Source organism: Carettochelys insculpta, chromosome 1 (genome assembly GCF_033958435.1).
Source record: "Carettochelys insculpta isolate YL-2023 chromosome 1, ASM3395843v1, whole genome shotgun sequence".
Taxonomy (NCBI): Eukaryota; Metazoa; Chordata; order Testudines; family Carettochelyidae; genus Carettochelys; species Carettochelys insculpta.
In genome coordinates this window covers 314,179,732-314,323,910 of record NC_134137.1, presented here as the reverse complement: position 1 = coordinate 314,323,910, position 144,179 = coordinate 314,179,732, and the positions used below count along the sequence as shown (strand labels likewise).

Below are 144,179 nucleotides of genomic sequence, written 5' to 3'. Positions count from 1 at the left end.
TACTGGGTCAGACCAAAGGTCCATCCAGCCCAGCATCCCATCTGCCGACGGTGGCCAATGCCAGGTGCCCCAGAGAAGGAGAATAAGTCAATTGTCAAGTGATTTATCTCCTGCCATCCATCTCCTGCCCTTGTTCTGAAGGCCAGGGCACCATACTTTATCCCTGGCTAATAGCCATTTATGGACCTAACCTGCAAAAATTTATCAAGCTCTTTTTTAAACCCTAATAGAGTCCTGGCCTTCACAGCCTCCTCGGGCAAGGAGTTCCACAGGTTGACTGTGCGCTGTGTGAAGAAAAATTTCCTTTTATTAGTTTTGAACCTACTACCCATCAATTTCATTTGGTGTCCCCTAGTTCTTGTATTATGGGAAAAGGTAAATAATTTTTCTATATTCACTTTCTCCACACCATTCATGATTTTATATACCTCTATCATATCGCCCCTCAATCGCCTCTTTTCCAAACTGAAAAGTCCCAGTCTCTCTAGCCTCTCCCCATATGGGACCCTTTCCAAGCCCCTAATCATCTTAGTTGCCCTTTTCTGAACCTTTTCTAATGCCAATATATTTTTTTTGAGGTGAGGAGACCACATCTGCACGCAGTACTCAAGATGTGGGCGTACCATAGTTTTATATAGGGGAAGTATGATATCTTTTGTCTTATTATCCATCCCTTTTTTAATAATTCCTAACATCCTATTTGCTTTACTAACTGCCGCTGCACACTGCGTGGATGTCTTCAGAGAACTATCCACTATAACTCCAAGATCCCTTTCCTGATCTGTCGTAGCTAAATTTGACCCCATCATGTAGTACGTGTAATTTGGGTTATTTTTTCCAACATGCATTACCTTACACTTACCCACATTAAATTTCATTTGCCATTTTGCTGCCCAATCACTCAGTTTGCTGAGATCTTTTTGTAGTTCTTCACAATCCCTTTTGCTTTTGACTGTCCTGAACAACTTGGTGTCATCTGCAAACTTTGCCACCTCACTGCTTACCTCATTTTCTAGATCATTGATGAACAAGTTGAACAGGATCGGTCCCAGGACTGAGCCCTGGGGAACACCACTAGTTACCCCCCTCCATTGTGAAAATTTACCATTTATTCCAACCCTTTGTTTTCTGTCTTTTAACCAATTCCCGATCCATGAAAGGATCTTTCCTCCTATCCCATGACCGCCTAATTTACATAAAAGCCTTTGGTGTGGGACCGTGTCAAAGGCTTTCTGGAAATCTAGGTATATTATGTCCACTGGGTGCCCCTTGTCCACGTGTTTATTAACCCCTTCAAAGAATTCTAATAGACTAGTTAGACACGACTTCCCTCTGCAGAAACCATGCTGACTTTTGCCCAACAATTCGTGCTCTTCTACGTGCCTTGCAATTTTATTCTTTACTAGTGTTTCTACTAATTTGCCTGGTACTGATGTTAAACTTATCGGTCTATAATTGCCAGGGTCTCCTCTGGAGCCTTTTTTAAATATTGGCGTTATATTGGCCGTCTTCCAGTCATTGGGTACCGAAGCGGATTTAAAGGATAGGTTACAAACCACTGTTAATAACTCCACAATTTCACATTTGAGTTCTTTCAGAACCCCTGGGTGAATACCATCTGGTCCTGGAGACTTGTTACTGTTCAGCTTATCAATTAACTCCAAAACCTCCTCTAATGTCACTTCAATCTGAGAGAGTTCCTCATAATAAAATAGAAAATAAAATAGAAAATAAACATTTTCTGGCTTATCTCCCTATTTAGAGTCTTGTTAAAAGATGGATTTTAATGGTATCGCTTTATTATTACCTCTAGAAAGAAATACTTGTGAAGTCAGACAGTTCTCCCAGTGCTCAGATTTGTAATAAAGCAATTGTTAGAACAGAGATTTGGAACCTGGTATTTTTCACTCTCACCGATGCCTTGACCTGGGAGTACCACATCTCCCTGTGCTGAAATGGTGAACAGCAAAAACGTTCCTGGGTGTATACGGGGAAACCCGAAACAATTACGGAAAAACAAGTATTAGACAAACAACTAAGCTGTCCAGGTACAAAACCTACATGCACAGCAATGCTAGGAAAAGAAATAGTTTCATTCTCCCTAACACCAAGTTAGCTGATTTTCCACTTAGCCTTTTAGACAACACATACTGGCTTGCCTTACCCACCTCGCCAACCCTCAAGCCCAAATAAAATGGGCACAGCTTGGGGAAAGGGTGGAGGGACTACCTATCTTTCTCTATACAAACAGAACCCGCCAAAGGAAATGTCAGTCACATCCTGCCACTGTCTAGTTAGGTTAGTTAGTCTGAGGTAGTTTTTCTATTGTATTTAAGCTTCTAAAAAGAGAGCAGACAGCAATTTACAGAAGGCTATTGGGGATAGTGCAAATGAACTTATATATTGGGGCTTAGTTTGCAGAGTGATTCCTGTAGTTCAAAGCACGGCTGTAACCACCTTATCGAACCTATGTCACACTTCACTCTTCCTTTCTTAAAACTCCTTTTTCCTTTTCTCATTTATTATGTTTTCAAACTGAGGGCCCCACCATCCAAGCAGCTCAAAGCACTTTATAAACAGGAATGAATTCTGTCTCCTGCCATCCTTATAAGTGAGAACAACAAATAGTATGATTCCCTTTCTGTAGGAGGGGAAACTGAGGCAGAGACCAGCTATGCGACTTGCCTAAGGTCACTTAGGAAGCCTGTGGAAGAATTAGAAAAAGAATCTAGATCTACCTGACTGTAGAAAATCTCAAATGGTGTAGAGAAAGTAAATATTATTTATCCCTCCTAATGCAAAAACTAGGTGCCACCAAATTAAATTCCAGTAAAATTACAGTTTAACCAGCATTTGAGTAATCAGCACTCTCAGATAACTGGCATAACTCCTGTGCTCTCTCTGTCTCCGTCCCCTGGTGGTAGCCACAAGATACCTTGTAATAAGCTGGCATCAATAAAATCTCATTGGTTTAGCTGGAAGTGACTCTCCTAGAGGGATATTTAGATGGTAACTGACAAACCTCACATGACTTGGCATCCTGTTCCTTAAAGAAACTCAAAAGATATGTATAATCTGGCTCCATTAATCATGTAATTAGCTAACAATTTAAATAGATAACAGGCACTACCTCTCTCCTCTGCACCCAGTGCCTGCCTGCTGCTGGTGTTGGCTCCACAAGGAGTTGCCTGATCTTGAAGGGGAAAGCTGGCAGCTGGGGGAGGAGGGGGCACTCTGGAGCCAGTTCAGCTCCCCCCGCAGTGCCATCCTCTTTCTCCCCTGCTGTGGGGTTCCATCTTGGAGGGCTTTGCAGAGCCCTGGGTTGGGTGATGGCAGCTGCAAACCTGCCTGCTCCTGCCCAAGACCACAGCTGTCCTCCAACAGAGCACAGAGCCAGGAAGAAAAGTACTGGAACACACAGCTGGGGCTTGTGTACAGACCTGCTGCTTGGTGGGGGCGTCTCACTCAGCGCTGCCCTGTATCCCTCCGTGCTGGGTGTGAGTGCAGATGGCAGGCTCCTCTTTACTCCTACCCAGAAAGAGTACTGAACTCTGTATTATCCAGAATATTTGATTATCTGGCCAACCTCCCAGTCCCGTGGATGCTGGATATCAAAGAGTTTACTCTAATAGGCAGCAGGTGTAAAGCAAACAAAACAAAGAATTTCTTCATACTATGCAGAGTTAGCCTGGGAAACTCTTTGCTACAGAAGCCTGTGAAGGCCAAGATTCTAACGGGAGATGAATCACTGGGACTGCGTCTACACTAGCAAGGTCTTTTGAAAGATTTTGCAAAAGAAAGGGACTCTTTCTAAAGATCCCACAGAGTGTCTACCCACAAAAAGCATGCTTTCCAAAGTATACCTAAAGAGTGTGGTGCTCCTTTTGAAAGCGCTCTTCCACTCACGTTTCAGGAAGAGCAGCCCCTTTCAAAAGCTTCTTTTGAAAGAAAATGTGTGAAGATGCTCTGCAGGGCCCTTCTTTTGACAGAGCAGTTCTCACAGCACCCAATTTTTCAGTCTCTGGCCTGTTCTTTTGAAAGAGCGAAGGCTGTGCAGACACTCTCATTCGAAAGAGCAGATCACTCTTCTGAGCTGCTTTTTGTGTGTGGACACACTCTTTCAAAAGAAGTTCTTTCAAAAGAGATCTTCTGGAGGGACTTCTCTCGAAAGATCTCTGCAGTGTAGACCTTGACTCCTCCTCTGTTGACTCTCTTCGGGGCATCTGACATTGGCCACTGCCAGAAGAGAGAATACAGGGGCAGATGGACATTTGATATGTCCCAGTATGACCGTTCTTATATTCTTAGGACTCCAAGCCCAGCATTTTAGCTGTACTGTGAGTTCATCCTTCCCCTCTAATGATCTCTTTCCCCTCCTAATAGTTCAGATTAGCCTTGTAAATGTGGCAAAAGGGTTCATAATAAGATTTTTTCATGGATTTTTTTCTAGGGTTCATCTCAACATTTGGGGGGGGGGCAGAAGGCCCCTCCCTTCACTGTGTCCCACAAAAGGGTTTCTGATGGAGATGAGACAACTTGGGAAGTCTGCACAAAGAGCTGTATTTTGCTGGATACACTCCTACTGTTAACAAATCACTCCAATGGGAGGACTAAGCAACTAATCCAGTCAATGTGCTAAAACGTCTTCCTTACTTCGTAGAGATGGATCCTCTCAGTTAACTCATCTGTTAGACTGTGAAAAATGAGAAAACATAGAGCATAGGCTACGGGAGGCAGGGGGCTGGGGGAGGGAGAGAAAACAACAGCTAATGGGGAAGATTTCTTTCTTCCTCTGTTGCCATCAAGGGAGGTCAATACATCTTTCCCACAAGTGCTCATTTTTCTATATCACTCTTCAAGCTGTCCCTCTTCACTTACTCCATGCTTGGCTCTGTAACTTCAATGGTAACTATAATCCAAATTACCCAAAAAATTCAGCAAGCAGGGGACCAAAACAAGACACCCAGACAATTTATTGCAGGGATTGTCAAAGGAAAGATATTATGCAAAATCCACAAAGGAGTAGTCAAGGGAGCCCGATACATTCTTTGGATCCAAACTGTGAAACATGTGCCCACTGCAGTGCTGCTGCATGTGCAAGTCAAGAACGGCCTAAGCAAGCCTGCAAAATTGGCCGTAAAACCACAGGCATTGATTTTGAATGCTCCCTTCAGTCAACTTTGGCAGCCTATGAAAGTTACCTAAGCAACAAAGACTCACATTGACTTCTAGAGTGGATAGTTCATCAAATAACAACCTTCTTCTCCCCTCATGGTCCACCAAAATTGCCTTCATTAGCTGGCTGTTATCACTTGTCCTCTCTCCCACCTCTGATAGTTCAGGAATGCTCTTGACTGAGTAATTTTTGCTTTTAGGCTTCCTACTGCAATGTTGCAATGTTAATGAGTTTCACATGGCCTTGGAGAGCTTTTGAAAGCTAGTCACATTTTTAAAAGGAGTCATGGATAGTTATAGTGGGAGGACTTTTTTTTTTTCCTACTGTGGTTATATTTGACGGCTAAGTGAGGATAGCAAATAAGTCAGTCCCAGCTAGTTTCTGAACGTTGGAGGTGAGAGCAGGTACAGAGACAGGGCTCTGGTGGTTAATTTGTCCAGGAGTCCAGGTGGAATGGCCAGTCATGGGTGGTGCATATAACAGGCTGAGGAAGGCTGGGCCTCCCCAGACAACCCAACATGCCCTCATTCATGCTCTGTTCTAAAGCCCCCTCTTAGCTGCTATTTGGCCCCAGGATAGATAAGCTGCTCCTTTCTGGGGAAAGGGAGCCTGCTGGGGTTAGGTCTGGGGCTACAGCTGCCTAGCACTAACAGGAGGACCCTGGCCCTGGGACTGCACTGGCCAGCGCTCTAGGGCTGGTGTGGGAAGGAGGGTGTACCCTGCCCTGTGCTCCAGAGTGCACACCATCTGCTGGTGGTTTGGAGCTTGAGGTGCTCAGGCAACCTGGGCCTGGGAGGATGGAGTCTAGCGGCTGTATATGGTGAAGGGGGCTTTGGGCTTCAGGAAGGGAAGGAGCACAGAATGGGTGGGGCTTTAGGCAGAAAGAATGGGCCAGGCGAGGGACTGTTTAATTTAAAAAGAAAACACTATAAAGTTATGCAAAGTAATACCACTTGAAAGATTCAGTTTTTATTGGTAAATGTTGGCAAACGCTGATATACACCCAAACTGATGAAAAAATATTTTCACCCAAAACCAAAATGCACAGATAGTCAGAGTGATAAAAGCTCTCCTAGAGAACTTTTTCAAGTTGGATTTGAAGAGGTTTACTGTATATATTTTGACCTGTGATGTTGCCAGTTTGTGACTGAAAGCTATAACTTTTTGATTCTGCTGTCACTAAATATCATACCCCCTTTTGTCTGACTCCCTGCAAATTTCTGCTGCAGAAAATTTTAATATGCAGTATAAAAATTAAAAAAACATAATTTTGCACAACTGTGACAATCCATTTCAATTACAATCTAAATTTTCTTAAAATAACTATAGATGTTATCCATCGAAATTATAAAAAAAATCCCTCATTCTGCCACACCGAAAAATAATGAGCAGCAGAGAGAAGATGGACAGGACACATTTGTTCACCTTTTTTCACAATGCAATAAGTAAGGGGCGTTCCAAGAAATTGAAAAGCAGCAAAATTAAAATGAATAAAATAGTCCACATTTATTCTGGGGGGATTTATCGTAACAAGAAGTCATTGCGGACAAAAGCTTGGCAGGATTAAAGAAAACAACTGGAGCCGTATATATGGATAACGCAAAAATTGAAATAATTCACCAAAAGAACAAGATTTGTGGAACAGAAGGAAACCTTCATGCTTCAGGGCATAAGTCTAATGGGAGCAATGAAAACGATTTCCCTGAGGACAGTGTATTCTATAATTGCCTAAAGCTGGATTTCTTGCTGCTTCATGTGTGCTGGTCACTGCTGGAGAGAGGCTGTTGGATTAAATGGACCATTGATCTGATCCATGATGGCAATTCCCATGTTTGTTTGATCTGCCCCACACTAATTAATTTTCTGCTTTTCTGTAGCAGTTTTCAAAGCCATACTGGGACACGCTTATGTCAGTCTCTCTGGAAGGACCGACCAGGGGCCGCATAGGTTAAAACACTGTGATTAGCTCTATGAAGAACATAATTACCTGGTGCATGAGAAAAACCAAGCCAAACCAAACTCTATGGTAAGTCTCTTGGCTCCATTCCCCTCTCCAAAACAAAACAAAAAACAGCCTCGGACCGACTCTTTCTGAGTTTGTGGGAGGGAAACCCATATAGCTCCATTCATAAACCAGGTTTGGCTTTTTCATGGGAATGTATTTGCTGTAGAAATAGTAGTTTACAAAAATAGTTGTGAAATTGAACCCAATAAACAAAATTCGCTCTGACATCACAGTAGTGTTTTAATTTTTCTTTATGGTTATTCTCCAGACAATAGTAAGTCTTGCTCTTGAAATCTGTGGGATACACTTTGCCCTGGTGTGATTTTTGTATCTATGATTGATTCTTGCCCTGAATCCATCTGGTCAACACTTCTGTCTGCTGCACAGGATAGTAACTCTGAATTTCTTGTGGTTTTGTCTGCTGATGCCCATTTAGGCTGTTCTAACTATTTCATTGTTTAGCTGGGGAGTTGCACTGAATCCCCCTGAGAAATATCTCAGTACAAAATTAGTATCATATAATATGGTATTATCAGAATCATATGCCTTTTTATATGAGTCAATACAGTGTGAAGCTCTGATTGGGCAACTCTTATTCACAGAGGTTGTTCCAGTGAAGTCAAGGAATACTTACTTGTATGAGGTAGGGCTCTCCATGGCTATGTCTACATGGACAGCATCTGTCAACAGAGGTCACTGTTGACAGAGAAACCTTGGCAGCACCTCTGTTGACAGAGAGCATGTACACGCAAAAGCAGAGCAAAAGAGCAAGCCGCTCTGTCAACAGAGAGCAGCCAGACTTCCCGGCCCTCTCTTGACAGAACAGCTGACTGGAAACTCTGCAAACATGGCTGCCCAGGGAACCAGAAGCCCTCTCTGTCAGCAGAGGCGTTATCCCTGACTGGGAGCAGGGATAATGCTGCCGACTGTACAGCTGAGTTTTGTCGACATGCTCTCAACAAAGCACTTAAACCTTGTAGCCCCTCAGCAAGTTTTGTCAACAAAAGCTGCCTGTGTAGACGTGGCCCATGTGAACAAGGGAGATACAACTGGGCCCTAAAATTTAAACCTAAGCAAAAGATTTTGGTATTTAATAAAAACAAAACAATATTAGAATGAGTGGTGGGGTCTGAATAGCCCTGTGGCAGTGGACTTGCCCAGCAGGGCAGACTTTTGGAAGAAAAGTTACTGTCCCAGCTTTCTTCTTCATTATTGTTCAAGCCACTTCATCCTCTTCTTGGCCAGAATGTTGAGGATTCCCCAAAACACCTTGGGGTTAGATTGTGACTTGTGATCACACACCCACCTAGGGGAGCAAAGACTCCTCTTCCACTTCTGCAGAGGATTAGCAGACCTTGTGTCTGGGTGCGCAGGAGCAAGTGAGGCTAGATGACCACTTGCTCTCCCCTTGACTCGACTCTTGTCCTCAACTCTCTGGCTTAGTGCAACTTACCCATTATGGTGGGAGGATAGTAACTTACTGCTGGTATATGAAGGCAGTAAATTACTAAGCCCAGGGATGAAACAAGAAGCAGGGAGGAACACCTGGCTACTCTGGCTCAGGGTACCACAGTTCCTTGCCTACTATGCTGCCAGGACAACATTACTATGACTCGTTCCTTACAAGGGGCTTCCATTTGAGCCAAAGTCATAACTCTTACATAGGACGTGGGTGCTCTGGATCTCTAAGTATGTTCAAAGTTTGGTATTTATTACCCCCAATTTACAGAAGGGAAAATGGAGGCAAAGAAAAATACAGCTTGTCACACAGAAGTCAGGCAGGGACGAGAACCCAGCACACACAGTTACCTGTCCAGTGTCTTATGTTCTAGCACACACAATCTCTTATAAATGGTGTTCGGAGAAGAGATTCTTCTCTTGCTTTTTGTTGCCAGCTAAGCATAACAGGATTTCTTTTGAACAATATATAAGTTTTAACACAATAAATAATTGATAAAACTAGGGAAAGGATAAAATAAAAAGTGTACAGGTAGAATGAAAAATACTTTGCTTCACCTGTGAAACAGCATCTCTCAATATGTCAATGAAATGCTTTACATCACCATGTCTCTGTTCTGGGTTCCCCATGTATCTGCACTGCCCATGGTGGGAAAATAGCAGAGAGTAGTCCCTGAACTTTTTGGGACACTCATTTAGGATGTAGGCGGAAGGCTGATGTGCCCCAAGGGGACATGATCAATACCCTTGCCCCTTGACAGGTGACTGTAAGATGTAGTTTTAGAGGGGAGCTCTGCACCATGCTCCCTGATGCTTTCTGTCTATGCCTGACCTGCACAAACATAATACCTCAAAGCAGTTCCATTTGTTGGCTGTTTTCCCACCAGCACTTTAAAGAGAAGAAAGGTCACAATATGGACTGGACTGCACCTGCGACTGTGTGTTAAAATACTAGAAAGATTTCAAAATTAGTTGATAAGTGCGTGAAATGGAGGGAAACATATGATTAGGAATACCAGTTATTGTTCCAAGGTATCAATCAAGTAATGAGGCACTACGAAGAAATCAAGGATAATTCAATTACATATGACTGCTTTTTTCAGAATTCAAATTACTCAAACCTTCACCCTCTTGTGCCTTCACTTTTTTGAGGTTAAAATGTTAAATAGTGACATGTGTCATCAAAGTCACAGAGATAGATTCTGTTTTTAGCTACACTGGTGTATATATGGAATAAATCTATTGTATGTCACTAAGTATAGCCCCAATTTGCTCTTCTGTACATGAGGCCAGAATGTGGCTCATAAAATATGAAATTGCTTCTTCTCTTTTGATGTAATCTACAGTGTAGCTGGAAACAAGAAAGCCATATCAAGCCCCAGATCATAGAAGTCAGCCTTTAAAGATATCAGCTTTCTTTTACAATCTGGGTGGCCCTCCCCATGTCTGGGAAAACATTAACCCAGTGGCCCTGGTAATGCATCACCTGTTTTTTTCCAGACTGTTGTAATCTATTTGTCTTTATTCACCACATTACCAAAGACACTATTAAAGTTCGTATCTGTGTGTTCTCCCTAGAGTATAAACCGTCAGAGATCACCAGGGGTCTGTAGGTTTTTTGTGGAGATACAAAAGGTTTAATTACATTTCAGGAAGGATCAAATTTCTTCTCCATAATTGTTTTAAATATATCTGTCAGAGTCATAGAGTTTTGCCTTCAAAAACCTTAACTGACTTGCACACCCAGCTTTTATTTACATTTCCCAGAGCCTCAAAACTGTTCTAGGTAGGAGAGTGTTGTCTTTACTCAGTACTCTCAGATTCAGTTGGTAATGGTTGAGGGTTTATTTATTTTTTTAAGGCTTCTTTAAATACTTCTGCTTTAGACTCCAGGCTGGTAATTCAGGGAGCATAAGAATACATTTTGGCTTCAAGGACCGTAACTGGAATTAGAATAATTTTGAAGATATAGCATTCATTAAGAGCTGCACCTTGATATCATTAACCAGGCAAAACTATCGAAGTCAGTGAGAGTGTCGCCCAAGTGAATAAGTGAGACTGGAGTAAAGCCTCTAAGATTAGCCCCCAAGATACATATTTCTTGCTATCCATGAGGAGAGACACAATGCCTTTTGATCTAGCAGAGCTCGGTTTCACTGTTGACTAAAATTTCCTGGCACTGTAGTGAAATGAGATGAGCTGTTTCTCCACAGGCTTCTCACTGCTAAGCACGCTCCTAGATGAGAGAAATAAATCAGAAAGTATGTTTTTGGATGGGGGACCCTTTCCCTTTTGTAGTGGCAGTATCTTCTGTTCAAGAAGCACCTCTGAAAAGTAAACAACCACCTGAAAATAAAATAAACTGATTAGACCAGAAAGATGTTATTCAGAACAATCCCACAAAGAGCACTACAGTAAACAACCTCCAAGCAGAAGTTACTAGTAACACCATGGCAAGCACACAAGTGACTGGGTCTCCACTCACTTCACCAAACCCACTCCCCGTGTCCAAAGAAGTGTTCTGTGTAAGTGGAAATGCAAGGGAACCCTGGATGACTGGTGGTGGAGACCAACACTCTTGAGAACTCAAACCCTGTAATCCTTCTCTCTGGACATGTAAATATGATTTAGCTTTTCTAGTATGCCATTTTAATAACTCCAAATATCTTCTTTCATTAATACTTGTTGTAATATAACATTTCCTATTCGTTCAGTGTACACAGTCCTAGTTCTTGACTTAATAGAGATTTGTATATTTACAAAGCTATCATCGAGAGAGCAAGAGATACCGTCAGTAATTAGTAATACTATAATTGTAGTAAACTCTGTTTGCCTTAGTTATACTGGACTCCTGCATTTTATTACTACTGCTGATTCTGCACAGATAGCACCTTTCATCACATGAGGACACAAACAAGAGTTAGCCGTCACAGCAATCCTGCCTTGTAGGTATTATTCTTGTTGTATCCACGTTACAGCTGGCTCTTGGCATTTTTTGTAAAATGTTACATGACTCATAGCAGCTTGTCCTCCCCACAGAGCAAAATAATGACATTGGAAGGAGTCCACATTCCCCAAACATTCAGACCCTTGGCAATCTTCCTCCATCTGTTTATTCCCCCAAAACCTGAGGAAGTAGATCAACCTTGCAACATGCCCAGAAGGTTAACGCATTTGGGTTACATCCGACATAGGAAGGGACAGAATTCCAAAGGCAAGAGCAGGTGTCTCTCATTTAAGACAAGAGGGTTCCAGCTGATCACCTTCGCTGCTTGCATCCTCTCTGGCAGTTACCTGACAAGGTGATAATGTATAAACTTATGCTAAGTCAACCCCTACACCAGTGGTGCTTCCTCTTAAATTAATGTGGCTCTCTACTGGTTCTATCTTTCCAATACAGGGAGCCCTGGTAAATAGAGCCCACTCTCTATATACAGCGCAGCTATGGTTACACTAGTGAGTTTTGCCAACAAAACTAGTGGAACGGTCACACACAATAGGCATTTTGTCAACAGTTTGTTGACAAAACTCAGCACTTTTGCTGACAGAGTTCTGCCTCTCAGACATGAGGCATAATGCTGCTGTCAACAGATTCTGTCGACAAAAAAGCTGTGTGGACGCTCTGCAGGGGCCTTCTCTCAACAGATGAGGCATCTGCAACAATGGGCAGCCCTGTCTGCTGTGCTTTTGTGTGCCTGTGCTGTCGAGAAAGCAACCAGGCAATCTGGGCACTCTGTTGACAGAGCCGAGTGCTCTTCCGATTGGCTTTTGTGTGTAGCTGCACTCTGTTGGCAAAAGTTTTGTCAGGAAATGTTGTCCGACAGTGACTTCTGTCAATAGAGTGCTGTAGCGTAACCATAGCCAAAGTGCTTAATTCTGCAAGGTGCTGAGCACTCTGCCCTGTTCCAGCAAAGCACTATAAGCAAGCACGTAGTCCCATTAAAGAAGCTAGGACTATCTGCTTTGTTGAATTGAACACAATGCGTAGCATTGCATCACACGGAGCTTTCAGTGAAGGTAAGGTGGCTTGACTGGACAGTATCGTATGGTTAGAAATACTGAATAATGTTGTGTTGATTGTATTATAGCCTGGACAGCTCTGTTATTTTTTATTGGTTAATTTTATTGTTTAGCTGCTGTGATTAATTTATGAAGATCACATTGAGGATTATTTCAGTACAAGCCAACTCCTGTTATCTAAAAGCCCCCAACATGTTCAATCAGTTCAGATTAATGACCTTTGGGTCGTACAAACAAGATTGGGACCAAATAATGCGTGATGCTCTGCTGTGGTACAAAGATATGTATTATCATTTTCGGGGGTGACTTGCATGATACACTGGTGGATTTAACGCGCATGAGTAACGCAGTCACCCTAAACACACACCGATGAAAATGGAGAGCTTCGTCCAAGTATCCCTGTGTCTACGTTCCCATCCTCACTACAGCAAAGAGTAGTATATGAGCACTTCCAAAGTATTAAAAGATAAAAATAGCAACCTAACTCTCTCTCTCTCTCTCTCTCTCTCTCTCTCTCTCTCTCTCTCTCTCTCTCTATATATATATATATATATAGGATAAAGAGTTTCGTTTCTTTTTTTTTTTCAGGTGACCTGGGAATCCGACTCAAAGATGTGAGCTTTGCATTTTGTTCTGAATTTAGAAAGCGCCTGTGGCCATTTTTAGCTTGCAGGGATTAATTCTATATTCTGTATCTTGATCCTTTAGAACTAATTTCTCCTGTCCCTTCACTTCATTGGTTGGGAGTCTAGTGGTTCCAGTGGGGCATAACTGTCTTAGGAAATCATGGTCATTGATAAAGAAATGATCTGTCAGGTAATCTAAAGTAAGTCTCATGAAGGTCTATGAATGTCAGCAACGAAGGGTCCTGTGGCGCTTTATAGACTAACAGAAAAGTTTTGAGCATGATGCATCTGATGAAGTGAGCCTGTGCTCACGAAAGCTCATGCTCAAAACTTTTCTGTTAGTCTATAAGGCGCCACAGGACCCTTCGTTGCTGTTACAGATCCAGACTAACATGGCTACCCCTCCAATACTATGAATATCAGGGCATTAACTTCGAATTGGATTCTGTTTTCAGTGGGGAACCAGTACCCAGGAACTGGAGAAGCGGGGTGGTGAATTCACAGTGACTGGCATTGCTAGGCAAAGAGGGTGTGCTGTTTTGTTGTTGTTGTTGTTGTTTTAGTTTTTTGGTTTTCTTTTTGTTTTTTAAATCAAATAGAGCATTTCCAAGACATGTGACTTTGGGTATGTCCACAATGGAATAAAACACCTGTAGCAGGCCTGAGTCAGTTGACTTCAATTCATGGGCCTTGAGCTGTGGGGCTATAAAATTGCAGAGTGGACATTTGCACTCACTGTGGAGCTGGGCTCTGGGACTCTTCGCACTTACAGGGTCCCAGAGCCCCAGGAGCAGCAGATTTGTAGAAATTTTGGTGGTGCTCAGAAGGGGTCCAAATTCCTTCCACAGACCAGGGATGACTGATGAGTGGGGACAGGAGAGGGCAGTAGCCACATGATCACCCCACACATGACTCCTCTCTGTGCTGCCCCTAGCCTGAGAGAGGGCTGGGCCAACTCTCCTCTGCCCCAGGCTCTGCCTCCCCTTTGCCATTGCCCCACTCCCACTCCATCTCTTCCCCCCAGCCACCACAGAGCAATGCCACTCAGGTAACTAACAAGGGAGTGGGACCAGCAGCAGGGGGTGGCCTCCTGCACTCACCAGCTGCCGTGGGAGCTGGGGAAGTGGAGTGATGTGGCCAGTTTGTTCCTCTTGCCCAACTGCTAGCCGCATCACTAGCTTCCCATCGGCAGAGCCATTCTGTCCACAGAACGGTTCAGGGCTGCTGCGCCAATCCCAGCACTTGGCGGCCAGGTGTCACAGCAGCTGTCTCGACAATCCTGTAGATGGGCTGTTCTCCAAGTTAGCTGCAAAGCCCAGGGCAACCTGGAAGATTTCCTGTGGGAAAAAGGAGGAGGTGGGCTAGTTCAGGGCAGCAGAAGGGTTGGGCCCACCTGTATTCACTCATGCTCTGGCAGGGAGTTCCATTGGTTGACTGTACACCGTGTAAAGAAGTAATCTGTAATAAATGTATTGGGGACCCCAGTTCTGGAGCTATCAGAAGGGTAAATAACACTTCCTTTTTTACTTTCTCCATGCCATTCATAATTTTATAAACCTCTATCATATCCCATACTCATCTGTTTTCGAAGATGAACAATCTCTGTCCTTTAAATCTCTCCTCAAATGTTACTGTTCCACACCCTTAATCATTTTGCTGCCTTTTTCTGTAGCTATTACAATTCTAATGTATCTTTTTTTGAGATGGGCCAACCAAAGCTGCATGTTACATTCAAGGTGTGGGCATACCACGGATTTATATAGGGACTCCTCAAGGAAGTCATTTTGAGGCACTTGGAGGAGGGGAGAGTGATCAGGAACAGTCAGCATGGATTCATGAAGGGCAAGTAATGCCTGACCAATCTGATTAGTTTCTATGATGAGATAACTGGCTCTGTGGATAGGGGAAAACCGATGGATGTGATTTATCTTGACTTTAGCAAAGCTTTTAATATGGTCTCCCACAATATTCCTGTTGGTAAGTTAAAGGAATGTGGATTGGATAAATGATGGTAAGATGGATAGAAAGCTGGCTAGAAGGTCGGGCCCAGAGGGTAGTGATCAACGGCTTGATGTTGGGATGGCGGTCGGTTTCTAGTGTAGTGCCCCAAAGTTCGGTTCTGGGTCCTGTTCTGTTCAACGTATTTATCAATTACCTGGATGAGGGGTTGGATTGCACCCTCAGCATGTTTGCGGATGACACTAAGCTAGGGGGAGAGGTAGATATGCTGGAGAGTAAGGACAGGGTCCAGACTGACTTAGACAAATTGGAAGACTGGGCTGCAAGAAATATGATGAGGTTCAATAAGGACAAGTGTAGAGTCCTGCACTTGGGCTGGAAGAATCCCAAGCATTGTTGCAGGCTGGGGTCCAACTGGCTCGGTAGTAGTTTTGCAGAAAAGGACCTGGGAGTTGTAGTGGACGAGAAGATGGACATGAGTCAACAATGTGCCATTGTAGCCAAGAAAGCTAATGGCATATTAGGTTGCATCAAGAGGAGCATTGCCAGTTGATGCAGAGAAGTGATTATTCCTCTTTATTCGGCTTTGGTGAGGCTGCATCTGGAGTACTGTGTCCAGTTCTGGGCCCCCAATTATAGGAAGGATGTGGATACACTGGAGACGGTCCAGCGGAGGGTGACCAAAATAATTAGGGGGCTGGAGCATATGACTTATGAAGAAAGGTTAAGGGAATTGGGACTGTTTAGTCTGCAGAAAAGACTGAGGTGGGACTTGATAACAGCCTTCAACTTACTGAAGGGAGGCTGCAAAGAGGCTGGAGAGAGGTTGTTCACAGTGGTCACGGATGGCAGAACACGGAACAATGGTCTCAAGTTGCGGTTGGAAAGGTCCAGGTTGAACATTAGTAAAAATTTTTTCACTAGGAGGGTGGTGAAGCAGTGGAGTCTCCATCCCTGGAGGTGTTTAAGTCTCGGCTCGAGAAAGGCCTGGGGAGGCTGATCTGATGGGTTTGGTCCTGCTTAGAGCAGGGGGCTGGACTCGATGACTTTTTTAGGTCTCTTCCAGCTCTATTTTTCTATGATTCTGTGATTCTATGACTTTATATTTTCTTTCCTCTTATCAGTCTCTTTCCAAATGACTGTTAGCTTTTTTTGGATTTACCCCTGCATATCCAGCAGATGATTTCAGAGAACTATCCACAATATCTCCAAGCTCTCTTTCGTAAGTGGTATAACAGCTAATGTAGACCCCAACATTTGGTATGTATAGCTGAAATAATGTTATTCAATGTGCACTACTTTGCATTTATCAACATTGAATTTCATCTGTCATTTTCTTGCTCTTTCCCCCCATTTTGTGAGATCCCTATGTAGCTCTTCCCAGTCAGCTTTGCATTTAAATATCTTGAAGATATTTTTATCATCTGCAAACTTTGCCACCACACCGTTTACTCATTTTCAAAATCATTTAGGGATATATCAAGTGGCAATGGGTGTCCCTAAATGTCTCTCTATCAGAAGCTGGGACTGGACGGCAGAAGAAAGATCACTCAATAAACTGTCCTGTTCTGCTCATTCCTTCTGCATCAAAAGACAGGATAAAGGATTAGATGGATCATTGTTCTGATCCAATATAGCCATTCTTATATTAAATGTCTTTGATCAGTCCAACAGGATGAATTTTGATGTACTTCCTCTTTCTATGACAGTAGGTGCTCACCTGCCAAAGTAGCAGATGCTGTGTTAGTTTCTATAAGGAAGTGTGCTGTAAAATGCAGGTCAGCAGACTTTCAGGTGGCTAATGTTTCCGCAAGGCTGCCAGGAGGCCATGAAAGCACTGTGGCGAATGGGAGCTGCAGGGAGTACTGCCCAAGGGATCCAGAGTGAGTACCAATTGGTCAGTCCCCACATTTGACCCTGGAGGATGATCCAGGAAGTCGTTTGGGCAACAACAGACTTTGGGCCTGCTGTGACTAGACCTCACATTGTCTCCTCGTCTCCAATCGTACCATGACCCTGACCCTTCCCTCCTGACTCTTGTCTCTGGCTCTGATACCTGCTTCCGGATTCTAGCCTGGTACTTCTTCTGGTCTTTGATCCTGGCCTGACTTTGCCCTGACCGTTGTTTACTGAACCTGAAACTAGTGATTCCTCCACCGACTACTATTCCTGATGAATGGACCCTAGTCCGGCTCTGGTCTCTTACACTACCATTAAATGAATTAAAAACTGGATGACTGATAGATCTCAAAGTGCATACATTGGGAATCATCATCAAACAGATGTGTTTCCAGGGGGGTCCCACAGAGATAGGGTTCTGATCCAACCCTGTTTAACATTTTAATCAATGACCTGGACTGAAAAATAAAATCATCATCAGTAAAGTTTGCAGGTGATACTTTTATTGGGGAAGTGATAAATAATGGAGAGGAGAAGTCACTGAATCAGCGTGTTCTGAATTGTTTGGTAAATTGGGTGCAAGCAAATGAGCATTTTCATATAGCTCCGTGTATACACCTAGCAACAAAGGATATAGGCCATACTTACAGAGTGGGGGACACTAGTCGGGGAAGTAGTGACTCTGAAAATAACTGGGACGGCCACCGTGGACAATCAGCTGAACATGAGTTTGTAGTGTGTTGCTATGGCCAAAAGAGCTAATACAGGAGCAGGGAAGCAATGGTCCACGGGCCATATCCCTGCTGCTAGGGATGAGGGGGTGAGCCTCATGGGCTGGAGCCAGATAAGATGGGGCTCAGTCTTGTGGGGGTGGAAGGGCTGCATGCACTGTTGCTCCCCCTTTCCATGGCTGGGGGAAGACAGTGCAAGAAAGTGCTGCCTGGGTACTTTTCTCTCACTGTTCCCATTAGTAAATCATGGGCAGTGGGAGCAGAAGCGGGGCGGTGCCTGGGAGCAGAGGGGGGTGTGGAACCATGTGTATCCCTGGGGAGCTGTGCCAGGTAAGAGCCCCCCCAGCGAAATCCCACACCTGCAGCTCACTCCTGTCTAGTCTTCCTCCCCCATCCTGCACCCACCCCTGTACAGACCTTCCAACCAAATCCTCTCCTGCACCCTCTCTCTGGCGCAGCCTCAGCCCACTCCTGCCCCTACCTCACATTCAGATCATCCACCCCACCCTGGACCCCTAGCCCACTCCTGAACCTTCTCTCCCACCCAGAGTCTTGGATCTGACTCTGATTGTCATTAGTGCTTCCTTGCCTACTTGTGTGAATGGGCTGAATTCTTTGATATGTTTGGGGTTCTGTATCTAGCCATCTGCTCTTCATTCTCCAGGCAGTGAAAGCCATGCAGAGGATCTTCTCTGAGGTATCAGATAAACCTTTGCAGTGACAGAAGCAAATTCTCAGGTGGAATGGAAGGAATCTGGGATTACTACGTGAGGCACGATTCCTATTTTTGCTTCTGCAGGTTATTCACAAACAGGGGTTTGAAAACTCTACCTGTCAGCCCTCTCAGTTTCTTTCCTGGTCTTCCCTCACAGAAACCAGGGTTGTCTCAACTCATAGATGAGTCCAGCTGGTTTCCTGATGTCCATTGATAGGACGGGGGCAGCCAGGCAGAGGCCCCTTCCTCCGCACACATATTAGAGCAGTGGTTCCCAAACTTTTCGGCATCATGCCCCACTTCTGATTTTTGAGAAACCCTCATGCCCCCCCACCTCTTCTTTACCATCATCCAACCCCCCTTTAACAAAAAATTCAATTTGTAATTTAAAATAAACACAAAAAGTTGATATAAAAATGTGATTTAAAATTAAAAATAAGCACAAATTGTTTTTCTTGGTCCCTTGCAGGTGCGTGGTGCAGCCCCAGCTGGCTGGGTGCCTGAGCCCTGTGCCAGCCACCAGAGCTGCCTGCGCAAGCCACCCGCCCTCCTGAGACCTGCACTGCCAGAGCCGATGGCCCGAGTCGCGCACTGCTGGGACCAGCTGCCTGCCCACCTGCCACCTGCCCCAGCTGTGTGCCAGCCACCCAAGCCCCACACTGCTGGGGCCAGCTGCCTGCCCATCAGCCCAAGCCACCCAATGCTGCCAGGGCCAGCCACTCACCTGCCAGCCCAAGCCACCCGCATCCCACAAGCCCTGAAAGCCACGCACCTGAGCCCCTCCTCTCCCACAAAGCCAGGTACCAGTAGACCCCGCTCTGACCCCAGCCACCCCAACCCCATCCTTCTCCTCCTCTCCCTCTCCCTCCAACCCACATTCGATCACCTTTGCAGGAGGCAGCTAGCTCCATGTGGGTTTTCACTGGCTGCCTGGCTCTTATAGCAGCTGTGCCGGCTCATCCATGTAAAATGGCAGGGGATGAGAGCCAGAAGCAAAGGCCAGATCTTTCTTCAGGTGGGGAGAATGATGGTGGGTAGTCTGGGTCACTTCACACACACCCCCACTGGAATTTCATCACATCCTCCCAGGGGGGCACACCCCCCAGTTTGGGAAACCACATATTAGACAATGTGACTTCTTGAATGAGCCTGATTGTGGGGGGCTCCAGTGGAGGACAGTATGGTGCATCAAGACTTCAGGATTTGGGCTAATGAAGTAAACAGGGAGATACACATCATACTGGAGGGGACCTTAGGAGGTCATGAAGTCCATCTCCCTGTCCTCTCTGCCGGCCCAAGCACCATCCCCCTTTCTTTTCTAAATCCAATTGCCCCAGATCCCTAAATGGCCTCCATAAAGCTTGGCCTCACAACCCTGGATTTCACAGGCCAGCACTCAAACCACTGAGCTATCCCATAAAACCTGCGTCTCCTTTCACACCACTCTAACCCCTTTGCCACAGGTCCACCAGCACAGGGTGGGGGCAACTGATCCTCAAGCTAGTGATTCAAAAGCACCAGAGGCTCCCAGATGCTGCTATAGCAACAGTGGTGGCAGCCAGAAATCTGGGCCTTTAAATAACCACTGGTGCCATAGTGGGCATGCTCCACGTGGTGCTAAGAGCTGATGGAGGGTGGGCATGGTGTGGTCTGGGCAGCACTGTGGCCTGGCTGTCTCCACCTCCCCCTTCCAGAGATCAGAGCCAAGCCCCTCACACCTTGCCCAGGGGGCCCACAGTTCTGTCAGCCTCTGTTCTTTGCTTTAAATTGATTTACTCCAAATTCACCCCAAGATAAGCAAGAGGAAATCAGTAAGCTATTTGCAAAGTATAATCATGTAAATGATTTGTGACTCTCTGATGGCTGAATTATTAGAATGAAGTCAAAGAAGAATATTAGGATGTAGTATCACAGCTTGTCATGCAGTGATTTTAAATTTTTAAATCTAAATAAGATTGCATACAATACATACAATATGTGGCAGTTGTGTAGCAAACATATATTTATGACAGTTTTAAGCAGCAAGAAGTAATTAAGTGTGGTTTTGGTACAGATTTTGCTTCAGGTTTACTTTGTTCTTTCAGCTAGCCAGGTTAATTATGCAATTAAGCTCATGCCCTGGAGAGTTTTCATTTTTTTGTGATTATATCATGGAACTTAGTAATATCCTTAGAAAAATAATTTTAAAAAGGACTATTTGCTGATAGGATAGGAAGGACTTTGAAAATCTAGGTTTGACCCCTTCTTACTACTTTCAGTCTCAGAAACTTCCATTTTTTTCTTTGCCTTTAGATAATGAAGCAAATTTACCTTTGTTTAGACACTATTCTTTCTCTTGAGAACATCTATGGCCCCCATTAGGTTAATATCTAATCATCTGATAATCTTTAATGTACTTACTCTCACCATATCCATGTCAGGTTATGTATGGAAGTGCCATTATGTCTAATTCATAGATAGGAAACTGAGGCACAGAGACTAACTGTCTTGCCCACAGCTATTCAGGAAGTTCGTGTCAGAGCAAGAACTGAATCTATGTCTCTCAAGCCCCAGAATAGTGCCATGATAAGTGGCTCAGGCTTCCTCATTATGTAAGGAATATGAAGGAAAAGCTATTCAGTTATCAAAGTTGGAAAATTTGTAAGCACAACCACTGTAGACCATGCAAGGTGAGCAGAAGTTTTTTCTTACAGCTCATTTTAAAATAGTAACACCAGCTATGCTTCTTTATTGGAGTATGTAGTATTTAAAAGTGCAATGGCAACATAACACTGCATTTGAGTCATGAAGCTGTGATAGATAAAAATCAAAAGGTAAGTCTTCAACTGCTGAAAACAGTCATTGCTCCAGACAAACAATGACCAATGACACCAGCTGAGGATCTGTCTCTGGGTGTTGACAACTTATTTCATTCAAGCCATAATATATTAATTTGTAGTGTCTGAGCAACTAGACCCAGAGTAATCATAATGAAAGTTTGTAAGATAGCCATTAATTTCTATAGGAGCACTGACTTTTTAACACCTTCTGAAGTACCTACTAAGCATCTACTGAATACCAAATAATTTACCATGCAATTTGTAAAATAAAGCAGAAAAATATAGTTAGCCACTAATTTCTGAATTCAAATGGTAATGTGTTTCCATGGCGTAATATATTTTCCAGTAAAGTGCTGAATAGATGCATTTTTTTCAGCTGAGACCACTGAAAGTTTAAAGGATAAATACATCACAATGACAAATTGCAAAATGCTATTCCTACATGGAGGTAAAAATTGTTCCCTCATTTGTTTGTATTTCACATAAGCTGTAATACTGTTATTTCAAAAGAAAATACAGAAAAATGAATTTTGATTAAAAATACTGGCATTGTTAATGAGCCTTAGCAGAAATTTGTCTTCGTTTGAAAAGGAAAGTTACAGAAGTTGAATGTGTTCTCTTTATGGATGGAATTGATTCCAGCACAAAGGACATACATAGAGCTTTCAGTACTAATTTATCTCTAAATCGGGGCCTTACAACCTGAGCGACAACTGAATTGGCCAGTACAAGGTGTATCTACAGTTTCTTCATGCTGGGAGAGCAAGTGTGTGTTGGTGGGAAAGAGAGCCAAGTAAAAGGTGATGCAGGGCAGAGTTAGTGGGTTCTTCTTGTGCCCAGGTGGAGGCGGAAGGTAGTTTTCAGTCCAGTCTTCATGAACTTCACCAGTGCATTATGATGCTAAATGGGTGACATGTATTTCACTCTAGGACCTTCATGTTTTGTACCACAGCAAATCCTGCTCACGTTACCCACTCAAACAGTGCATCGGAATCACTTGCAGTATATGCTTTCGTGTAAGTCCTAGTAGTCTTAGCAGGATACAGAGCACTTTCTTTGATTTCTTTGAAGAACAAGAATTTTCAGCTGTCACCTCTGCTTCATCTTCTCATGTCAGCTCACAAGGAGTCAACAAAATAGTGAGGGTCAACTCAGAAAGATAATATTAGAATATAAGCCAAAAAAGGGGAACATGGACATCTGAATAAGTAACATTAAATCTGATCTTTGTATTAAAATTATATCTCAAGAAACAGTCAGTCAATTATTAGTACAATACATATAGTACCATAATGTACTTAGATCAGAAGTATTATCTATGACAAGGGTCAGCAATCTTTCCAAGGTGGAGCGCCAAAATTTAACCTTTTGACCTCTATGTGCGGTTTGTATGCTGGTGATACTTTTTGAAGTCACTAAGGCTAGTGCTACACTCACCCCTAGTGCCGGAAGCTTGATGCAAATGAGCAGTTTCAAAAATGCAAAACAGCTGCTAAGTTGCATATATGATTAACTCATTTGCATATTCACGGCAGAAAACAAGCCATGAAGACATGGTTTTGCCAGCAAAAACCCTCTTTGTTGGCAGCCCCTTATCCATGATTTTTTTTCCAGGGATAAGCGGCTGGAGACAGAGGGGACTTTTGCTGGCAGAACTACATCTTCACTGCTTGTTTTCTGCCATGAACATGCAAATGAGCTGCTTGGATATGCAAATGAGAGACCATTTTGCATTCTTGAGACTGCTCATTTGCATCAAGCTGCCAGCACTAGGGATGAGTGTAGCACGAATCTAATAGTCCTACTTACAACAGATTCATTAATAAATAAATTAAGATGCAGAGCTATACCGTTTAGGTGGTGATTGGTAGCATTAGTTGGTCTTTTTTTAATCCACAGGTGACATGGCTTTGAGCAAGCTCCCGGCTGCATGGCGCAGGAGGAGCAGGGATGAGGTTCTGCCTTGTGTGCAGATGAAAATCAGCTCACGCACCACTCTTAGCACCCACTCATTGCTGAGTCTTGATTTATCAGGAGCACAAGATAAAACCTTTAAAAGTCAATACTTTCACTACTCTGGGTTTTATTTCCTGGGTTTTACTATTTTTTAAAATCACTTATGTAATTAATATACTACAATTTCTTAATCCAGACAATTATGTCTCTCTGTCTCTCACTCTCTCTCTCTCACTCTCTCTCTCTCTCACACACACACACACACAGAGCGTTCTATAACAACAAGACCATTATAGAAAATGATCTAAAACATGTGGACTGCAGCCAGTATTTGGATATGGTGTAGTAAATTCTGGAAGGTCTAAAAAGGAAATAATTCAACTCATTGCAGAGAAAAATGAGCCAACCTCAAATTCTTTATATCACAAAGTTTCATATCAAAATATGCAAACTCCCACTCCTAATACTGTAAAGGGCTGATTCTATAGAGTTTGAGGATGGGAGTTTTTGACCAAATTTTCATTATTGTATGCAAAAGCATGTATGCACTTCTGTACCTTTCATCTGTCATCTCTGTGCGCTGACGTGGTTTACTGGATCACACAGTGTGCATATGCTTAAATGGGGCTGTTCTTCTTGTGTGTGACACTCAGAGCCCTGTCATTAATACCTGCAGCCCAGATACCTGTCACATATTAGCTAGGCAAAGGAAGTGGCCTGCAGCCTCTCCTGGCCACTGGAGCCTGCTGTAGGAGGTAACTCAAAGACTTCTCTGCACCCCTGGCTCTTCTTCTATTGCTAGATCCGAATGGTGAAGGAGCACACAATGGCCATACTTGGGACCCAGATGAAGGGTACCCATTACTGGCCTCAGATTGACTCCATTCAGGTTCCTTTCCTTCAGCTGGCTCCCAGGTTCCCCTTCCAGAAATCCTGAGTCATACCCAAACTTCCTGCTCAGATTCTACCCTAGATGACCCTGCTTTAGTCCCTGCCGCCCACCAGTAAGTCACATTCCAGCTTTCCCCAGCCATATCCTCACTCAGCCACTTCACCAGAAAACTTCATCTTCTCCCCACAAAGTCCCACTCAGCACACAGCTGCCTCTTTAGGCAGCTCCTGGCACCTGCAGACACCCATCAGTTTTCACCCTTCAACACATCTAGTACTGGCTTCACTGCTAAGTATTCTGCAACTCATTCTCTTATACTTGCTCTTCCTTCCCCATTACTTTGGGCAGGGTGTCTCGATCCTAAGTGAAAGTTTGCAAAAAAAAATATATGCAGGTTAGCTTCCTGATTTATTGATTTCAATAAATGGTCACACAAGAAGCTGCTCAAAATTTGGCAGCATGGTGGCTATGCTTAAATGCTTTGCTGGACCAAGGCCTCAAACTGAGGTTTGTGTGGGCCTGTATGTTTGTGCTCTCACCATTCAGACTTGCGCAGCCTTTGGAAATGTGATCATTAATGTTTGCCAGATCAGTAGTTTTATGGAAAAGGAATCTTTCTACCACCATGATTCCCTGCCCAATTAGCAGGGGCAACACGGAGCTGTCTGCCTTGCTCAACAGGGCAGAAGACCCATACCCTTCCAGGAGTTTTCAAAGATGCATAGAAATTAATTGATGGACTGATTCTGACACCCTTCCTCAAACTTAATGTACCATACTCCACCTGAAACAAATAGGCACGATGCACAGAATAAGGTGCTACTTAGCATGAGTGAGAGTGGCCGAATCAGGTCCTTCTTTCCTTCCTTCCTTCTCTACATAAAACAAAATAAAAGTATGTCTGGCCCTAATGCAAACAACCAGATCTTCATAGGTTTAAAAAAAATCTCCTAATTACAGGGTGATTTTGGGAATAACAACCATATTAATCATTGTCACATAATTACCAGACAAGAGATCTTGAACTTTCTTCATCCTCCCATATCTGCGCTAGTGGGCTACGTCTACACGTGCAGCCAACATCGAAATAGCTTATTTCGATGTTGCGACATCAAAATAGTCTATTTCGATGAATAACGTCTACACGTCCTCCAGGGCCGGCAACGTCGATGTTCAACTTCGACGTTGCTCAGCCCAACATCGAAATAGGCGCAGCGAGGGAACGTCTACACGTCAAAGTAGCACACATCGAAATAGGGATGCCAGGCACAGCTGCAGACAGGGTCACAGGGCGGACTCAACAGCAAGCCGCTCCCTTAAAGGGCCCCTCCCAGACACAGTTGCACTAAACAACACAAGATACACAGAGCTGACAACTGGTTGCAGACCCTGTGCCTGCAGCATAGATCCCCAGCTGCCGCAGAAGCAGCCAGAAGCCCTGGGCTAAGGGCTGCTGCCCACGGTGACCATAGAGCCCCGCAGGGGCTGGAGAGAGAGCATCTCTCAACCCCCCAGCTGATGGCCGCCATGGAGGACCCAGCAATTTCGATGTTGCGGGACGCGGATCGTCTACACGGTCCCTACTTCGACGTTGAACGTCGAAGTAGGGCGCTATTCCTATCTCCTCATGAGGTTAGCGACTTCGACGTCTCACCGCCTAACGTCGAAGTTAACTTCGAAATAGCGCCCGACGCGTGTAGACGTGACGGGCGCTATTTCGAAGTTGGTGCCGCTACTTCGAAGTAGCGTGCACGTGTAGACGCAGCTGTGGAAAGTAACAAGCAATGGCAATCCCAAGAACATACAAGAGAAACAAAGCTGTCCAAAAGAAACCTAATAAACAGAAATGTTAACCTATTAATACAGAGACTTCCTTTTAGTGAGCCTTCTTTTTGCATCACAAAGGCCGTGTCTACACATGCCCCAAATGTCCCAAATGTCTTTTGTCCCACATGCCCCACATGTCCCACATGCCCCAAATGCCCCAAATGTCTACACATGCCCCTTGAGCTCATGGGAATAAGGGGACTTCGAAGTAGGCGGCGTCCTTTCGAAAAGGAGCCCAGTCTGAACGTGCCGCGCGGCAGCAAGGCGCGTCAATTTCGAAGTGCCGCTGCCGCCCGCATGCTAATGAAGTGCTGAATATGCATTTCAGCGCCTCATTAGTAAACTTCGAAATGGCCATTTGCGTGGCCATTTCGAAGTTTGGGGCACGTGTAGACGTAGCCAAAGATAGTACCAGAAATCCAGTGTATAACATTGAAACCTTGTTGCAGCTTTGCATATTCCTTGGGCTGAAGCCAAGGGACTTTTGGCCCACAAGGTGGATATACTGTTCTTTGAGGCTGTGTTACAAAGGGGAATTTTTACAATTCAAAAATCTCACTTGCTAATTCCAGTGCAGCTGCACCACTGTTAAAAACAATGGGTCCTTAGCGTAGACAGATTTCCGGCACTGGCAGCCATTTTCAGCATTGCATCAATTAACCCTGCTTTGAGTGAGGTTAATTGATGCAGCACTGAAACTGGCTCTGGAAATAAAAAAAAAAATACTGTGTAAGAGCTCCTAGAATTCCTTCGATCCTGCAGCTGCATTTATATCGGTAAGGGTGGGAATTTTCTGTAAAACTTCTTCAATGTTGGTAAGGCCTGACAGCGAGCCTTAATTTTTTTCCTGGGTCTTGTTTGTCAAATTCAGTGTTGCTTCTCTTGTGTTTTACATCCGCCATCTGCAGAACATTGATTTTTAAGGCAACAGTTTCTTTGGTCCCAGCAGGATAGGTGGAATGAATGAAAAGAGTAAGAGATATTCAGCTCACTCTGATCCCTCTGCTATGTATACGCTTAAGATTCTTCACACATGCAGTATGTGCCCGCAGCTTTTCTTTCTTGTGCTGTATATTCCGGCAGAATGAAGGGAGCCTGAGCAAACAGGACCAGTGAAAATGCAAGATATTATTGTTCATGAGTGAAGATACAAAGGACATGGCTTCAGAATGTTATTTGGTGAGTTCTTAAAGTATCCAGTTTAGGTTCCCAGGAGGGCACTACGGTTCGTGAAATGGGTTGATGAATGTGGCTGCTCTGATGACCCATGGTACAGCGGGATCCAGCCAGAGCTGCCTCAGCTGTCCGCTCACTGGATTGGGTAGCCGCTTGTACCAGAGGGCTTGATCAGCGATTCTCAAACAATGTGGCTGGCCCTTCCTTGGGAGGTGTGTGAACGTGTCAAGGGAGGCCTGAACCATGTGCTTTTTTAATGAATTCATGCTGTCAGCCCCAGGTGGCAGGGGCTTGTGCACATCGGGGAGTTGGGTAGAAAGGGACAAGCCAGAGCCCCACTGCTCTAGGACTGACAGCTGCAGTCCTGCTACCCAGCCACTTGCCACCCCCCACCTCCTGCAGTCCCTCAGGAGGCATCCCAGGCTCAGGCCCTCCTTCCCTACTGCTCTCCCCAGTCCCTCACCTGGCAACGGTGGGGCCCAGCTGTCAGTCCCAGAGTGACAGCAGCACAGAAGTAAGGGAGATGCTGGGGCGCTGAATTTGCTATGGAAAGTGATAATGCTGACTATCACTCTTCACTTTGCCACCTTTATTTCTGTGCTGCTGCCGGCACAACGCTGCCTTCAGAGCTGGGCTCCTGGCCAGTAGCTGCTGCTCTTCATTCTGCCTTCAGAGCTGGGTGGCAGCATATGTTTTTTGGGGGGCGGGAGGTGGCACGTAAAGACACAAAGAAAGAGGTTGTGATGAGTCAACTGTGCCTTTAAGTCCACTAATCCAGCATTCAGGGCATTGCTGAGCCAAGTCACTCTAGAGCCGGGGTCAGCAGCCTGTGGCTCCAGAGCTGCATGCGGCTCTTTAAGGAGTCAGTTGCAGCTCTGAGCGCTGACACCGCTGACTCCTCTTGCAGGTCCCTGCCCTGCCACCACTGAAACAATGGAACGAAATTTAATTGGTTCAAGGGCCAGCAGGGTGGCGGGAGGGATCCGGCTGTTAAACCAATTAAATTTCGCTCCATTATTCAGCGGCAGCAGGACAGGGGCCCTACTGTAGGTTGGGGAAGCGCTAAGCGTTCATGAGAGCTGGGGGGAGGGACGTCCGAATCTGCCCCTGCTGGAGCGGCACAGCCCCACTAAGAGGGAGACTGTAGTTGCAGAAGAGCAGCGACAGAGTGTGCAGCTGGAGAGGTTGTTGGCTGAGGTGGTTCAATCCTGGGGATGGTGGGGGAGGGTTTGGGTCTGAGGTGGGTTAAGCCTGGGGATAAGGGGTGTGTTTGTGGGACAGAGGGTAGAGCTTGGGGATAGGAGGGCTGATTTGGGGGTTGAGACGGGTAAAACCTGGAGATGGGGGGTGGGTTTGGGGGCCAAGAGGGGGTACAGCCTGGGAATAGGGGGTCATGGAGGGTTGAAGCAAACATTGCTCCTTTCTGCTTAAGAGCCTATCCCCAGGGGCAGCATTTTCCCTGTCCTCATTTGCTCTCCAATCCAGGGGTGAAAGTAACTTAAACTTTCTAACTGGTACAAATCACTGTGTGTGCACCACTCTTAAAATCAGGGTTACAAAAAGCAGATAGGAATAAGGGGATTTCGAAGTTGGTGGAGTCCTTTCGAAAAGGGCCCGTCTGGACGAGCTGCGTGGCAGGAAAAACTGGCAATTTTGAAGAGCCATGGCCGATGGCATGCTAATGAAGCCCTGAATATGCATGTGGGCTAGTTTAGACACGGCCAGAATGTTGCAAACTGCCCCGCCTGTCCCTGGCCAGAAATCTCTGCTTGCTGGCACTGTAAAAATGGCAGCCAAAAGTTGCCTTCATCCCAACCCTGAGCACGCTTGTAAATTCCAGGAGGGAAAAGACTTTGCACTTCTGTTGTCACTACTTCCTTTCACCCTTCCTGAGAACAAATAGAGATGTCTAGCATGTAATGGGCTGGTGCTGCGGCCCATAGGGTGTTTCACAGAAATCAAGGGTATCTAACCACCAAAAATCCCTTGAAAGAACCATAGAAATGCAGGGCTGCAAGGGACCTCAGGAAGTCAGCTAGTCCATCCCACTGCTCTGAGGCAGGACCAAGTAAACCTACAGTATCCCTGACAAGTTTATGTGCAGCTTGTTCTTATAAAAAGTCCAGTGGAGTCCCACTGGCTTCTTAATAGTCTTATCTTTCCTTTTCATCTTGACTAAGTCTACAGTTGCATTCGTCTTTCAAAAGAGGAATGCAAATGAGGGCAATTGAAAATACAAATGAGGCACTGATTTACATATCTTGTGCTTTATTTGCATAACCTCTTGTCAGAAGAGATCCTTTTAAAAGTTAAAAAGCAGTGTAGATGGGGCTTTTTGGAAAATAAACCCCATCTTGGAAAGAACCCTTCTTCCCATTTTGTTTCAGGATGAAGAAGGGCTCTTTTGAAGATGGGGTTTATTTTTGAAAGAGCCCCGTCTACACTGCTTTTTTTCCGTCTAAAGAATCTCTTCCAAAAAGAGATTATGCAAATGAAGCCTGAGATATGTAAATCAGTGCTTCTTTTGCATTTTCAATTTCCCTCATTTGCATTCCTCTTTCGAAAGAGGAATGCAAGTGTAGATGTACCCTTGGCTTGCGTCAGCCAGTCAGTGCATATGAGATCCGCACTACATACTTAGAGAAAAACATTACTAACCTTTTTGTAACTGTTGTTCTTCCAGATGAGTTGCACACATCCATTCTGCACCCTGAGAGCAGCCATCACAATTTTTTTCGCTAGTGGCATTAGTCGGCTCTGCTCTGGCACCCCTGATATTGTGCATTCATAGAACTAGTATAAGAGGGCCCCATGAAGTCTACGCTCCTCGGTTTCTTCTTACTGACCTCTTTGGGAATGTGGCTGGCAGGTGAGGCTTGGCATGAACATGTGCAACATACTTAGAAGAACAAGTTATAGAAAGGATGGTAACCCCTTTTACCTTCTTCTTCAAGTGCTTGCACATGTCCATTCTGACTTAGGTGACTAACAAGCAGTAGACTAAGAGGTGGGCTCAGAGATTAAGGACAAGCCAGTCGTAGAATTGCTCTACCAAAGCAGGAGTCATCTCTAAGCTGCTGCGTGGTGACATAGCCTGCTGAGAATGTGTGTAATGAAGACCAAGTTGCTGCTTTGAACGGGCACATCTACATGGACAAGTAGTGCCGGCAGCTCTGTGGTAATGAGTAGTCTCACAATTGCAAATGGCTGCTCATTAGCATAATCGTGTGGCTAATTACCCTCTGCCGGCAAAAAACCCCTCAGTCGCCAGGCCCTTATGCTTGAATTTTCTGAGTGTTTGCTGGCAAAGGCATGTCTACTCGGCCTGTTTACTGCGAGCAGCAGCCTCTGCTGGCCACAAGATCTCGCACAGCTATGCTAATTAACTGTGTGATTATGCTAATGAGCATCCATTTGCAATTGTGAGACTGCTGATTAGCATGGAGCTGCCAGCATACAGGTCCATGTAGACATGCCCTATATGTCCTGGATCAGCTATGATGGCTCCTGAACAGGCTTGGGACCTTGTAGAGTGGGGAGTTAAGTTGAATTGTAGGGTGAATGCCTGCAAGGTCATAGCACATTCTTATGCAGGGTGTGAGCCAAGACCAGATATTTTGGGCGGAGATGGGAAGCCATTTCATTCTCTCAGCAGTCATCACAAAGAGCTGTGGTGACATACAAAATAACTTGGTCCTTTCAGTGTAAAAGACTAGAGCATGTCTGATGTCCAGGGAATGTAAGTATCGTTCCGTATTTGCATGAGGCTTGGGGTAAAAGACTGGCAGAAAGATAGGGTGGTCATAATGGAATTGGGACACAAACTTCAGAAGAAACCTGGGGTGTAGCTTAACCTGTACCTTGTCCTTAAAGAAAAGAATGGAGAAAGAGGCTCTGCAATGAGGGGTCAAATCTTTGATATCTTTCTCTCTGATGTAACTGCTACCAGACAAGCTGTCTTACATGAAACATTCAGCAGGGAGCATGTTGTCATCTACCCAAAGGGTGGCCTTGTTAATTTTGGCAGGACAATGCTGAAGTCCCAAGGAGGGAGAGTTTCCTTATTTAACAGAAAAGCCTTTTCTAGGCCTTTGAGGAAATGGATCATCATTTTCATGTGAAAACTCCAACCTGTTTTCAACCTTTGGAAGGAATGCTGAAATGGCCACCAGATGGACTTTTAAAGAAGAAAAGACCAAATTTTACCTGTTAAGTGATAAAAGGTAGTCCAAGATAAAATGGATTGAGACTTGCATTGGTGGGACTCTGTGCACTGAAGATCAAGCAAGAACCACTTCCATTTTGCACAATAAGCTGACCTCCTGGGAGGTTTCCTACTGCCCAGGAGAATTTTGTAAGCCTGTTCTGAAGAAGCCCATTTCTCTGGGTTCAGCAATGCAGATTCCAGGCCATCAGAGACAGGGACCTAAGATTTGGGTGGAATAACCAACCGTGATCTGTTGAGCTCACGTCTGAGCTCCAAGGAAGTTCAATTGGTCTCAGAATAGATATAGAAGAGCAAGGTGTACCAGTGTTGCCTGGGTCACACTGGAGCTGTAAGTATGATATGAGCCCAATTCTGCTTGATCTTTGTGAGCAGCTTGTGGATTAGTGTGATGGATGGAAAGGCACAGAATGGGTGATGTGATCATTTCATCAAGAAGGTGTCTGTCATGGAGTCAGTGTTGTGACCCCCCAGAACCATCCTGTCCATAGGACAAACTGGGAGGTGGGGCAGGGCCTCCAGTGCACAGGGGGTTGCCTTGGGCCCCACGCCTGAGGTACTGGGGTGTGTTGACCCAAGCCCCACCTCCCCTCCTCAGGAAGGCTCTGCAGACCCCTCAGGGAGCAGAACTGCTGGCACATCTTATTGGGCCATGTGGGAAACAGGTCTACATAGGGAAAGCCCAATCTATAAAAGATGCTCATTGCAACATCTAGGTGAAAACATGACGAGTCAGGAAGGACCTGCTGAGCCAGTCCATAAGCTGGTTGTATGCCATGGCAGGTATGAGGCCTTCATCTTCATTGAGTGGTCGATGCAGAATTAGATGTACCACTTCTTGACACAGGAGAGAAGAACAAGTCCCTCCCTGTCTGTTGATGTAGTACACGGCTGATGTAGTGTCCATGAAGATTCACGATGCTGTGTTTGCAGTATGAGGTAAGAATGCCTGGCATGCCAATCAGACTGCCTTGAACTCCGTATTGTTGATATACAATAATTGGGCCTCTACTGACTAGTGATCCTGGGCCTTGAGCAATCCTAGGTGAGCTCCTGAACCCATCTTTGAGGCATGTGGGTGAGGGGAACCAATGACTGAGGTTTTGTGAAGAGAATCCCTTTGCAGACCATATGAGAATCCAGCCACCATGACAGGGAACTGAGACTATGATGTGGCATGGTGACTGTCTTGTCTGGGTGTCGGGGGAGCAGTCTTGAAGGTCAGTAGACTATAGTGAAGCAGGCCTGAATCTCAGCTTTGTGTGGTAAATGACATACATGCATGAAGCCATATGACCATGAAGGCTCAAAGAAAGCCTCACCATGGTCATTGGCAATGTTCTCTCTAATCTTTTCCATCCAAGTGTGGTTTTTGTTTTAACATCCATGTGCAGAATAAGTTGTTGTGTGTGTAAATGTGCACCACCAGCAGAAACAAAAACGTAGCAATGGGCACTTTGTTAATTAGTTGGGAGGCATTTTAATTTCCGCTGAACAGCCATACAAGCACACAGCTTACAGGGAACAATGGTCAATGGGCTAAGACAGCATGCGACATGTTGACTCTGTGATTGCTTGGAAACACTCTCTGAGAGGAAACCCCTTGTCAGCTGCAAGCTGAGAACCACCCCAATACATTTGATCCTCTGAATGGGTAGCAGGGTCAGTTTCTAAAGGTTGATCAAAGGGCCTGGAGAGTTGACTGGATGAGGGTGATGCACTTGAGACCTGCCCTCGATGAGGCAGTCATCAAAGTAACAAGTGAATTCCTCTTCCCCTGAAGAAGGCTCTTACCACTACTGTGCATTTGGTGAAGATATTTGGGGCCACTGAGAGGCCAAAATGGAAATGCCTTTGGATTGCTGCTGACCTCAGGAGTCTTCTGTATCCTGGGAAGACAGATAGGTGAAAGTATGCATCTTTATAGTTGAGGGCAGCATACCAATACCTTAGATCCAGTGACCCCAAGGAGACCATGTGAAATGTCAACCTCTTGAGGTAATGGTTGAGTCGGCGCAGGACTAAGATGGGTATGAGAGTTCCTTTGGCTATGGGTATCAAAGAATAACAGAAGTAAAACCCTTTTTCCCTTAGATGTAATAGAACCTCTTCTACTGCTCCCATGCTAAGGAGGGACTGGGCTGACACTAGAAGAAGCACCTGACAGGGAAAAGTGGGTTGAAATAAATTGGAGGGTATAATGAAATTCCACCATGTTTAGAACTCAGCAGCCAGAGATGACTCTATCCCAACCCTCTAGGAATGGGAAGGATGGTTGGAAAAAATAGGGGTAATAGAATCCAGATTGTAACAAACAGGTATGTGTCCTCAATGACTCCAGCAAAATGGGTATTTTGAAGTGCCCAAGTGATGTGGGGCCAATTGAGATAGGCCTGCAGAGAAGGAGAAAGATGGGGGGAATCTATGTCCCACACGCTTATTCCTCCACATTCTGTGGACATAGCAGTTGTTGTGGGGGGTAGAAATAACTGTATTGCTAAGGCCTTTATTGCTTTCTAGGTTCTGACTGAAGATGCTGGGACTTCAGTGTTGCCTTGGTATCTTCGAACCTCTGGCACACGGCATCTGTTTGCATAGAAAAATGCCAGGGTCCCTCAAAAGGCAAGTCTAGTACTGACTGTTTCACTTGTAGAGGGGCCCCTACTACCTGCAGCCACAAGGTCCTCTGCATCTTAGCTTGAACCCTTGCAAACCGACTCCTGCCACTCTCAGAAGAAGTTCTCCCAGAATCTCAGTGTAGCTTCCAACCATTTCAAAGAACAGTGGATATGATCTTCACAGCCCAGCAACTGCAAGAAAAATGTCATGAGCGCAACCAAGCCTTATATATGAGTTTCATTGACCTGACCAAATCATTCAACTCAGTCAATCATAGCACCCTGTGGAACCTCCTCTCAAAGATCAGCTGCCCCAAAAAATTCATTAGTATTTTAAGGCTGCTTCATGACAACATGACTGCCACAATATTGAGCAACAACGGATCCTGAAGTGACCCCTTTGAGGTCAAAATGGGAGTCAAGCAAGGCTGCATCATGGCCCCATCACTGTTCTGCATCTCATCGCCATGACCCTTCACCTCACTGATGGCAAACTTCCAGATGGTGTGAAGATGGTCTATAGAATGAATAGGAAGCTTTTCAATCTCAGAAAACTGAAAGCTAAAAGTAAGATTCCATGACCTCGATCACAGCTCCAGTATGCAGATAACAATATGGTTGTTTATCTTTCTTCCACAGCCCTTCAGACCATCTTAAGTGCCTTCGCTGAAGCATATGAGAATCTCAGCCTCACACTGAACATCAAAAAGACCAAGATGCTCCATCAATCTTCACCAATGGGACAATCTCATGCACCTTCTATTGATGTCAATGGAGAATGGCTGGAAATTCTGGAGCACTTCCCATATCATGGAAGTTATCTTTCCATTAAAGTCAACATTGATGCGGAAATCCAGCATTGTCTGAGCTATGCAAGTTTTGCCCACCTGAGACAAAGGGTTTTCGAGAATCAAGACATCTATCCCAAGACAAAGCTCCTTGCATAACATGCAGTGGTTGCTCCAACACTACTGTATGCATGTGAAACCTGGACCAATACAAGCATCACATTAAGGCACTTGATCAATATCATCAATGTTGCCTCAGGACAATCCTACATGTCTTCTGGGAGGATAGGTGCATGAACACTAGCATCCATGCCCAGCATTGAAGCTATTATCATCCATCAACAACTTCATTGGACTGGTCACATGGTTTGGATGTCTGATCAGCGCCTCCCAAAACAGATTCTGTTTTCTGAATTGAAAGAAGGACAGAGGAGCATTGGGGGTCCATGGAAGCAATATAGAGACATGCTGAAGGCACATGAGAAAAAGTGCAACATCCGTGTTGACACTTGGGAGAATCCTGCCCAAGACTGTCCGTAGTGGAGAATGGTAATCCGTAAGGGGGTGGCACAATCTGAGAGGTCCAACTGCAGTGCAGATGAGGACAGTCTGAGAAGAAGAAAGGAGCGTCAACCCCCCCCCACACCCTTCCAACAGATACTAACACCTGACTCTTCTGTGATAAGATCTGCAGCTCCAGAATTGGGCTGATCAGCCACCAACAGACGCACAAATAGAATGGTGACATGCAGATGTCCTACTCTTTATTGAGTGACTGCCAAGAAGAAGCTGAGAGGTAGACCCTATCTGGCCTTGGTGATCCTTCTTATTGGCAGCTGCTACTATGAGAGAGTCTGGTGCTAGATATGAAAACAGAAACTTGCAGCTGTTAGCAGGCGCACAGTATTTTCTTTCTGTTCTCCTGGCCACGTGAGGAATGGAAGCAGGATTCTGCCAGAGGGCTTATATTGGTGCCATAATAGCATTGTGCAAGGAGAGTGCAACCTTTGCAGGACCTGTGGCCAACAAAATGTCCATGAACTCATCTGCTGGCTCCTTGATAATCTCCACCTGCAACCCTAAACTGGCAGCTACCCACTTTGGTAAGTCCTGGTGAGTACTAAGGTCATCCTGAGGCAGGGAGGACCCTTTGTACATCACCTTATTTTCTGACAGAGACTGCCATAGCCTCCAATGCAACTTCCTGCCATTCTTGTGAAATAGCACCAGGACTGGTGCTGGGGAGTAGTCATGGGTTGATGCCAGGTTCAATACTTGGACCTGCTCTTGTGTTGGCACCAGAGACTGGTAACAGAGTCTCCTTGTACAACCCTGGGACTGCTGTGATCTCCAAGTTCACCAAGTAGCAGAGAGGCGAGCTAGTGCCCTGGCCCTGGGGGAAACCCCAAGGGTTCCAAATGAGCCACTATCGCAGTGCCAGGCCCCACAGTGCCATGGGCCAAGTATTTTGTGGCATCACTATTCCCAGTGCCTGTTATATCCCAGAAGATATAGCTGGGTGCTGCGATTGACATGAAAATGCCTGCCCGTGTCAGTGTCTTGAAAAAATAGATCCCAAGTTGGAACTGAAAGAGGACAAGGAGGAGGACTGTGGTGACCATGGTGATGTCAGTCCTCCTAGTGCTGGTGATTGGTGCAGTGGAAACATCTCCAGCAAGGCAATGAAAGAAGGCTTGGTCTAAATGCTGGTCTTGAGACTGGTCTGAAACCAGTCAATGCCTCATTGCCTCTAGGTGATGTATGGGGTGGACTTGGAGATCTTCAGATTTCTTGAGTCCTGTGTGGATTCAAAACTTGTATCCACATCTGATCTACAAACATAGCTCATGAATATAAAGAGGAAACCCACAGATTTTCAGGGCTCTAGATATAACATTTGGACATATATTCATTTGTGACCCACAAGCAGGGTCCGAGATAGCTGCAGATTTACTTGGCTCCACAGATTTCTTCACCGTGTGGAGAAAACTGAATGTAGTTCAAAGTGGCTTACTGTCTATAGGATTCTTTTGGTTGTCCTGGGATTTTACAGATGGACTATCTCCAGCTTAATGGCTAGTTGCTTTCTGGGACTTCAGAAAGACTGAGATTGGATTAAGAACACAACAACAATATTTTCTGCTGTAAGATGTGTTTAAGGATTATCCTCTTTAGCCAATCTGTCTGCAGTAGACTTTTTTATATTGCATGGTAATTAACTCATCTGCCCCCTTCCCACAGTCTTGGTTCTTCTAGTGCTGTTGAGCCAGGCATGGATATGTTTTGTTAGTCCTGGAGTAAATGTTGTTTCTCTATCATTAACAATCTCTGAATATCTAATACAGTAGGGTCTCAACATTAGCAAGGGTTCTGTGTTGAGAACCCTTGCAAATGCTGAATTTTGCAAGTATGGTAGCCCCTGGCTGCCGGCGCTCCTGCCTGGGGTCCCAGGGAGGCAGGGGCTGCCGGCTCTCCTGCCTGGGACCCTCGGAGAAGCGGCGGCTGCTGGTGCTCCTGCTCGGGGCCCCCAGGGAAGCAGCTGCTCTGGCCACTTGTGAATATTGAGACTCTACTGTACACCCATCACCTGTAGAACTTATGTCTCAAGTACAAGAAGTATTAGAACATTTTCACTCCCATTGCTAGAATATATTAGATCACATAATCAAGCCAACTTCTCTGCTCCTTTTGTTGCTTTCTGTCGGCTCATATTTGGTTATTGATTAAGAGGGAGGAGATGTCACCAGTTCTTCTTTATTGTGGAAAATTCTGTCCAAAGAGGTGTGCTGTGACTATGTCCAGATTTACACTTAATTTTCACAGCAGGGAGCCTCCTCCATTGAAAATGCCATGTCTTGGCCTCTGTTTCATATCAGGCTTTATCACTGCTTGGCCCCATTGTCCCTGATGTCTGTAGCTTATTTGAGGGAAAAGAGGCAGTCCTGAGAGCTTTGAAGATAAGGACTGAGACACTGAGGTGGCTCTGGAGTTACATGAGCGGCGACAGTAGCCTGTGAAGTACTGGTGTGATGCTTCCAGTGTTCTGTTTTGGAAGATGGAAGCCTTCATGTTGCCTTCACAATCAGCCCTATGTATAGTGAGTTGCAGTAGTCCAGCCTTGCCATGATAAAGGCATGAATTACTGTGGCTAGGTCTGCATCTGAAAGGCAAGAATGACTGAAGACGGTAGAAAACACTTCAGGATGCTAGCTGAGGAGTTTGGTAAGATTAAACTGTGCACCTCCTAGGCAGTTGGTGGGCATACCATTTTAACTTCAGCCAGTCCCTCGAAAATGTTCCTCTTTCACATCAGTATCGGCTCCACCCAATCAAGTTTAATTGTGAGCCAGCTGTACTTCATCCAGGAGCTGTTTTTCTTTCAGAGTCTAAGTAGAGATGAGTAACTGCATTGCTTACTTCTGAGCAACAGCAGCTGTACAATTGAGAACCTAGTTAGACAGGAGGAAAGTGGAGCACCCAAACTTCAGGTCTGTTGCATGAGAGGTCTTGCAGAGAAGTGAAGGTGGTGAACTATAATGATTAATTGGACAGAAGGCTGCTGAGAGGTCCAGAAGTACTAGCCTTTGATCTTTTCCATGGGTGTAAGGAAATTATCACTGCAACTAGTGCATCTCTGTGCCATATCCTGGTATAGATATTTTACTTTTCAAATTATTTGTTATTTGCATCAGAAATGTGAACTTAGGAATCAGATGCTATCTGCAAGATGCTTACCTTAGTGGATTTCTTATACCCCTCCTTTGGAGCTTTTGTGAAAGTGTTTGGAGCAGAGGAGGAAAAAGTACCCCAAAAGTCACTTGAGTAAAAATGCAGCCGCTTTCACTTCTGGATACTTGAGTACAATGAAGATGTGTACTTGTGTGTACTTTTACTCACGTAGTTTTCCAGAGGGACACTGGTGATTTGTACTTAAGCACCCCCTACCCCCAATAGATGCTCCTTTACTCAAGTAACTTTTGGAGGTTGAAGTGGAGGGGGCAGGACAAAATACCTAAGTCACTGGAGGAAGAAAAAAGGGACTAAAGGTCGGTTGGCAAACGTTTATGGGTGAGGAGCTGTTGTAGAACAGGGAGGTGCATTTGTACAGCAGCCCAAACTTGGAGAGCAATGACCAATGGTGCTAAGGCAGGTTTTCAAGCTGGGGTGCGGAAGGTGGACACCATGTAGTTGGGATGTAGTACAACCCCCTCAGCGCTCCCAGGTCCAGCCGTCTCCGACGAGGGGGGGCGGGCAGTGGGACTCCCCCGCCTGTCTCTTTAAACCTGTTGGAGGGAGTTGGGCACGAACGGTGCTGGACACGTGAGTTGCTCTCAGTGTGCTCTAGTCTGCCTCTGCTTCCAATGCTGCCGTATTGCTGTTTTCTCTGGCCGCGGGCCAGCCCCGAGCCTAAATTTTTTGCCCTCCCTCCTACTCTTCATATTTTTTCACACAGCCCCCACCTATTTTTTCCACCCACGGGCAAAGGTGGTTTTTTTTCCCCCTCTCTTTACTCATCCTCCTTTAATCCGTGGGCAGGACTCGCCCAGTAATATTTCTCGCCCCAGCAGCTCCCATCACAGACACCACCACAGCTCTCGCTCCCCCCGCCCTCTTCATTTTAAATGATCGCTCCTTCGCTGCCGCCCTCCAGCCCCCCAGCTGCACGGGGTGCAGGACTCCGGGCCGGCTCACCCCTGCCTCGCCGATGCGTCGTCTCTTAATGGGTCCCCAGCGGATCCCGGGGCCATAGCCACCGCCGGCTTCCACTTTTGCAAGAGGATCCTTTCCCCCCACTTGGTTTGCTCCTGCTCTGCTTGCAGCGCCCCCCCCCCACTGGAGTTTGTAGGGCTGCAACCCCCCCCCCCCAGCTACTAACGATCCCTGTTTGCAAACCGTGCGGGAGGGAGAGCGAGCGGACCCCCCACCCCCACCCCAGCACCGCTACCACCATCACCTCTTCCTCCTCCCCTGCTCTCCTGTCTGGCAGCACCAGGACGTCCGGTGCGGCGGCGGCGGCGGTGGCGGTGGCCGCGGGCAGCGAGCGCTAGGGTTGACCCCCCCCCCCCGCGCCCGGCCGGGCTTTCAAGGTGCTGGGAGCTATTGCGCGCGGCTGAGCGGCGGCGGCTGCGGCGGCAGGATGAGCACGCGAGGGGACGGAGACGGCCAGCCCTCCACCTCCACCGCTGCCCCGGAGCAACCTGCAGCCCCCGCGCCGCAGAAGAGAGGACGGGGCAGACCCAGGAAGCAGCCACAAGTCAGTACCCCCCCCCCCCCCCACTCCCTCCCTCTCGCCGGGCCGGGCGCGGGCTCCCGGGCAGCGCGGCGGGAGAGGCGCTGCTATTGTGCGCCGCGGCGGCGGCGCTCGGTGTAACTCGCTGACCAACCAGCGCGCGCCGGCGGGCCCCGAGCGGGGTTTGAAAGCGCGGCCGGGCGCTGGGACCGGGCTGCACGGGCTCCCGCCTGGCTGTGCCTTGGCAAGTCCCGGGAGCCGGGGTGGGGGAGCGGGGTCAGGTCCCGTCCCACCCGGGGCGGCTGCCGTCTCCCAGCTTGACCAGCCCAGCCCCTGGATGCTGCGGTGCAGGGGGGAGGGGGAGCCGCGAAGTGCTCATGGTGCTCCCCTTGGTGCGCACGGAGCTGAGCCCCGCGCGGGAGCGGCTGGAGGGGCAGCGCCGGGGCCCCCACACCTTGGCGGTTCCGGAGCCCTTTGCCAGGCAGGTCATTCTTCCCCCACCCGGGGGGGGGCTGTTCCGGGTCTGGCCGCACTGCCCCCCCTCGCCCCCCGGGGCGCATCGGGCCCCTCTTCGCGCGCAGGATCTGACTGGGGTCGAATCTTACTAGGCTTGTGCCCCCGCCTCCCCTCCCCCACTTTCCCTGGCGTGCCATTGCCCCTGTGCTCCCCCGAGCCCGGCGCCGCGCACCCCCACCTCCGCGAGCGCTGCTGCGGGGCGCTCGCCTGCGGATGCAACCAATTAAGCGTGCAGCCCTGCAGAGGCCGCCTGCCCCAGCGGCGAGCGGGAGGTTTTGTTTGCCATGAAGCGCAGGCTTCGGAAGTCCCGCCTGGGGGATTTCTAGTGAGCTCATTGAAACTCACTTCCGCGGGCTTTAAACGTGTTTACTCCGTGCGTTAGCATCCCGTCGCCTCCTGCAAAGCGCGGCCGGCAATGCCGGGGGAGCTGAGGTGCCCCCAAACTTGGCTGGGGGGGTGCAGCTGCGTCTGCCCCGACTGCGAAACGCACAGAACAGACTGCTAGAAACCCGCACCAGTGGAGCCCCACGTTTTCCCGCTCTGCCCTGGGGGGGGCGGGGGGGGGGACAGGCAGCCTTGCGAGCTCAGCTTCAGACCCTCTTCGCAGCTGGCTCTGCCAACGTGCTTTTGCAACAAAACCAGCCAGGAGCAGTGGGCTCTGCAAGTTCTAAGCATGGCTTTTTTAAGCGTTTGAATGGCTCGCAGAGAAAGCAAACTGCGTCTCCTAAAACGTGTTCAATCCAGATGTGCACCATGTCGCTCTGGCTCCCAGCTTAGAATCCTGAGAGTCTCTTTTCCTGACTAGCTAAATGTAGCAGGGAATTTAAAATCTGAATGGTTTAGGCTGGTTTTAGTTAACAAACTGCATTTAATTAGTTTTACCACATCCTGTAATCTGAATGAAATGTTCAATAGAAGAGTTTTATAGTATTTATGATTCATTGAATAAATATTTGGAATCTGAACTATTAGTCATTCATGTCCATTTTTATGACTGGCTTATTTACTATCAAACACAGGGACCAGAAAAGAAAACTGCTAAAATAATCATTGTTCTTGCATAGATGTGTTAAACTTTTTAGTTATAGATATTTATTTTCCATATATATATAATATGCCAAAATAGGTTGTAAAGAAATCTTTGCTATTTTAACAAAAGGCATTTAAGTTTGGACTATGTGGAAACACAATGCAAACTTCATAACAACAAAAGCAAATACAATTTTTCCTTTGAGAGAAAACTGCAGATTGTTTCCTAGTTTTTCAGTACTGAGCTTTTTTCAAAAATTGTTTGTGACAGAAACTAGGTATGATAATCGTATACTTATATAATGAAACATAAATGAAATGGGTAATTAATGGTGAATAACCATCCTTCCACAACGTTTACAATTGCCGCTCCTGTTCAGAGTTTGTGTTTTCTGGTATGTTTGACTGTTGTTAAAATATACACATTTTCATTAAGTTGTTATATAATTACAATTTGATTCTCTTTATGTGCAAACTAGAGTTTTCTACTTCACTTTACGCTGTATCATTTGTTTATACTTAATATGTTTTTAAATAGTTGATTACACTTCACATGTAGTTGGTTAGTTTCTTGTGGGGATTCTTGCCACAATAGCTTGTTTTCCTGTGTTTAGGAACCAACTGGAGAACCTTCTCCTAAAAGACCAAGAGGAAGACCAAGAGGAAGCAAAAACAAGAGTCCCTCTAAAGCAGCTCAGAAGGTGAGGTTGTGGGTGGGGAGGAAGGGAAGAGAAAGAGAGTTCTTAACAATTACTGTCCACTCACCAGTTAGTTTCCAAATTATTTAATCATTCAGACTTTGAACTGTAGGGCTTAATCCATTTTTAACAATTTAGGCCACATATTTTCTGCTTTTTACCTTTTAAATATCAGATTTAACATTTGCTGCAGGAAGACCTTACACGCAGAACATGTGAGGACAATTTACTTTTTTGAACAGTGCATGGAGTATGAGATAATATGACGTATTTGAGGTATTGACTGAGATCTTCTACAACTAGCATTGTGGTCTAGAAAGAAAAATATTATTGATTATTAATATTTCCATGTTTAATATTTAAACATGCAAACATTTAAATGCAGAATTTTTAAATATGCAGAAAAATTAAGATTTATTTTCTGAGCACTTATTTACATTACTACTTCAAACCAAATCTGTCTATTAAATCTAAGTGTTGTGTCAAACATATGGTAATTACAAGGAAATCCAATTATGTGTTGATAGAAAAAAGTGCATTTCTTGAAATTTAGTTTTAAAATGCTATGGTAAATTGTGAGTTACAGTAACAGCTTGCTCAGTGTTGCTTAATAATTACATTCAAATAAGCTGTTTCTTGAAGCAATATTAGACTTTTGATCCAATCCTATAATTTGGTGTTGCTAGCAGATGCATACCATAGTGGTTCTGAATAAGTTTAGCATTAATATAGTCCAGTGAAGTCAGTCCTTTTAGTTCATAGATTTTAAATTGTAAGTTCAAAATGAAAAACTAGCCTAATTTTATTTAATCTACCAATGCTGTGCATTATAAAATCTTGCTAACAAGACTAATAATAGTTATGTATTATTATTGTTGTTATTATTATTATTATTATTATTATTATTGCTATTATTTGGCATGCTTAAGATAATTGAAGTGTGTAGTTTTGAAAATAAATACAGGAGTAATGGTTCTGTAGAGAGTTGTTCCATAGCAGTTAGCACCAATTTACAGGTACTAAGTTGAAAACAAAAGCTTACACAATCTGGGAGTGAACTGTGGTGCTTAAGTGTATTACTGTCTTTTACTTTCTAGTAGTTATGCAGTAAAATGTGTGTAGGAAGATGGCTGTTGGGCTTATCTAATTATGGTTAATTTTTAAATGTGGTTTACTTTGTGCCTGTTGGCACTAACCATGCCATAGTTTTCAGTGTTGCAAATTACAGTAGCAACTAGTGATAAATATTAAGTTGTTTCATGTCTGTTTTAAACGTTTTGAACATTAGTGGAAGGAACTTTTTCTTAGAGTGTTTGAAATTCCAAATGTTTTTAGTGTCTGGCTTGGGAAAAATCAGTATATTCAATTAATAATCTTATACATTGGTAAAAACTGTACTTTTCATATTATATATTTAAAATGTACAAAAACCACTTTGTTAGCCTAATAAGTTTTACTTAGAGTTTTTCCTGGCATAGTTAAAATGTACATCAGATTCAGTATTAAACAATTTAAATTTAATTTTTCAAAAGAGAGAAAACAAATATATATTAGTTTGGGAAATCCAAATTTGAGATTAAGCATTTTTGAATATTCCTCTTGGGACAGTAGACGTTGCTCTGTGTGATATTTCTAGAAAGAACAAAAATTTAAAATTAATTCTTCATGGCAATGTATTTTTAAAAGCTATTTCTAGCAGAAATATTAAAACGTTATTAAATGTGAGTGAACTAGAAATAATTATAAATTAGAAAAGACCTTTTTCTTGTACAAAATTATATGCTTACGTGTTTAGATATGTTCAGATCATTTTGGTGAATGTGGTTCCCTTATAATTGGAATTAAAAACTGAATGAGTTAATAGCAACTTTCTGATTTTCAGAGTTCACTCAAGTAACCACTTTAAGGCAAACTACAGAATGCTATGTATAATAAAATTTGACCAAGGGGCACATATCTTATTTTTTGTTAAAAATCTTTGATGTTTTCTTGACCATCAGCCTGATATATTTTCCGTTTTTGTGATGGAATCGTTTAAAATATGTATCTTGGGTAAGATGCACAAATACTTGGTAAATATTCCAAAGAGTAAAACAGTTGTAGAGCTTTTTTAAAAATAAGTAAGTAAATAAAGTAAAAGCTTTTAGATCATACTTCAAATAGCTTTTTGTTGCCCTTTTATAAACAGACGTTGTAATTTCACATTTGACACCTCATATTTTATTTTATTCAATTTATTTTATGATACATTTCTTCATACTAAACATGAATTGAAAAGTTTCTCATTTAAAAACAAACCAAAACTCCTGATTCAGTTGTTGGTATCACTTTCTAAAATAATGGATTGCAGTTGTACTTCTCTCTCTCTGTGTGTGTGTGTGTGTGTGTGTGTGTGTGTGTGTGTGTGTGTGTGTTAAAAACCCTGCTGGTTAACTCTGTGTGTGTGTGTGTGTGTGTGTGTGTTAAAAACCCTGCTGGTTAACTTTGCTAAGAACTGGGTTGTGGCCTCTATATCCTTTTCCAAGTCTAAAAACCCTGCTGGTTAACTTTGCTAAGAACTGGGTTGCTCTACAGGCAGTTGAAAATTGCTTGAATTTCTATAGAATACTGTGTGGCCTATGGTTTTCAAAGTGAGCTCATTGAAAAGTACTATAGTGTTCGCAATATGTAAGATAAACGTACACGACTAGAACTCACAGAGCAGACGTGAGAAGGCACTCATGATTAATTGATCGGGTGTTCTCTTGCAAACCATTACACATAACAATTAAAAATGTATTACACAAACTGTCAGGAAGCTAAAAATACTCAGACAAGTATTGGAGCTTTGTTTTATTTTACTTTAAAAAGTAAATACGTTTAAATCAACTGAGGCAGCATTTGCCCTGGGACCATGGATTCTGTGATGTATTTAACATTTCTTGGTCCATGTATTTTTTTTAAACTTGCAGAGTTTGTGTTTGGACTTAGTAAACTGGCCTTGGGGCATTTGAAAACAAACTATGCTTGTTAGGAAATTAGCAATGTGAAACTTGACAATGCATGCAGAATGTCGCAAGACCAATTGGACAGCTAATAATGCAGCAATTACTCTAATTTCAGGTAATATACACATAAAAGTGACTTGCATAGAATAAATATCTAGACTTGGAATGATAATTTTATCTGTGAATGGTGATTTCATTGTTCACACACAAAATAGTGAAAAATATTTCCATCAATAACATTCAAAATTTACCGATGAGCAAAGTAAGAAAAATGCTGCTTGATAATTGGAGCTCGATTTGAGGGTGTTTACTTTGCATATTTTGATGTCATCTTGCAGTTTGTGTTTTTAATTTTAAAGCTTATCTTTTTTTAATCTTGGTGTCTGCTGTCATTAAATGATTATTGTCTGACCCTCTCATAATTTCCCCCAACTGTGAAAATTTAAATTGTTACACTTTTTTAAAAAATACTTAAAACCTGTGATTTTATGCAACATTGATAAATTAAATAGATAAAAATGAAAAGGCTTAGAACAAACCAGTATTATCAGTTACAGTTACGTAAAAATAGAATCCTACCAAGCTTATACATCATTAACTTTTGCGATGAATGCATGAGACAAACCTGCATTTTATAAAAAATCCACCACAACCTCTCAGTCACTTTAATTTTCCACAGTGAATGCAAGTAACATATTAACAGATGACAAGTAGGAGACAGACACAAAAGGACTCTAATCACATTTGGTGTGTCTACATTAGGAAATAACTTCGAAGTTAACATCGAAGTTAGGTACTACTTCGAAGTAGCCAGCAGAGACTCTACACACATTTTCCCAACTTCGAAGTCCTTCTTCCATTCCCGGGAACGGAGTAGTGCCCTCTTCAAAGTAAGGTGTGTGTAGAAGTCATTTTTTTAGTGTAGACACAGCCATTGTTTTAGTGTTTATAAGTACTCTATCACTGAAGTTTATATCTTTGAACAACATCTGCTGTCTTTGATTTAAATAAAAACTGGAAAATAAATGGAGATCTTCTCTTTTGTAAGGACTATTCCTTTGAGTTTGCAAAAAAAGAATATGTTGTCATATCTAGATCTTCTTGGTTGCTCCATACTTATCTCTTATTTGTTAGACGAAGGTAAGATGGTTACCAGTACATCTCCATTTCTCTGATGCAGTCAAGTTTTTCTTTGTCAGCTCCTATATTTATGCTAAATAAAATTTCCCTTATTTGCAGTGAAGAAGTACACTTTTGGAGTAAAATAATAGAAATAGTTTCTCTACACCACAACAGAAAACTTGAGAAATGCATCCTAAGAAGTGCTCTTGTGTCAACTTCACCTTCAGTTTAAAACTTTAGCTTCAGCTCAACTAAAGTAGCCATTTGTTTTTCATTACAATGAAATTAAATAACTCAAAACCACTTGAGTTGGGAAATGCACACTTGGCAAACAAAAGTTGGTGATACTGCATGTATCTATACCTTGTTATACATCTACTGTGAAGAGAGGTTTGTGTCTTAAAGTTAAATAATGAAATCACGTCCTCTTGAAATCAATGAAAGTTTTTGCCTCTGACTTCTATGGGGCCACGATTTCACCCTAGGTTAATTGATAAAAATCTAGTTGACCTACAAGGAAAGATTAAAAATACTGGGCATATTTAGCCTTAAGAAAAGAAGACTGGAGGTACCTGTTAAGAGTCTTCAAATATATTAAAGTCTCTTGTAAACAGAATTGTGATTAGTTGTCCTCCATGTCCACTGAAGGTAGTACTGGAAGTAATGGGCTTAATCTGCTGAAAGGGAGATTTAAGTGTTGGGGGAAAAAATTCTAACTGTGGTGAAGCTCTGGAGTAGCCTTCCAAGTGAGTTTGTGGAATCCACATCACTGGAGATTTGTAAGGATAGTCTCAGTGTAGGGGGCTGGACTTGGTGACGTCTCTCCAGCTCTTTATTTCTATGATTCTCTGACTTTTCCATCATTTATTAGTACTAATGACAACCGTAATCAACTTCAGGGAAAACAAGGTGTGATTCACAAAGGACTTGTCTTCACCACCTCCCTACTTTGAGGGGAGCATGGTAAGTAGGGTGTTGGGAGTTTATTAATCAAGTGCTGTGGTGCATATGCAGCTCTTCATTAAGCAAATTCTCCCCCCCCCCCCCCCCCCGCAGCAACTTCGAAGTGCTGGCTCGCGTCTAGCCGCTGCTCACCCGCCAGTACTTTGAAGTGCCTAGGCAACTTAGAAGTCCCTTTACTCCTCAAAACTTTGAGGAGTAAAGGGACTTCAAAGTACCCCAGGCACTTGGAAGTACTGATGGGTGAGCCGCGGCTACATGCGAGCCAGCGCTCTGAAGTTTAACACTTCAAAGTTGCCACAGGGGGGGAATTTGCATAATGAAGAGCTGAATATGAACCGCAGCATTTGATTAATAAACTCCCAACATTCCCATCCTGCCTTCGAAGTAGGGAGGTAGCGTAGACAAGCCAAGATGGTCTTTATACTTAAATAATGGAGACTACAGCCAATGAGATGTTTTCAGAAAAATGTGTGAGGCAGGACGTCCTACTTAGTGGTAAATGGGGTAAACATGACATGGAAGCTCGAACAAGATTATGTCTGTTTAGTATTTCACAGTCCTTATATCTATCTATCTATCTATCTATATATGTCTAATATATATCTATATATATATAGATATAGATATATATAAAAAAATAAAGTGACTCGTCACAAGGGGGACATTTCATTGTGCAGTTTTTCTTGACTAGGTTTCACAGCAGTGATCTTTGTTCAGAGAGCTATCAATTACTTTAGCTGAACTCTGCCTTTGGCTCATTTTATCTTGACATCTCAACAGATCATTTTGCAAAACAGATAGAGTTAACAAGATATGGATTCTGTTGCATTTGGGTTCCTGCTCAACAATATATAGATGCCTGAAGAACACTTTATATCCATTAAATTATTTACACTCATCTTGTCTTGTTAATTGCCTTCAACTGTACAGTTTCAGTTTCTGCTTGCCATTGCCCACTGTGCACCGGGGAGGTGGTGGGAAAGTTAGTCTTCATTTTTGCTGAGTCCAGTGCCATGTGTGGTTATGAATCATCTTCACATTGGCTCCTGCTAATGAAGCTTTGATGACTTGAAGTCCTTTCCATTGACTGTTAACTGGGTTTAATATGAAAATGATTGAAATGGCAGTTGTGATAGAATGAAAAATACCATTTTTTCAGAGACATACTATTGTTCAGTAATCTCCTTAATTCATTACCACACCCAAAATGTTTTATCACAGCACATGATTTCTTATAATATTGCATGTGTCTTAATTTTTGAAAAAAGAAAAACACCTTTAAACTGCATATATGATGATATTCCTTCCCCTTGCTTTGCCCTCCTCTGTTTTATGTTTTGTTAAATGTTTTTATATAAAGCAAATTCATGCTTCTTCATGTTGTGTCATGTGATAAGATATAATCCAATCCAACCCACCTTAACTCTACATTGCATGAGAGGATTAAAAAGAAACAGCTTCCTTTGCTTAAGCAAAGCATAAATGACATTGAGTAGCTGAAATCACTTGCAAATTGGTGCCCAAATAATACTATGTATTACATTTGGGAAGTTTGGTGCTCTCTCTGGATTTGTCCCTCACACCAGACACAATAGTATAATGAAAGCAAACACCTACCAGAGCAGTTGCTCTAAATATCTATTCCAAAGGCAAAGTAGTACTGTTGGGTTGATGTATTTAACTACTTGTTAATTAAAATGGTGTGGAAAAACATCAAATTGTTTGACCAAACCACTGCTAAATAACTAGTTTTGATTCCAGGTATTTAAATTACATGACAGCATTGATCAGTATTTTCTGTTCTTGTTCATTCAAGAAGTGTTTTGTCTTTGCCCATTAGAGATAAAATGTTCATTATGGATGTCCCTATCATGCATCTTCCGCAGTTTAGTCTATGGAAATCTTCCTGTTTGCTTACAGCATTTCTTTGTACCAAAACACAATGAACTGGAATGCATTGCTGTTTGCCCAGCTCACCTCTGGGAAATACTTTGTGTTGACAAGAACTATAAAGATATATTTTTTTCTGACATGAGTTAGAAATCATATACATCACTAACATAATGTACTTTCATGCTAAGGGGTCCTTAAGGACTTTATACACTTACATACAAACTATATACAGGGAACACTATTCATTACTAAAATACAGCCACCTCTGAGGTGAAACGTATTGTTACCAGCACACAGCTACACTGCATCACAATTTAAGATTGGAAATGAAGATTGATTATTCAAAGAAATCTGCGTGTACTCTTTCCAGTCAAACTCCTTGATATGGTGTAGGTCAACTTAGTGGAGTTTTTAAAGTTTGATTTCAAGACCAGGTTTGCTGTTGATTTTTAAAAAAGTTCATGTTCATTTGTTAAGTTCATGAGCAGCATGATAAGAATGTACGAATGGCTATACTTGGTCCAACCAAAGGTCTATCTGACCTAGTATTCTGTTGTCTGTCAGTGGCTAATGTGAGGTTCTCCAGGGGGAATGAACAGAACAGGTGATCAAGGTGATCATCAAGTGATACATCCCCTGATCTTAAAGAGTAATAAAACCATTAAAAACCAAAATAAAACCAAAGATAGGGGATTTTGGTCCTTTACGAAAATTTCAGGTATTGATTAGAAAATTTTAAACACATCCTTTCTTTAATATTAAGGCCTGAGATAACTCAGACAATAATTTTGTATCTCTTGGACATCAGGTACTAAAATTAATCTATATTTCCACAGTCCAGGTTATAAGGACATAATAAGGAAGGGTGTGAAGGGAAAAAAAAAAACCCTGTTGAATAGGTGGAGAATACAGCAAAAGTACTTTAAAAGTATTCTCATAGGAGGGTTTCACCTTACATGTAACACTAGTATAAACTGTTAAAGAGCAAGTTTACTCTTTTAACAAGTCTAAGTGATAATTTTGCCCTTTAGGAATGTGAATTTTATTTCCATGCATTTCTTCTTTTTGAGACATTTATTTCAAGGTCGTTTCACTGCACGTATAGTGCTGGGTTTATAGGGATAGGCCCCAATACTTTTCCAGCTCAGAGTCTCTTTAAGAGGGATTCATTTTACATGACAAGGCACTACAGTACATTTTACACAGATAAGCCTGTAAGTGACTTATGTAGTGAGACAATTAACTCCTGACTCCTGTGAAGAAGCGATATATGAAAACATATATAACGCAGCAGGATTACACATAGGGTGAAGAGAGTTTTACCGTTGACTTGAAGGGGTCAAGGATTTCACCTACATAACTACTATCATTATTGATCAGATATGTATGCTGGGTAGAGGTGACATTTTTCATTTAAGGATTTTGAAATTATATTACAAAGTGGGTAAGTATATTTATACCAGAGTCATCAAGCAAGCAACTGATAGAGTCCTGAATGTAATCTGCGTTTTCTCTGCTTGAGCTTCTTGCAATATTCCCTAGGCCAGGGGTCAACAACCTTTCTGAGGTAGAGGGCCAGAATTTGATCTGTTGACCTTTATGTACGGGCTGAGTGCTGGTGATACTTTTTAAAGTCACTAACTGTCCTACTTACAACAGCTTCATTAGTAAGTTAAGATGCAGGGCTTTACTGTTTAGGTGGTGGCTGGGTAGCATTAGTTTGTCTTTTGTTAATCTGCAGGCATCATGGCTCTGAGCAGGCTCCCAGCTGCTTGTGGGTGGAGGGATAGAGCTGAACTCCTGCCTGATGTGCCAATGAAAATCGGCTCACGTGCCACTCTTGGCACTGTGCTGGGGCTTGCTGACCCCTGCACTAGACCATGCTTACTTCTCAGGTGCCATTTCTAGGGTACTTACTGTTGAATTTGCTTCAACTATCAAAATAAAGACCTATTTTGAAATGGTGAAAGATATGTTTAGAGTTTAAGGGATATGTTTGCAGCCAAAAAGGAAAATGTTCCCCAGAATCAGGAAAGTTACTACTAAGTAGAAAGACACACGTTCAAGCTGATATTCTTTGTCAAATATCCTGGTTTGGTTTCTGAACATTATGAGCTTGTCTATACTTTCCCACAACTTCAAAGGGGGCATGGTAATCAGGGCGATGGGAGATTACTAATGAAGTGCTGCGGTGAATACGTAGCACTTCATTCGGCTAATTCTCCCCCACGGCAACTTCAAATTGTCATACTTTGAAGTGCTGGCATCCATGTAGCCACGGGCACTTCGAATTTTTTAGGAGTAAAGGCACTTTGAAGTAGCTTGGACGCGTTGAAGTGCCCATGGCTGCATGCATCCGGCACTTCGAAGTTTGATACTTCGAAGCTGCCATGGGGGAGAATTAGCCTAATGAAGTGCTGCACATTCACCACAGCACTTCATTAGGAATCTCCGATAGCCCTGATTAACGTGCCCCCTTTGAAGTTGGGGGCAAGTGTAGACCTAGCCTATCAGTCTATAAAACAATCAGTGCTTTGCAAATAGTTGTTGGTTTTAAAAAAAAGTTTCTTTCCTTCTCGAAACAAACTGTATTCTTTGTATCCCACAAGAGAGGATTTTAGTTTCTTTAAGACTATCTTATGAAATGTTAGAAAAAGGAAGATAGTCAAGATTCAAGCCATAGGGGAAAGTGAGACAGAGACTTAATACACCCATCTAGTTAGCAGATACATAATTATGGATAGTATTACAAGAAATGTGTTCCCAGTTGACAGGACTGCTAAATAATGTTGGCTTGTAAAATACATTTTTTAACTTTACAGAAAGCAGAAGCCACTGGAGAAAAACGACCCAGAGGCCGGCCCAGGAAATGGGTAAGTATTCCACTTCCAGAGCTTTATTTTTCTACTACATAAAAACATGTTACAAAGACATTTTTAGAGGACTATTTCTATATTTTAAAAAGAATGTCTGTCTCATTTCTTTCTGTTCTTTTGTGTGAATGAAAGGGTTAAGGCCACAAATGCATTATCTCAACTTTCTACCTTTAGACTCTGATAGTTTGCTCAAGACACTTTACTACTAAATGTTTACAGGCACTGAATACTTATGTGTCTTTTATCAGCTTGAAAAGGGCCTCAACTCTTCCTTTAAAAAAAAAGGGTAACAATGAGATAACTTGTTTGGTAATTGAGTAACAAAGGTTAAAGGGGGTATTATCAGGTATCAGAAAGTGATTATGAAAGGTGATAAAATTCAAATCTGGTGTGTACAAGATAAAGTTAAAAACAAAAAACAAAACCTCTTTGTCTCTTTAGTAATTCTCCACAGTCCCTGGGAAACAGAGTCCATTTCCCTCAAAAAGTCCTTAAAAGAAACAAAAATAAACGTTGGGAAATTTGCACGGAATGTCTTCCCTGTCTGGGCCAGCTTTCTACCTTGTATAAATTGGATTATTTGTTACAATTTTCATTTGTCTTGTTATTAAATTTAAGATTTTGTTCTTTTCCACTGCTGTTGGCTTTATTATGTTGATGTCAGACATAAATACATTTTTGGAAAGTGCCTTTGAGTCTCTTCTCATACAAATTTCTGGTCCCTTGGAGTCTAGAAATTCATTGAACTCACTGAGAGCTGAAGGTGTTGAATACTTCTTGTGTGCTTCTTTTTTTACTTCTCTCTCTTACACATACCTTTTCAAAAGAAAAGTGAATAGCATATTACCTGAAAAGCATCTATAGAAGTTAAATGGGAGATAATGAAAGTACAGCTGTACGTTCCATAATAAATTCTGTCTCATTTTCCTTCTCCCGTTACCTTTATCTTCTCCACTTCTGTCCTCCTCCATATTTTTTCTATACATCTTTTTTTGTCCCATGCCCTTTTTTTCAATTCCTTATTATGTTGGTTCTCCTCCTCTTCCCTCATCGTCAGATTGTGATTTCCCTCTTCTTATTAACTTCCTTTCCAATATGTATTAAGACAGTTGTCAAGGCATCCAGGTTTGAGAGATAAAACAGCCCTACAGGAAGCCTACAACTATGATTGAGGCTCCCCAACATGCCAGAAGCTAAGTGTTAGAGAGGAGGGATGGCTTTAACATACACTATAAAAATAGTCCTTTATTGTGATCCAGTGATAAAAGTGCTCGAGGAACTTCCTCTGATATTGTGGAGAAAAGCAGGCTGTCGTATACAGTATAAATGCTACATGTCTACAGTATTTAGATTACACACATTCTTTGTACACAGAGAAGAAGCTCATTGGCATTAGGAGATTAGATGGTTTATAAAAACTTACATGAATTGGTAACCTTCTCAAAGGTGGCTTGCATGAAGCAAACATTAAATAGCTCAGTAAAACACATAGCAATTACTGTCAGTTTCTTTATAAGGTTGTCTAGAGTTTACTAGGGCCCAAGATTTTATATGTGGATGGTAACTGAACATCTCTGACCATCGTATTGGGTGCAGTCCCCAGGAAGGCAGCATGAATGGATATTTTATGAGAATAATTTATAACATCCACACCATATATACTGGGTTTGGTGTATGTGGGTGTAAGCCAGAACCCTCTTAACTCTGTGGTATGGAAAGTGTCACAGTCTGCCGTACTAAGAGGTGCACCGTCCCAGGCATTGTATCGGGAGATGAATAGGTGTTGTCTCTAAAGTGAAAAAAAGAGGTGTTTTTTTCTTTGTTTTTTTTTTTAATAATCAGCATATTACACTTTGGTTTGTGAAGCTTATACTTTTAAGAGTGAGCAGTCAGTAGCAACGAAGAAATACAGTACAGTCCTTTGGGTGAAAAAATGTAACTGCAGAAATAAATTCTTGACTATTCCATAGAGGCAGTCTTCACTCTGCAACCAGTTTAATGCTTTCCAACAATCTCACTCATTTCCTTGAAATTAAGGAATGTTTTAAAGCTCTGCAGTGTTGTTGCAAATATCAGAAACTGAGCCCTTTACCCATTTACTATTGTACTGAAAGGTTGTTTTATAGTAAACTTTAAAAATAATACATGAACTTGCACCTAACAAGGAGATAATATTATAGACATTGGAAAATATAAGGTCCATTTTTCTCTTTTCTGGTTTTCTTTTTTCAAGCTTGATTCTGGCTTGTGGGCTTCTCTTTGCATGTGGTAAAATGGAGAGTCATATCACATTTTATACATGAAAATATATTGTTAAAGGATTAGGAGCCATTGCCATACGAACATTTTTTAAGCAGTATTTGCTGTGGAAATCAGTGAATGTTTCTACCTAAAAACAGATGGGCACAGCATCTAGTTTCTGTTCAAAAATACCCCTTTTTATCACATGCATTTCATTTGGCTTTTTAAAGTATGTTGGTGATTATTTTCTTTGTTAATTTGGTACAGGGGTTCTCTAACTTCACTGTACAATGACCCCCTTCTGACAACAGTTACTAAATAACTGTAGGATGGGGGACTGAAGCCTGAGCCCTCATGAACTACATTACTGTGAGTGTGAGGTCCAAAGCTTGAGGCCTCAGGCAGGAGGGCCTATATCTCAGAGCCCCTCCACTAAGGTTGAAGCTCTTGGGCTTCAGCTTTGGCCCTGGGAGATGAGGCTCCCACATTGGCTTTTTTATGGCAGTGGAGCTCGGGTTTTGGCCCCAGGCTCCAACAAGTGTAACACAAGCACTGGCAACCCCATTTAAACAAGGCTGTGATCCATTTTAAGGTCCTGATCCACAGTATGAGAACTTCTGATCTAGTACATTTGTAGCAAGCATTCATTTAAACCAGTGTTTCCCAAATTTAAAATATTTGTGTACCTCTTTCGGGACTTCGGCCTTATCGGTGTACACCCTTTCCCAGTGCTGTTTCAGTGCTTATCTCCTGATTTTTCGTAATGCATTTTCTTCCACATACCCCTGGAAATCCTTTCGCTTACCACTGGTGGTATAAGTGCCACACTTGGGCAAACACTGATTACATATCAATTAACATAAGGAATGTGTAGGTTTCCTTTGTGCTTGCAGGTGGCAAGTCATTTTATACAGTGGGTATTTTGCTAAATTTCTAACCTATTTTTGAGACTGTAGAAGTTTTGTGTCATATGTTGTTCATCAAATTGTAAAGTCTTATTTCTACTGTTTCCTTCAATATGCACATGCAGACATCCTAGCTAACAGACTTCTGTAGAATTCTGGTAGCTAGTCCTTCTGCCAGTTCAAATTAAGTATTTAATATTTGTAACTCACATTTTTTCAGAAGTGGGACTAAATCTATTTGAGTATGAATGTATGAACCCTGGAGAAAACCGCTAAAGTGAATGGAGTAGAAACCTGATTTACCAGAAGTGCACAGTAAACCAAACTACATTTTTAATAAATAACATGTACTTTGAAAAACAGTCCAACAAGATAAAATCCTTGTCTGTTGAAAAAAACAGGGAAGAATGAGTGGTTCTATAAGAGATAAATATTTGGTTATAAAGAAAAGCCACCCACATTTAGAGTTAATTGATTAAAACCACTGACGATAATAAGGAAGAACCAGATGGGATCCAACATATTTAGAATCGGAAATTCAGTTTCAGTTGTAGTAGAACCCATCTGTCACTAGAAGTTGTTGCTGGACATATGTGTGCAATATAATACAAATTGTGGGACAGAGAAAAGAGAAAATCCTGTCTTTTTAACAGAAAACATTTCTTTGTGTACTTGTTACTCTTTAATTTTTGAAGTTTTGATACAAGAATATGATCTAGGTTCTTTGTTGCTGGTGGAACATGCAGATGAAGCAGCCTGGTTTTTTATTAGTCAAATTACTATTGTATGTATCATAGGTTTCATGGCAATTTGCAGAGATAATGAAGACATGAGGTGCCATTGAAGTGAATGAGAATTTTTCCATTGTCTTCTGTGGGGCCAGGATTTTACTAGCAGAGCCTAACTCTACTCACACCAGAGTCAGTGAGAAGCAGAAAAAGGTCCCCATCACCATGTCCCAAGGCGTCTGCACTTCAAATTTACTCGTTTTTTACATTTGTGTCAGATTAGTAATCTGAGTGAAGTACTGTGTTGGGACAGGAGTGGAACAGAGACTGAATAAGTAGTTATAATACAGTTCATTCCAATGGATCATATTAAAAAGCCCTGGAAATGTCTCAGACTTCTAGGGCCCTCAGATGTCTCAAACTTTAATGGAGAAACCTGAAACCTCATTCTGAAGATTATGTTTTAAAAGGGTATTTAGATTTTTATTTCCCTTGTCTTTTTATTTTGCCCCTCCAGATTGATTTTTAGTATTGTCTGATTTCACTCCAGCATTGTTTAAACTAAAACAAAACATTTGAAAAGCACATAAAATATCCAGGCAAACTCCAGAGCTCAAGATGCAGATGTTACAACTTTGTAAAAGGTCTAAAGTTGATGTGGGAAGGGATTGACAAAATGGTATAGTGGTATAAAACTACCTGGCAATGGATAATGCAAAGGATTATGAAAAATTATACAATAGCTTACCTATAACAGCAGAGGGATAGTAGTTACTTTCTAAGCACATTGTGTATGCAAACACACACATACACAAAATAATCCTCGAAATACATATAAAGTTAACGTGACTTGTTCTGATGAACGGGCTTTTTCTTTCAGGCAGATCTATTTGCTGACAAGTGTGCTCAGTAGTATATTTCAGATAGGTAGAGGGTAAAACAAGCAGAAATAAACCCCATTTCCCTATACGAGGGTGATCTTGACATGTGTAGGTAGACAAGTTTATTTTCCTAAAATTTGAGGGTGTAACCCTAATCCCATTTAAGTCGATGGAAGTGTTGCCATTGACTTTATTATGTCCTAGATTTCACTTTAAGTGCTGAAAATTTGATGAGGAGGTACAAAACTATTTTTAAAAAAGTGACAAAAATGACTTAGCTGATGATGTTTTCCAAATTGTATAAATGCATTTTAAAAAGAGGAACCCAATTACAGGGTAGACTAGTTAATGAATGGGTGTGTGTGTTGAGAAACAATAAAAGAAAATGTGAAAATTGCAGAGATGTTTAATGATGTCTTTGTTTTGGTTTTCACTAAAATGGTTGGTGGTGATTGGATGTCTAACATAGTGAATGCCAATGAAAATGTGGTAGGATCAGAAGCCAAAATAAAAACAAGTTAAAAATTACTTAGACAGATTAGATGTCTTCAGATCTCCAGTCTGATGAAATACATCCTAGAATACTCAAAAAGCTGATTGAGGAAATCGCTGAGCCATTAGTGATTAATTTAAAAAATGTCATGAGGGGCGAGATTCCAGAGGGCTGGAAAATGCCAAATCCAATGCCAAACTATAAAAATGGAAAAAGGACAACCCAGGGAATTATGGACCACTCAGTTCAGCTTCAGTATTCGGAAAGTGAACAGAACAAATAATTATGCAGTTGATTTGCAAATACGTAAAAGACAATAAGGTGGTAAGTAACAGCCATAATGGATTTGTCAGGAACAAATCATGTTAAACTAACTTAATAGCTTTCTTGGACAGGGTAACAAGCCTTGTTGATATGGAAGAAGTAGTAGATGTAGTATATCTTGACTTTAGTAAGGTTTCTGGTACTGTTTCACATGACCTGCTCAAAAACAAACTAGGGAAAATACAGCTGAGGTGGAGCTACTATACACTGGGTGGATAACTGGCTGGAGAATTATTCACAGGTAGTAGTTATCAGTGATTCACAGTCAAACTGAGAGGAGATATCAGTGGGCTTCCTGTAGATATCTGTTCTAGGCCTTGTTCTGTTCGTTATTGTCATTGATGATTTAGATAATGGCAGAGACTACAGTTATAAAGTTTGCAGACAGTACCAAGCTGGGATGGATTGCAAGTGCTTTAAAGGATAGGTTTAAAATTCAAAATGATGTGGACAAATTGGAGAAATGGTCTGAAGTAACTAGGATGGAATTCAATAAGGGCAAATGCAAAATAATTCATTTAGGAAGTAACAGTTGCACACAGAAAGTGGGAAATGACTGCCTTTTTAAGAGTATTGTGGAAAGGGATCTGGAGGTCGTAGTGAATCCCAAGCTAAATAAGAGTCAGCAGAGTGGAATTGTTGCAAAAAACCCCCGAACATTATTTTGTGATGCATTAGCAGGGGTGTTGTAAGTAAACCATGAGAAGCAATTCTTCCCCTCCACTCTGCACTGGTTAGGCCTCAAGTGGAGTACTGTGTCCTGTTTCGGCTGCCACACTGCAGAAAATATGTAAATACATTGGAAAAGGTTCAGAGAAGAATAACAAAAATGAATAAAGATCTTAGAAACCTCTGAGGGAGGACTGAAAAAAATTGTGTTTGTTTATTCAGGAGAAGAGGAGACTGAAAGAGCACATGACGATAATCATTTTCAAGTACATAAAAAGTTGTTACAAGCAGGACCAAGAAATTGTGTTCTCATTACTTCCTGAAGATGGGGCAAGAAGTGATGGTCTTAAATTGTAGCCAGGATGGTTCAGGCTGGACATTAGGAAAAACTAATTTTAAAACTCCACAATTTAAGTAGAACTTCTGTCTTGGTCTGGTCATGTAGAGCCTTATGAATGAATCAATGCAGGCAAGACTACCATCTGTGGACAGTAATCATTTAGCAACTTAAAATTTTTGGATGGGCTTTTATAACTATAATGGTCACACTAATTGTCCGGTGTCTTCGTAATTGCTAAGCTGAAAATGTAGACCAGTGTCCTCATGATTCCCAAGCTGAAAGTGTAGACAGGTGACATGAGGTCAAGTTATATGAAGAACAAGTTAGAAGCTTCATATTATTATTATTTATATATTTCCATACTATATAATCTCTCACAAGACTAGAATGACAGCAACAGCAAGTTACCCAGTAACCTTTAAAATTAATTTTAATTAGTGGCAAATTTTTAAAATTTCAGAATTTTGCCATTGAATTATTTTTTCCATTTGACATTCTGGAGAAGAAAAACTACTTCTCCAAACTGGAAGCCCGTGAATGGAAAACATGCCTTAAAGTTATATTCTTTCTGCCTTGTAAACATTTAGAGAGATGCATGCATCTTTTCTGTTCTAGCTTTGGCTCTGAGGATTTTTATGTCATATTCACAATTGTAATCCCTGCTCAGAATTTTGGAAGCAAATATTCTGCTGGTAAAAGAAGGCATGACTCCAAGAATGGCAGCCGAGCTCTGCTGATTTATAGCAACAGAGAATTTAATACTAGATCTTTATGGCCCACAGTTAGGGCACATCTACACTTTAAATGCTGCAGTGGTGCAGCTGTCCCGTACACTTGTGTGTGGATTAACTGTGCCAATGGCAGAGCTCTCTTCCATTGCCATGGTGTATGTTCATTAAAGCACTATAGTGACACATTTGCATGGGTATAGCTGAAGTAAATAGGAGCTAGGCAGCTACGTACCTTTATAAATTTGACCCCCAAGCATCTTGCCCAGAATCATATAGGAGATCTTTGGAAGAGCCAGGAATAGATCTCTGATCTCCTGACTCTTGCCCTGTGTTGTAGGAAGGTTGTCCTTTCTTACTAGCTCTCACTTATATACAGGCTAGATGATGGAGGGGAGCATACACATTGTTTCACAAACCAATGCATCTATGTGTTTCTAGTTCCTGTAGACTAAAGAGGCATCCAGCACATATGTAGTTGTCAGGATAATGATGGCCTTGCATGATCTTTATGTACAAGATGGATGAGAGACTATCAGGACCAGCATCAGCTTCTGTAAGTGGGCTCGCCTAGCTGGCACCAGGAAATGTTTTGGGTAAAAGTGTGAAGTCTAGTGAGCTTATCTCCTTACGTCTTCATTGCATATAAAACGCCTATATTTTTCTTTTAAAATAAGAAATAAGATCATCACACCCAGCATTGTGGTTTCCTGTATGTTTTAAATGTAACTAATCTAGTTCATTGATACGCAGGCTGATTTTTGCTATAGATGCTGGATATGTATTGTACTTTATATATGTCTTTAGTTAACATTACCCTTTTCTGTCCTCATGTCTATACTCAAATTTGGTACAGGTTCAAATTAAAAAAGTATGAGGAACAAGGCAAGTTTACAAGAGAGAAATTATTTTCCCTTTTTGGAACATGTGCATGATGTCCTTAAAAATAAAATATTGGGACAAAACCAATCAATTGAATCTGAAAACACTAGCATCATGGAAAGATGAATCCAGATGTTTATTATTTAAAGTATCAGTTAAGATACACAATCTGGTAATTTCAGATGTTACAGTGACATTATCAGTAAAGGAACAAGAGATCTGCTGAGGTCCTAGAGAATCCAAATACTTTCATTCTGCAAGGAGATGCTATGACAGGAAGCACTACAGCCCAGGGAGGTGAAAGAGTGTATGAGAAAGTTCATTATAAATGTTATCATCTCTAACATCAGGATTACATGTTCTTCAAACATATGGCTGTTCTGCAATATTTTGACATTCTCTGTTCAAAGTGATTCTGTTTTTACACACTGTTCTTATAAGCATGGTCTGTGCCAGTGACTGTTGATGGAGTGTAAGTTCTTTGTTTACAAGGAGGAGGAACTGTCAGTTAGCGTTTTCTTTTTGTCATTGTTCATTTGGTTTGTCCAGCTTTAATGTTCCCTTGATTTCTTGATGGAAAAGTGACCTTGCCATTGTGCAAGAGCAGCCTCAGGGCTGCTCTTAATTGACAAATCTGAGGAAGAGGTGCTGCATCTCATTTTTGCCTGTTGCTGACATGGCAGAATTCAGTACATTCATGGAACATGGTGGTTGCGTGTTTTGCAGTGTGGCTAGAAGGACTGTGCACAAAGGTAGTTGATTTCCATGAGTCTTTCGCATGAGCTTATTTCCTCCTTGTTGAAAAAGTAGTTTGTTTTTCACTTTTTGTACTTTAGGCAATTTTATGCATGTATTGTGTAATTTGATGTACATCATGGAGGAAATTCCAAGACAGGAATTCTTTTCATAGCAATTTATCGTGCTTAATGTGCTCTTTTATTTATTTTTTTTTCCTGTCAAATCCCAGAGTTATGAACACCTTTGCAATGAAGGATGTTGGAAACTTTTAAACTTTTTTAACTTTCAACAAACTGTTATGGGTGTTCTTTCAAAAGTTTATAACTGAACAGTGACTCAATGTAGCTTTCAGAATTTATTATGTAGAAGAAAAATGCTGCTTTTAACCATCTTAATTTTAATGAAACAAGCACAGAAAGTTTCCTTGCCTTGTCAGTTTTTTAAACTCTCCCCCCCCACCTTGTTTAGCAGTTTATGTTTAGCACAATTTTGTTCTGTATTTGCTATTTTTTGTTCTCTTTTGCTGCATGATAGCACTCCTCTGTGCCAAATGAGGTGTGCGGTTGACTGGTCAGTTCATAATTCTGATGCTTGTAACTGAGGTTCTATTTGGCCATATCATCATAAGTTTATTCTTTTCTAGATTGGTAGTCTAGGGGTCTGCAAATTTTAGGGTCAAATTCTTTTCTTATTTACAGCAGTGTACTTAATTATTAATAGGCTAAACTTGCCATAAGCACATTAATTTTAGTGGATTTACACCATAGAGGTCTGTGTGCTTTGGTGTGTACCAATGGGCAACAGCTTACATTTTGGAGCCATTTAAATTATTAATGAATCAGCCTGGTTTAGAATTGTGTGTTTTATATCCTGTCTGTTTAAAATAACTGCTAAGTGCTTAAAACTCATTATTCCTGGTAGTTCCTGTATACTGGAAGAATGGGAACTTTATCCAATATGTTATCTTAATCCATCTCAACTGTTACATCAATTATCCTAGTAAAGATCAATTGGGAGCTTTTACAAATTGTAATAGAGACACATATGTAAGCTCTGCTATTATGATATTATCAAAGTTGCATTGTGCTAACCTATTGTTGGGGTTTCCTTAGTGATCACACCAAATTTATTCATATTCTTCCCGCTCATACTGCATTGTTTCTGTTAATGATGTCTTGAGAAATCTGCTTCCAAACTTTTTTTCCATCGTTTGTCTGAGACAGTGCTTGCCTTACAGCATGAAAAAAACAGACTGCTGTGGGGTGCATGTCTTGGTGTAGAAACAGGTTAAGCCACCTTTAAGCGCAACAGAGATATCTCTGGACTGTATTGGTCTGATTTTGGAAACACTTCATTTACAGAATTCATGCTGAAGTCTGTGGAAGTTTTCCATGTCTAAAACAACTGTAGTAGCAGGCCTATATGCAAGGCAAAGATTGTTTTCATAAATATTTCAGGTGGCTATGGCCAAAGTTATTGAGCAGAAGACGGGGATACAGGAGACATAAGGTAAAATCTTGGACCATTGACCACTGGACCACTGACTTCAATGGTCCTTTTCATTTCATCTCTGGATTCTAGTTCTTAGCCACCACAATGCGTGTGACCATATGCAAGTCATGTAGTGTGCTATAAAATGGGGACTATTGTCATAGATTACAAGTGGGGGGTGCACTGGGGGCCACATGTACTCCTCCCCCACTTGTCAGAACTGTGCTGCTTCCAGTGAGTGCAGTGCAGTCCTCTGCTCCCTCAGAGAGTGGCACAGCCCAAAAGCAGCATAGGGATCAGAGCTCAGTGAAGAAGAGAAGTTTCTTATCTTCTGTCACCAGAGTTCTTTGAGATGTGCGGTCTCAGGGTTTATTATATTCCTAGCTCATGCTACTCTTAGGCCATGCTGCGCCAAGGGGTGGGAAGGTAGGGACTGCCCTCCGTACGCTGAAAGTGGCACCGCACTTCTGTTGGAAGAGGCAGGCAGGAGAAGAGCAGTTCAGCTTAAAGATAACAGTGGTTTAGCATTAATCAGAGAATAAAACAATTTATTTAACTATACAGAGGTAGATTTTTTCAGTGACTATAAGACATGAAAGTCAGAAATGGTTATAAGAGAAAGAAAGATAAACCCTCTTTAAACCTAACAAACTAGAATTGGTTCACGGTGAAGTTCTTACCACATACTCCCAAGCAGTAGGGTTGAGCAAATTTGAGATAAGGTCTCTCCCAAAGTCGATGGGCTATTTGTTTTGTCTTCCAAGACAGAAAAGAGAGAAATGGGTAGGGAGAAAAGACTTAGGGTGTTTTAGCACCTCACTTTCACAGTGTTGTAACCCTTTAAAATGCATTTTCCTGGGGATTATCCCTAGATACAGTTCATTCCCAGTGCAAGGACATAAACAAAAAATCTCAGTGTGAAAGAGATTTTATAATATTGTTTGCTAAAATGCAGATTTCCCATGTTTTCTTGCTGTTTTAAGAACCTTTTGTTTTTTACTTATATGTAAATTCATATACAGTAATCTCTCAAAATGCATGATTTCAAGTTGCGCTCAAATCAACTCACATTAACACGAGTTAAGTGCAACTCAAAATCCTCCTCTCCCCCGCCAGCCCTGGTTCAACCCCCCCCCGCACAGCTCCAGTTCAGAACCCCACCCCACGTGGCCTGGGTTCACCCCCACCCCCACCCCCACCCCCACCCCACATGACCCTGGCTCTTACTTCCTCCCCTGCTCCTGGCTCCAGTTCACCCCCCACCGCGACCGGCCCCAGTTCACCCCCACTGTGTGGCTGTGGCTCCACCCCCTAAAGGGTGGTGCAGTCTTGCTTCACCACCCCCTGCCTTCCCTGCAGCCTTAACTCACCCCAAGCTTAACCCTCCTGACCCCGTCCCACCTCCAGGCTTAACCCTCCACACCTGCACCCCCCCAACCCCAGGACTTACCTTTCAAAAGGAGCCCCAAGTGCTCCTGCTGCTTCCAGGCTGCAGAAGATGCATTCTGCTGAGGAAAAAAAGCCGCCCCCTGACTTAGCAAAATTCGAGTTATGTGAAGAAACGCAGCCCTTGCATAACTCGAGGGACTACTGTACACACATCTTCATAAGTTTAAGACCTGCTTATTCAGTCCTGCCTAACCAAGACTGTGTGGGTTTGAGCATGTGCTACCAACATCTCTCAGGAGAGTGCATATCTTTCTATGTAATGTTGGTGCACCCATTTCATAATGATACTATTGGCCTGTAAGCTATTAGTTTTCGAATGATACATATTTTGTTCAAAGATTACGAAGTTGTGTAGAGTATGAATATAGGGATGCATTCAGTCTAGTTAGTGGTGCTGCAGTGATCAGTACCACAGACATTTTCAAATCCTCTGCCATCATGGGAATTGCTTGTCCATCATCCACAATGGACTCTGCACATAGGGATCAGCGCTCAAAGAAGAAAAGATGTTAAATGCTGTTTTTATGTTCTTTTACCAGAGTTCTTTGAGATATGTTTTCTCAGGCTGTATTATGCTACTTGCCCTCTTTCTCCTCTGCTTTGTATCATAATACTCGGTACATGGTAGAAAAAGACCTAGAGGAGCAGTCAGTCCTCACTATCCTTCCTTCCCTTGGATCAGAGCATAAGGAGGGAAAGAACACAGTTAGGCTACACCTACACAACAGCCCTATATTGAAAGAAGTTATTTCAAAATATATTATTTTGAAATAACACAACAAAACACAAAGGCTATGTCTACACTTGCATTCCTCTTTTGAAAGAGACATGCAAATGAGGGAAATTGAAAATGCAAATGAGGTGCATATTTACATATCTGGCACCTCATTTGCATATTCTCCTTTTGAAAGAGCTTCTTTCAAAAGATAAAAAGCATGGTAGGCACAGCTGTTTCGAAAATAAACCCCATCTTCAAAAGAACCCTTCTTCCTGAAACAAAATAGGAAGAAGGGTTCTTTCGAAGATGGGGTTTACTTTCCAAACAGCCATATCTACACTGCTTTTTTTCTTTTGAAAGAAGCTCTTTCGAAAGGAGAATATGCAAATGAAGTGCCAGATATCTAAGGCTACGTCTACACGTGCACCCAACTTCGAAATAGCTTATTTCGATGTTGCGACATCGAAATAGACTATTTCGATGAATAACGTCTACACGTCCTCCAGGGCTGGCAACGTCGATGTTCAACTTCGATGTTGCTCAGCCCAACATCGAAATAGGCACAGCGAGGGAACGTCTACACGCCAAAGTAGCACACATCGAAATAAGGGAGCCAGGCACAGCTGCAGACAGGGTCACGGGGCGGACTCAACAGCAAGTCGCTCCCTTAAAGGGCCCCTCCCAGACACACTTTCATTAAACAGTGCAAGATACACAGAGCCAACAACTAGTTGCAGACCCTGTATATGCAGCACGGACCCCCAGCTGCAGCAGCAGCAGCCAGAAGCCCTGGGCTAAGGGCTGCTGCCCACGGTGACCACAGAGCCCCGCAAGGGCTGGAGAGAGAGTATCTCTCAACCCCCCAGCTGATGGCCGCCATGGAGGACCCCGCTATTTCGATGTTGCAGGACGCGGATCGTCTACACGTCCCTACTTCGATGTTGAACGTCGAAGTAGGGCGCTATTCCCATCCCCTCATGGGGTTAGCGACTTCGACGTCTCGCCACCTAACGTCGATTTCAACTTTGAAATAGCGCCCAACACGTGTAGACGTGACGGGCGCTATTTCGAAGTTACTGCCGCTACTTCGAAGTAGCGTGCACGTGTAGACGCAGCTTAAATCTGCACCTCATTTGCATTTTTGATTTCCCTCATTTGCATGCCTCTTTCAAAAGGGCAATGATAGTGTAGACACAGCCAAAATATGTTTGGAAATAGCACCCAGCTATTTCAAAATAGCATTTCCAGTCCATAGCGCTATTTCTAAATAGTGCCATTGGAGCCCATTATGGTCTATTTGAAAATAGGCGTTATTCCTCAGGGAATGAGGTTTGTTGCAATTGAAATAATGCACCTGTTATTTCAAATTTATTTTGAAATAGCATGTGCATCATTTAGACAATGCCCAAGTTATTTCAAAATAACTGCTGCTATTTCTAGGTAACTTGGCCATGAAGACATAGCCTTAGAGATGAGCAGACATTGCTAGCAAGAATCTGCTGGCTCAGGTGCCGAGATATGGTATTCATATCCAGAGAGAAACACAGTTATGAACCACACATCTGAAAGAACTCTGGTTGCAAAACATAGGTAGTCTTTTCTTCATCCTTGTAAATTATTGAGAAACATCATGATTGCCACTACTGAGTCTGTTACCATAAATCATTGGTGTTTTCACTATATAGAATTACTATTCTTTGTCTTGGACTTTATAAAGCAGTACCACCCATTGTACCATCAGGGGATGTGCTATTAGAAGATATCCTAGTTTCATGATGAGATGAAGTTGTTTTATTTTCTCTTTGTGGGTTTCCTTGGCTATGCCTACAGAATTCAAGCTAGCTGTTAAAAACAGTGGTATGATGCGCAGAAACCTATGTTAATACATTGTTAACCTTAAGACTTAAATAATTCAAATGCAAACAAATTCACTGTTCCAAAATAACCTTAATTCTGCCCTGTTTAACATAGCACATCTTTTGCAGTTATTACCCTGTTCCTCATGTCCTGCATTCTTTATGCATATGAACTCACATTTATTTCAGCGGGAATATTGGAATACACAAGGAGATGTCTGTACAGGCTGCTTGACAGGATTCATTTGTTTATTTGCCTCTTTGCTTATTATTGAAACCCTTTTTGTCTGTGTAAAAAAGGGTCTCATAAAAGGTATGTCATAAAAAGCATGGGTACTTTTATTCCCAAAGTGTATTCAGATCTGACACAATGTTCAAAACAAGGAAGAATCACCTCCACATTCATTTTCCAATTTTCCCTTCAGTTCTGTGTTTAAATATCCTCTTTCCTCATTCAGGAGTACATAAATGTCATGAGTGCGAGCCTGAAAAAAAGTCTGGCTTGTAGTAATCTGAGCATAAAGCATTTGAAAAATTAGAAAGGACATTTATTTAATTAAAAACTGTCTGAGTGGATTTATTTGGAAAGTATCCAAGAAACTATACATCTGGTCTAAGACTAAATATGAGAAATTTCAGGTAACCTTTCAGAAAGTCCTAGAGCAAGTGGCAGAAAATAAACATTTAGAGGGAACATGTTTTCTCAATCTTACGTGCAAGATAATACTTCAGTGTAGCTTGTGTGGTAGTATGTAACCAGCATTAGAGCAGACAACTGGGAATCTGCATGATTGGATTCTTTTTCTGGCTTTCCGTTTAACCAGATGGGAACCAGACTGAACCCTTCTGTTCTGATACAGTGCTTTCAAAGTAGGGAAGGAAAGTGCAGAGGTACCCTGTCCCTTATTTTTCACAGCAGTGAGGCACAACATTAGTCCCTATGTCAAAGGGTGTGTGTTTGCTCCCATCTGACTGTGGTGACACCCATTAAAGATAATTCCTTCTGGAACTTCAACACAAAAATATAGGTGCCCTGATGACAGATGTGCTGCAGAGGCTGCCTCTCTATTGGCTCGCTGTCTCGCTGTACTGCATTACCTTCACCATTCCATCCATGTGATAGACAGCGCCATGAGGGAGGGGGTTGTCACATGGGGAAGTCACACGGAGGGATGAGAGGGTTACATTCCCTTTCCTCCAAAGCTGCTTCCTTCTTTATGGCCCTCCCGTTCGTTACCCCAGTTTCCTAAGAGGTGCCGCACAGCGTTGGGCCCTTAGTGTGTAATTTTTAGACCATTGTTTATACTGAATTTGTCCCAAAAATCAATAAGACAACAGTTGAATCTGACATCTCTGCATGCTGTAAAAAAGTATAATGTGTAACTTGTGGATGAAATTGAGAACATCAAGGGACGTTTTCACACTTGAAGAAGATGGGAAGTGGAGATTATTATTTGTGCAGATCAAAATGCACATGATTAGTAATAGTCAATGTTATCTTCACTACATTTGAAAATATTTACATTTAAATGTGGATTTTAAATCTCACAGTTATGGTTCTTCTGTTTGGTCCTTCAGTGAGGTTATAATCTTGTGATTGACATCACACAGCGTAATCATAAAAATGCGTAACGTTCCCAGAAGGATGGGGGATGTAGTGGCAAGGAAGGAAGTTGCTTTTTAAACTCAAATAACTTTGGTAATTATCAGAAATAGTTAAAATATTAACATTCAGTTCCATAGGACCAAATTCATCCCTGCTGTCTCACTGTTGAACTCAGTGGAGTTACAACAGAGTGGAACTTACCCCTCTGTGTCTGGAGGAGCTGATGGCAAACATGTGAAGGGGAAGTGGATTTATGCCTCAATCTAATATGTTGGAAAGTTTACATTAGTATGAAAGGCTTTATCTCTGTATTTCCTGGCTTGTGTGGATTCATATTAGATCCATAATGTTATTTTAATGTATCTTTTGGTGTTTGATGTCTGCTGTTCTGATTTTACTGGGGGTTGGGGGGGGAAGAGAGAGAGAGTTAAATGGAAACAAACACAATATTTCACTGAGGACGGCTCAGTGATTGTATGAGCACTGCACAGGTTCCAAATGGAAGACCTCCATGGGCATATATTAAAGTAGGTGTGGCACACTTTTCAAGGAAGGAGGGTTTAATATACCTTACTGAGCATTTCAGTATCTGCTTTCCAAAATTAAATATTATTGCCATTTTAATTTTTTTTTAACTCACCCTTGTAAATTATGTACTAAAGCCCAGATCCTCAAAGGTATTTGGGCCTCTATCTCCCATTGAAATCAGTGGGGAGTTAAGCATCTAACTCCTTAGAGTACCTGGCCCTAAGAGTCTGGAGGCTAATAAAATGAAAGACCTGCAGTACTAGTATCTCATAGAAGATTAAAAAATGAAGGATTCTCATTCATGTCTGGTGTAAAAAGGAGGAGTAGAAGGTTGTATTTCTGCAAGTTGGGTACTCTGGTTTGATTTCCCACTGAAGTAAGTTATTTCTGTGCAAAATTAGTGGAGACCACTATCCCATCAGAATTCTCCCCTCACACTCTACACACTTGAGTACTACTTTCTGTATATGTGAATGATCACACAAAATGGAGAGTCAGATATTTCATGTATGAAGTACAGTAAACCCTCGAGTTATGTGGGAGTTGCGTTTCTGCAACCCCCACGTAACTCAAATTTTCATGCAAGTCAAGGGGAGACGGGAACCATGCCGCAGCCTGGTTCCTGGCTCCCCTGGGCTTGCTGATGCTGGGAAACTGACCAGCCCACCAGGGTAAGTCATCTTCCTGGCTCCTAGAGTGGCAGGGAGCCTGGAACCAGAGGACAGCATGGTTCATGACTCCCCTATGCTCACAGCTTGAAGGACCTGGGAAACTGACCAGCCTGGTTCCCAGCTCCCTGCCACTCCGGGGACCAGGAAACTGCTCCTGTCAGGGATGGCACTTTGACTCACAGCTGCCGCCCCTGACAGGAGCAACTGCCACCCTGACAGGTGAGGCAAGAGTCAGGCTGCCGCCTCTAACAGGAGTGGTTTCCCCACGCCTGTCAGGGTCGGCAGCCTGACTCGCAGCAGCTACCTTGACAGAAGCAGTTTCCCGCTTCTGTCAGGGACGGCGGTCCCATTAGCCCGAGACACGCGCAACTTGGGCATGCATATCTCACGGGTTTACTGTATGTGAAAAGTGTCACAAGCACACTGTTGTAACCCGGTAGGCCTCAGCTGCCTCTTGCACTATTTTTTCAATGGTGCTGTTCTATTTAATTTGGTTAGATTACGGACCTGTAAGTAGAGTCAGTTCCACTGTGTATGAGATCTCTTTAGTGACTGGAAATGTGTGTGGGCTTAGAATGGGTTATAATCTTGGGCACAGAGGGACTAATTATACAGTGACACATCTCGTGGTACATGGATGCAATTAAGTAAATCTGATACTCAGTTATACTAAAGCCTCTCTAGTATCAGTGCCTCCCTAAGAATACCCTTGCTCAGTGGGCCTTCCCAGCTGGGATACAGCTGGTGTAAGGGCCTTGTGCCAGCCTTGTTCTTGGGCGTTGGTATGAGGGATACATTTGTGGGAAGGAACTGGGCAGAATGCACTGTGTTTTGGCTGTTCTCTGGTTTCACCCAGAGCTGGGCAACCTGGCTGCTATAGAATACAAGTACAAGGGTAATGTAAAATCTGTGCCAAGTGCAAGAATGGAGCAAGTGATAATGGGGCCTGCTGAATTAACTGCAGTTGCTTCTGATTTACAGTAGTATAAATGAGAGTGGGCTCAGGTCCAAAACCTGTGTAGTTTTATTGCTGTGACGCAGCTGTGCTTAAGTGTGACACCCCAACATTGTATATCTTCATGCTTAGGCACAAGCAAAATGTAATACCCCATGCCTTCTAAATGATGATGACTCCTGCAGCAAACTGCTGTCAATCTATTGAGGATTTGTTGATTCTTCTGCATGTCTTTATCCTCCTGCACTTTCAGTTGCATAGAACATCCACCACTTTTTGCCATTTATTTTTGTCTTCTTTTGGTCTGTTCAAGCTTCTGAGTGTCATGCTGGTGGATTTGTCTATGGTTCTGCAGAGCATTTCTTTACAGCCTCTTTTTATCTTTCCAGGTGATATCCATATTATTACTTGCTATGGAAATTGCATTGGGGACATCCTTAAATCGTGTCCTAAATATGTCCACTGTTATCTGCTCACCATATTTGATGCATTAGATTGGTTTGTTCTCCTTAAAATTTCTGATGTTGCAAGAAACTTTTTCCAATGGACTCTGCAAATATTCCGTAGTCATTGGTTTTGGAATGAGATGGTCTTATCAATTTCTGTTGTAGATTTCCACGATTCTGTTCCCTAAAGGAGAAGAGACTTGATGCTGGTGTTTGTATTTTTTGTGTCAGTGCTGATGATGCTACTTATCAAAATCTGTTGAAATGCATGAAAGTTGTTAGGGTTTTTTTTAGTGTGTCATGTCACATCTAGCTCGCTATCACCAGTTTGGCACACCTCACTTCGTATATAGGCAAAATGACTTACTAGTGTTTTTTCGTCCACTCTGATGATTGCTTTTGGGACACTGATTACCGTGTATTTTGTTTTCTCCTTGCTGGTGCTATATCTTCCAAAAGTTGGATCTTCTCTTTCATTAAGCAGTATGTTGAACTAAAATCAAATCATCAGCAAAGTCCAGGTCATCCAATTGTGCTTTATTATTTGTCCATAAAATCTCTCAGTTGTTTTCTGTGGTTACTTTTCCAATGACCCGGTCATTGATCAGTGAAAACAATAATGGAGGAATAATACATCCTTCTCTTTCTCCAGTTGTCACCGCAAATCATTGGCTGAGTTCTTAGTGTCTGTCTTCACTTTCAGCATTATCATAATTCTAATTACGTTTACTGATGATCCAGAGTATCCCATAATTTTCAAAGATTGTTTATGCTATCAAAAGCCTTCTGGAAATCGATAAAATTGATCATAATAGATGGTTGCCACTGCATTCTTTGTTTCATACTATGTCTGAGAAAAATAGTGTGGCTGGCACATGATCTCGGTGGTCAAAACCTACCTGATTCCTGTCTTGGTTGAAGGTTGATGTTTGTTAATGCAGTTCAGGATGACGATGCATGTCATTTTCCCAGGCACAGAGTAATGTGATTTGTCACCCACCCTTGGCAATTTTACTATAAGGCCTCACTTCCACAGAGTTGGGCTCTTTTCTTTATTCCGTATTCTATCCAAAAATCTAAGGAAGGTCTCAAGGATATTTGAAGAGCTATTTCATCACTCGCTTAAGCATCTCTCCAGTAGTGGTATCCTTTTCAGCTGCTTTCCTAGCTTTGAGTTTACTGCTGGCTTTTCTAACTTCTTCCATTGTAATATCTCCTAAATTGATGTCAAGCTCTAGTGGTGTGTCTTCATTGTGTAGTTCTAGTAATTCAGTTGGACTTGGTTAATTGTAAACAGCCTGAAAGTCTCCTGTCCATCTTTTCCTTTGTTCTCCTATGCTAAGTCTTTCCATTTGCAACTTTAATAGGGCCCCCATAACTGCTGAAGTTTCCTTTTAGCTGTTTGATTATCTGACACAAGGCTGTAAGGTCACATCTTTGCCTAGTATCTGTAGTGTGTTGGCATTTTCTATCATTATGTGCCATTTTGTCTCATCTGGGACTCCTTTTTAGCTCTCTACTAAAGATTTGCATTTTTTTGGCTTCTTGTTTGTTCTTTTCATATATCTTTATACTTAGTCGAATATCTTAGCATTCAGCAGGTTTTGCTTTATACTTAGTTTACTTTTCCCTTTTGGATTTCATTGTTTTTAGAACTGTATTTCTCACATTCTATACAGCAGTCTTTGATATCTTCCCACAGGGATGAGTGTCCTGTTTTCTTTGGTTAACTCCATTAGAACATTGAACTTGTTTTCAGTTCACTCTGAAAAGCAATTTTAGTGTTTTGAACTTCTAATTGTGCACTGTTGATGTATGGTCTTTACTTTTACTGATGTTCCAGAGTATCCCATCATTTTCAAAGATTGTGTGTGCTATCACAAGCCTTCTGGAAATCTATAAAATCGATGATCTTCATCCTCTTTAACTTGGTCTTCAGTTCGTATAGTCACTACCTACACCTGCTCTCTTGTGCTAATGTACATCTGCTATTGAGCTCTGAAACTTTCTTGGAATTCATGTGATCTGTCTGGTTCTTTGTTATATATTCTAGGGAGTTCCATTTCACTCCTTTGGATTTCTTAATGATGAAATATTGTTCCTGCTATCACTAGATTGTTCACATTGCAAGTTTCTCTAAATGTTTTACAGTTTTGGCATGTGTCCAAAATTCCTGCCACACTTGCCCATAACCTTATCCAACCCATCCTGGTTTCTTTTTTGTATGATGTGTTAAAATCACCCATAGTTACTAGGATACTATGTTTAGGGCCTTCATTAACATGTGTAACGAATCAAAAAAGCATGTTTTTCCTCATCTGGCTTTTCCTGTGCTGGTGCATAGCACTGTGTGACTGTTAGTTGAAAGACTCTAGTCTGAGTCTTTCATTGACTGATTCCAAGTCAGTCAGTGTCTGCTTTGCTTCATTTGGCATTAGGATTGCTATGCCAGCTTCATGTCTACATTCTGAGAGTAGACTGATGCTCGTATTTGTGTCTCTTAAGTTGGTTCGCACACTAAAAAGCAAATTCCACAAACCACTTGCCCCTTTTCTGGGGAATCTTTTCCTAAGACCAACAAACAAAGATAAAAGGCATTAAGGCCCAGATCTAGAAAAATATTTAGGTGCCTAATTTTCACTGAAAGTCAGTCTAAGTTAGGACCCTAATACCTTTCTAGAGCTGATGTCTCCTTTTGTTTTGTGCCTTCTAAGTGTAGAGCTAGTGAGAACTAAAACACATCTTTCCTGGAAACTCATCTGTCCTACAGGAAGCAAGGTGGTTTGCAGGACAGAGTTCTTTGTGCATATCTGCATGAGTGAAGTAGTGCCTCTCAGTGTTAGGAGGGGAAGCATTCGGGGACAGTGCATGAGGTGTGAGGCACAGGCAAGGTATAGTGGTTTTGAGAACAAAGATGTGTGTGTCTGGTGGGAGCAGGCAGAGAAACACCAAATGTCTTTTATTGTTCTGTGACAGCTTGCCACTCAGATTCCCCCAATGCATGTGGAGGCAGTTTACACAAATCCTATTCCCGTTCCTGTGGGGTGTATGTTTTACTAGGTAGACAGGGGAGGACTGGGAATCAGGACTCCTGGACTTACCTATTATATTGCATGAATATGAGGACCTTTGTAAAACCCAGATACTCTCATATTAGAAAAGAAGCAGAATATTAATCTAAATGATATTTGAAAGACCTAAGTCCTACCATGGCTAGAAGCGCTTTATCAGCTCATTATATAAGTACTTTCATAAACTATTGCAGTGCTAGTGGTTGACCAACAATAATGTAGGAGAGTTTTAAGTCCCTGAGCTAGGATCAGCACTTGCATTACTTTATTCTGTTCAACAAGTTTTGGGGAAAATGTTACTTTTTATCACTAAATTTTAATAATTATTATTATTATCTGTAGGAAAACAGGATCTAAGTATGCATCTGCTCAACCTTTTAATTCCCCATGTACAGTATCATGTATCTTCTCTTGTAACGTCATATCATTGGTTGTAACGTCACAACCATTGGTTGTTATGTTGCAGGCATAGAGCTCAGTTGCAGAATGAGCAGCCAAGCTTTTAAGAAACAGGTTTTCAGGCAAATGTACCTATTAAGCAATGACAGTTGAAGAAGAAAAATGAAGAACCATATCAAGTACATTGTGAAGGAGTTATCTCAAATAAAATGTTTTTTCCAAATTTCCCATGAGGTCATAACAGTGTTTTAGCTGAAGGCAATAAAAATAAGTTGTACGAATCCCCCAGAAACTAATTTTTGACATCAATATCTCTTAGAAATCCCTGAAATTGCCATTAAAGTTGCCATGTTTTTGTCAGAAACAGGTTGCATTCTGACAACTTGAGTGCTGAGGTTCAAGACAATTCAATTTTAAACATCAAAGTTTTAAAGCTATAAAATCACAAGGAAGTCATAATCTGCATTCAAGATGACTGTGAGCAGATTTAGAAATTGATCCTTCATTACAGCAGTAGAATGTCTTGTTGCAGGTACTTGAAAAGTAGTTGAAACTTTTCAGATTAGAGGCCAGGGCTACATCTTTCCTGGGGGTTTGGGAAGTGCCTGAGCACATTTTAAGCACTAGTACAATCTAAATCATAAATAAAAATATCTTTTAAAGAAGCTTTTGTTTCTAGAAAATAATAATAATAAAAAAGGGTATTATTTTCCATTAGACAACATAGGACTGTCACCCACCTCCCCAACCCTCCCCACACCCCAGAACAAATTTTCATGATGGTTCCTGTTGCTTTTTAATGGTATACAGTACAGCCCTGAGATACTTGAGTTGTGAATCTCTTGGGTTAATGCAACTCTGGGTGGTGGGCAGCTCTCAGCTGCCTGCCACTCATAGGAGACAGAAAACTGACCTGTGGTGCTGCACTGGTCAGTTTCCCAGCTCCTGTCAGTGATAGCATCCGAGAGATTTATGCAAAATTTAAATTGGGGGTATACTGTATTAGCAGATATGGTGGTTATGGTAAAATAATACATAATTGGAGAGATGAAATGATTTGGGAAGCTACTACCTACAGAGGTGGTGGAACTCCCATCCCTAGCAGTTTTTAAGTCCCGGCTTGAAAAAGTCCTGGCTGGGATGATTTAGTTAGGGGGCTGGAATCATAAGCTTCTGAGACCCCTTTCAGCCCTAGGATTCTATGGTTCTATGATAACAGGGTATTAGTACTTTGCATTCTACAGTATGTCATTGGCTGAAATGGGCTCATATCAATATTAAACAAAAATTGTTACTGTCTGAGGTAAATTGAAAGAAATAATTTGGTGGTTGCAGTTCAGTATCTAGAAAACAGGTGTTCATGCCATAAAAAGAAAACTCCACTCTTACAATTTGCTGAACTATCCTTGTTACAGAGACTGTCCTCAGTGGTACAACTGCACCATTGCTATTGGTAATAATTTCTACAATCATCTTATGAAAAACTATTTTGAATAATGGTAAAGATGCTTGCACTTCAACTTGACTATCACCTTGCAAAAAATGAGGTTATCCTTTTGCTGGCTGCAATTTTAATATGGGTGACTAAATTTTCCCATGTGAGTGCACTCACAGACTGAAGTCAGGCACCAAGGCAAGACAGAGCTGGGAAGCTTGTTCCACCATTCTCTAGCTGTAGCTATTTTATACAGTAAGACAATGTATAATTTAATGTCTGAACTATTTCAGTAACTTTTTGCCTTTTGCTGGGATGGTTGGAGGGACCCTTAAGGAACTGTAACAATTTAACTGCTTTCCATAACAGAAAGCAAAAGGCTGAACCATGTCATCTGCTGCTCATGACACTGTGTAAGGAAGTAGGAGATCTGGAGTCTGTTCCAAGTTTTATAATCAACCTGTTGTTTTCTGTTGGGTGTGTCACTTTCCCTCTGTTTTCCTCTCCCTATCTTTGTCAGCATGGATTAAATACTTAAAGGCTAGTGCTACATTCAGCCGCAGTGCCAGCAGCTTGATGCAAATGAGCAGTCTTGAAAATGCAAAATGGCCACTCAATTGTGTATTTGAGTGGCTAATTTGCATATTCATGGAAAAATACAAGCAGTGTAGGTGTGGCTGTGCTGGCAAAATCCCCCTTTGTTGGCAGCCCCTTATCCCTGATTTTTTCTAGGCATAAGGGTCTGCCAACAATGGGGGTTTTTACTGGCAGAACCACATCTACACTACTTGTTTTCTGCTGCAGATATGCAAACGAGCTGCTCAAATATGCAAACGAGCTGCCATTTTGCATTTTCAAGACTGGTTATTTGCATCAAGTTGCTGGCACTACGGTGAGTGTAGCTCTAGCCAAAGAGTATAAGTGCTTCAGACAGGGACTGTCTCTTACTTCACAGTTCTACTGTGCATAGCACAGTGGTGTCTTGATCTTGGATGGAGACTCTGGGCATTACTATAATACAAATAATAATAAATGAGTCATCTAGGGTTTTTACAAATTGTAGAGTTAATTGGTAAATGTGTTTCCATGAAGCACTTGAGTTCTCATTGGAACAGCTGTGCAGTCCCATGTATTCTGAAGAATTACACTTAAAACATGCACTAAATGGCCACCTGTCATCTGTGGCCAGCAACCACATTTTTTTACTCCTTTCAGAGATGGGTGCCTAGAGAGTGGTGGCTACTGGCGGGTTGTCTAGCTCTGAAGGCAGCACTACCACCCGCAGCAGCACCAGTGAAGTCAGACTGGCAATACTATACCATAACCTTGAAGAGAGAGACCACCTTTTGCAAACATTTACTTCTGTGAACTTCCATAAGTGGTGGCTCTTGGCAGGTTTTACATATAACATACCCTCAAAGGTTTAATTGCTACATAGTCAAAGTCTCTGGTTTACTGTAAGGGATTTAGAATCAGTGACCTTGATAAGATTATTTACTGGATCCTGCAGTTGTTTGATACGTTTACTGAGTTCATGCCCATAATTGATGAGGTTTATTATTCTTTTAAGAAAGTCAGTTCATAGGGTAATGCGTCTCAACATTGTGAGAAATTTGTGGTCACCAAGAGAAGGATAATTCTATAAATTCCCCCAAAGTGGGTTCCAGATGTGAATCACATGTAATTTATGGGAGGACGGTGGTTCCTGTGGCTGATAACAGCATAAAACTTCTGTGCTTTTTATTTTCAGCATATGATATAACTTTCTAAATTACTGCTGTGAATAGTTTTTCCATACTTTGATAGGTCCAGATATGTGTGCATGTCCATGCATGTGTAAGCCTGTTATGACTTTATGCAACTAGTTAACTTTCTTAACTGATGACATCCTCCACCCCACATACAGATTACCCCTCAGGACTATTCTTGTAGGGTATGCAGCAGTGGGCCCACAGATGGATGATGCGGCTCTTGCTTACCCATGGATTTGTGTATCTATATCTGTATATCCATAAGAGAATTACCATGTGAAGATAGAATATCGTTCCATGGAGGCTTAAAGAAACCAAACAAGACAAACAAAAATCCAAAGAAACCCCAACATCCATGCACAACAATATGGCCCTGGACAGTCTTTATTTCTCTGAAGAAGCCAGAGGTGGCGAAGTCCAAACCAAGAAACTGAAGCTGTTGAAGAGGTTTCAAAACAAACAAATCAGCCCTCCTCCCCAGGGTCTCTGTCTCCTAGCCAGGTTTGCTGAGGTTCCGGATGCTCTTGGAGATCTTACAGGCAAGAAAAACAAATAAACTAAAAGACATATGATAAATTTCAAAACAAATAAGCCAATCTCCCCCCAGGCATCCTTCCTATTAGGCATTTTTTCAGGGGTTCCAGACATTCTTCAGAGATCTGGCAGTCCAGTCCAAACAAACAAAGTTCTCCTTGTCATTGGCAGTAGCTCTGTCTCCATTCACAGTTCCCAGCATGCTTCATTGGGAAGGACCATGAATCATAGCAGTCCTGAGACTGTAGTACTTATGATTTGCTCTCTGGCTGCCTAAGAGAAAGGGAAGCCTCTTCCTGCCCACACATCAAGACTTCAGTTCCAGGCCCTATACAGAGTTAATAGCCTTGGTTCACCTCAAACCATAAACTGCCACTCTGGGACCACTTCCTCTCTCTCAATGGCTGCCTACTTTTAGCTCCAGGTCTGTGTTTACAGAAAATCCCCTGGCAGGGGGTAGCATAGTTTGGAAAACTTGTCTTAAAGGGCCAGCATGCCCCATTACAGAGCTAATCTGTCCACCTTTGCTCTTCAGCATCAATGAAATTCAGATCTCAGCGTACGTTTAAATGTAACTGTGATTAATTTGTTACATGATTTGGTTAGTTAGTGACAATATTTTGCTCTGTGTGCTTGTGATGCACCCATCAAATGCTATCTTGTGCCCATTCTTTTACATATTTACTAATTTTTTTTTTAAAAGAAAGACAAAGGAAGTGTTTTATATGCCAGTGATTCTTAACCTTAAATGATTTCCAAATACCCTTCATCTTGGCACAGTTTGGGTCTTGTGTCTTCATTTCCTTTAGTTTCAATTATTCCATCTTCTAGCCAAGTACTGGCCTATTAAGTGACTTATAAATACTGGATTTTGTAACCCTATTTTGCTTGCATGTCTTGAAGCAGAAGAGAGAATTTTCACAACTGGTATTTCAGTAATAAATACTGAAGCACGGAGCATTTCCTGGGTGGTGGGACATGATAGGAAGTGTCACTGGCATTCCGCTCATCTTCCCAGCTGGTCACTCATACTGAGAAATGCCTTGGGCTGAGGTTGTTGCCTCATGAACTGAAGAGTGAGAATAGGCAATCAGATACTTTTTATGACTGATGCTATTTCAGTTGTATTATGTGCATGCCATTTACAGAGAATCAGTGTCCTGTACATGTGTCAGCCAGATTGCTTGAATTATCTTTTAGCTTTTAACTCTTGTGGAAATAATCCCTACACTGTTTGATCATTCAGTTTACTTTCACAATAGAAGCACTGACACAGTATCTAAGGGTATGTCTACACTGTAGCTGAAAGCCTGTGTCCCAGCCTGGGAGAGTGCCTCCCAGTTTGGGTAGACAGACACTTAGAATAGCAGTATGGCCATTGCAGGACAAGGGACAGAATGAGTTAGTCATCTTGAGTACAAGCATGCCCACACCTAGGTCTGGATTTGTGTGGCTAGGCCATGCCACGACATTCATACTGCACTCTTTAACACGATAGCTTAGTCAGACCTAGCATCTCTCTGCTTGTCTGGCTTGACTGAGCAGTATTCTTCTATCTGCTGTGGAGACATACTTTGCAGATATCAGGCAGTAAAGCTGCTTGAAAATGAAGGTTAGGTTCTGAGGGAATAAATGGAGGTTGTATAGTCAATTTTGAGAGCTTTTTAATGTTAGTAGGCCCTGGAGTCTATGAAAAAGTGAAATTAGAGTATAATTATCAGGGTTCCCACTTTCTACTGTGTCACTCTTCTTTCTGTGCCCAGTTAACCTCCTTCCTATCAATGGGATGCAGCCACTTCCTTGGTTTTCAGTTTTGCCTCACTAGCATCCCAGCCTGCGAAACATTTACACTAGTGGCCTGCACCAGGAGCTATGGGAAAGCAACAATCACAGCAAACTATTCAGCACAGGAAGAATTTTTCTAAAATAGAAGTGATAAGGTTGGTTTGCAGTCCAGTTTGGATGCAAAAAAAGTAACTGAAACAAAGATGAGGAAGAAACCACCTGGTATTTATCAGGCAATCTGTACCCATTAGTAGAAGAGTATAGAGGAAAACATTTTTTTCTTTTTGTTTTTGGTACATAACCCACCTGAGAGACACCCTTGAATCTGGTTGACAGATATTGAAAAGTCAGTCACCTGCTTGGATATAGGACTGTTTTTAAAGCGTACGGTGGGAGGTTATTTTAATATCAGCTTCTCAGTAACTGTACCTGGAATGATTACATGACTAACAACATGAGACATTTGAAAATAATGGATGCTGTTCGCTGGAATTCTTCATCCCTGCACCTTCTCTGCAACCTGACCCATAGCAGAACCGTGGTCTCCTGCAGCTGTGAGCTCATAAATCTGAGAATCAATCTTAGGTTATGTCGACTTAATTTGGACCAGCATTCTGTCATTGCCAAGAATCAAGCTGGTTGAGGTACTAGCAGGTTTTGACACCGGAACAATCCATTTACTGAGAAATTTGGGAGCTCAGAAAGCTGATATAGGGAAGAAACAAATCTCCAAAACAGGTCTTTTATTCTGTTGCTCTTCACAAAGGGGGGTGCTAGTGATTAGTTTAAAGGCATTTTGGTATGGCACTATTTAGAAATTGACTATAGTGTTCAATTACACAATATAACAGAGTTCATGTGGCACGCCTAAGTTGTTCAGCCTCTTGGCCCCTTTCTTCAGTGATTCAGGGAGACTTCAGTCAGTGCAATGACCTTGGTCTTTATAGCCATGTCTACACGTGCACGCTACTTCGAAGTAGCGGCACTAACTTCAAAATAGCTCCCGTCACGGCTACACGCGCCAGGCGCTATTTCGAAGTTAACTTCGACATTAGGCGGCGAGACGTCGAAGTCGCTAACCCCATGAGGGGATAGGAATAGCGCCCTACTTCGACATTCAACGTCGAAGTAGGGACCGTGTAGTCGTTGCGTGTCCCACAACTTCGAAATAGCGGGGTCTGCCATGGCGGCCATCAGCTGAGGGGTTGAGAGATGCTCTCTCTCCAGCCCCTGCGGGGCTCTATGGTCACCGTGGGCAGCAGCCCTTAGCCTAGGGCTTCTGGCTGCTGCTGCGGCAGCTGGGGATCCATGCTGCAGGCACAGGGTCTGCAACCAGTTGTCGGCTCTGTGGATCTCGTGTTGTTTAGTGCAACTGTGTCTGGGAGGGGCCCTTTAAGGGAGCGGCTTGCTGTTGAGTCCGCCCTGTGACCCTGTCTGCAGCTGTGCCTGGCACCCTTATTTTGATGTGTGCTACTTTGGCGTGTAGACGTTCCCTCGCAACGCCTATTTCGATGTGGTGCTGTGCAAGGTCGATGTTGAACGTCGACGTTGCCAGCCCTGGAGGACGTGTAGACGTTATTCATTGAAATAGCCTATTTCGATGTTGCTACATCGAAATAAGCTATTTCGATGTTGGCTTCACGTGTAGACGTAGCCTATGTGTGGTAAATTTTGCACTGGCAGTTCCCAACTATATACAGACTTCACAGCTCCTTTGCCTACAACAGACCTGGCCAGCAATAAACTAGGAGGCTCCCACCTCCTTCTCTGCCTGACTTTTCTCTTTCCCTTCCTCCCAACCTTGATAGCTCTGGGCTAATGAGGCTGGCAGGTGCTGCTGGTTACCAGGCAGGCACAGAGCTATTCACCCACAGCTGATCCGTTCCCCTTGATTGGGGCTGGAGTGGCAGGAGCTGACTAAGGGGCTTCCCAACCAGCACCCTACCACACACAGTGAAGCCTGATGTGTGCACTATAATGCCATGCTCACTCTACAGAGAGCTCATGTCCTTTCTATGATGTGTGTATGGCCTGATTAATGTCTTCATTGACTGCTGCAGACTTCAGACATGCTGCACAGTCCAGATGCAGAGAGTTGAATATGCTGGAATAGCAGCATGTGGGGAACCATGTGCAGGGCTGTTAGGTCAGATGTGAGCAGATGGGGAGAGTGTGAATGACAGTGTCCAGTAGGAGGAATGGGAAGGAGAATGTTTCTGGGCAAATAGAATGCTTTCGAGGAAAGAATGGGGTCATCACCAGATGGTGTGTGAGGACCTCAGACGACCCCTAACTGAGAAACTCTTCAAATCCATTTAAACACCTAAAGAAATCTCCAGCATAAATCTTTGTTAAACCATAGCTATGGTTGAGAAGAGTAGGTTACAATCATGAGCTGTCTATAAAATATTGTTGTAACAGAAAAAAAGCCTTCTGTACCATATTTAAAAGCCTGTGAAATCCAGCATTAGTAGTAGGAGTAGTAGGCATCCTTCAGTCTGCATAGACTATGGATCGCGCCCTTTAAAGTTTCAATTGAGGACTTCATTTACAGTGTCTATTGTGACTATGAAGACCCACATGAGAGTGACAGTCCTTGCTGCATCTCTTGCAGATGTAGTGGGTGTCTGGCAAGTCCTTACTGTGCTTTCTGTGCGCTCGCTTCTCCTCTGCTAGCTGTCTGATCTTCATCTCGCCCTTCTGAAGGCCCTTGTGTAACCCCTGCCTCCATCTGCTGCGGTCATCTGCTAGTTCTTCCCAGTTGTCCAGCTCGATGTCTACCTCTCTGAGGTCTCTCTTGCAGACATCTTTGTAGCGCAACTGGGGGCGTCCAGGAGGTCTTTTGCCAGAGGCTAGCTCACCATACAGGAAGTCTTTTGGAATCCTTCCATCGTTCATCCTGTGGACATGGCCAAGCCAGCGGAGTCGACGCTGCCTGAGGAGGGTGTGCATGGTAGGGATTCCAGCTTGCTCGAGGACGGCAGTGTTGGTAACTCTGTCCTTCCATGATATTCCAAGGATGCGCCTGAGGCAGCTCAAGTGGACGATGTTCAGCCTCTTTTCCTGGCGGGCATACAGGGTCCAAGTCTCGCTGCCATAAAGGAGGGTCCTGAGGATGCAGGCTCTGTAGACTTGCATTTTGGTGTGAGTATACAGCTTGTTGTTATTCCACACTCTCTTGCTGAGTCTGGACAGAGTTGTGGCTGCTTTTCCAATCCTCCTATTTAGCTCAGTGTCCAATGACAGGGTGTCAGTGATGGTGGACCCGAGGTAAACGAACTCGTGGACGACCTCTAACGTATAGTTGTCAATGCTGATTGATAGGGATTCAGCAACGTCCTGACCGAGTACGTTCGTCTTCTTTAGGCTGATGGTAAGCCCAAAGTCCTTGCACGTTTTGGAGAACCGATGCAGCAGTTTTTGAAGCTGGTCTTCTGTGTGAGACACTACAGCAGCATCATCTGTGAACAGCATGTCTCTGATGAGGACTTCTCGCACCTTAGACTTAGCTTTCAGCTTTGCAAGGTTAAACAGTTTCCCATCAGATCTTGTGTGCAGCAAGATGCCCTCTGTTGAAGATCCAAAGGCATGCTTCAGGAGGAGTGCGAAGAAGATCCCGAACAATGTCGGAGCAAGCACGCATCCTTGTTTGATGCTGCTCCTGATTCTGAAAGCAGCCGATAATGCGCCGTCATATTGGATGGTTCCTCTCATGTTTTCGTGGAACGACTATATCATCTTGAGTAACCGTGGAGGACAGCCTATCTTGTGGAGCAGTTTGAACAGACCATCCCTGCTGACCAAGTCAAAAGCCTTGGTCAAGTCGATGAAGGCTATGTAGAGTGGCTTTCTCTGCTCCCTGCACTTCTCCTGCAGCTGCCTTAGAGAGAAGACCATGTCAACGGTAGACCTCTCTGCGCGGAATCCGCACTGCGATTCGGGGTACACCCTCTCAGCAATCTTCTGGAGTCTGCCAAGGATGACGCGAGCAAACAGTTTACCAGTGACGCTTAGGAGGGAGATTCCACGGTAGTTGTTGCAGTCACTTCTGTCTCCTTTGTTCTTATACAACGTTACAATGTTAGCGTCACGCATATCCTGTGGAACCTCACCCTCTTTCCAGCACAGGCACAGTAGCTCATGTAGGGGTTCCAGGAGCGTGTCCGTGGCACATTTGATTACCTCTGGTGGTATACCATCCTGGTCAGGGGCCTTTCCTGCTGCAATGCTGTCGAGTTCACCTGCCTCGCTGGGTGCGTGAGGCTTAAGGTTCCTGAACCTGACAAGTGACTGAAATTTGGGCACCAGGCAAACCAATAAGAAAATCAACAAGAAATGAGAAACATCAACAATTCAAGCTCTCTTGCTGGAATGTGCGGACCATGCTGACTGGCTTGCCTGAAGATCTTCAGGCCATCAGTGACACCCAAAAGACCGCTGTCATCAACGAGGAACTGAAGAGGCTCGGAGTTGATATCGCTGCACTGCAAGAGACGCGACTCGCAGATTTGGGATCTCTAAAGGAAAAGGACTACTACTACTAATCCAGCATTAAAAATTGCATTTTAAAGGTCAAAAAGATGACAAGTATGCAAATACTTAGTCAAGATCATCCAAAGAATTTTCTCTGCCTGTGTTGCCTCCTTCAGAACAACCAGCATTGAAGACAACCTTTTCCACAAAGAAGTCACAGGTACATTTAAGCACTGACTCCCTATCAATAAGGAACACGTGTTACTTAAATGCCTGCTTCTTAATTAGAGCTGTTAGGCATATGCAAATGAAATTGACAAAAATCAAATCAGTTTTTTTAAATATAAATTCCCATGCAGCTTTCCACCAGCTCACCTTAATCTTGAACTTTAACTATACCATCATCTATATCAAATTGCACTAGTGTTTATATTTTCTTCCAGTGTAACTCATTTAACGGTAGCAATACAGACCCTATTGTCTCAAAAAACAGATGGAACCTCCACTTTGCCTGTCACCCGTTACATACATGTCAGTCATAAATCTAAGTGCATCTTTAATTTATGACATTTAAAGGGTAAGAGTAAAGCTTAATGAATTGGCAAAGGATCACACTTCATAAGTCTGGTACAAGTGTTTTATCAGCCTTATAAACAGCATCACGTTTTACATGCAGACTGTTCAAGTACAATGTTTTTTCCCCACCAAAAGTAAGGCTTTTGCTGACATAGGATCTGGATTCATAAAGCATTCAGAAAAAATGCCTCACATAATTTCATACAAGATAGCAATAAAATACTACTTTACAAAATAGCTATGGAGGATGGAAGACTGCTGCTGAGCAGAGTTAAGGGTGTTTAGATCACCTTAACTGATTATGTCCAGCCTTTCCAATATTTGGCATGTTTTTAAGTTCTTGATTTACCCAGATTTTGAAAGTTGTAGAAGTTTTTACACACATAACATGCTTGTAAGAAATTTTCTAAGATTAGTGTTAACTAGCGTCAGTTATGTTCATATGACTGGCCTGGGCTTATGTGTGTGTGTGGGGGGGGTGTGTGTGTGGAAATTAATATCTTGTTATTCTAAAGGCATCAACTTACATCACCAAGAAATTGTACCTGGGGGTACACCCTTCATTTAGCAGCCCCTACTGGAAAAATATGGCACTGCTGGCACTCCCTGCCTTCATTTCCTTTCAGGGTGGGACTCAGCTGTCCACACACAGTGACCAAAACAAGAATTCCAAACAAACTGGAAGTTTTCTATGTCCTTTGGGGTTTCTCTTCATCCCACTCCTCAAGGCAGGGGTGGGCAAATACCGGTCCACAGGCTGGCTCAGATCTTCCAGGGTTAGTCACTGGCAGGCCCCCACCTGTATATTTACCTGCATCTCCACAGTCATCAGGCACTTACAGCTTTCGTTGGCCACAGATCGCTGTTCGTAGCCAATGGGAGCTGTGGGAAGTGGTGTCCTGGTCTGTGTCACTTCACATCACTCCTGTTGGCTGCGAATAGTGGTCCGCGGCCAACGAGAGCTGCAATCACGCAATACCTGGAGAGGCACAGGTAAATGTAGTGACAGTGGCCCACAGAGACTATCCTGGTCAGACCACATCTTTTTTATTGCCCACCCTGGTTGGGGTCCTACTCCAAGGCTCTTTATGGCTTAACTTTGAGAGTCTCTTTCTCTGCTATAGGCTAGAGCAGGGGTGAGCAAAGATGGGGGTGGGCCCCTTTGAGGGCCATGAAATTCATAAGGAGGGTACAGCACGATCGGCTGCTCTATCTCAGACTTCTCCATCTCATTGAGAGTGTTATGTATGTGTATTCACATTTCTATACCAATTAATTACGTTTTTATATTCTACATACTTATTTTCTTACATGTGCTGCAAAGGTGGTTTTTTGGTTTTTTTTTCATACGAACACATCTGAAATTTCTGTTGGTTTGGATTACATTAGAGAGGTTGCAGCCACCATCAGTGGGGCCCACTCTAAAAAGTTTGCTCACCCCTGGGCTACAGCAGTGGCCTCAGGCAAAATAGCCTTTTCTCTGCACACCCTCGCTCAGGACTTCCCATAGGGGCCTGTCCATTCCATGTGTTTGCAGCCCATTCTGGTATAGAGCACTGAGTCCCTAGCAGGAGTGTCTAACCACCTCTGCCACTGACTCAGGGCCTTCCACAAACATCCATTTCCTCACCGTTCCTGTGCCCCAGGCTGAGCTCATTCAAAGGCCTAGATGTCTACTAATGTGTCGTATGACTCTTGGTAGTCAGAGCCTGTCAGGTTCAGAAGCATCTAATTAATTATGGATAGGTGTGGCTGGCACCACTTCCTCTTAAAGGGGCTGGACACCCAGTAAGTAACAAGTACGCTGGCGAGAATACCTGCTGAATCAGTCGTAACCCAAAACCAAGGAAATACTATTAAACAAGTAACTAATCAATTACTAAATCAAATAACCGCTCTTCAAAGGAATTGAATTAAAGTTTAGGTTATCGAACTAAACGTTTAATATGCAAAACGATATTCATCACTTAGGCCTGGTCCAACTCTCATTAAAACTGAAGGAAAAGAGTTCACTGATTTAAGTAGGAGTTGATCAAGTCTTTACTAATTTATTTAGAGCTAGATCAGTTCAAACTTACAGTTCTTGAAGATTATGATTTTGTGTATTGGTGGTAATTTAAGTTTTAACTTTAATAACCAGACAAAATGTAAATTATCTGATGTAATTAAAGTTTAACATTTGCTTCTGTCTTTGAGATTTTCAGAGAGCAAGAAAATGGTAGAGTAAAATTTTGGTTTTCCTATGGCTTTATATGACTTTTTTTTTATTACTGGAATGCAGTTTACTGTGCTAAGCAGTAGGAGTTGTTTGAGCTTAAGTTCAAAAGTTTGATTTTAATACGTATGTAGAGACATTCTCTGGCCATGTAGCCTCCTCTCCCCCCGCCCTCGCTGAAAAGAAAAAAAGAGTAAAGGAAGTAAATTTGATGAGCTCTTTTTTTCTGTCTCTACATGAAAAGCATTTTTCCTATTCAGACTTCAAAATATACCTCTGGTCTGTTTGCTAAATGCATATTTAGGTCAAGGAGAAATCATAATGCTTAGTAACCTGAGTTTTGTGAAATTAAAATCTCATTCTTTACATTTTATTGAGACATTTTTTGGCATATGGTTTCCTTTGGTTTCATTTATTAAAAAATACAACAGCATAGTAATAATAAGGTATGCACCAAGAGGAGTGAATTATGAAGTGGAAAATTTAAAATAACAATGAACCAAATGCTGGTCTCCAAATAGAATAATATTTCTTCTCTATGCTTTTTTGTATTTTGCTGCCCTACTGGGAATTTTGCACATGACAAGAGGGCAGAATATCCACTCTCAGAATGTAATTCTTATAGAAAAATTCTTTCCCATTTAACAGAGTTACAAAGAAGTTTGATTTGGTTCGATAGAAATTTCTCTAAAATTCATTTAATAGAAATGTATATTCTTTCTGTAGGGATTTTTGGGCATCCTATATAGTTCTATAACAAGGATATAATTTTGTTTTAGATACTGTAGGAAATTTTTTTGTTTTAAAAAAAATCTATAGGGCAGTGTTTCCCAATTATATTTGACCATGGAACCCTTTTAAACTTGAAAGAATTTTGCGGAACCCCATCTCCAGGCTTTACCCACCTTAGCCCTCAGTGTCCAAACCACCCCTTATCCCCAAGCTTTACCCCATCCTGCAAGCCTGCCCCCCCACCCCCAGGCTTAATCCCTCTCAGCCCCAAACCAGGTCCCAGGACTAACCCATCTGTGGCACTGGCTGGGGAACCTACGCCAAGCAGTCACATGCATTCCTCTGGTGGGGGTGAGACGAGCCATGCCACCAAAGGGGCATGGCCACTTGGGTAACAGGGTGAGTGAGGGGCTCTCTGTGGCTCCCTGCCCTGCTGCCACTGAAATAAGGGAACTAAGTTCAGTTGGTTTAACAGCCAGATCCCTCCTGCCTCCCTGCTGGCCGTTAAACCAATTACATTTAGTTCCTCTGTTTCTGGGGCAGCAGGGGAGTGAGCTGCAGAGGAGTTAGCTATTGTAATATTTTTTTCTGGTGGAACCCTTATTTTCTCTTCGCGGAACCCCGAGATTCCACGGAACACCGTTTGGGAAAAATTGCTAGAGGGTATTTATTTTTTCTGGTAAGTGCTATGAGCTTTTTCCATAAGGATTTATGAGAATCAGTGTGCCGAAATTTTTGCTCGATGTTATACAGGGCATTAGCAGATGTGGAGTATTTGCAGCACATTTAACCGCAAAATGAACAAAGGCTATAATAAGAAAAAATGATAAAATTGGAACACAGGCAAAAAATGAACAAAGGAAAGTTTAGTTTGAGTATCAGGAATATTTCCAAAGAGTGAGATGTATTAGATCATGGAACAGTCTCCCAAGAGATGTGCTGGACACCCCATTGCTTGAGCCACTTCAGGGACAATCACTAAGTTAGAATAAAATATGAGATAAGCCTAGCTTTATTTGATGACACTCTACTAGCTGAGCTGTGGGCAGCAGTAAGCATAGAAGTAAGATAAAAGTTTACAATGCTCCTCTCCTCCTGCCCTGGAAATTCTGTAATAAATGAGAAAGTGCCAAAGACCATTGAGTATTCATTATGTAACATTGCTGATGCCATGATACTCAGAAGATTTACACTGTCATCCAGCCCTTGAAAAATTCACTCCCCATTCACAGGTGGTGAATAGGAAGCTTTCCCTAGCAAGTGCCAATAATTTATACAGAATCTAAGTATGCAATGAAAAAGCATGTCCCTAGTCTTTATGGCTATGAAGATTACCCTCAAAGCGTGAGTTGCATGTAATTCAATACTGCGCTGTGTGAATCTGCAGGTAGGCATTTCCTCTGCCTCTACTGGTATGCAGAGCTTTGCTGAGGGTCTTGTCAGTTTCCATTCCTGCTATTTAGAATGCTGTTGTTGGCAGTCATGAAGCTGAGAAGTTGTACCTCTTTGCTGGGAGCAGAGGTAGAGTAGCAGAGACCACCTCATAGAGGTAGCAAACAAGAGGCTTCAGAGCACCAAAGAAAGAGGAAAAAATGTCCCTTCTTTCAGCAGTGTGGGAGGCTTGAGAGGAGGGAAGCTGGTGTGAATGATGGTGTCACCAAGCAAGGTATAGGTACACTACTCCGGTAAGAATCCCAAATAAAAGCACCCTTTCCTTGTTCACTTGGGCATTCTTAGATGTACAGTATAGGTCTTTCTTACAAGTCTGTGCCTAGCAGCTTTAGTACTCTGACTGTTGGTTCTGTCACAAAAGGGTGAATGAGGAAATTGGCTGTAAGTGGGAAAGAAAGAAAATATGGGGGTGGAGGAGTGGGAATCAGAAAAGTATGGTAATGACTGGGAGAGGTTTTGATGGGTTAAGGAAGAAGGCACAAACTAGAGAGGATGAACAGAATGAAGGAGGACACTGTATAGGAGGAAAAAAGGCAGACGTAGAAGGTGAATGTAAAGAGAAGAACAAGAAAAGACATGCAGGACAAAATGGGAAAAGATGTGCCGTAATCTGTTACATCACAAAAAAGAAAGGAAAAATGGAACACTCATACTTTGAGGTACAGTCCGGTATTAGCTTGGAGATGGACTAGATGGCCTAAAAGGTCTGTGGAAATTCAAACTTCCGTAGTACTATGAGAATATTAACATTAGAGAAGCATGTGTTTGCAAAGCTGTGGGGGAGGGAGCGTGCAATCACAGCAGAGGTTGGAAAAAGAGTGTTTGAGTGCAAACCCAATCTTAGTTTAACTGATGAACCCAGTCCACCATTGTGGAAAGACTTAACACTGGCTTCAAGGCGGGATGGAGCCAGTCCTGAAGCGCCATTATTCCAATCATACAGTATCATCTATATAGCTCCAACTTTAATTATAATGTTGCATTCTCAGCAGGACATCCATTCTTTCTGGAAGGGGAAAGAAAAGGAGAACACCAGACAGGAACCTCCAAAGGTTCATCTCAAACGAAAACAGAATTTTTTAAAAAATAGACCAAGATCGAGGTAAGGCAAGTTTGATCTTACTGAGAGGCAGTGATATTGACTGCTATTTAAGAAGAGTTGTTATTTCTGGAAAGTTGCGTTGAGCAGTCCTGAATGAAAAGTCTGTGCCTTATAGATCGTGAAGGTGAAACCTGATCCAGAGTTCATTGCAAGCAAGGGAAAGGTTCCCTTGGGCTTTGGATCAGGCTTGTGTCTCCAAAACACACAGCCAGAAATGCAAGTGTGAAAGTTTAGAGGCATTGCGTTTTGGTGAGTCTTTCCAAAGCTAAGGAGACCCAGCCTCTGACTAGAATATTGGCGTAGCTGGGTGAGGGACTTCTTGTACAAATGCTACCAAACAGAATATTTCTGCTATTAGTGTCCATGGTTAAGGGTGTGGAAGGAAAATAGCAAAGAGCAGGTTATATCATCATCATCACCTAGCAAACACTACACTGCAGTATCACTCTAGGAATATTTAGATAGCATTCCAATGTTAGTTACTCAACATGGTAACATACTTCTGTCAGTTCAGACTGTCAGCTAGGAAGTCAAGTATCTTTAAGATTCGAGGTGTTATTTTCCAGTTTCTTTTTGTTTATTTGTCCTTTAATTATAGATGAGTTCATCCTTCATAATCAGTTTTACCAGAGAGGGTACCAGATCCCCTCCAAGGGAATCAAGCGAGGGTTTTTGTAACTAATCAGGACTTCCTAAAACTGCCATTCTTTGACCATATCTGGTGTTCTGGGAGTTCTATACTTTATTCGGTCACTAAGCGGCTTTACATAGGCTTTCTGGCAAAGAGCACTGTATCATAGTTTTACAGCCCGGCTCTCCACCCACTTGTGCCATATGTTCCATTGAACATTCCAGGACAGGAAGTTTAGGAGAGATACCTTTCACATGCAATGACAATTAAGTATTCTGTATTGAGTCATTTTTCCATTTTACTTGCTCCAGCATTTCAGAGATGGAGCTTTGTGTGAAAGAAATTTTAATTAAGGAAAGCTCTGCATTTTTACTGAAGAATGCTGATTTCTCAGCTTTGCTTTCTGGTTTGGTACTAGAGGAGGCAAAGGCAGGCAAAGGATGTTTTATAGACACATGGAAAAACACAGTTTATGGATATAACTGAAGCCACCAAGGAGTTTTAGATACTTGGGAGCTTCCATCCCGTGCAACTGTGAAGCACTGCCCCACTGAAGAAGAGATCTACATGAGTGACATTGAAGAGGAGTTTTGGCCCAGATCCACAGCTGGTGTGATTTTCACAGCTCCTGTTAGCTCTAGCCACTTATGCCAGCTGAGGCTCTCCCTCGTGCTGCACCCACTATTGAACACAATGAAGCTGTTAGCTGGGTTAAGCTACCAGAAATGATGAACTGAAGGGCAGAAATGAAGAAAACTACAGCAGTTGAACAAAAATGCCACTCCCTCGATATCCAAGCAGTCTGCACCCCCTGTATCACATTTTAAACAATGTTGGAGTGAGGCAAATTTGATATTCTATCTACTGTCAATTACAGCCCCCAGTATTGTGTCTAACAATGATTCATAGTCACATAGTTATCTTGTGAATTATTTGCATTTCATTCATATAATCCACAGAAGATGAGAGACACAAGGACAATAGACCAATTTCTGCTTTTGAGCTAAACCTATGCACAAAAAACTCCACTGAGATCCCAATGGCTGCAAGAGTGCATCTCACAGCAAGATTTGCCCCTATATCTTCTGTATCTCACAGACTTAAACAGAATGTGAAAATATCTCCTTTTGCTTCCACAGAAACATACAAATTGTGAAATCTGGTTAAGCAAATAGACCCCTGAGGCATTGGCCCAATAGTTCGCCAACTTTGATAATTCACTCATAAGCTGTGTCTACACGTGCACGCTACTTCAAAGTAGCGGCACTAACTTCGAAATAGCGACCGTCGTGGCTACACGCGTCAGGCGCTATTTCGAAGTTAACTTCGACATTAGGCAGCGAGACGTCGAAGTCGCTAACCTTATGAGGGGATCGGAATAGCGCCCTACTTCGACGTTCAATGTCGAAGTAGGGACCGTGTAGACGATCCGCGTCCCGCAACATCGAAAGTGCCGGGTCCTCCATGGCAGCCATCAGCTGGGGGGTTGAGAGATGCTCTCTCTCCAGCCCCTGCGGGGCTCTATGGTCACCGTGGGCAGCAGCCCTTAGCCCAGGGCTTCTGGCTGCTGCTGCGGCAGCTGGGGATCCATGCTGCAGGCACAGGGTCTGCAACCAGTTGTCGGCTCTGTGTATCTTGTGTTGTTTAGTGCAACTGTGTCTGGGAGGGGCCCTTTAAGGAGCGGCTTGCTGTTGAGTCCGCCCTGTGACCCTGTCTGCAGCTGTGCCTGGCACCCTTATTTCGATGTGTGCTACTTTGGCGTGTAGATGTACCCTCACAGCGCCTATTTCGATGTGGTGCCGCGCAACGTCGAAGTTGAACATCGACGTTGCCAGCCCTGGAGGACGTGTAGACATTATTCATCGAAATAGCCTATTTCGATGTTGCTACATCGAAATAAGCTATTTCGATGTTGGCTTCACGTGTAGACGTAGCCATAGTAAGTTAAGAGAACTGTTGAAGGATCATAGTATAATGGAGTACACTGCAACGTTTACAGCTTCACTGACATGCAGCTAATATATAACAGTTATGACCTCTGTCTTTGCCATTTTTGGCATGACACCTCTAATTTATTGCACTGTATTTTAGTGTTGCAGGTGATAACTTATAATTGTTTTAATGTACAATTCAAAATGCATTTTGGGTCTGGCTTTGAAAAGTTATCTTCATTTTTGTTTCTACAGTTTTGCTTCAAGATACAATAATGGCTGCTGTTTGTAACACTTAAAACTCTAACCTCCTAGTTGTACCCACAAATCAGGCAATTAGACATCTAAGCACTAGAAAATACATCTTTGAAATTGCATTCGTAGTTATTTCTGGGAGCAACACTCCGGCCACATTATCATTGGCTGCACTGAGGCCCTTTAACCTTCTCTCCCTCAGCAGTTCTCCCCAGCCCTGCACCATTAAATTGGTTAATAACAAAAGTTATTGCCACAGTTCTTTTCAGGGGTGGTTAGGCCAAGGAGGACTCAAGTATTTGATCCACCTGAAAAGCCAGTGACCTAGATCAGAGTGACTCATAGTAGCTAAAATTTGTATAAAATATAATGGTTTTGTGGAACTACAGTGTTAATGAAAAGGGCTGGGTAGACAGCCTGAAAAACAAAACATCCTTAATCAGAGAAAAAAGAAGAGCGTAGGCAGGAGGATTGCAAAATGCCTCAGGCAATTCGAGCAATGTTCCTCAACCCAGTGAGGGACCACTTGAAGGGTGAGAGAGCAGGTTAGGCTCCATCTTGTCCTCTCAACTTAAATCCCCCAAAAGGTGGGGAAACTCGAGGTAGACAATTCTCTTCATTAGGGCAAAGACAATCAATTCACCTCACATAAGCCATCAAGCTGCTGTTAGGCTGTAACAACTTTAGGTGACTGGCAGTCTGGTCTGTAGTTGATCTCCTTGACCTCAAGGTGAAAACCTCTATATCTCATTGCCAATTTTTGAGATGTCTGATTCCCTAATATGTCTTATAAATATACACTTATTTTTAAATACATTGGCTATGTCTACGCTTGCCCCCGCATGATAATCAGGCTGATGGGAGATTGCTAATGAAGTGCTGCGATGCATATGCAGCACTTCATTAGGCTAATTCTTCCCCACGGCAACTTTGAAGTGTCAAACTTCAAAGGGCCAGCATGCTGTGCGGCTGCGGGTACTTCAAAGTGCCTTTACTCCTCAAAATTTTAGGGAGTAAAGGTACTTCAAAGTAGCATGGGCACTTGAAGTGCCCACAGCTACATGCATGCCAGCACTTCAAAGTTTGACACTTCGAAATTGCTGCAGAGGAGAATTAGCCTAATGAAGTGCTGCATATGCATCACATCACTTCATTAGTAATCTCCCATCACCTTGATTACCATGCCCCCTTTGAAGTTGGGGGCAAGTGTAGACAAGCCCATTAGGTTGCATTTGTTCATGACCTTAGTAAAGTCACAGTGGGGTTCTTTTAATTGACAGTGCTGTATTCCATCACTGACTTACACAATGTCATAAATGAGAAGCAAGTGTCATGCACAGCTAAGAGGATATTTGACCTTCAGAATGGAAATGCAGCTTCAGTTTTAATTGCAGCATCTTTAGTGAGATGCCTTAAGTCAAGGTTAAAAAATGGACAGGCTGCCTGCTTTGCAGTGAAACAATGATTGTTTGCAACTCCATGTGAAATTCTGGTATGTTGCAAATAGCCCAGTCCTCGTTTTAACATGCCCACTTGCCTGTCTTCAGTCCTGGAAAATGCACAGGTAAAACACATTTACCTGTGCGTCAGCCAGTTTGGAAGTATTGTGTACTTGAGAGCTTATGGTTAGGGGACTGTTGAAATTAGATTCTGATTTACCCAAATTCACGTAATAGCTTGTCCTGAGCTGGAGCATAACAGGAGCTTAGGTAGGACATAATCTTCCTCCCTAAACCTTTGAAAACAATGGGCCAAACTCATCTTGGATGCAAGTCCATTCAGTCAGTGGATTTACATCAGGATGAGTTTGGCATGATCAATTTAAAGCTGGAAATGTTCAAATGTGAAATGGATTCCCTTCACCTAGCTCAGAGAGGTGTACTGTGCCAGAGGCCTCTGGTGTCCCAGGCAAACAGGCAGGCTTATATCCAGAGGAAGGCAGATGCTGTTTTCATCTCTCTTGTTCCATAGTGGTAACATTAAGGGCGAGAGCAGCTTTGGTTTCCACCGGGGATATTCTTCTGGTGTGAGGAAATACTGGATCAGCGCATGTCCCAAACCAAACAGATGTTGCTTTCCTAGGGCTAGTAATGCACAATTTTAGATCTGTGCGTCCCCTGTAGCACACCTGGCCAACAAGAGGCTGTGGGTCTCCTGTACAACTACAACCTCGTCTTGTCAGACTTTCTGCTTCCAGGAGCTCCATGTCTTCTGGCTTATGCCTGGGGCCTTACGAAATTCACATCCATTAAAAACATGTCATAGACCATTAAATTTGGCACCTCCTGTGAAATCTGGTCTTTTGTGTCCTTCTACCCTATATTATGCATATTTCACAGGGAATACCAGCACGTCTCAAGTTGAAAGTCCTGACCCAAAAAGGAGTTGGGGTTGGGGGAGGTGGGGTCACAAGATTATTTTAGGAGGGCCACAGTGTTGCCATCCTAATTTTTGCACCGCCTTTAGAGCTGGGCAGTCAGACAGCAGTGGCTGTTGGCCAGGCACCCAGCTCTGAAGTCAGTGTCCCATAAGCAGCAGCGCAGAATTAAAGGGGTCAATACTTTTTCACTGGCAGTGGCACTGTCTTCAGAGCTGGGATCCTGGTGAGCAGCCATCATTCTCCAGTAGTGGTGTAGAAGTAAGGGTAGTAAGTTTCAGATTTAAGTAGCTGAAAACATAAAATTTTTTATTTTAAAAATACTATGACCATGATAATTGACCAAAATGGGCCGTGAATTTCACTGGGCCCTAGTTATTCCAGTGGATGCTTGCATAAATCGGAGGTGAATGTTTTCTCTATAACTTTAGCCTATCATATGGAGTGGATCTAGATGGACTAAATAAATAATCAAATGTTTTATTTGCTTGTCACTTTAGTGTTAGCATCTCACAAGTATTAGGGACCTACGTTGAACAAAACCCCTGTGAAATGTTATCCCCATTTTAGAGACCAAGAAACCAAGGCTCATTGCTTTGGCCAGGGTAACACAGGAAATCTGCTGCACAGCCAAGAGGCGAATAAGGAGACCAGTTCCTTATCCACCAGAGCATACTTCCTCCCTTCTCACCTATTGCACCTAACTTTTAAATGGGACCTCTGTATTCTCAATGGCTTTAGGATATTGCAGTTTAATCTGATCCCCTTAGAGGAATTCCTATGAAAGACAAAGTAACAGTTACAAAGGAGTAACCTTTTAAAGAGGGTTAGTTCATGTCAGGAGAACATGTCTAAGGGTATGTCTATACTTAAGGGAAGGGTAAGGGTGGGGGTCGGTTCTCCACATTCGATCTTCTGGGGATCCATTTTGCTGCATGTGTGAAGAAGCAGCAAAATCGATCTCTCTGGGCTTGGCCATTGACACTGGTACGCCATGCTGACATGCAGAGTAAGGGACATTGGCATAAGCCCAAAGATCCCTGATCTTCACCAGGGAAGAAAGTCGATCCTAATATGTTGATTCTCGCTACTTGTATGGCATGGCTAGAATTTCATATTTGAGGTCAACGTTGAGCCCTAGTGTAGACCAGGCCTTAATGAAGTATTGTCTCCAGCCAGCTCTCATGCTGAGATAGGTCAGAAGTGGTTTAAACCTAGATATCATTATTTTATTTCACAAAGAACCAGAGGGGCTAAGGTGAATTAAAAATTATCTAGTGAACATATGAATACCCAGTGGTCAGTCCAAAGACATTGCTAAAGGCTGTGACAATATAGCTTCTGTATTCACCAGGCCAATACATGGAGCGAACAGAAATTCCACTCTTGTTTTAGGTACAGTTAGTGAAAGACATGGGAATGGAAGTCAGGACCTCCTACCTTCTGAATCTGGATAGTCTCTTTGGCTAAATGACAGTGTAGTAGCAGTAGCAAGACAGGAGTACCTTTTGCCAGACCTGAGCTTGCCAGACCCTGGATTTCCCAGAAAAACTGGAATGCTGTCAGGACCAATTTGGAGCAGTTCAGGTTACTGAAAAGCTAATCCTGCAGTGTCTGCATACGTTCTGCATAATTCCCTAGTGCAAATTTGAGAAGTATATTTAAAAGCAAACAAAAAACTTGTACTGTTCATGTCCAGGACATGGTTTTGGAACACTCATAACTCAGTCAAATCAGTCCCTGGCTGTTTTGTCTTCTCTGGGAAACCACTGTAGCTTTGAAAGAGGAAGAAGGTGAGAATCTCCCCTTCTTCGAGTTGTTCCACCGGGTGCTCCATATCAGGTGTAGGGCCAGCCCCGGCACTGCAGGTCGGAGATTTGCAAAGCAGTTGCCACTTGAATTGCACATGTGCAGAAGCACACCAGGCCCTTTGTGTGCTTCTGGTCATGTGCGCGATCAGGGCTAAGCCAGTTCCTCTCAACCATACTCAGCTGCAGACGGACTTTTCCTATGCTTCTCAGCAGCACGTCTGAAAAGCAATTTTTGATCTCTGTTATTTATTGCTTATAGTTCTTAACAACTTTTCTAATAGTAATAGTTTTATATTTAACAGTTATAGAAAAAAAAAGTTAAGTTAAAGTTGTATAACCAATGCTCTAGTAGCTACTAGTTTAACAATTGTATTATCACCTCGTTTGCAATTCCCCAAGAGCTAAGCTGTTAACAGCTCTATTGTTCTGTTGAAATGCTTGCACCAGATTTTAAAAAGTGTGACCCTTGCCAGGAGGCAATGCCAGCCTCAGGTGGCCACTCTTAAGGTATCTGCTGTCTCATGTGCCTCACAAGTGCCCACATTGCTTGAGAGCTAGAAAAGACAGAGATGAGACTGAGAATGATTCTCTTTGAAAAACCTCTCCAGCCTGATACTGTGAACCAGCCAACACCTGAAGGCATGGCAGTGGGTCAAAAATGCTGAGCGGCCGCATTGGTCTCCCAGAAAAGCCATAAGAAAAAGAAATTATCTCCAACTCAATCTTTGCCCGTTTCATCTGGTGATAAGCCGAATCATATTGAGAGCCGAGTTTCCTCACTAAGTAAGGAGGACAAGCGGCCTAAGTCTAAGAAACTGACTCCACCAGTGCTGATTCAAGAATTCTGCCTGGAACTGATGGGTTCACAGAGCTCCCTGGTGCCAACACATAAAGCTCAATCAGCACCGGAAGTACCAGAACCGCATACTGTGTTCCTGGCACCAGTGGCACCTGAGCCAGCAGCATTGATGGTCTGGGTACCAAGTACAGTGCCAGAGCTATCTGCACCTGTTTATCTGGCGCTGCATACGGTGCTGATGAGCACCGACTCCCCAAAGGACCGAAAAAGGCACAGGCCAAGACTCGGCACCATAGCCCATCACCTCATTCACCGATTCTGACATTCCCTCCTCAACCTATGTCTCTGTGCTGTCCTACGGTAATATCATTTCAACAACCTATATCTCCTCCATTGCCATTCCTGAGACCACCACCTTTCTTAGAATGATGCCACTACAGCTGTCGTTAGCGTGGTTACCGTCTTTGAGATTGTCATACCTGCCTTATTCTTATCACCATCATGAGGACAGGAGACGCTCCATCTCTCACTCCTCATCCCCAGATACTTGACTATGCTGCTACCCTCACTCCTACAGGGGTCACCACCAGCAGTACCGCTATCACAGCGGATCTTGAGATCTCTGTGCCGAATCCAGACAAGGTTATAGATGTTCAACTACACCTCCACCACTGCCATCACTTCCATCTCCACGGGCCCAGTCCATAATTCCCACCCTATCGGAACTGGCGGAGGAGCAACCAGGTGACTTAGAGAACACGTGGAAACTTACCAGACAGACATATCCTCCTCATCCCCAGATGAGGCAGTTATTCCAGGTGATTCTTTCCCCCCCACAAGCCCCAATGATTTAAGACAATTTCAGTAACTTTAAAAGGGTAGCTCAGAGTCATGACATTCAAATAACTGAAGTCCAGAAGCACGACACAAACTTTTAAAGAACTTGAGACCTCCAGCACCATCCAAGATGGCTATCCCATTAGAAGATGCAATAATGGAGGCGGCGAATAACATCTGGCAACTCCCTGCCTCCATCCCACCAACAAGAGGTTTGACAAAAAAGTATTTTGTGCTTTCCCAGGGGATGGAGTTTTTTATTCAACCACCCTCAGCCTAACTCACTGGTGGTAGAATCATCACAGCAGAGGTCTAAGGCACCCCAGTATAAGTCCACAGTCTCCGACAATGATTTCAAAAGGCTGGCCCTGTTCAGGAGAAAAGTCTATGCCTCTTCTACCCTCTTATTGCATATGAGTTCCAATAAGAACGAAACCAGCTACATGCTAATGTGGTTTCATCGGAACCTTATTCTAATAAATGTAATCAACCCCGATTGGGGCGTGCTTACAGTTCATTCGCTTGTGAATGTAGCACATGTGGCCAACAGTTGTTGGTCCAATTATCTGGGAAAGCGATCAATTCAGCTGATCTACCAGTGGCAGTCCTATCAGCACAGGGCTGTGGTCAATCCAGAGAACCTCATAGGCCTTCTAGAAGGTGTAACCAACAACAGCGCAGTCCACCTCCACAAACCCAAGGCAGCAACTTTGACCCCTCTGTCAAGGCCTGTGCTACCATCTCCATGGCCCAGCGTGAACCACCAGCTCAACATCTCTTTCTTTATCAGCTACACCCCTTTTACCATCAGTGATCCAAGATCACTACAGACAAGTGGGTGCTGGAAGTAGTCTCAGTGGGCTACGCCATCCCATTCCACACAATACTACCCACTGCTCCTCCCACCCCATCCCTCTTCAGGGATCCCTCTCATGAGACCCTGTTAAAACCAGAGGTCGACCACCTCCTTGCGATAGGAGCAGTGGAGCAAATGCCTCACGAGTTCAAAGGAAAAGGCTTCTACTCCCATTACTTCCTCATGGAGAAAAAGACGGGAGGATGGAGGCCCATCTTGGACCTACAGGTGTTAAACCACTACCTACGCAAACAGCACTTCAAAATGATTACTATTGTTTCTATAAGTGCTGCATTAGATGTCAGAGATTGGTTCACAGTTCTCGACTTGCAGGACACATACTTTCATATAACAATCCACCCGGCTCACAGACAATTTTTCCAGTTTACAGTGGGAACAGAACGCTTTCAATACAGGGTACCGCCCTTCGGCCTTTCAATAGCACCCTGACTTTTCTGGAAGACCACTGCGGTGGTATCAGCATACCTACACTGTCAAGACATTCTAATATTCCCATGCATGGACAACCGCCTTCTCAAAGGGCTCTCTCTGTCGGACGTCCTCTCGATGATATCTGGCACCACAGAGACATTCCAGTCCCTGGGCCTCATTGTCAATTTACAGAAATCAATGATTGTGCCCACACAGAAAACAGAGTTCATAGGGGCTTGTTTCAACTCAATATCAGCAAGAGTATACTTACCTGTCCAGCGCTTGCAAGTGATCCAATCCTTAATCCTTAATCGAGGTACCCGTTTGCAGTCCTACAGTGCAGGTAATGACCTTTTTACGGTTGAAGGGTCACAAGGCTGCCACTACATATGTAGTTCAGAATGCCAGGTTGCACTTCCACTACCTACAATGTTGGCTGGTAACCAACATCCGCGAGGCACCCAAGTCACAAACGAGTGTCCCCAACCACACAGGTATTGCAATCCCTGCACTAGTGGACGAGACCCGGCCATCTGCTATCCGGGGTCCGCTTTCACCAACCCCAGCCTGCTGTATCCATAGGCACTGATGCATCCAGTGTGGACTGGGGTGCACAAATGGGCAACATGTCAGTCCAGGGCCAATGGTCTCAATGGGAAATGGCCCTTCACATAAACCTTCTGGACCTGAGAGCAGTTTTCAGTGTTTGCAAGCACTTTCTGCCTTGCATTCCAGAGGCCTGAGTAAGAATATTCACTGACAATGTTACAACAGTGTATTATGTAAATCGGCAAGGGGGAGTGAGAACCCGCTCTCTTTGTGCAGGCCCTCCAATTATGGAACTGGTGCATACAGAATGGCATAATGCTGGTGGCCTTATACCTACCTGGAGTGAACAATGTCACAACTGATCTGCTGAGCAATTTGCACCAGACCATGAATGGGAGATACGGTCTGATGTTCTCCATCCTATTGTTTGGTCTTGGGGCACTCCATCCATAGCCTTGTTTGCAACCTACAGCAACAAGAAATGCCACCTTTATTGCTCTAGAGTAGGCATAGGGTGGGAGTCTCTCAGCAATGCTTTTCTTATCCCTTGGAAAGGTCCTCTTGTATACACATTTCCCCCTAAGGGTCCTCATCCACAGAGTGTTGGAGAAAGCCTGATTGGAAGGAGCTGATCTGATCTTCATGACTCCGGCATGGGCTCAGCAACATTGGTTCCCAATCCTGCAATGCACGTCAGCATGCGCTCTGCGGAAGATCCCTATCGTTCCAAACCTGCTCACTCAGAACCACTGGTTATTGAAGCACCCACAGCCACACGCACTTCGCCTCATGGCTTGGCTGATAGTTGATTTGATCCCTCAGAGGCCTCATGCTCTGAACAGGCCAGACACAGTTTGAAACACAGCTGGCAAACTTCCATGAGAAAGATTCACACACACAAGTGGAAACGCTTTGTGGCATGGTGCTCCACACAGGGTTAGCATCCAGTATAAGCCCCCATACAATCTGTTCTGGGCTACTTACTTTATCTTTATCTGCCATCGTTAAAGGTGTATCTAGCAGCCATCTCAGCTTTAGACACATGAAGGATGGGACATCGGTATTCGTGCACCGGACTATGGCACATTTCCTAAAAGGTCTCGCCAACCTGTACCCTTCTCATAAACCTATATCACCACCTTGGAGTCTAGACCTAGTTCTGGATACAATATTCAGACCTCCATTTGAACCATTAGCGACTATTCCATTATGTCTCCTTACCTTAAAATCAGTGTTCCTTTTGGCTATAGCATCAGCTTGTTGAGTTAGTTATCTAGCTGCCCTCATGGCCTCGCCACCAGATATGATACTTACCAAGGAGGCAGTGAAACTACGATTCTGAGTTCCACTTGAATGAGCCAATCATACTTCCGTCTTTTTACCTGAGACCGCATACTTCCAGTAGGGAGACAAGACTGCATTCTCTGGATGTGAGAAGAGCTTTAGCATTTTACCTAGAAAGAACAAAGCCCTTCCGAAAAACAGACAGGCTATTACTGGCTACGTCTACACGTGAAGCCAACATCGAAATAGGCTATTTCGATGAATAACGTCTACACGTCCTCCAGGGCTGGCAACGTCGACGTTCAACTTCGACGTTGCGCGGCACCACATCGAAATAGGCGCTGCGAGGGAACGTCTACATGCCAAAGTAGCACACATCGAAATAAGGGTGCCAGGCACAGCTGCAGACAGGGTCACAGGGCGGACTCAACAGCAAGCCGCTCCCTTAAAGGGCCCCTCCCAGACACAGTTGCACTAAACAACACAAGATACACAGAGCCGACAACTGGTTGCAGACCCTGTGCCTGCAGCATGGATCCCCAGCTGCCGCAGCAGCAGCCAGAAGCCCTGGGCTAAGGGCTGCTGCCCACGGTGACCATAGAGCCCCGCAGGGGCTGGAGAGAGAGCATCTCTCAACCCCCCAGCTGATGGCCACCATGGAGGACCCAGCAATTTCGACGTTGCGGGACACGGATCATCTACACGGTCCCTACTTCGACGTTGAACGTCGAAGTAGGGTGCTATTCCGATCCCCTCATGAGGTTAGCGACTTCGACGTCTCGCTGCCTAAAGTCGAAGTTAACTTCGAAATAGCGCCCGACGTGTGTAGCCGCGACGGGCGCTATTTCGAAGTTAGTGTCGCTACTTCGAAGTAGCGTGCAAGTGTAGACACAGCTACTGTGTCCTGCACAGAGATCTAAGGGTGAGGTGCTTTCATCACGGAGAATCTCAAACATTATCACATCGTGCATAACAACGTGTTATTCTTTGCGGAAGACAGCATTACCTGTCCCTCCTAAAGCTCACTCGACTAGGGTAATGACAGCATCCACAGCCTTCAAGGGTGTCCCTTTAAAGGACATTTGCCAAGCAGCGACGTGGTTGTCTTATGACACTTTGGCCAAGAATTATGTCATACATCGCCAGATGGCTGGAGACATGAGCCTCTCAACAGCCGTGCTCTCGGTGGCTACTGACATCTAACTCTGGTACCCGCCTCCATGTTTTGGGGGGAGGGAGGCACTGCTATGTAGTCACCTGATATGGAGCACCCGTGGGGACCACTTGAAGAAGAAAGAGAAGTTACCCACCAGGGTGGTAACGATGATTCTTTGAGATGTGTCTCTGTGCGTGCTTCGCTACCCGCCCGTCCGTCCTGCTCCGGAATTTGTCTCGTTATGTCTTTCAGATGCATTCTTCCAAGATGGTTTTGAGGAACTGGCTTAGACCGGATCGCGCACGTGATTAGCAGCACGTGAAGGACCTGGTGCCCTTCTGTGCGTGCACAATCCAAGCGGCAACTGCTTTGCAAATCTCCGATCTGCGGTGCTGGGGCTGGCCCAACACCTGAAGTGGAGCACCCACGGGGGCACATCTTGAAGAACCGTCGTTACCACCCAGGTGGGAAACTTCTCTTTCCTTTGCCTCCCATCCCTGCACACACACCTGGTCTGCCCACACCTGAACCCAGCTTATCCATTCTCTGTCTTCTGCTGTGGCACATGCCCATGGAAAACTTACTTCAGGATCCAGAGGAGAGATGGCAGCAGCGCCCTGTGGGGGAACAGGAAAGGAGGAGAGCCACGTCACATGGAAAAAATGGCTTACATGTGTGGCTTTGAGGCGACAAGGCAGAGTGGGTGACAGGCACAATCTGGGCCATCAGTGTTTGCTGGTTACGTTACAGTAGTTCCCAAAATTACTATGTTCTCTACAGTCCCTCCCATACAGTTCTTACTTGCATACTCCATGTGCCAAATGGCAGGAGACCTACATGAGATCGTTCGAAAATTTGCTCACGTAGGATGATTGAAATAAAACCTTGACCCGCTTTCTCCAGAGCATTCTGGATGCTGTGCGCTGTCCCAGTAGTAAGACACAGATGTAGACCTAAGTAAGGAGAAGCCCCAGGCATCCTAGACCTCCATAATGGATACTACACCTTCTCCCTGCTGATAAGGATATGGATGAGGGCCTCTGCATCTGTTTGGTCCCTAGCTGTTGAATGAGTCCCTGACGATTTTTGTCTTCCACAGGAAGACAGAGCACCAACAGTCATTTGCCCCAAGGACTAGCAAAGCGTTTGACAGCATAAGGATGGGAAGATCACAAAGGAGGACCATTGTGAAGAATCTAGGCTGCCAGCCATAAATCCAAGCAGAGAGGAGTTAAGAGAGTCAGAGGCTAGGGAGAGAAAAATTATTTTAAGATGAGATTTCAAAAGAGATGTAGAGATCATGTACAGTAGGGTGAGTTCCCAAAGGACAAAGAGATGAATTTTATATTAATATAATGCACTGTTGTGAGTAAAGGGTATTATATCAAGCGTGTTATATTGTGACTGTGTATTAAATCAAATCACTAATGCACAGTTGCAGTTACATTAATTTAGGATGTGAAACGCCAAACCCTAATGTATCTGTGTTCTGCTGCTCATAAATTCCCCTGATTCTTTGAGGTACCAAAGACCTCGTGAATGCCATCAAGTTCCTGGGAGTTGTAGGTGCAGGTCAACAGTCTGCAGGACTGGATTAGTGGAGAGGCTAGTAAATTACGTTTTTGTTCAGATTAAAGGGCTCATTTAGGTCAGAGGTGAAAATAAGTTCCCCTCTTTGCAGACATCACAAAAACTAGCGCAGGTTTCGTTCAGAGGTGCTCAGGAGTAGAACAAGAGGGGAAGAATGGGATGCATGGGATAGCAGTGTGAAGCATGGGCCAAATTCTCTTTTGGTGTAAAGTAGCACAGTTTAAAGGAAGTCAGTGGAGCTTCATCGTCAGTTTACAACAGCAGAGAAGCAAGCCTCATGTTTTTGCCCGAGCTCAAATCAGTGTTGTTAGTCCGTCATTTTCACGTGCCCAGCATATGGACGGGGTGGAAAAGTAATACTAAAATGTTAGTTCAGGGTGGGGAACCTCCAGCCTGTGGTCCAGATGCAGATCCTGAAGGTCAGGACTCCCCTCAGGATCATCCAGCCTGCAGCAGGGTGGAGAGTTTGGAGCCCTGAGCGTCGCAGGCTGGATCAGGCAAGTCACGGTCTGGGTACAGACTGCAGGCTCTGCCGAGGAGCTGGGGGCTGGGGCAGGAAGCAGCTCTGGGCTCTGCGGCTGCTCGCTGCTGTTCTCCCCAACTGGGGGACGAGATGGGGAGCTGCACAGCCTGAGCCTCGATGGCCAGATGCTCCCCTGCTTCCAGAATTCCGGCCAATCAGAGCAGTAGGGGGTGGTGCCTGGGAGCAGAAGCTGGAGGAGCAGAGCCGTGTGTGTCCAAGATGCTGCCCAGGTAAGCTGTGCCCCCATGTCCCAGACCCTTGGCCCCTTGACTGCTCCTCTGCCCCTTCCTCTCCAGACTTCCACTTCTGTTCCTCCACCCTCCCTCCCAGACCTCCAGCCTGAGACCCTCCACCCCTCCCACCCACACCCCATACACCACTCTAGTACCCCCTCCCACCCAGACTCCCCACCTGCACCCTGCTCCCTCCCAGCCCTCTGCCCCCCCCCGTCTGACATCTCTCTTCCAGACCCCCCACCACAAACCCTCCTGCACCCTTCCTCCCACCTATACCCACACCCCCAGCTTGCTCTTGCACCCCCCACCTGCCCAGACCCCACTCCTCTTCTACGCCACCCTCAGCCCACTCTTGCACCCACTCGTGCCCAGATCACCCCCTCCTGCACCCTCACCTCCCATCCAGACCCCCTAGTCCTGGCCCTCCTACAGCTGGGGACTACAGCAGTGAGGTTTTTTATTTTTTGCTTCTCGCTTGTGTGGCCCCTGACCCGAAAAAGGTTCCCCACCCCTGTGTTAGACCTTGCCCATGGGGGATTTGACTTGACAGTAGCTCAAGTTATAATTTAGTCAATCAGATAATTGTCTTTCTTCAGCCCAATTTATAAATTAAACTGACATGCAGGTTAGGAAACTGGTAATTAAGACAGTTATATTATTCTTTGGTGCTAAAATATGTATTAATTTGATACCCATGAGCATAAGGCCTGTGTCTGCTAAGTGCATATGCACATACTGGCAGGTTGGTGAATATATCTCAGCCCTGTCCTGTTACCTCCACGTTTGTGTTTGGACTAGGCCTTCCCTGAGCAGAGAGGGTTGTACCAAACTGCATGTGTCCTTGCTTGTTCTGTACAAAGGGCCTGGGATGATAAAAATTATTTCTGCTCATGCCTTCTGCCAATGCATCAACTCATTCCACCAGTAGCCTTATCACACTCTTTTACTGTATTGAAAGCATGGTGGCAGAGACAGCAAATACAGAATAGAATGAGATAATGTAGAATTTGCAGTAACCTTTATATTATATATACATTTTCATAGGTTCTTACCTTAATTAAAATAAGAAACCTAAAGTGAATTAAAGGTACAACATAATATGTATATTATTGACCTGAAAGCTCTTTGAATTTCTTTGATAAGTATTTAGCTGGTTGGCAGGCTGTGGAGCACAGGCGGGATAATTTTACTTTGTGTTTATAACTAACATTAAATTCTAATGTATCTAGTTATGCACAGATGGTTTCTGTTCAATTATATTCCTCTCCCCCTTGCCTTCATGCATTCCCATCCTCTTCTGATTTAGTGTGGGGACTGTGGTTTGCATTGTCAAAAACATCTAAGTTACAGGAGCGCAAATCACGTGGGTGTCCGAGGATTGCCAACATAAGGACTCAGAATCAGGCCCCTAAAAGCATGTGATTTGCTTAAAATCATGGGAGTGGGTTAAACATATTTTTATGTTTACCTTGTGGTTTTTGCACCCTTAGAATGCATTCTGGTCAGATTCTCAAGCTTTTTGCAGCAATCACAAGGGCTGGAAACTTACTTCTAAAGAAGCTAAAACAAACCTGAATCTCACACGGTCACATGGCTCCAGGAACTGGAGCTTCAAGAAATACATGAAATACTGCATAACGCTACCTGAGACGTGTGCTTCTAAAATTATACTATGAGTCTTCGTAAATATTTATACAGCCCCTAGCTCAGTGAAACCCTGATTCTGATTGAGTTTTGAGGGTGCATCTGTGTTATAAGCCTTCAAGACATGAGTAATCTAATTGATGTCATCATGAGGGATGGTAAGTGTCAGGACTACCTAGACCTATCCATAGGATTGCCAGCCCTCCAGGATTGTCCTGGTGTGTGAAGGAATTATATATTAATCTTTAATTAAATATATGTCATGTGATGAAACCTCCAGGAATGCATCTAACCAAATTTGGCAACCCTACCTATCCCGGTTCACACCCATAGATAATCTGTCAATGAATGTAGTGGGTAAAGTGCCTATCAGAAGAGCATCTTTCAGATTGTACCAGAATAACCTTTATACAGGAGTCTTTCAGGAAGATTTTTAAAAAGCCTGTTTTAGGTGCTGTCAGGTGCAGCAATTCCAAAGCAGCCCTTCTGATCTACCATATATATGCCATATATTTATATATGTTTATGAATTATTTACTCCTCTGTTCTGGTTGGTTGGGTAAAATATATATTCAGGGCTTTTTCGCAGTTGTATCCTGGACCCAGTGAAACATAACAGCTTTTTCTATTCAAGTCTGTTGGTTAAATCCAGCGAGCCAATTTTTGCATTCTTCACTCAGGCAAATTTCCCATTCAAGTAATTTAAGAAATGACCCACTAAGTAGAACCTCACTAATCCACACTCTTATAATTCTCAGTTAAAAAAATGTCCATCTCTCCACTGTACAGAAATGATTTAATAGCTTAGAGATGTAGTAAGGTCTTATGTTACTGAGACATCGGTATTTTTACAAATTATTCTGCAGAGCATTTACTGGTATGTTACCAATGATTAACACAAGCAGTTAGAATTGAGCTGCAATTGTGAAAACAAAGGGAGATGTGCCATGGAGGGGGAGGGTATTTGCCTTGCTTGTTTATTGTGCTTTTGTACTTACCTGCTAGCTTGCATCTTGGAAAAATTTGCAACAGAACAAATCCAGTCCCACCCTACAGTCATGGACAATCCTGTGGCAGGGGGTGTTGTCTGCATCCACTGAGTTTCAAAGGTCTCTGTAGACACCCTATGGGGGTGGGATTTAGGTGGGCCAGAGAAAGGAGCAGGAGCAATGCTTGAGAATTTATTTCTGTCTGTAGCCTCCCCAGGTGGAGTTGAGAGGGAACATAAGGGACAAAATTCACTTACGAGGTGAAGGTCCTCTGGCACCAGTTAAGCTCTGTGTAGGGGAGGTTTGAGAGGCTGGTGTTGATTGCAGCTATATATCCCCTAAGCACCAAAGAAAGGATCTCAACACCACCACCCTGTAGTCCAGAGTGGAAGGCCATGCTAGAAATGGGCAGGGGGAGGAGCTGGAGAGCCACATTTGCAATGATCCTGTAATCACAGTGCTTTGTGCAACAGAAAGGTTGTAGCCACTACTCCAGCTGAGGAGCTGGCATAGCATGAGCCTGAGGAAGTTGTGCAGCCACTCACATGCTGAGCCTGGCTTCAGGAGATGGAATTTGCATCCCCAGCCATTCACGTAAACCTTGACTAATTGAGTATTATGTGTGTAGAGTGGATTTCACCCTCAGGCAGCATAGACCTGTCTCACTGCCCCATGCGCTTGTCAGGGGAATACAGGTCTACTGAGCGCTTAGCCCAGCTACCATCCTATGGAGCTGCACCAGTATTTCTCTACAGGAGTGTGATTTAGTGAGGAGCTATGTATTTTCTAATTTATCTGTAGAGTCCCATCCAGACTAGCCCAGAAAGTCTCTTTCTAAATGGGCAAAGACCTGCTTCTTCAGATGCAATGTCTTCTAAAATTTGTCCTAGCTAAGTAAAAGAAGAGGGATATTCTGATCTAATCTACAGTATTTGCCTGTTGAGTCACCTTTTCTGAGCTGATTACCTTGATCGTTATTCTTTTCTTTTTCCTGTTCAAACTACCTGGCTATGAGACAAACAGACTGCCTGTGTTCTTTGTAGAAATGGAAGATACGTAGAAAGTAGCATCCAGGCCTTGTAAATTTCTCATTTGTTTAATCATTCACATGATTTGAAAAGAGCCAAACCAATTATTTTTGAAATATGGTAAAAATAATTTACTCCCAGGCTGACAGCTGTATGTTCCAATTTTTGCGGTGCAAACCAGTTTTTACTGACTGTCGTAAACACTTGAATCTAGGGGAAGCTGTGCTAGTCTATACACTATCAAAACACAAAGCAGTCAAGTAGCACTTTAAAGACCAGCAAAATGGTTTATTAGGTGAGCTTTCGTGGGACAGACCCACTGGTCTGAAGAAGTGGGTCTGTCCCACGAAAGCTCACCTAATAAACCATTTTGCTAGTCTTTAAAGTGCTACTTGACTGCTTTTTGCCTTGAATCTAGGGTTTTAATGGAAACTGCAACTCAGTCTGCCCTGAAACTGTGCAGACACACTACTGTAATATAGATTTAATTACAAACTGTCTAACTATTACTTGTAACAAAAGCAAAGGGCACGCAGCCTTCTAGAAACTCACATGCTGTTTGGGATGGTTTGCAGGTGAAAATCAGTAGCAGGAAACTTAAAATACAGGCTCTAAGCTGCTTGAATTCACATCTTAAATCCCTGGTTTGTGAAGTGATTTATTTGAGCTCCAGCCTATAGACCATACATCACCTTCCTGGCTGGCTTTGTTGGCACCTTATCACATTCTTGTGGGCTTGTGGAATTCATTGTTCTTGTTTGAACTGATAAGAACAAAAAAGGATTTTCTGCCTGAGACCTTGGGAAAGGCAGAGGGTTGGAATGTTGATGGCACAGCTGAGCTGCACTTTCCCAAGGTTTTCAGCCTTCACCAGCCTGCATTCTTCAGTAGCAAGGAAGCACCGACTTTAGGTGTGCCAGTTGCAGCTTTTTTCTGTCTTCCAGAAGCATGGCCTGTGGGGGTGGGCAGGGCTTTTATTCTGGCGGAACATACCGGAACAGAGTTCTAGTGCCTTTTTTCTGTTAGAGCACCAGAAAAATTTTCACTATTGGTCCCACAACAGGGACCTGTGCAGGAGTGTTGGGACAGGGGCAGGAGCCCTCACTGGTCCCACAGCAATGTTGAGAGTGGGGCAGTAGCCCCCACCAGTCCGGCAGGAGTGTGGGGACCAGGGCAGGAGCCCCCACTGGTCTTGCAACAGTGCAGGGACCAGGGCAGGAGTCCCTGCCAGCCCCGGCCAGAGCCCCTGCCAGTCCTGCAGCAGTGCGGGGAGTGGGGCAGGGCCCTCCACTACCCCAGGCAGGAGCTGCCACTGGTCCGCAGCAGCATGGAGGGCCAGGGCAGGAGCCCCCATTGCCCTGCAGCAGCACAGGCACCAGGGCATTAAAACTGAACACCCTGACCCCTATGAGGAATTATTAGACTTGAGTTCCAGAACCTGTTTTTCTGGAAAAAAGAGCACTGGGAGATGGGAAATGGGTTGTTTCAGTACACGAAATAGAATTGCTCAGAGGAAATTCTAGTGTCACATAAAAAGATTGCAGTCGCCAAAGAGGGATGCTACACTTGAATTGTCTTATGCTTTGAGCCAGTCCCCTGAAATTGATCGAATAGTGTGTGTGTTCATTTTAGGAGATGTACCCCACCGATCTTTTTCCCTCCATTGTGTGTAACCCTTGGATGTGTCACCTATTACTCCGGCAGATTGCGTAAATCTGCGGGCTGCTGCTGGCCCTGGAACTCAGCCTGCTGGAGACAATAAATATAATAATCGAAATTTAATCTTACTACTTTGAGATTTTGTTCTGGGTTTGTGTATCACCTAGCTCAGGGAGGCCCTGATCCATTGCTGGGGCTTCCAGGAACTACTGTAAAACTACTACTACTACTACTACTAATAGGCCGTGTCTACACTAGCCCCAAACTTCAAAATGGCCACTCAAATGGCCATTTCGAAGTTTACTAATGAAGTGCTGAAATGCATATTCAGCGCGTCATTAGCATGCAGGCACCACGGCACTTTGAAATTGACGTGCCTCGCCACTGCATGTCTCATCCCGATGGGGCTCCTTTTCAAAAGGACCCCGCCTACTTTGAAGTCCCCTTATTCCCATCAGCTGAATATGCATTTCAGCGCTTCATTAGTAAACTTCAAAATGGTCATTTGTGTGGCCATTTCGAAGTTTGGAGCTAGTGTAGACGTAGATAGTGTAATAATAATAGTAACACTTAACAGGTTTCAGCACTTAAACTTTAATCTCACAATAATGGTGACTATCCCTATATTACAGACGGCGAAAACACAAGTTAGGTGATTCCCCCAAGTTTGCAAACTAATTGAGTGGCAGGGCTAGGACATGACACAACTCAGCCATGGATTTCCCACATATGGTCATTCCTGTAGACCCCTGGTTCCACAGCTTTGTTCCCTGCAGTCCACCTGTGCAGCTTCAATAGACTCTGTGACCCCACTATTAACAGTTCTTGAGGGAAATTATTTATTTGAGTTATTAGATACTATAACACTGTAAAGGACCAATGTACATGTTTTGGTTTATGGGTTGGTTTTTTCTGTTTTTTTTTTCATTTTACACCAGGGGGCCACCTGGAGGAACCCTTGCTACAGAAGTTGCTATCTGTCAAGTTATCTGAGAATTTATTTGTGCTCCAGGTCTCAGGGGATTAACGTCCCATGGGTGAGGTCCCTACAGGAAGAGAGACTATGGTATTGTTAGAGTAAAAGGGAATTACTGAAAATGCACCCTGCAAACAGAAGAGCATATTTTGCTTCTGATACAAAATTTTGACAGGGAAAGCCAAGACTGAAAAGGGCGAGAATAGCAGTGTTTCCATTCTTGTCACTAAAATCCTGTCCTTGATAGTTTTCCCCATATTTGATTGGCTCCAATGCCACAGTTGCAAGTGTCTGCAGCTCACAGTGCTGTTTATCATACTGGAGTTCGCAGACTGCTGGGAGTCCAAGAGCCCCGCTGATCAACTCATCCCTCCCTGTGCCTCCTGGCTCTTGCAGCCTGGGGCTAAGGCAGTCTTAGCTGCCCTGGTTCTAAGTGGCCACCAGCTGCCTGCAACCCCCTAGGCACGTGGTTAGCCACAGAAACTCCGTGCACTGCTCCTTGCTGAGCGCCATCTCTGCAGCTCCCAGTGTCCAGGGAGCAAGAAGAGCTGCAGGGACGGAGCCTGCAAGTGCAAGGGCAGCATGTGGCACTTCACTGGCCACTCACGCACCTAGGGGCCTCAGGGGCCTGGTGGCTGCTTTTTGGGAGCTGTAGTAAGCACTGCCAGCACTCTGAGCCTCACCTTGCACCCCAAACCCTTCATCCTAGGCCCAGCCCCAGAGCCCGCATGACCCACTGGAGCCATCACCCTCTCACACACCTCAGCCCCCTGCCCCAACCCAGAGTCCTCTTCCACACCAAACTCCCTTCTGGCACCTGAACCATGCCAGACACATACCCCTGCCTTCTGCCCCAGCCTGGAACCTCCACTTGAACCCCAAACCCCATGGCTCTAGCTCCACCCCAGAGCCTGCATCCCCCAGACCGATCCCTCACCCCCACCGCAGCCCAGGGCCCCTCCTACACCCAAACTCTCCCAACCCTGGCCTCCCCCCGTAACCTGCACCCCCAGCTGGAGCCCTCACTTCAACCCTCTGCCCCAGCTCAGTGCAAGTGAGCATGGGTGGGGTCGCGCAAGCAACAGAGGGAGGCAGGATGGAGCAAGTGCATTTAGGGCCTCAGAGAAGGGATGGGGCAGAAGGTCCCTGAAAATTTTAAAACCAAAGAGGGTGTCCTTGGGTTGCTTAAGTTTGAGAATTGCTGCCTGAGAAGTATGGAAGGGGGGTTAGGGCCAGGATGGGCTCTTCCATGGGCGTAACACACGATTTTAGTGGCTAGTGCCCTTGGGGGTCTGTGCTTCCCAATTCTGTAATCACATCTCTTCCCTTCCACGAGGCCTCAGTAAATGGGAGAAAGAGTCAGGCTCTTATATTGTGTTAAGGAGCAATCTCCATTATGACTTAATTAAAGGTAAGAAAGACCTGATGAGAACCACCTGGGGTTGTAGAATAGGCCAAAAAACAGCAGTGCAAGGGAAAGTACTCATATGCCTGTGTGAGCGGGTAGCTGTATGTATTGCTCACAAAATTTATTTCAGTAAGAAGAATAGTTTATAACACAGCAGTTCTGTTTCCTGCTTCCACACTCTCTTCTGCTCTCTTAAAGATGGATATTTTTGGCACACATCTGAGCCACTGCAAGCATCTCTGCAGAACTGCCTGCCACAGAGGTGTTAGGGGTTAAGTTTTTACAGTGCAAACGTACACATCACCAGCACCTGTTCCTCACTTGCTACACATAATGCCCCACAAGTCACAGGCCTCATGCTGCAGCCCTTACAGAACGGGTCCCATTGATGTCTGTGCTAAGGGCTGCAGGATCAGGCATGACATTTGGAAGTTGTTTTTACTGTTTTATTTTAAGATGACCTTTGTTACTTATTACATCTGTTTCTCCAAGACCAGCTCCTCTGACATTCCTCGAAACACTCTGGTGAGCCTGCCAGCTTTCAGCTTTGCCTTTTTCTCATGCTTGGAAGCCGCTCTGCTTTCCAGGATTGAGCTCACTGGCAGCGTATCACTGCTCTCTGCTGGAGAAGCTCTGAGCTAGGCTAGGCCTCTCTGGTCTCCAGCTGGTTGTCAGGAATGCTGATGTGATAGCTGAACTGATAACCTCTGAGCCTTCAAGATCAGACTTGACATAAGACTGATTCATGCTTGTCACGCAGTGCAATTTAGGAGCTTTCATGTGCAGGCTGGAGACAGATCCTTTAGAGAGGAGGATGAGAAAGATAAATACATTAACACTTGGCAAGACCCCAATATCCACAGGCACGTGGACTCGGTTCCCGGGTACTACGTGGCAGGCATTGTAATGATGGTCACAGATTTCTGCATCAATCTTTCTTGATGGTATTTGCAGCTACATAATATTTGTGTAAGCAGGTGAAAGAATTTCCTCCTGGTTAGATGCCATGAAGGCCTATCATAAAATTGTTGTTGTTCTTTGAGTGGTATCCCTGTGGGTGTGCCACTCTGGGTGTTGGTGTGTCCTCGCACTGGTGCTCAGAGATTCTTCTAAAGCTGTTGTTTCCTGCACCATGCATGCATAGTAGTGCCTCCTCATGCTGTCTGGTGTGTTCGTGGTGCAGTCCTCTCGGTTCCCTTTCTACCATCCTTGGCTGCAGACTGAGCTTTGCTCTATCTCTGAAAGATAGAAGAGTTTAGTTAGTTAGATGGTGTTTCTTGTACCCTTATTCAAGTTGTTTCTCCTATTCAACTTTCTTTTTTTATTTTTTGTTAGAGCAAGTTTAGTTAGTATTAGAACCAGTTGCTGCGTGATCACCATGCTGGGCTCCCTGGGCTTCAAGCAATGCACAATGTGCAGAGAAGCCATGCCGGCCTCCGATAGCCATGCCTACTGCATCAAGTGTGTGGGTGAGGGCCACCAAGCTCGATCCTGTACCCACAGCTCCAGCCTCACAGCGAGGGCCGGGGGGACTGAGCCAACACGCTCAAGACTTATCTATGCAAAAAGTTCCTCCAACCACTGTCCCTGGAGGAGCCTTCCGACAAAAAATAGGCATGGGAGACCAATGGTACGGACTCTGCACATCCTTCTACCTTGGTCGGCACCCCATCCATGAAGGCGGGTTCTTCCCCACTGCATTCCTGGCTTCTGGTGCTGTCCTCACAGGCCGTGCCAATTGAAAAGACTGCCACAATGTCCCCAGCACCATCAAAGCCAGTGCCACAAAAGTGGGCTCACTTGGAGCTGAGCCACCAACATTTGGAACCTCCAACACCATCAGCACTGCTGACTTCAGCTGCCTCCACCCCAGGCATCAGAGGTCCTCGAAAACTAAGAGCGCACCCCTTGGTGCCAGATTTGGAGCACAAGTGGCACTGCTTCAAATCTCTATGCTGTTTGCACAAGGCACCATACTCAGCACTGTGCAAGTCCAGGGTTGAGGCACTGCCCACTCTTACATGGCACCAGAGAAGGCACTGAAGTGGCTCCGAGACACTGCTTTGCTGGAGCCCCCAGCATTGGAGCATGGCACCGTATCTAAGAGGTGCTACAAAGATTCACCACCAAGGGTGTGCACAGCAGCAGTACTGCCCAGCTCGCTTCACCTTGTGTCCCCGATGCTGCACATGTCCCAGTGTTCACCTAGGCGCTCAGGGTTCTTGCATGGTTCGGGCCAAACCACCCACCATGGGAGGGAGCAGTTCTGACCGAAGGAGTGTCTTTTCATCACAGCACTCCAGTCCTATGCACTCCAGCTAGGAGGATGTGCCACCTACCATGGCTTACCTACAGCCACTCCCACTGTGGTATGCACGCCACTACCCATATCGCAAGAACGAGCACCTCAATGGTCACCTTGGCAGGTGTGGTCATCCCGCTCCCTTGCTCCACTGGCACCATCCACGGTGTCCAGGGACCTCCCATGATGCCACAGCCCACCATGTCGGTGATGTATCCACTATCACAGCATTCTGGGGCTGCTGAGGATTCCATTTTGGAGAGTGAAGATAGGTCCCTGCTGCACCACAATGCTTTGAATCTCGCCAACAGCACAAATCCCAATGGCAAAGATCCCACCAGCAATTGCCCCACCAGCCCATGGCGTCCCACCCTCAACAAGCTAAACAGCAGTTTTGAGGGTGTGGTCGGGAGCCTGAGAGATCTTTCTGCTCCATCCATTGGACAGTATGGGTGCCATCCATTCCACTACTGCCTCTGCCCTTTTTTCCACAATTGGGCCACCACTACCTCAAACAACTCATTCCTGGAGCTAGTGACCCAGTGGTATTCTATCCTGTTTACCTCTAACCCCCACCAACCCCCCTACTCTGTCCCTCCTCAGGGACCCCTCTCACAAGCATCTCCTTAAGCAAGAGGTTCAACACCTCCTCCATCTGGACGCCTTTGAGCCAATCCCCACAGAATTTCACAGCAGGGGGTTCTACTCCACGTACTTCCTAAGCCAGAAGCAAAGGCTCAGGAGGCTCAACAAACATGTTCTATATCGACAGTTCAAGGTGGTGACTCTCACGACCATTATTCTGGCACTGGAAAGAAGCGACTGGCTCTGAGCTCTCAACCTACAAGATGCCTATTTTCACGTAATGGTCCACTCGATATATAGGCGCATCCTTTGTCTTATGGTGGGATCTCACCATAACCAGTACCAGGTCCTTCTGCTTGGGCTCTCCACCACACCCCGGGTGTTCTTCAAGATTCTGATGGTCATGGCCACCCACCTGCATTGTCAAGAGGTCATTTTCCCCTGTCTGGATGATTGTCTCATGAAAGGGCCATCATTCCTGGAGGCCCTTTGCACAGAGACGGTTCCCACAGACCTGCTGCTAAGTCTGGGTTTCCACATAAATGACAAGAAGTCAACGCTTCAGCCCATGCAATCCCTAGAGTTCATCAGGGCTCACATAAACACTACCACTGCCAGGGCCACTTTCCCATTTAAAAGATTCCAGGCCCTGTGCGATTTCATCCTGGTGGTGCAACTGTCTCCCACCATCACGTTGTGTGTTTGTCTCAAGTTGCCGGGTCACGTGGCCACTATCATATACATGTTCAGGCTGGCCAGACTTCACATGCGGTGCCTCCAGTCCTGGCTGGCTGTGTGCTGTGCCCCAGCCAGGGACCTGCTTTCCAAATCCATGGGCATACCTCTGTGCGTTCTTGTCTCCCTTCAGTGGTGGGCATGTCTGGACAACTTTCTCACTGGGGTGCTCTTTCACCAACCTCCCCCTTCCATTACCTGTATTATGGATACCTCCCTTTTGGGAAGGGGGGCCCATCTGCATTCTCATACAGTCCAGGGGAAATGGTCCTCCACCAAGCAAGTGCTCCACATAAGCCTTCTGGAACTCAAGGGCAGTCCACTACACTTGCTGGCATTTCCAGCAGCATCTCCCACACAGGTCAGTCAACATCCTCACGGATAACACCACCTGCATGTATTATATCAACTGTCAAGGCAGGGTTTGGTCTGTGTCCCTATGCACAGAGGCCATAAAACTGTGGATTTGGTGCTTTCAGCACCACATTACTCTGGTGGCTACATATCTCCCCAGGGTACTTAACATGACAGCAGATTCCTCCCATCGCTCGTTCAGTGATCACCACAAGTGGGAAATCAACACGGTGGCCCTCAACCACATGTTGCAGCCATGAATGGACCTGTTTGCAACTCGATTCAACAGAAAGTGTCACCAGTAATGCTTCAGAGCAGGTCTGGGGAGACACTCCCTCAGGTATACCTTCTCCATCAAATGGGACACGCTCCTTCTCGATATGTTTCCTCCCCTTCCCTTGATTCACAAGCTTCTGGTCGAGGTCAGACTGGATCAGGGTCACCTCATCCTGCTACCCCAGCGTGTTCAAGACAAACTTGGAATCCTTACCTGTACCAGCTGTCAGTGGCAACTCCATATTTCTTTCCTCCTTCCCCCAAACTTCTGTCTCAGGACTTTGGCTGCCCCTTTCACCCCAATCCATTCCAGCTGCACTTCCACATGTGGCTCCTTCATGGTTCCAGAATGCCAAAATCGCATGCTCCAAAGGGGTAAAGAGGGGTTTCATTAACAGCAGACAGGAGTCCACCCACCAATCCTATCTCTGCAAGTGGACGTGGTTCTTTGAGAGGTTGGGCGCTAATCACTCTATGTTCCTTATACGATGCCCCTTCCTATTCTCCTTGACTACCTGTTGCACCTGCGTGAATCATGCCTAACCCTCAGTACTGTCCGGGTGCATGCCATGGTGTTGATGGCAGAAGATGGGATTTCCTTCTTCACTCATCCCATCACCAAACATCTTCTGACAAGTCTGCAAAATACTTTTCCTTCAGTACGTTGCCTGCTCCCTATTTGGGACTTTAACCACGTACTTACCTGCCTCATGGAACCCTCCTTTGAACTCCTGGTGACGTGTCCTGGCTCTATCTATCAATGAAGGTCTCGGACCACTCCACAAAGCATAGTAACAGCCAAGGAGACTTGCGCCAAGGCCTCATGCGGTCAATGTAGAAAGCCAATGCCCACCAAACACAGGTAAGTGGATAGGTTTGTTGATGTAAAATGGAGAGGGAATCTTAGGATGAAAGTTAGTATGAGGGCAGAGAGTGACTTTGCCCCAGCAAACATGGTATAAGGAGGTTCAGCCATAACAGCAGCAAGCTCCCCAGCCCTTCTGGCTGACATGATGGCAACTGAAAACAAGGGTCTGCCCTTTTCATCTCAATGGCTGTCCAAGTGGATCTCCATCTGTATTCGCACTTGCTATGCACACCATCGAAGGGAGCTTCCGAGTGCTGTCACCGCCCATTCAGCCTGGGTTGCGTCTTCCACTAGCGTTTTTCTCTGAACATACCCCTGACAGACTTATGCAAGGAAGTGACATGGTCTTCCAGCAGCCAATTTGCACAGCGCAACGCTCTCTCATTTTCCATTGCTCCTTCCATTCAAGGGGGTCACGCAATTCTGTCAACTGTAATTGTTACTGGAGGTAGCTCGAAATCCACCTCCAAAGTGTGATTACTGCTTGCCAGTCACCCAGAGTGGAGCACCCACGGGGACACTACTCAAAGAGGAAATGGAAGTTATTCAACTTGTGCAGTAACGATGATTCTTCAAGATGTGTGTCCCTATGGGTGTTCCACTTCCCTCCCTCCTTTCCCTGCTTTGGAGCATCTTGCTCTGTTTGCCAGGGTAGGGGAGGAATGAAGGGGTTCCGTGCCACATGTGCCCCAGATAGCACAAGGAGGCTCTGCTGCACATGCACAGTTCAGGAAACCACGGCTATAGAGCAATTTCTGAGTGCCAGCGCAAGGATGCACCAGCACCCAAAGTGGAGCACCCATGGGGGCACACATCTTAAAGAACTATCTTTGCCTCACAACGTAACTTCCTCTTCTTTTGCACAGGTGGTGTGGCAGCTAAGCAATCCATTGGGTGGTTTATTCTGTTTCTAGGAGTAAATACTGATTGGGTTTCATATTGATCAGATTTCAGGAGTCATGAAACTTAACCTTATTGTCACATGAAGTTGCTTCCACATTCAAAGGGACAGACGTGGTATGTGTTTCTCTACAAAAATCTCAGTGAAAACCATATTAAAAATAATCTCGTGTGCACGAACCTCTCTCTCCCCCGCCAGATATACACATGATATGTTTTCTAATATTCTGTAATTCTGCAGGTTTGTTATCTTTTTTTACTTAAAAACAACCTGATGAATATAAATAATAAAAAAGCAGCTTTACAACAGCAATAAAGTGCTATTATAGTCCACAGCATTCACAGTGAGTTATTGCTCTGCTGTCAAAGAAAACAAAAACATTTGGGAAGGACTGTTTATTTTACAGCGGTTGACCAAAAGTATGCAAGTGGTTATAAAAAATGTAGACAGCTAACGATGGGAGGTTCCACTTGCTTATTCTGAAAACCCATTTACAAACCTTTGACACTGACTTTGAGAGCACTGGAGATAATGGTAGGAACTTCCCATGGGGAGACACAGGCACTTCCCTATCGCTCATAAACCAATATTCCCTCTGCCTTTTCTCCACCACCAAACCCAACAGACAAAAGGCAGGGGATTTCACAGCTGCCAGAGGACAGTTAAGCATGTTGCAGGCAACTGTTTCTGTGGAGCTGTTTGAGCATCATAGTACTTTTGCACTACAGTAGGGTGTTGCCTGCATACTGGTGGACTTATTTGCCTTGCTGAGAGTTTGCTAGGAGTTTATCTTCGTTTTATTAGAGCTGCACTCTTCAAAACTCTACTGTTTCTTGCCATCAGTTCCCCAGCATACAGAATACCCTGCTGAAATGAGTGCCTCAAAATTGGTGGAAAAATGTGGCCTATAGTGGTGAGGTGAAGCGATTTCCCGTGTGAGCTTTTCTCCTGTCTCTTCAGATGAACAGCCTCTAATCTGGTAAGGTGTTAAAACATCCCTGGTTATGTACTGAGCTCCCTCTTCATCCACTATCCTCACCATATAACAGGCAGCAAGTATGTCACAGGATCAGGCCTCAAATCACAGCATATTAGTCTGTGACATCATTGAGGGCTTGATCCTGAGTTCCTCACAAACTTCATTGGCTTCTTGCCTGAATACAGAGTGAAGGACTGAGCCCTAACTCCTTAGATGTTCATGGGCTAAATGCAGCCCTTCATCTCCTAAAATACATCTCCCACTTGCCCTCTCTGTAATTTCACAGTAAGGACAAAGTTAATTATCATCCATGGGATTCTGTTATTAATGAATCCAAACAATAGTTGATCTCTATTCATTTGATTCAGTGACAAGCAAATATTACACCTGAGTTCCTTCATTTGGTCTTGAACAATACATGTGTCTTTATATACAAGCTATAAACCTTATCCAGTGCCCTGTGAAGTCAGAGGAAGGCTCCACTAATTTCAGGCCCTAGGTGCATGATCCGAGCAAGATACGAAACGGGTCTTATTATTGGGTATGTCTACACTACTGTAAAAAAAAAATAAACCACTCGTAGCACCAAGTCTGAGGACCCAGGTTGGCCGACTTGGGCTTGATACTGTGGGGCTGTGAAATTGCTGTGGAGAATTTGAAATCAGGCTATTGACATCTCTCAAGATTTGAGGGTTTGAGAGCCTAGGCTCCAGTCCATAGCAAATGTCTACACTGCAGTTTTTTAGCCTCACAGCCTGAGCCGTGTAAGCCAGTCAGCTGACCCAGGACATACTGTGGGTCTTTTATCTTGGTGTAGCTATGCCCCATAGGAAATAAAATTCACCATCTTTCAAGAGCATGGGAAGATACCTCTTCATAAAACATATACATAACTATGACATAGTTGGCATCACAGAGACTTACTGGGATAATATGCATGACTGGTATATTGTCATAGAGGGTACAGCTTGCCCAGAATGGACAGGCAGGGAAAAAAGGGAGGCAATATTAAAAATGTATACACTTGTACTGAGATGGAAATAGGAGACCAACATGTTGAAAGAGTTAAAAACCAAGGGTGAGGAGGAAGAAGAGACAGATCAGACATTCTTTAAACAACTAACAAAATCATCCAAATTACAGGACTTTTGGTGATAAGGGACTTCCACTACTTGGGCATCTGTTGAAAAAAATAGCAAAGCAGGGCACAGATTATCCACCATGTTCCTGGAATGTAGTGCAGCTGTTTCAGGGAGGGATAGCTCAGTGGTTTGCACACTAGCCTGATAAACCTGGGGTTGTGAGCTCTATCCTTGAGGAGCCCATTCAAGGATTGGGATAAATAGATGTTAGGGATGGTGCTTGATCCTGCCAAGGGGACTGAACTAGATGACCTCTCATGATCCCCTCTAGTTCTAGGAGATGTATATCTCCAATTATTCTTACTTTGGAAAGCTGGGTGGGGCAAAGCTGTTCTAGATTTGATTTTGACAAATAGGGAGGACCTGGTTAAGAATTTGAAAGTTAAGTGAAAGTGATTGTGAAATGATATAGTTTCATTATTCTAAGGCAGTGGTTTTCAACAAATGTGCTGTGAGAGCTGTCAAAGTGTGCCAATGAAATTTCATCAGTTTCCCCTTACTGCTGCTCTTTGCAGAGCCACCACTGGGGTGGGGGTGTGGGAGAGAATTGATGACCCTCTACCAGCTGGGGCTCAAGCAGCAAGGCTGCCTGAGTCCCATCTGGCTCAGGGTTTGTCAATTTCCACTTGCAGTGGCTCTTTTCAGAGCCTGTGTATGGGGAAATGCTGACCCCACAGGAGTCTGCTCACACAGAGAGGAAGCTCAAATGCTGTTTCCTGGCCCAAATAGGCTGGTGGGGAGCCCCCTTATCCTGCTGTGGCAAGGGGGAGGGAGGGAGTGAGACCAGGAACCTGTTGGAGCTGGGATACAGTTGAGATGCTCATGCCTCCTACCCTTCCTTTCCCGGCATGAGTAAAAAGTGCATGTGCCATGGAATTGTTTGTCTGATTGCAGTGTGCTGTGTTACTGCAAAGTATGGGAACTGGTGTTCTAAGGCATGGTAAGCAGGAGAATAGTAAAATAATGACAAGAAGCAAGACTTTCACAAACTCAGGGAATTGGAAGGTAAGGTCCCATGGGAAGCAAGTTTAAGTGGAAAAACAATTGACCACAGCTGGCAGTTTTTCAAAGAGAAATTATTAAGAGCCCAAGAGCATCCTATCCCATTGGGTAGGAAAGATAAGAAGTATGGCAAGAAACCACTCTGGTTTAACCAGGAGATGTCCAATCATCTAAAAGTAATAAAAAAGAGTCCTCTAAAAGGTGAACACTAACTCAGGTTACAAAGGATGAATATTAACAAATTAAACAAACAAGCAGTCATGTAGCACTTTGAAGACTAACAATATAATTTATGAGGTGATGAGCTTTCATGCTTTCCGGTACAGCACTATCTCCAGATCTGAAGAAGCGGGTCCGCCCACATGAGAGCTCATCACCTAATAAATTATGTTGTTAGTCTTTAAAGTGCTACATGACTACTGGTTTGTTTTGTGAGAATACAGACTAGCACAGCTACCTCTCTGTTATTAATAAACAAATTAATACAAGCATGCAGGGACAAAGTTAGAAAATCCAAGGCACAAAACGAGATCAAGCTATCTTTAGAGACATACTGGGTAACAAGAAAACATTCTAGGAATTCATAAGAAGTAAAAGCCAGATCAAGGGCAGGGTAGGACCATTACTTAATGAGGAGGGGAAAATAGAATAGAAAATGTGGAAATGGCAGAAGTACTTAATGACTTCTTTCTTTCAGTTTTTGCCAAGAGGGTTGGTGGTGATTGGATGTCTAACAGTGAATGCCAGTGACAATAAGGAAGGCTCAGAAGCTAAAATAGGACAAGAACAAGTTAAAATTACTTAGATAAAGTAGATGCCTTCACATCTCCTGGGCCTGGAGAAATGCATCCTAGAATAGTCAAGGAGCTGACTGAGGAGGTATCTGAGCCCCTATTGATTATTTCATAAAAAAGTCATGGGACACAGGAAAGACTCCAGAGGACTGGAAAAGGGAAGATACGGTGCCAGTATATGAAAATGGAGTAAGGACAACTCAGGGTGTTACAGACTAGTCATCTTAAATTGTGCATCCTGAAAAATTACAGAACAAATATTTAAGGAATCCATTTGCAAATGTTTGGAAGATAAGGTAATAAGTAACAGTCATCTTAGATTTGTCAAGAACAAATTATGTCACACTAACCTGATGGCTTTCTTTGAATGGGTAACAAGCCTTGTGGATGGGGAGAAGTGGTATATGGGTTTATCTTGACTTTAGATACTGTCTTTCATGACCATCTCATGAATAAACTAGGCAAATGAAAGCTGGATGGTGCTACTATACAGTGGGTGCATAATTAATTGGAAAACCATTCCCAGAGAGTAGTTATCAGTTGTTCACAGGCAGACTGGAAGGGCATATCAAGGGTGGGGGCATGTCCCTGCAGAGATCGCTGTCCATCTGGCTTTGTTCAATATCTTCATTGATAATTTAGGTGATGGCACAGAGAGTACACAAATAAAGGTTGCGGATGATACCAAGATGGGAGGGGTTGCAAGTGCTTTGGAGGATGGGATTATAGTTCAAAATGATCTGGATAAACTGGAGAAATGGTCTGAAGTAACTAGGGTGAAATTCAATAAGGGCAAATGCAAAGCACTCCACTGAGGAAGAAGTAGTCAGTTGTAGGGCCATGTTTTTACGGGAAAACTATGATTGTGTTTTGGTGAAAAGATCAGTTTCCTTGCGGGAAAGACGTCATTTGATTTGGAAGAGGTTTTCTGATGGCTGCCTTTGCTCCATGAAATTCATGGATCTCATCACTGCTTTTACAGGTCAAAACCATAAAAGTTGTCTAAAAATCCTTCATAAGGTTATGAGTCAATCTTTCAGTTAATAATGAAAATAATAATAAAAAACCACACCAGTCTAGCAAGTGCTCATGTTTGCTGCTAAGTAATGGAATGGTCAGGTTGGTCTGGCTCTGTTTTAGCCAATGTCCTGCAGGGGGAGGGGGAATAGAAAGAAAGCAAACTATTAACAAATTTGATTCATCTGCTGCTGTACACTGTATACACAAACATGCACACGCTCAGAGTAGTTGTTCATGATGATCTGTTTATGATGGAAGCATGTTAATCCCAGAGAACCCACCTTTCATAAAAGTGCTGGGATTACTGAGTCACTGCTGTTTACACATGTTCCTTCTCTTTAGCTGCACACCCTTTTCCATGTGTTCGTGCAGGACATGTGAATTAGTCTGAGGAGCGCTCCTGTGAAGTCCTCAAGTAAGCCCTTTTATGGGGGATTTCATTAGAAAGTCAAGGTGGGGAATATCTGTGAGCTTCTTGTCAGCTGATCAGTATGCTTGCTGTTCATTTGCCAGTCTAGATGGCAGTTGGTGTCAGAGAATGTACAGCATTACCTCTCATTGCTACAGAATTAAAGTGATCTGTCATCACCAGAGGCAAATCAACGTGGAAAAGCCTTGCATTGATGTGTACCAAACACAGCGTTGGTGGGAGGACGGAAGGAGGGATAGAGGGAAGGAGGGATGGATAGATGTGCTTGATCTTATGCTGCATGTAGTAGAATCATGCACTGCTATTTCTGCAGTTTTTGCCAACTGGCATCACTCCACCTTCTCTGTTCATGCTCAAAGAGCTAGGAACTCTTTAGTGAGAGAGGAAGCCCTTTCTCATAGGCTTCTGGCTGAGTTGCCCATGGTTTACATTTGTAGTAGATCCAGCAGCAAAACAACCCTGTCAAATGAGTTATGCTCATCAGTAAATAAAGCCACTAATACTGTAGTGGCATTTTAGTATTCTGCTGTACTCTTCTGAGTGCCATTTCATGCACCATCTTCCACAAAGGGATCTTGATTTACTTAAAGGCAAAAACAAAAGTGTGTCTTCATTTCTTTAGACTTGAATAGTTATTTTGTTAGAGCAAATGAGCCAGAAAGAAACCTCCCAAACCCGCTTCTAGTCAAGTTTAGGTAAAGGTGAATGAACTTGATCTAAACCGATCCAGTTGATTTGAACTTTAGCCCAGCTGAAAAGTACAAATCAATTGCAGTTTCTTCTTTGTACAGGAAATGGTAAATGCTCCGTATAAACAGAAGGTAATGACAGACTCTGAATCATCAGCTCGCAAGTGCAGACTGGGTATGCATTAAACGTGCCTCATTTCCAAATTATAGCCACAACTGAAATACCTTTGGGGGGACTGAAAAAAATTGAGTGAAGTGAGGGAAAAGTAAGAAAAATCTTAGCTATTTAAAAGGTATGATATCCAAGTAACCCACAGATGTTTCAGAATTCTAATGTGTCCTGGCAATTTTAATGGAGTTTATACTGGTCTGCATTTTGACCCATAATTAACATTTTGTGACTGTTAGTCCCATCAGGCCAAATTCAGCCCTGGTAGAGGCAGGCTCATTTTCTCCATACTGTGTTTGCATACTTCAAGGCTGAGTTTTGCCTGTGGTCTCCAACTTCAAAAAATTACCTTTAGGCTTTTCATCTAATCACTGATTCTGAACCAGTCTTTCAGCACCACTGCTGGTATATCCACGCACAGGGCCATCAAGAACCCTGTGCGCTGCTTCCGTCCCTTGATGACTTCAGTGGCTTCCGTTTCAAGACTAAATCTGGACCGTAGTATTTTCTAAAGTAACTTGCCATCAAGAGTGATGGAGGGAAATATTTCTGTCAGGAACAGTGTGGTGTTGGTGGACTGTGACATTTTTATTTCTAGAATTTATGAGTGCCTGCACATATTTCTGTGCATTAAAACTTCCTCTTCTTCAAATGGCATCTCTTAAAGGCACAGACTGCACTAAGAATGATTTATTCAGCTTTTGACGAATTCTAGACTCACATTAATGTACTGTGTTTTGAGAAACCCACTAATCATTATTTAAAATGGAAAATCCCATATTTTAAAAATACCCCCTTTTTTGCACTAACTAGTATTTATTCTTCTCAATATTACTGAAGTACTGATTAGAGAAACAGTTTTTACCAGTGGTGAGATATAATACTTACAGCACTTGCCACTTACACAGCATGTTTGAAACATAGGTCCCAAAACTCCAAAGAGAGTATTATCATCCCATTTAGAAGATGGGGAAAACGAGGCAGAGAGTGAGTTTGTGGAAAAGCTGGGACTGGAAGTAGTTTCTTATGATTGCCTGTTCATTCCTTATCCACTGGACTCTTCAGCCTTTCTTATCCCTAAATATGTTCTGATAATAAAAACAATATAGTAAATATATTTACAACTGTAGAAAAAAATCTTAGCTGTTCTTGTAAGTTTTAGCACTAACTAATGCCAACATTTTTATGAAGTAATTATATGTTTTAGTTACTGCAATTAATTTTAAGCCCTTTGTTTAAATGGAGCCGTAGTTGCAGTTTTTAATTCTCTTCACATACCCCACAATTCTCACATATTTGGAGATGCTTTGAAAGTGGAAAACATAATCAGTGGACTACTCAGTTTAGTAGGGTGAGCAGATTTCACAAGCACTCAATCATTGCTCTTCTTCCTACAAGCAGCACTCTGAACTATATACTCCGTGCTGGCTAGAGTCCCATTCCAAAGCGATACAGCTAAAGTCATCTGCTAGTAAACTACACTCAGAAGCCCTCTTGCCTGAGGAAAATGCAGTTTGTGAGTGATCTGGATACAAGCCTAGAGACAAAATCTCAAAATGAAGAATCAGTTACCACATCTGATTTGCCCCTCAGTTTCATCACGCCCCCTTAATCCACCCAGCTTTAAAGTCTTCTGAACCAAGGGCATCTGCTTCTGGAAAGGCTACAAGCTCTGCATACTGTGTCTGGGTTGGAAACATTACATGAAGAGCATATCCTTTGGGGTATCTTTTTATAGACAATGAGTAAGTCTGTGAGAGTTGTGTAAGCCTAGACTAACAGCTGATGCTGTGGGCCTTGTATATTCTTTATGGCAAAAAGTAAACTGCAAATGGTCTAGTATTTAAATGTTTAGGGCCAGACGGCTGGCCGGTATGAATTGGTGTAGCTCCACTGAAGTTGATGGGGCTGTGTTCATTTACATTGTCCAAATTTCTGGCCAGAATAATTTAATGTAAAGCAGGTACTTTATTACCTGACTCTAACCCCGACCCTTGAGCACTTTAGAGCAAATAAAAACCATCCATCTTCGGGTGCCTTTCCAGCAACACATTGCAATGCCAAATACACCCTGGCTGAACTGATTTTTCAGGAAGTGAGAACCAATTCAGTCACAGAGAAGTTTAGTTATAAGTTCTGGTAGCATTTAAGAATGGTTCTTCTTTTGGTCTTCTTAATAGAAACACGTGCCGTGGAGCAGGACCAGTGAAACTGCTCCTCTCATTTACTTTGGGTTTATCAGTGAGCAGAAGTTTTCAGGTTATATACCACACTCTTCCTCCCAAAGTTAGCAAACCTGTCACAGCTCCACTCATGACAGGAAAGAATCCTGCAGTAGTTTGGCTGTTTGAGATAGTGAAGCACGAGCCATGATGTGTTTTTGGTATGGAGAGAGATTAGGGATTAGAGGAGAGTTTGAATGGGTTCTTGGAAGGAACACTTAGAAATGGGGATCGGTTTAATCCTTCAGTTTTGATGCGTTAGTCAGTTGCTCAAAGCAGTAACAAGATTCCTTCCTACATAAAGAAAATATTTTCGTGAGGATTTAAAATAATATTTGTTCAGGTAAATAAGACTAATGCGCTAGCAGAAAGGGGTCTAAACATTGAACCCCATTGTGTAGGTTCACTGAAGCTTTGCAGTAGGTAGCGTGTGGATTTTCCCCTATTTGTTGTGTTTTTATAAGAGGAATTTAAGTTACCCTGAATACTTTGGCTCCTCAATGACAGTCAGTGAATGCCTCCATTTGACGTGACTCTGATGGGCTCTACTTACTTTCTTATCTAGTTTAGGATTTTATATTACCACCCCTCACTGCAGTGTCTCAGCACCTTCCACACAAAATTGATAGTAACAGCAGCATCCATTATTTATGCCACTTTCCTGATATATTCTGACTCCTCCCCAATGTCAATTACACTACAGGTTGGAGCTCCCTGGCCCAGCACCCTTGGGACCTGAGCCAATCCAAAGAAGGCAGTTTGCTGGACCAGGCCACTCTAGGTGGCCCTGCTGCAACCAGCAGGGCTTCCTGCCCATGACAGACCATGGCTTGTGTCCTGGAAGGCTGGGGCTCCCTGCCCTGGGCCAGTGGAGCTCCGCACACGTGGCTGGCTGCATGCCCCTGATTAGCAGCAGCTCCATGCCCCGCTACCAGCAGCCACATCCCTGGCCAGCAGAGACTCCCTGCTTCCAGATGGCAGCAGTCCATGCCCCCAGCCACACTGGCCATCAGTGGCTCCATGCCCCCAGTTGCAGAGGCTCCCTGACATGGGCCAGTGAGACTCTGCTTCCAGCCAGTGGGGCTGCCTGCTGCCAGACTGGCTGAGCTCCCAGCCGGTGGCAGCCTCTGTAGCTGGGGCTCTTCTGGTCCAACAGTATCCACGGTATTAGTCATCCCTCTGCATCCTCTTCCACCCTGACTGCTTGTGTATTTACACCACATATCTCATCATGGGCCTTGAGCCCAATGCTAGTATACACTGAGAGGGAACACAGGACCCATGGGTCTCTCTGGAACTCCGCTTGCAGTAACATACTTGCAGATTGCAAGACTCTCGAAAAGGAATGGTAAAGGTAACTTGCGAGAGGTGGCAAAAAGCACTTCTGTCATTCAGCGAGATTTGTTGTGTGATTTTCTTCTGCAGCTTCTGTCCTTATCTGACATATCAAGCTGTGCATTGATCTTGCAGTCTATCTAGCCCAGATTTATTGGCCTACAATTTTGGATATGATAAATTAAAAACATTTTTACAGTTGTTACCATTGTTCCTCCTGTTCTGAGCTATATAGAGGCACAGTCTCTGCACTGGGCTTTCGTCAAACCCAGTCTGCTACTTCATTTACTAATACCCTCCTTCCCGTCTGCCCTTCTGCACAGGTTGAGGGCCTAGATGCTACTGCTACAGGAAATAGCCCGTGATAAGATTACACATCCTCATTGCTCTGTTGCAAAGGAAACTCTGTTGTCTAAGGGATATGCAGTGTTGTGCTGATCTTACATTCCTGGTCTGATGGATTAAGAGTGTGCTTATAATTTGGGTGTGTGTGGGAGGAAGGAAAGCCGCCTTGCATCGCCAGGTGTGGGCTGCTGAGTCCATTCAGTCACACATGTTTCTTCTTTTCTGTCTCTCTGTTCATTTTTTGGCCTCCTACTTATTTTCTCTGTTTCTGACCCTACACTTCCAAACACCATCACCTATTTAGTCAGTCTGGTGACTGCAGTTTTGTAATAATCTGCCCACTTGTTTCCTAGTGGAAGAATAAGAGAGAAAACCCTGTCTCCCCCACTGACACTCACGCTGATGGTCTTGGCTGGGAAACAGATACTGTTGGCAGAGATCTGAGAGGAACTCAGTGGTAGCAGAAGAAAAGAATTTGGCAGGGAGGTGAGCCACATGATTCTGATTCATACTGTACTCTTGAAATGTGACAGGAGGGCTAAGAAAGGCTTTCAGTGCTAGTACAGAGAAAGCAGAGACACTCATATTCAAACATCATATTCTTTTTATAGCACAGGCATTCCTCATTGGAAAAATATTGAACTTGGCCTTCCAGCATGAAGAAAATAGGCCCAACTGTGATTTTGCTGCTTGAGTCACTCACTTAATCAGTTACTGGTTGCATGTAGGAAGCCTTCTATTAGGCTGACTTGGAAGAATTGTTTTTAGTTAATTAATAGTGACACTGAGCTGTTTTTTTTCATTTGCTTGAAACTGCTTTCATTTGGAGTTTCTTTTTTGTAAAAGCACTTTTAGGATACCTAAATTCAAAGGAGTAATTGTCTTAATTCAGGCACTTGATTTAGGTGCCTTATAGAGGCATTTTTTTTTTTGTTTTGTTTCATGTTTTGGTAGCCCATATTAGTATTTTGTTAAATACCGAACTGTGTTGGAAGCATCTTGGGCCAGATTCACGTATGTTTACTCACGTCCTTTATTGTACAAGTGGCCCCACACATGGAGCAAATGTGAGTAAGCGAAACAGAATCTGGGCCTTTGTTTGTTTTAACATCACATCTGGAAGCATAATATGCGGCAGAGAGGCCATAGACCACATCTGATTTAATGTAGTTTTATTAGATCTGAAAAGTTCTAGTTATCCTTTGTCAGCTCACTCTATTATGAAAACTTAAATGACACAAGACTGGCTGTTGGGTAGACCCCCTCAGTTCTGTTCTGACAAAACTTTATTGTCTTTTAGGAAGTTGGCTAGAAACACAATTAGAAAATTATACAATGTAAGTCTCCAGACTTGCAAGGCCCTTGTTGGCTCAAAGGCTTATTGCTTCCCCGTGTGCCATAAATCTGTATCTGCATCAAAAAATGTAGGGGCTGTAGTGTATGGAAGTTCTTCTTCCTCACTGAGTGTGTCTCTGACAGATTTATACCGATGGTCGCGCTGCACTACAGTCACAGACTTCTATTATATTCAGGCTCCACTAACTCAGTCCCTATTTCCTGTTCAAGGTGAGACAAGGTCCTGTATGAATAAGGGGTGAAATTACAGCTGAACTCTGTAATTGCTGTTATTACAGGAGAACCTTTAAGAAATATAGCAAGACCTTTTGTGTTCAGAGCTATCCCTGTACTCTCTTCACCACTTTGCTTTATGCTAAGGCAGTCCATGTCCTGGAGACACCCTTCCCCCCACGTTGAAAGAAACGTTAGTAAATATATTTCAGTAGAGCTCATTATGTTTATAAAGAATATTTGAAAAAAGTCAAAAGTAGTTTAATGCTTGAGAAAAACAGCTAATTTAAGTTCTCCAAAATGTTTAAGAACTTTCCTGGATTTTTAATGAAGAGTGTATAAAATGCAAAATATTAAAAAATTAACCACCAGCGAATGTTATTGCAGGCTTCAGGATTAGCCGTGACAATATAACACTCCACAGATCTAGTTTTGGAAAAAGTACCTGTTCCTGACTGAATACGTTCATATCCTGATGAACAACCCAAAGGTTCAGAGGGGTAATTGCAATATTCTTCTGTCTGACTTCAATACTCATTACTTCCTGCTGGCTCATGGATGAATGTTGAGGGACTGAATCATTACTGAAGGTTGTATGTTTAAATGCTGCCCACAATTCCTGAAGCTGAGAAGTGAACATAAAATGTAATAGATTGATCTGATTTGTTTTAGGTAGGATTCCCCTGCCCCCACCCCCACATCATCATTTTATGGTGCTGGAAGAGAGAAGAATCCAACATGTAGGCCATCTCTACACTACAAAATAACTTCAAAGTTACTTATCCAGCGCTGGGCCAGGGACCTGGGGGCTGGCAACAAGCAGCTGCCCGCTGCGCCGTGCCACAAGACCCAGAGGAATGGGGTGAGGGCCTGGGAGACCTTGTGCCAGGCCTTTAGTCAGGGCCTGCCCTGACCCTCCCAGCCATACCCCGCACCACAGACCCCCCTCACTCCCCCACCCCTCACGCTCCACCCACAAACACACTCCCGCACCACTCTCCCCATCACCACTGTCCCACCACGCAACAGGGACTTGCGGCCAGGGTGGGAACAATAACTTTGGAATAAATGCAATTGGGAAACAAAACAGAACATATCATGCTATTCGCAATACACAGGGGGAATGGTCCACAGAGGGGAGGCGGGGGGCTAGGTGGGGACACTGAACTGGGAGGGGGGCTAGGTAGGGATGGCTCAGTCACCCAGGGGCATGGGGGGCTGGGAGCCATCACAGCTGCCCCCACCATCGTGGGTTTGGGGCCCCCTGCAGGGCTGCTACGGGGCCAGGACCACGGGGAGGTATGGGTGGGCTGGGGGTGCCATGGACTGGGCCTCTGCAGGGTGTGCGGGGGGGAGGGGGGCACTGGAGCTGGGCCGGGAGCATCTGCCCCGGCCAGGAGCCACCGAACCAGGTTGACACAGGCGGCCGGGGACAGGTCCACCACGCGGTGGGTGCCTTCAGGGGGAGGGGGGTAGCTGCTGGTGTGGTGGCTGTGAGGGGAGTTGCTGCAAGCCAGACTGGTGAGGGGGCAGGAGATTGAGTGAGGCGGGTGGCCAAGGCTTGGACCACGGCATCCTGGCTGCCGGCCAGCCCCACCCACCCCATTCCATCACCAGCGAGTCCCAGAGCACCCCAGTCATTTCCCACACAACTGCCTGGTTGGCAGCCACCTCCTCGTCCCTCCAGCATTGTCTCCATGAGGCCAGGCTATGGCCTTGCAGGGGCACAGGCTGGGGCGATGGGGTGGCCTCCCAGTCCCCTGTGGCTGCAGCCTGCTCCGAAGGGCCGTGGCAACTGCCTGAAAATGAAACAACGGAGACAGAAGGGAGCAGGGTGGGCGACCCATGAGTGCTGTCCAATGGCCTGTGAGCCCCATGGGATCCCAGGTGCCCAGAGGTTCCCACCTGGCAAGGGCTGGCATGTGTTCCCTTTCCTGTCCCCAGGCATGTGGGCTGTGGGGCTGTTCCAGGGTGGGGGGCCCTGTCCCCAGCCCTTGCACCATCCCACTTCCCCTGTATGTACTGGGTGAGACCTCCCGGGCTTGGGCGAAGCTTGGCTCGATGAGGGTCATCTGGGTGTCCTGGAGGGGAGGGCAATGACAAGGGTCCTCATAGCGGAGCTCTCATCATTACCGTCGGTCTCAGTGGGCTGGTCCCTGTGCGGGGGACTGGTGGTACCGGAGGGGCCCGCCTCCTTGTTGCTGTCCACAGGGGGACCAGCAGTGTTGACGAGGTGCTGCAGGGCGGCCGCCTCCCTTGGCCCCAGGAGCCTGTGCAGCTCCCTACAGTGAGGGCAGTGCACGGGCTGTGCCCCGACCGGCTGACAGCATCACGGGCTTTGATGTATGTTTGCCTCAGCTCCTTGACTTTTATCCTAACGTTGCTGCCAGTGCGGTCATGGTGGCCTCAGGCGGTGAGCCCACTGGCCAGCATGTTGAAGACCTTCACGTTTCTCTGGTGGGCGCCGGTTTGACAAAGTACCTCCTATTCCCCCAACAGAGTGAGGAGGTCCTTCAGCTCCACCTCGATACAGGAGGTCCCCCTCCTGCCACAGCCCTTGCCTGGGTGCTGTGAGTCCTCAGCCTTGTCATCCAGGGCCCCTCAGGGACAGGGGGTCCTGTCGTGCTGCCATGGTGGCTAGAGGTGCAGAGGTGGTTTGGTGATTCGGTCTGGGGCAGTCCAAGGGAGAGCTTGTGCTGCCCCTGCTTGGGGCATGTGTCAGCTTCCTGCCAGGGGTTGCCGGGAAACTGCTTCTTTTAAGGCGGCCAGCAGGGACCATAGAACCGTAGCTGGGCTGGCCAGACTGTCTCTGTCCTCTGGGGGGGGCCACCTCCTTGGCAGACTCCTTACTTCAAAGTGGTGAGTGCAGAATGTCTACACACATCCTACTTCAAAGTTCCATTCCTGGGAATGGAATAATGACTTGGAAGTTGGCCTCACTTGCTTCAAAGGTAACTTCAAAGTAAGGAAAAGCATGTGTAGATGCTCTGCAGGCTACTTCAAAGTAGCCCCTTACTTTGAAATAAGTTTGTAGTGTGGACGCAGCCTTAGAGTGTGACTTTCCAAAGCCTCAAAGTAACACAGGCACAAATCAAGTCACTACAGGGCATTAGGAAATCCTACTCTTAAACTCCTCCAGTAGACAGCAAGTCTGATTCTGATCTCACTTGTACTAGTTGAGTACCATTGGCCTCAATCACTCCTCTTTTACAAAGGTGTAAGCTCTGAATCAGGACCAGACAGAAGCAACACTCGCTCTCAAATTTACCTGTTGCTTGTGCTCTGGAAATGCTCTCCTCACATGTAATTGAAGGGTGAACCAGACAGGGCCTGTCTGTCTAACCTGCCATATGTGTTTGGGTTCTTTCATGTAAGACCGTCAGCATGGTATCTGGTCACTTTACCAAAAGACTTCTACAAGACTCCATCCAGAGAGTACCCTGTGTATCTATGAACAGAAATGGAGAGGCTAAAAGGGGATACAAACTGGAGAAGCAAGCGGGATCAGCACTTCAGAGCTGTCCTGATGCTTCCTTATGCAGGCATTAGTACAGAGGAGCTCAAACTTCACTGCACCATAATCCCCTTCAGAAAAAAAATTACCACCCAGCTCCAAAATGGGAGGAGGAGAGGGACCAAAGCCTGAGCCCTACTATCCCTGGCAAGGGGGACCGAAGCATGAGCCCTACCATCCCTCGCAGGGGGCAGTCCCAGGCAGGAGGCCTTTACCTATCCCCATTGCCCAGCCTTGAAGCCCTTGGCTTTGGCTTTTTGGGACTTGGGCTTTGGTTCTGGGCCCCAGCCACTGTAAACTACCCTGATGAAAAAGGGGGTCATCATGACCAACTTTGGGGTCCTGACCCACAATTTGAGAACTGCTGCATTAGAGCACCATTAGGAGGCACAGAGATGCTACATCAGCTGCCTTGTCTCTGCTTTCATGCATGGAATGCCATGAGCGTGTCCAGAGAATGGCATGGCCAGATTTCCCTGGTGACCGAGCACTCTCAGATTAGTGAAGGGACTCCTCAGGGTGCCAGGCAGCTAACATAAATGAGAGGACCTGAACCTGCCCTAGTATTAAGGGGATGCAAAGAGCACTCAGGTAGCTGCCCTTCCAAAGCTGTGCTGAACACTTTTTGGCCACAGCTCAGCATCTGAGCCAGTCAAGCTGTTTTTATTTTATAGAAAGTTTGCTTTAATCAGTATTTTGATTTTAGGATTTAATGGTGGTTTGGCTGCTTCTAGCAAAAATAATAAATAATCTGAAAACTTTTCCGTCTTTGGATGAGATAGGACTTCAAACTGTTCCATGCCCAAAGCCCATCAGTATAAATCCTCACTCTTTTTATTTTAGAAGACTTTTAGATGACTGGTATGATATTAGATAGCTATGCTCCACCACCCCCATTAACCACAGCATCTAAGCCCCTCACTGTCTTGACAGTCGCTATCCTTTCCATGCCCTGGGAGGTAAGGAAGTGCTGTTATCCCCATTTTACCATAGGGAATCTGAGACGCAAGCAGACTAAGCACCAGGCTTTTAAAATTATTTAGATAACCAAAGATGCATGTCAGCACCTTGTGGGATTTTCAAAAGTGCCTCGACACTTAAATCCCACTGAAATAATCTTTTCTGCATCTTAAGAGTCCTAAGTACTTTTAAAAATCTGGGCCTAATGATATGTCCATGGTGGCATAAAGCACCAATGGCTGGCCTGTCTTAGCTGATTCAGGCTCCTCGGGGCTCAGACTCCGGGCAGTAAAATTGTAGTGTACATGCCTGGGGCTGGGCTGGTGTATGGGCTCAGGGCCTCCCCCACAATGTGGGATCTCATAGCCCAGGCCTGAATGTCCGCCCTGCAGTTCTGTAGCCCCACTGCCAGAGCCCTGCAAGCTCGAGTAATCTAACACAGCCTAGCCACAGGTGGTTAATTGCGGTGTAGATGTACTTTAAGTGACTTTCCCAAAGTCCACAGTCTTGTCTCTGCAGGATGCCAGTTGCTTATAATTGTCAGGTTGTATATAATTCTTTTTGTTTTAATTTTTTTCCCCCATTTTCAGTAAGATGCAACTGAAAACTGTACAATGGCTCCTTAAAATCTTCAGAAGGTCGTAGATTTGTTTTCTTTGTACTGCAATTAATGCTTCATAACAGCTAGTAAATCAGTAACCAATTCATGGACATTTTTAAGCAGAGCCAAAAGTATAAAATATAGTGAAAGGAGCATGTGTTTAGATTATACAGCCTCACTTGGGAAGGAGTTCCAAATTTTCACGCTTCTCCACAATAGCTGGCTATTATCACTAGTAGGTATCACAGTCATATTGACTTACCATTCAATTCCTTCTTTTAAGTATTTTTTTTAAAATATAATTAAAATAATTAAATAAAATATAATCAAAGATGTTAAGGGCTCTTTGGTGAGGTGAAAAAGAGGTGGCACTTTTATAAATACACTTTAAAAGGTCAACCATTTCTTTGGCTTTGAATATAGGGCTTGATAAATCAAGTTTTGGTGCATGTGTATTCATTTGTGTGAGTGTTTTGTGTATATGTTGGTGTGCTTGTTGTGTGCATTTTGCAAGTTTTGTATTTTTCTTTGACCTGTTTTCCTATTTGACACCTTTCAAAAGATGATTTTAGGACGTATGCAGCTGATGGCAATTAAAGATCTGGTTGGTGGAGACATGCATCCTTTTTGGAGAGAGTGTAATTAAGGGCTTGTTCTGTCACCATGTCTGTTCTCTGTGGCAATTCATTGTGCTTTTCTATCATGATGTTCTTTTAGCTCCTAAGGCAACAGAATGTTGAACATGTTCAATTCCCATTGACTTTAATAGGAGTAAAGGGTATTCTGCCCCTGGTAGGAAGCTGGTTCCTTGCAGCTAGTGGGTCCTTGCAGCTCTTTGTTTCCAGCATGGGCCACATAAATGTGTAGATAATAGGAGTGTAGGGCCCAATAACACATGGCATTTCAGAACGGCTGAATTTTCATTTTTTGCCTACAGGTAAGATTCTGTGATCTTTACCTATGTGAAATAGGTGGTACCTTACTCCTCCAACAGTCCCATTGAAAATGATTCAGCATAAATAAGGATGGCAGAAGCTATCTCTGTTTCCATGTGAACATAAGAACATAAGAAAACATAAGAACATAAGAACATAAGAACATAAGAACATGTGCATAAAAGCTTAATCCTGCTCTCATTAGAATGGCAAAATTGACACTGATTTTGATGGGAGCAAGAATTGGCCTTTTTTCTTAATATTATGTAGCAATGGCTTGATATTGGGCTAATTAGCAGGATGGCGAAGGTAGATGTTTCTCTGTATATATTAGTTCTCTGGATAGATTTAGAATTATTAAATGATAACAGTCCTTTTAAAATTGTTGGGCTTTTACAGATAGTCAAGCAACAAGTAATGCAACAGTGTTGTGAGTTGGCCATATTTTGTTTGATCGTGCAACTCTGTATCCCTGGTGGCTATTGTGCTGCTTTATAAATGGAATTCCACCAAGATCAATAAAAGCATTTAAAGAAATAGTAAAATGAACAAAATTCGCCAAGCAATAAAGGTGCCACATTTACAATAACTTCACTCCCATTTTGAAAAATGCAAGTGAAATTCATCTTCAAAGTTGCAGATAAATAATATTTTATTAGCTTTGAGTATGTGGGCATGCATACACAGAGTCTAACTGGAATGACACAATGTTTAGGTTGCTCATTGTTCATTCCAGCAAATTCTCTAAACCAGAACATAAAATAAAAAGCATATAACTGAATTTATGAGGAAACATACTGCACCTGGGGGCACATGGTGAAAAAAAAGTCATTAAATTTTCTTTTGGACCCTAGAAAGTTAGAGCAGGGAGGAAATCATGTTTATTTAAAAGTGTTAGGTGAGGATTACATGCATTTATGCAGTTCAGGATTTCAGTAGCAGATAAAATCTTCTAATTCATCCATAAAATCTGTATCTGATTCTTCACACCAAAGAAATAATAGTAAATGGTTTTAGTTTCTCTGGGGGGAATAGAATGAAAAAGACACAGGGCCAAATTCTGATCTCACTTATGTGGATGGGTGCCAGTGAAACAGTGGAGTGACTCTGGATTTATACTGATGTAAATGAGATCAGAATGTGGCCTAGAGTAGACAGAAAACATGGCCTGGAGTTATTTTGGGATACAAACATTTTCTAATATGTTCATATTGTTGTAATTTAGCTGACAAAATCCTGGTAAGCAAACATGGCCATAACGGTGCATAACAAAATTATGAAATAAAATCTGGCTGAATTCTGTGAATCTGATTCCCCAAGTACTGATACATATTCTGGTTTTATTTAGGTCTCAAGTCAGCTAAAGCGAATTGAGTGACACTTATAAGTGAGAGAAAAATCAGATCCCACGTTTTATCTTTTGTTATTTGCCAGGTGCTGTCCTGTCCAGCCCTATCTAGTGAGTTTTATTTCTCTCTGAGTGTCTCTATATTCTCAAGCTAAATACAGCCAGACGCGTCTTTCATTCTCTAATGTAGTGCAACTCCTATCTCACACTTCATAGATTGCACATATTACTTTTGTATATACATGGAACCAGATCTGCAGCTGGGGTAAATCAGCAAAGCCACACTGACTTCAGTTTTACCCCATCTGTGGCATTGGTCCATTGTTTCTGGGTGTTTCTTATGTTCTCTGTTTTGCAAGCCTCAGGGTCACATTCTAAGGGGGTGTAAATCATTGAAGCTCCATTGACCTCAGTGGATTAGCACTGATTTATACCCTCCAAGAATCTGGTCCCTCAAATCTTATATCAGTTTTAAAAAAATAAATTAGGAAAAAATCAGGAAAAGGAAATAAGCAAAGTTGTTGCTGTAAGCAAACATTTAAACTGTGCACTACTAAAAAAGTGGTATTGTGAATGTAGCACTTTAGAGTTAGTACAGTTTCAAAAAATAAGGAATGTTTCAAGGAGGTCTTTGAACAATTTCTTCTAATGTTCACTGCATCTAAGATCCTGTTTTTGTGTGCCTTTATTTGCTCCAGAATACCACCAGACTGCCAACAAAGAAGTGCCTGTGCTCCCAGGAATTTTCTGCATTCCTCTCTGGAGTAGGCATTTTCCTCAGCTACAAAGACCCTTTGGCAAATTCCCTCTAATCATTGGATTTACCCAGAGGTCTGATAGGTGCCATTCACAGACTTAGTCTGCTGTGTGATTGGGCTGGAGTATTATTGGGCTCTTTTCATGATAAACAAAACTAAGGAACATTACTGTAGGAATCACAAAGATGCTCTTGTAGGGAAGTGTGGTTCTTTCTCCTTCCCTTTTCCCCAGTCCTCTTTCCTCTTTCTTTCCGTGTTCTTATGAATGTATGTAGATTCCTTTTAGTCTACACAGCTAATTTTAGTAGCAGATCTTGTGACTTTTGTTCACCCCAATAAGTCAATGGGCCATTTCAAGTCCATTGTGAACATCAAAAGATTTCATAAAACTCATATACAAAAACTACATAACCTCCTTTTTGTAATGGATTTTACATACTTTCAGAGGAGGGAAGTGTAAAAAGTCTGATTAAGTGGTTTCTTTTGTATTTGGGGTAGATCACATGAATAGCTGGCATTTCAGGAAGAAGGAGAAGAATAAGATGTTAAGGAATGTCTCACCTGGGCATCATAATATGAGTTTAAGTTTCTACTGCTCTTAATCTCTGCCTCTCTGGCTGCAGCTATTTTTTACTGCTTTAGAAACACATTTGCAGTTTTTTTCTCTGTAGCAGCTGTACTGTGCTCTTCTAGTAATGGATATGTTGTGAAACATAATCCTCAGAACTCAGAGGGGTGATATAAAAATAGTTTGGGTTCATAAAAATTGCTATCAGCAACCCAAGACTAAAGAATATGTTCTTTTTTTATTATTTAGAGGGGAGGAACCAAATAAAATTGAAACCTTGTGAAGCTCCTTCAAGTAAGGACTTTTGATCTTGGGAACGTGTAATATTAGAGAGTTGTTTTCTCAGTCTGATGGAGGTTTCAATACTTACTGTTGACATTTCTGAGAACATGATGTTAAAATTTTGTGTACTAATAAGCATGAGTGCTACCATCTGCAAAGCTGTCATTGACTTCAGTAGAATTCCAGATGGGTGAAATGTTTTTTGTAGATGAATCCTTTTGCAAGACCTGTAGTTCCTTTCATTTAAAGATCTCAAAACTTTTATTTGATGAAACCTCCCGACGGCTGCCATGTGAGTGGAAGAAAAACAATGTATTTCCTGCTAGAAATCATGATGACAAAAGCTTTGAGAATTTTTGTTTAAAAACATTGGAGTGAGGTCTGAAAGTTTAAGAGTAGTTTATTTTTCCTTTCAGATGGACTTTTTGACTTAAAATGTTATGTTATTTCAATTTCTAGATTGAAAATAAAGAAACAAAACATTATTTTGTCAAAATGAAGCAAGAAATTTTCATTTAAAAATGTCCATGTGAAAACTGCAATTTTTTGTTTGAGTTGATATTTTCAAATGAAAAGTGTCGCTTTCAATTTAGACAGGCAAATGCGCACCAAGAGTTTGATTTCCTCTCGCTTGGATCACTTAACTTTGTTGACTACTGTTTTCCCCTTGATTTCTTGAAATCTTTGCTGTGAGTCACTGGTACAGTTGGGATTAGAACATGTGTTGTTGATTCTCTGTTCTAAAGAGTCGACAGCACTATTTGGGTACGTCTAGGCTAGAACAACCTATCAACAGAACTTGCTGTCAGAAGATGTCTTCCAACAAAGCTTCTGCCAACAGAGTGCGGCCCGACACCAAAGTGGATTGCTCTGTTGATCTGCTCGGTCAAAAGGGAGCGGCAAGCTGCTCTTTCAGCAGAACATCCCTGGGAGCACCGTCAGACGGGATTGCATAGCCAGCAATTCTGTTCAGGAGCCCCAGTGAGGTGTGCCCTTAAAGCCTGTCCCCCGACCCCCAGCACCCATTCCCTGCCCATGCTGATGCTTGCCTACCTCTGTGAGGGACAGCACAGCAGCTACCACAGGGCTCCCACGCTTTCCAAGAGAGACACAGCACTTTCCAGATAGCCATGGTGCCAGAGCCACCCCAGGGCTTGCACTGGCCCAACCCAGAGGTGCTTCAGCATCTCCTGCACATCGTCATGGCCGTCCTCCTCCTCCCTCTCCCCAGGGGGGCAACCCTGGCACCACCTTCAGGGAGCACAACAACCTGTGCTCACACACACATGCACAACCCCAGTGCTCAGGTGGGTCTGGAGGCACAGCACCAGTTCTGACTGATGGGACCGGCTGGTCATGGGGCATGACCAACAGTGGCTCCAGAACTACTGCATGCAGAAGGACAGCTTCCTGGAGCTCTCTGCCCGTCTCACCCCTGCTCTCTGGAGACAGGACACCTGCTCCAGCTGCCATCCCTTTGGAGAAGTGGGTTGACGCCACCCCATGGAAGCTTGCCACCCTTGACAGCTACTGCTCCATTGGGAACCAGTTCAGCATGGCGAATTCCCTCCTCCCTCTCGGGCTGCAGGTCTTGCATGGGGGAGGGGCAGTGTTCCACCCAAGCTGGCCTAGCACGCCCTGTCTGCACCACCCACCTCCCACACTCTGGTGTGTGCAGCGTACTGGAGGGACCCTCAGACAGCTCTGGGGATGCTTTGGAGGTGGTATGGCTGCTGCTGGCCTCAGACCCCGTGTCCTCTTCTGGCTCCAGTGGGGGTTGGGTCCTAGGGTGCTGCTGGTTCTGCCCCACCTCTTTGGGCTCTTGCTGCAGCAGGGGGGGTCTCATCCACTTTGTTGATGGGGGAGGTCAGTGAGGAGGTGTCGTTTCCCCCCCAGAAGCTCGTTCATCTCCCTGTAGCAGGGACAGGTGGCTGGTCCTGCCCCATATCTCTGCTTGGCATCGTGGGCCCGGATGTACCCCTGGCAGAGTTCTTTAACCTTTGCCTGCACCTACTCCATGGTGCAGGTGGGATGGCCTCGTGATGCCAGGGCAGCAGCCAGCTGTCCATATGCAAGGGCATTCCTTCACTTTGCCGGGGGGGTTGAGGAGGGGCTTGTCCTGGACCTTCAGCCCAGTCCAGGAGGAGGGCTGACATTTTGTGCTCTGGCGTGGCTCCTGGGACCCCTCCAGCTGGTCCCTAGAGGGCCCCAGGGGGCTTGCGGGGTGGCTGGCTCTGTGCCATCTTTCAGCAATGAGCAGGAAGGAGTGGCTGTGAGGGCATGGGGTCAAGCAGCTTGTGGCTGTGCATCTTCCATGCTCTCAGCTTCTGAGAGTTTCCGAGGCTCCCTGCAGCTTTAAGAATGGCCGGAGGCAGGAACCATAAAGTGCTGATTGCTCTGGACAGGGCATCTCCCAGGGCAGATGTGCAGGGCCCTGGAGGCCTTTTCTGTTGACAGAAGGCCTCCCCCCAGCATGTCCAGACTGGATTTCTGTCGACAGATTTCTGTCGAGAGAGGCATTCTGCTTCATGGGGGAATGGCAGAACACTGTTGAAAAAAGTGCTGTGTTCTGTCGATTTACTGTCAATATAATGCCTTTATAATGTGGATGCTCTGCAGGTTTTGTTGACACAACTATCTAGGGTAGACATAGCCTTTCTCAGGAGCATCTGAACGTGTGATTTTACCACCTCTTGTGAAAATAATAGTATGCTCCTCAAAGAGAGAAAGCATGTATGAAACATGAAATGAAAATCGAAGCATGGCTTACCGTGATTTTTCACGTTAACAGATTGATAAATAAATCTATGGGTCCCAGTTTAATTGGAATATGTCATGAGGAAAGATGATCTATTGTAATAAAATTTTGGTACTATTCTAAAAAGCATGAACAGTAGATCAATAAGAACATAAGAACATAAGAATGGCCATACTGGGTCAGACCAAAGGTCCATCGAGCCCAGCATCCCATCTGCCGACGGTGGCCAATGCCAGGTGCTCCATAGAAGGAGAACAGAAGTTCTTCTTCGAGTGTCCCCGTGGGTGCTCCACAATAGGTGACGGCTTGGCCGGCGCCGCAGATCGGATCTTCCAAGCAGTTTCTGCCGGACCGCGCATGCGCCGGCGCGCGCCGCTCCCTGGCGCGCTCCTGGCCATGTGCGCGATCCTGTCCCCGCCAGTTCCTCTCAACCGCCGTCGGCTGCAGACGGAATCCGACTAGGCTAAAGCCACATAGCGTATTCAACGACTTTAATTGTTTTCTCTTTAAAGTTTTCAGTTATTTAGGCTACCATAAGTAGCCGGTTGTTATTTTGTGAAAAAAAAAAAACAAAAAAAAACAAACAAACAAACAACAAACAAGCTACGGAGGGACAGCTCAAGCCAGTCCCAGTAACAAGCGCCGGAGGCCGGGAGCTAGGGCCATCAGCCCTCCTGCTGAGGCAGGCCATCGGACGGGGAAACAGCACAAAGAGGGTGCTAAGTACCCATAAACAAACTCAAAGACTCACCAACAATGTCCTCCTCAGGCTTTAAAAAATGTGAGTCCTGCCGAGAGGCGATGCCAGTGTCCGATGGGCACAGTCTCTGCATAAGGTGCCTGGGGGAGTCCCATGTGGCACAAAAATGCGCCTTCTGTGCAAAATTAACAACAAGAGCACGGAGAGACAGGGAGATGAGGATTAAACTGCTGCTTCTTGACAGGGCCCTCCAGCCAGACGTGCCGGAGCAGCCGCAGCAGGAGGGACCCTCCGGGGCCCTTAGAAGAAAAGCTGCCTCCCTCACTCCATCAGCGCAAAAACGGAGGAGAGTTTCTCCAACCCGATCCCTGCCGGCAGCAACGGTGAGCGGGACGGGAGGAGCAAGCAGCCCCCAGCCGCAGCAACAGCTGATCGGCGGCGGCACGGAGAGCCACGTGGAAGCGGCTCAGCCTCTGATGATCAGCCAGCCGCCCCGCACCGCAGGCAGGGCGGCGGCTAAGCAAGCGCCGGTACCGGCGGCACCGCAGGCAGCGGCACCGACCCCCAGGGAACCGGCGGTGCAGAGCGCGCAGGCACGTAGCCTGCAGGCGCAGAAGGACTCCGCACATGCAGCACCGCCTTCGAGCGTGCCTAGCACGGTGCCGACGGGGCCGGGATCCCCCGCCCAT

General features: G+C 44.0%; 1 protein-coding gene across 1 annotated transcript; it reads left to right on the top strand.

Annotated features, from left to right (window-relative positions):
* Nucleotides 1-40,027: 40,027 nt before the first annotated feature.
* Nucleotides 40,028-130,809, top strand: HMGA2 (high mobility group AT-hook 2). Its single transcript, XM_075004455.1, is given in 6 exon segments — nt 40,028-40,144; nt 42,280-42,366; nt 52,151-52,201; nt 129,851-129,948; nt 129,950-129,983; nt 130,798-130,809. Coding segments are annotated over 6 exon segments (399 nt in total).
* Nucleotides 130,810-144,179: the final 13,370 nt, after the last annotated feature.